The sequence below is a fragment of the Bubalus kerabau genome, chromosome 2 (assembly GCF_029407905.1).
Source record: "Bubalus kerabau isolate K-KA32 ecotype Philippines breed swamp buffalo chromosome 2, PCC_UOA_SB_1v2, whole genome shotgun sequence".
Taxonomy (NCBI): Eukaryota; Metazoa; Chordata; class Mammalia; order Artiodactyla; family Bovidae; genus Bubalus; species Bubalus kerabau.
The window spans coordinates 189,246,896-189,390,010 of NC_073625.1; the positions used below are offsets into that span (position 1 = coordinate 189,246,896).

General features: G+C 50.2%; 1 protein-coding gene and 1 long non-coding RNA gene across 3 annotated transcripts; both read left to right on the forward strand.

Moving 5' to 3' along the window:
• Positions 1–3,354: 3,354 nt before the first annotated feature.
• On the forward strand, positions 3,355–111,898 carry PDE9A (phosphodiesterase 9A). Of its 2 annotated transcripts, none has more exons than XM_055569745.1 (19): positions 3,355–3,459; positions 36,061–36,131; positions 37,397–37,474; positions 44,113–44,156; positions 75,413–75,467; positions 76,346–76,416; positions 85,670–85,754; positions 92,460–92,541; positions 94,096–94,170; positions 98,201–98,287; positions 99,196–99,300; positions 100,266–100,348; positions 101,505–101,661; positions 104,497–104,610; positions 106,460–106,564; positions 107,245–107,373; positions 109,039–109,134; positions 110,567–110,639; positions 111,727–111,898. In XM_055569745.1, exons 1-19 carry the CDS (start codon positions 3,391–3,393, stop codon positions 111,735–111,737), a joined length of 1,590 nt encoding a protein of 529 aa, XP_055425720.1. In that variant the 5' UTR covers positions 3,355–3,390; the 3' UTR covers positions 111,738–111,898. The 2 variants fall into 2 exon arrangements, with proteins under 2 accessions (XP_055425720.1, XP_055425719.1); XM_055569744.1 differs by lacking the exon at positions 111,727–111,898 and adding an exon at positions 111,596–111,724.
• Positions 111,899–133,386: 21,488 nt separating this feature from the next.
• On the forward strand, positions 133,387–136,317 carry LOC129644231 (uncharacterized). The gene is made up of 3 exons (XR_008710778.1): positions 133,387–133,789; positions 134,309–134,549; positions 135,990–136,317. It is a non-coding gene; the product is annotated as an uncharacterized LOC129644231 (long non-coding RNA).
• The last annotated feature ends 6,798 nt before the right edge of the window (positions 136,318–143,115 follow it).

Sequence of the window (143,115 nt, forward strand, 5' to 3'; positions counted from 1 at the left end):
GGAAGGCGGCTTCCTTGGGCTCTACCTTGATTCTGGGAACTTTCATTGACTACAATTTTGGTGGCCAAGCCAGGATCAGGAATAGAGGTCAAGAATACCCCGGGGCAGATGTGGGGCATGCAGAGGGGAGGGCTAGCTCCTGGACCCTTACCCCAGGGGTCGTGCAGGGTGAAAGAGTATGAATTTAGGTAGAATTCCATTTTTACAGAAGGAAAGGGGGACAAAACACAGATATAATGTCACTGTAAGCACTGAGCCTTAATGAAAGAGTGAAAAGATCTCCAAACTGAATGCAGAATCCAATCACTTCTTGGGACTTCCCTGGTGGCTCAGCGGATAAAAATCCAGCTGCCAGTGCAGGGGACATGGGTTCAATTCCTGGTCCAGAAAGATTGTACATGCTGTGGAGCAACTAAGCCCGTGTACCACAACTATTGAGCCCACACCCCCTGAGCCTGTGCTTCACAACAAGAGAAGCCACCTCAATAAGAAGCCTATACACGGCAAAAGGAGTGGCCCCCGCTAGCTGCAACTAGGGGAAAACTAGAGGAAGCCCTTGTGTAGCAATGAAGACCCAGTACAACTGCAAATAAATAAATAAAAATAAAAAAATATCCAACCACTTCTCATCCCCGTGGCCCAAACCACTGCCATTCTTCCAAAGATTATGGTCTCCCCTTGGTCCTTCCCGTCAGGGTATCTCCACCCAGCAGCGGCTAAACCCAAGAGGACCACCTCCGTCCTCTGCTCAGCCTCCTGCATGGCTCTATCCAAGAGAGTGGAACCATGCCCCTGGTATGGCCCAGCCAGAGGCCTGCCACCTCCTGGCTCTCTGACCCCACACCCCCTGCAGGCCCCACTCCACCACCCCCAGCTTTCACTCCTACGGGACAGGCCTCTGCCTGGGTCTGCTCCCTTTGCTGGAAGGCTCTTTCCTCTGGTGGAAATGGACCCCCTGCTCCCTCTCGAAGCCTGTGTTCTCCTGCCCAGCCACCCTCCCAGTGTCAGCTCTGCACACCCGCAGTACACCCCTTCCCCACGTGACGTTCCCCTTTATACGAGTTATTATCCAATATGCTACATGTTGCATTTATTTACACTGTCTCCTCTGTTTCCCATAAGATGCCAGCTACTCCAGGCCTGGGATTTCTGTTTATTCTCCACTGAATGCCCAGGGCCTCAATCAGTGCCCACACACAGCAGGGGCAGCACTGATAGATGAAGGAACCTTGGCTCCCAGGGGGACAGAGGAAAGGCAGGGTCTGCTGGCTCAGGGATGGAGTAACTGGACAGCAGCCTAGTCAGTCAGATACTTATGGGACAATTACTATTCTGAATATAGACTCAGCCAGGCAGTATAAGGACCTCGCCCCCACCAGTGGTGTCACATGACCTCAACCTCTGAACACTGCTTATGACCCTGCAGAGCTGCATCCGGCCTTTGGGCACTAGAAGAATATGGTCTGGGTGAGCAAGGTCAGATGACAGTGGAGGATAGATAAGTACCAGGCTAATGAGCCATCTGCCGGGCAGTGAGGTTTCCATGCCAGGCAGCACAATAGCTCTGCAGATCAGTCTCCAGATAAACCCAGAGAACATCAGAACGTTTGACAACAAAACTGAGCTGCAATAACAGCACTCGCTCCAATCTTTGGGGATGCATGCATGCATGCTAAGTCACTCAGTCGTGTCTGACTCTGTGCGACTCCATGGGCTGTAGCCCCCCAGGCTCCTCTGTCCATGGGATTCTCCAGGCAAGAATACTGGAGAGGGTTACTGTACCCTCCTCCAGGGGATCTGATACATTTCACAATTGTGAGTCAGGTGGCCATCTGTGACCACCCAGCGGGGTTGATCCTCCAACCCAAAGTCCTCCTAGTTCCTCCTCTCGTCCTCAGCCACATCCAAAGCAAACCATGTGGTGCCCAGGCTCTGACATGGTCCCGTCACTGCACTGGAGACAAGAGCAAAACCATCATCATTCCTTGAGAGCCAGTCGACCCTCCCACCTCACCCCAGAGCAGGCAGGGGACATGAAGTGACATATGCTGGACCATCCAGATCTGAAGATGATGACCCCACGCTGCACAGGGCTCCAGCCTGACCAACTCCCCAGACCGCCAGGAGGAGTCTGGAAAGCCAGTGACCATCCACTAGGTGAAGGCCAAATGGCCAGGAAAGGAAAAGCAAAGACCGCTGGTTGTGGCCATGGTCAGCCTAGCCCAGGCAGACAGGCAGGGAGGAGGGAGACCATGTGCCCCAGACACTCTATCAGTAAGCAAACCCCAGACATTCAACAGATGGAAAGCAGAGGCTTGGAATTCTCTTAAAATGAAACAATAATTGCATTCTCTGTCTGGTTTTTACACTGGCTTCCAAAAGCAACAGGCACTGAAAGCCCTTCAGCATCACCGCCCTCCCCCAACCTTGTTCCCACCCCCAAGAGAACTGGGGGGCCGCAGAGGCAGTCCCCACTAGGATCTGCAGGTCAAGAGCTGCCTGTAATCCCTCCCTTTTTTCCCCCACACTCCCTGTAGCAATTAACAAGGGGAGTGGCGACCAGAACAGTGCTGAAGCCAGCAAATAGCGGGTGGCTACACGAGGACAGAAATAAAATTGCCATTTCAGCTCTGGGTGCAGCTGGAAGAGGCGATCACTCTCGAGGGTGTACACAAACTTAGGGGAAGGAGGTACCTGAAGGAGAAGGAACTTTTCCCATCTCCTACTGAAATTAAATAAGGATGGCTCTCACAGCAGGGAGAGATGGACCCAGGGGATTCCCCCCAGGCTTAAGTGGTGCTTGGGTCACAAATAGCTTAGGGACCCATGCCAGCCAGGTGCCTGCTGATGGATGATGGAGCATCCACCTTCAGCAAAAGAGTCCAAATGGAGCACTGTCTTTGTAGGGAGGTGACCAGCCCTGCAGCCAGAGGGGGTCGCTATGGGAATCTAGTCACCTGAGAGGTGACCAGCCCTGCAGCCAGAGGGGGTCGCTATGGGAATCTGGTCACGTGGGCAAGCGACTAGCTTTGCAGTCAGAGGGAGTCACTCACTTTGAGCACCTGTCCAGAGGGCAGTCGGAGACCGGCTACCCACTTGGCCCTGAATCCCAAGGCGGCTGGAGTCAAAGGGACGATGAGGGGGCGTGCCTTAAAGTGGGAGGGGAGGAGAACGGAGTGTAAACCGGGGAGAGAGGAGAGAGGGGGCGGGAAGGAAAAGGAGGGGAGGCGGAGGAGGAGGAGCCGAGCCCGCGGCCCCGCCCGGCGGCGCGCTGGTTGGCTGGCCCCCGCGTCCGCCCGCCGCCCGCCCCCTCCTCCCACGCCCCGCCCTCCCCGCGGCGGCTGGCGTCGAGAAAGTACAGTAAAAAGTCCAAGTGCAGCGCTCGGCAAGATGGGAACCGGCTCCTCCAGCTACCGGCCCAAGGCCATCTACTTGGACATCGATGGACGCATTCAGAAGGTAGCCCCCTCCCCAGCCTCCCCCGCCGGGCTGCGAGCGCCCTCCTCGCGCGCCCCTCGCCGTGCCCGCCCGCCAGCAGCTCCTCCCCGGTGACCGCGCGGGGTCGCGGAGGCGGGTGGGGGCCGGCCAGGGGGCGCCGGCGGGGGAGGGGTCCGCGGTCCAGCGCCCGCGCATCCGCGGAGGCGGCTGCGGCCTCCGACAACTTGGGCCGGGGGCGATGGGGCTCCGCGGGGCAGGTGTCCCCACGCGCGGCCCGGTGGAAAGGGGCGACCGCAAGGGGAGTATTTTTTCCTTTCCTTGGGCAGAGCTTTCTTTGTAACAAATATGATTAGGCTGAGTTCCGACGTTCCGAGGCTGGTCCATTAAACCTTTCATTTCCGGTGGAAGGACCCTGGAACAGTCGCCCCAGGAGCCGGTGGGCAGACCCGCGGGACGGACCCCCCGGACAAGGGGTGCGGGTGGTGCCTGGAGCTCGAAGCCCCTGCGGGGGCCGGGCACCACTTCCTGCCTAAGCAGGTTGGGGCGGGTGTCGGTGGAGGCTGGCACGGCAGGGGCTGTCGTCCCCCACCCCTTCGGTTCCTCATCCCAGCAGGTGGGCAGCCCTGAGCCTGGAGGGGGTGACCCGGGGCTGCTTCACCTCCTGGGGACTGCGGAGAGACCCTATGACCCTCCGGACGAGCTCTGCATTCAGAGCATCTCCTGCTTCTGATTGGCAGAGAGGGACAAAAAGAGAGCTGGCTTGGAGGACGCTTCTCTAAGCTCCCTCTGAGGTCCTGGGGGGTGGGGGAGAGGAAGGCCACAGAGAGGGAAATGCTCCAGCTGGACACTTCAGGGAAGCCGTGCATCCGCCGCGGCTCACTTTGCTCTTCTCAAGGCGCATCCAGAGCGGGGAAACAGGCGGAGATGCCCCAGCCGGGCACAGAGCAGGCGCCAGGGCTTGGGTGTCTGGGGTTCTCAGACACCCTCTGCCAGCAGCCTCACTCTCGCCCCATCCCCTGCTTGATCCCAAGAAAGGAGAAGTGTGGGCTTCCCTTCCTCCCCTGTAGCCCGCTTCATTGGAACCAGATGATGGGGAGCAGGGGCTCTGAAGCGAGGGCAAGTGGCCACTAGACGCAGGGCTCCCCCAGGTCCCCTGGCTTCCAGGACTGGGCATCTGTGACTGCACAGGAATTGAACAGTCTCCCCAGAGGGAGAAAGGGCCCTCTGCTGAGTACTCCCATGCTCCAGCATGGACACGTGTGCACAGACATGCACATACGGACACACGCATGTGCACATGCATCCACACACCTTGTGCACATAAAATGTGTGCACACACATTCTCACAAGCGCACACACATGCACACACCACATATAGACACACAAGCGCAAACACACAGGCAAAGATGCACACATACACACAAGTGCACACATGCATGCACCACATATAGACACACATACATATACACACAGGCAGACATACACACAAGCACACACACAAGCACAAACACACACACACAGACAAAGATGCGCACATACACACAAACACACTCATGTACACACACAGGCAAAGACACACACATACACACAAGCACACACACTTTTTCTATCCCAACAGAGGAGGATTATCAAAGCTCAACCCCTTTTATCTTTTGAAAGAGGTGAGATGAGATGCTGTCAGCATCAGAAGTGACAGTTCCCTCCCAAGAATGTCCTGAAGGTTTCCTGGAGAAGTCCAATGGGATGTGGGTGCCAAGTGGAAGACAGGCTCCTGAAGGAGGGGAGTGCTGAGTGGTGGGCTTGACTCGGCTGTCCTTGGGGACATTTTGCTACTGAGATACTCGAGGTTCTGGTGATCTCTACAAAAGCAGCCGGGCAGGCAGTCCTGGGAGACAGTGAGCACCTGTGTTCGGGAGCGGCCAGATCTGATGTGGAGTGCCAGCTCCACCGCGTTCTGTCATCCTGGACAACTAACCCTGAGCTCTTCTGAGCTGGCCTCCAGGCCAGTAAGGTGGGACAAGAGCATCGTCTTTGTAGACTCTTGTGAACAGTGAAGGAGGCCATGTAGACTGAGTGCCTGGAACCCTCTGGAACACAGCAGGTGTGATGCTCTCTGTGGTTGGTCCATGCCCTTTGATACAAACGAGAGGAGGCAGACCGTCGTCCTCAGACCTCAGACCTCAGACCTCAGTCACTGCTTCTTGACCTTGCTCTGTGTCCTCTGCCTTTGCTGCTAGTGCTGTGGGGCTGGTGGGGAGGGCTCCTGGCTGCACCTTTAGCCCTGGGGAGAGCTGGATCATCTGGGGTTCCGAGCGTGTGCTAGAAGTCCTAACCCCCAGCCTACCTCACACTGACACCCAGCAGCTTAGTTGGGACTTTAAATCCTGGGCTGAGAGCTCCTACAGAAATGTTTTCAGTGGCCGCGGTTTCTTAAAGTCCCAGGCGCTGGATTAATTCCGAAAGTTCCCGGCATGCCGTTGTGTTCTGTCTTATCCATCCCTTCTCCTTTCTGGGGAAGTCACTGTTGAGGGGAGAACCTGGGGAGGCAGGGGGGAGGCAGGAGCTGCTTCTGGCGCTTGTGTTGTTCTGTCTACCCCGTTGGCCCTCGGTGGCTCCCACGTTGTTTCTGTACTCTGTCCCTCCAGTTCTCCGGCTCCTGGTCCTTCCCGTTCCCCCCAGAGAGAGCCCCAAAGGGGAGGAAAAAGGTAACATTCAGAGCAGCGGCTTCTCAGACAGTATCTGCTCCAGCACGGCCTGGGGGGCAGATCTAAAGTTGTCCGAAGGGATGGCCTGCCAGCGTCCCCTCTGAGGATGTACCGTAGGGATAATGCTGTAGGTGTTCCAGGTTCTTAGAGAAACCGGTGGCACCCCAGTGACTGGCTCCCCGCTTCCTCGGTATGAAGGAGACTCAAGCACACACGTCGCATCACCTGCCCAGATACCCAGTGCAGGGCCGCCACAGGGGTCTGGGGTTCCCTTGAAGGATCCATGTTCCATCTGCAGGCTTTTCCTGCAGAGGTTGTGCATAGGTGGCTTGGAGGTCAGGGGGGGGCAGACGGGGCTAATCTTCCCAGGTCTGGGTCCTTCCTGGGTATACCCGGAAGCGGCCTCCAGGGGGACGGAGAAGCGTGCAGGGAGCCAGTCCCTCCTCGAGGCCTCCACTTCCAGCCCCTCAGATCCGGATTAGTTCCCTAACCTCCCTCAGTCACAATTTCTCCACTGCCGCGTGGGGTGCTCATCGTCCTGCTTGTTGCAGGAATCAGAGTGGACAGGGCAAATCACTTAATTATCCCAAGTGTTCACTGAGCAGCTGAGGGCTGGGGTCCAGGGTGAATGGGGCATTCACGGCGCTCGGTGAGACCCACCAAGCCATGGTCCCTTTGCATACCCTCCCCCACCCTGCTTCCCCTGGGAGGGATGGACTGAATTGCTGCTGTTGCAGGGCGCCCGGTGAGGGACAGGACACAGCAGGACCCAGCTGGTGGACAGGGCTGATGCCGGCTATGTGTGGGTTTCCATGAAGAGGCTTCCTTCCTTAGGGAAGACCAGCCTGGCGGGGAAGGGGCCCTTTTCCCAGGCTGCGCAGCCTCAGGAGGACCCAGCCTGCGACTGCCGAAAGGCCAGGGTGGCAACCTCATGCAGCCAGCTGCATCGCCACACACCCGTCCACATCTCCTCCTCTGCCACTTGTCGGGGGCACAGGTGGGACCTGGCACCGCTTGACACCAGATGAAGGAGGAGGGAGTGGGAGCTGGGAACCCTCCTGTCAGGACTCCCCTCTGGAGCAAGCCCCCACCCAGAGGGCTTGCTGTTTCTCTCCGAGGTTTCCCCCACCTCAGAACCCGCTCCTTTCTCCCACCCGCCTCCGGAGGAGGGTTGGGCTTGGCTGGGTTGCCTGGGGCAAGACAGATGATGCCGCTGGCATCAGGGAGCTTGAGGGACTCCTGCCTGGTGGCACGTCTGAGTGTGGGTTTGCCCACCTTCTGAAGGAGGCAGAGAGGCCTTTGTGGGCTCCCTGGCCCCAGGCTTGGGCTTAGTGAGGAGCCTTGTCTGGGCAAGAACAGTCACTCTGGGGACCATCGTAAGTGGCGCTGAAAGGGACCTGTTGGTGCACTGCCTGTCTAGCGACACTCCGCCCGCCCCCCCACCTCCCCTGCGGCAGAGCCCCTCACCAGGCGCTCTTGGCCGCTCTGAGCTGCATCTTACCTCGCTCTGTAGCTGGAGTCCAGGTCTCAATGAGTATCGTCCGCTTGAGTTGTGCTCGCCTGTTTCTGCCCTGAAACAATGGAACAAATGAGAAAAACCCGGAAGGAAGAGCAGAGAGTGCCCTGGGAAGTTGTTGAAATGTCAGCAGAAGGCTGTTCCCAGTTACCGACGGTTGGTTGTGGTTGGGTCCCCCACCCCCTGCTGGGACTAATCCCCCCTCTTTCCCTGCCGGAGCTAAGCCCTCCTCTGCTGAGGCTCCTCTCCATGTGCTGCCTTCCTCTCAACCTGGCTCTGTTGCCACTTAGGGCCCCAGGCCCTGCTATGGATTCCTCGGGAGCCAGCAGTTAGCCCCGTGGACCTTCAGGGCCAGGCCCGCCATCCCCTCCCCAGTGCTTCCCTGGGGCTCAGGCCCTCCTCCCTGCTCTGAGGGCCCTGGCTCGGCCTGCCACAGGCTCCCCATGTCCCCCTGCCCTGCTCCAGCCCTGCTCCCTCCAAGGACATCAACCTCCCCTGCCTTTGGCACAGACACAGGCTTTGGCCTTTCAGGCTGGCTGCTCATCTTCAGGGCAGTCCTGTCCTCTGTTTGTTGAAGGGTGCCCCTGCCACAGACTTGTCCACTGTGGTCAGTGTGGCAAGGCCTGGAGCCCTTCTCTGGCTCATGAAATGTCTCCCCTCCTGGAATGTCTGTCCGGCCACCTGGCCAAGCCCAGTGGAGAGTCCCTTTCATCCTCAGACGTGTGCTTGGCTTGCCCCTCACTCAGAGCCTCCTTTCCCTGCCTATAGGCAGGGTCTTGGCTCATCTGTGCAGGGAACGTCCAAAAGACCCTCCGCAGTTCTCTGGGCTTTGCTGCTGTCTGGCCCCTCACATCACCACCAGGTGGACGGCGGCTCCCCTTGGTCGCCCTCCGAAGTCCCAGCAAAGTCATTTATCTTCCTTTAAATGTTCATAATGTAAGAGCTTTAAAAGGATATTGAAATGGTAACATAAGCTAATTGCCGCCAAGGAAGCTGGAGAAAGGGGGTCATTCCACACCCTCTCGGGGTTTCAGTGTAAATGGAGGTGGCCCCGGTCATCATAGGGCAGAGACCCTGCCCCTCGCCCGCAATGACCCTGTGTCTCCAGCTGGGCTGTGAACATTGGCGCGTTTCCATTTTCAGTCTCTCTTCACCACATAGATCAGCCACTGGAGTGCAGCCGCCTGACTCCAGAGGGAACACACTGGGTGCTCCCCAACATGGCCTCTCGGGCGCAGGGTCTCACACATTCTAGCCTGAGGCCACGGGGGACCCAGGAGGCTGCAGATCTCCCTCCTCCTTCCCACAGGCTATGGTCGGAGGCCTCTTAAGCCAGACACTTCCTGACAACCGGAGGCCCTGGGAGGGGGTTGGCTGGGGACCCGAACCCCACTAATGCCATTGGGGTTGACGGATAATGATGTGGAGACTTTGTAGGCCGAGTGCAGGGAGCAGGGCTGCTCTCCACAGTCACCTATGTGGTGGGCTGAGGCCATGGTGCTGGACACAGCATCTCAGTGCCTGGCTCTGCCAGGGGAAGCCCACAGGGAGGTCACCTTCTCCTCGATGAGGTGGGTGCAATGCTGGTGCCCCCACCATGGGGTGATGCAGATGGCTCTGAACAGCACCCACGTGGAGCCCAGGGCAGAGCTGGCCCCCTGCAGAGGCTCAGTGAGTGCATCTTGTCCCCTGGCCCCACTCCCTGTGCCCGGGACCTATCCCCTTGGAGACTCTGGAAGGAGCCTGGCTGCCTCGGTGTCCTCAGTTCTGTATCTGTGAGCCCACTATGACAAATAATCACAAAGAGGGGGCAGTGCCAAGGCCCTGAGACCCCAGGGCCCACTGCCCAGGTAACTCCTTCTCCAGCCTGGCAGAGGCGATGCCTGTTGGCAGCAGGGCTACCTCATGCCCTGACCTAGGGCACCAGTGGTCTCGCCAGAGCCCTTGTGGGCTGAGGGGCTGCTTGGCCTCAGAAACATGCAGAATGCAGCCCTGGGGATCAGGGAAGAAGAGCACGGGCAGAGCGCCCCATCAGAACCGACGTGCAGATGAGAGATGAAAGGGATGCCTCCAGGATGCTAGGCCCTGTGCCAGCCATGGGGGCCCAGACACCAGCCCGACTGTGGGCAGCGGGAGCTGGGTGGACAGATAGCCTAGAGTCACTACAGGCTGGGACCCTGCACCCCTGTCCTGGGTTTACTGTCTGCAATTGGCAGGCTGCACTCTTGGGGCCTGGAGGAGGGCAGACTTTGGCAAGAAGGTCTAAGTGGGTCCCCAGAGGACTCAGAGGGACCTCAGGTGTCCTTGTGACAAGTAGCCCAGTCCTACCCCACTGAAGGATTTCTCCATGCTCCATCTCCACCCCTCCCCACTCGGAACAGACAGGCCCTGAGATGGAGGAGGGCCCCCACAGCCCTTGCCTGGGTGGGGCAGAGGCCTGGGCTCCAGGCAGGGATGGCTCACAGCCAGTGGAAGGGGCACGTCAGTGGCCCAGCTCGAAAGGCGTTGACACGGAGCCTCTTGCTTGGCTCGCCGGGCTGTCTCCTCATGCTTTTGTGGCTATTTGCATTTCCAGGGTTGTGAATCTTTCCGAGAAAAGTGTATTCTAAGACCATGCACACCTGAAGATACAGCTGCAGGAGTCTAAAATGTGCACACATGTCTCCCTGGGCACCAGTTTACAGCTGTGCTGTGGGTCACTGCACAGTGCTTTCAGCTGCCTTGGAGATGGCACCAAGCATTTTCAGTCTCAAAAAAGTAATATCTGTAGTCGATGGTGTGGTTACGTGCCTTGACCCTACTCCTGCCTGCTTGTCCCCTGCACCAGCTCCATCACCTCCACCAAGTACCACATCTCCTTCTCGATTCCCAGAGCTGTTCACCCAGTGGGAACTTTTGCCTAAACAGAAACTTTCAGCAGCTTGACTCTGTCTGTTGTTGCTCAGTTGCCAAGTCCTGCCTGACTCTTTGTGATCTCATGGACTCCAGCACACCAGGCTTCCCTGTGCATCAACAACTCCCAGAGCTTGCTCAAACTCATGTCCATTGAGTTGGTGATCCCATCCAACCATCTCATCCTCTGTCACCCTCTTCTCCTCCTGCCCTCAATCTTTCCCAGCATCAGGGTCTTTTCTGGTGAGTCAGCTCTTAACATCAGCTGGCCAAAGTACTGGAGCTTCACCTTCAGCATCCGACCTTCCAATGAATGTTCACGGTTGATTTCTTTTAGGATTGACTGATTTGATCTCCTTGCAGTCCAAGGGACTCTCAAGAGTCTTTTCCAACACCAGAGTTTGAAAGCATCAATTCTTGAGCGCTCAGCCTTCTTTATGGTCCAACTCTCACATCCATATATGATTACCGGAAAAACCATAGCTTTGACTGTATAGACCTTTGTCGGAAGAGTGATGTCTCTGCTTTTTAACTCAGTCTAGACATGATTAAAGAAGACCCTGAATGTTCTGTTCTTTTGGGTTCAGATTCCCTGCCTAATATATTTTTTTTATTTTTAAAAATTGTAGTAAAATACACATAACATACAATGTTACCATCTTCACCATTTTACGTGTACGGTTCAAAGGCATTAATTCATTCACACTGTTGGGCAACCATCCCCACCATCCATCTCCAGAACTTTCTCATTTCCCCAAATGAAACTCTGTCCCCACTAAACACTGCCTTTCTGTCCCCTTGCACAGACCCTGGCACCAATGACTCTGTCTTCTGTCTCTGTGAATCTGACTTCTCTGGGGACCTCCTGCAGAGGGGGGCTGTCGTACAGCATTTGTCCTTTCATGGCTGGCTTCTTTCCCTGCACATCATGTCCTTGAGGCCAATCCAAGTTGTGGCAGGCGTCAGGATGCCCTTCCTCTTTAAGGCTGAGTCAGATTGCCCTGTGTGGATGGACCACACCTTGCTGACCCGTTTATTCATCAATGAATCTGCCTGCTATCTTGTAAACCTGAATCATTTCCACTCTTCTCCCCTCAGTTTGCAAAGAGTAGGTCTGTTGCAGTGTTGCATTATTGTGTCTTCTGGAAAACGTTGTGTTCCCGTAGTCCTCCCGTTTTCCAGACCTGGTTATGTTCATCTCGGGTGGGTGTTTGCAGTGGGGGCCCTGAAGTGTGATGTGTTGCAGGCGGGGATGAGAGTAGACTGTTCAGGGAAGACAGATGCTTTTCCGATGCAATTTCACTCAGTCTGTTTACTGGCAGCGTGACATCAGCGTCGAGAGCATCAATTCAGGGAGGGGTGCGGTTTGTGTGCGTTTTTACCCGTGAGTGTGCAGGCAGGTTACGTGCCTCAGTGTCTTCATCTGTGTGCTGGGGGGAAGCCAGCGTCCACCTCACGGGTGTCTGTGATGAATTTCAAGTGTGTATGTCCTGTGCTGAAATGGGGTGGCGCGTGGTGTGTGCTCTGTAAGGTCATGTTGTTTTTCTTTATCTGTGTCACGGATTTGAGTTGCCAGATCTCTGTGTCTTGTTTGGGGAGCCTTCCCGAGGCCCCTGGCCTTGTGCATCTCCCCATTGTTCCAGGCCCAGGGCCGTGTCCAGGCATGCTCTGTGGAACGAAGGCCAGGCCAGCCCCACGGGTGCGTCCCGCTCAGTGACACTGGTGACTGTGTTCCCCAGATTGGCCCCCAGTCCACACTCCTTCCCCCATTCTTTCCAGGAAAGACAAGACCCGGAATGCCTTTCATTTCTCCTCCGACTGTTTCTGAGGCGGCGCTCTGTGGGGACTGCAGTGAGGAGGGCGGGTGGGAAGATGGGACGTGACCGCCCAGTGCGGGCTCTCGGCTTGGATGCACCGGGACCACCAGCCCGGGTAGTGACATGGGGCAGCCTGCGTGTCTGCACACGCTCCAGCTACATTAGGGTTTCTAGGCCTCTGGTTCATTTATTCTGTTGGAAGGAGTTGTAGAGATACTCACAAACACTTAACAGTAATTTTATAGGCGGAAGAAGCCTTCCTGGGGAAGCAAGCCGTGTGTGGAGCATGCTTGGCCAGTCACTGGCCCCTGTAGCCTGGGGGGACTCGCTGTCTGTCCCTTGTCCACTGGCTATACCCCCCCAACCCAGGCCCTCTGCGCCTCGTGTGCAGCCTGGGAGAGCTGCCTGGTCCTCTGGGGGGTTGGGATAGGGGAGCTTCAGGGAGACAAAGTCAGAGCCCGCCCGTGGATGCTGCGAGTTAGGACTGCTTGTCGCAGGCAGATCCTCCTCGGTTTAGCCCAGATAGAACACAGCCACAAGGCAAAGCGGCCACCGCCCTCCCATCACCACGCCCAGCCCTGCAGGCTCCGGGTGCCCGGGTGCTGTCCAGGGGACTCAGGCATCCCCAAGGCCGGCTGCACGTCATATTGATTCATTCTGTAAGCAGAACAGTTAGCGGAACCCAGTGACTCAGGCTGCCTTTATCCTCACAGCTTCTGCCTTGGGGATTTGTTATTGTTGTTTTTACTTTCATAGTGTTACAAATCACAGAAAAAGAGGCCGTGCATTTGACATGATCATCTAGAGATCTTCAGTAATCTCTCCACCTGCAGTTTACATTTGCAAAAGCAGCTCACGCAGAGCGTCGTTCCTGGTTACGTAAAGGCTGACTGTCAGCCTCAGCAGCTGGGTGTGGCTGGTGGCTTGTCTGGAGCCTGTCTGCTGCACGCCCCAGTTCCAGGGTGCTTTGGGGAGCAGCCCCCAAGATGTTTTCGCTCAGAGTTGTGTTATGTAAGCTTCACATGGGGAAAAGTTGAGATATGGGCAGTGCTTAAAGACTCAAAATTAATGGTCATACATACTCTGAAAAAATCTCTCAATGAAGCTTCTTATGTAAGCCTCAAATGTCTTACCGTCACTGTTAATAACAGAAAAATCCAAAGCTGGGAGCAAATACAAGGAGCACTGAAACGCGTGACTCCAGGGATGGCCCAGGACGCCCCCTGGAGCCGCCAGGATGTGCAGCCGTGGCCCAGCATGCATGGGAGACCGATTCTGCATGAGGTGTTTTGAAGGCTGAGCCACAAAGAGCAGAGATGAGAGATGGCATCTGTGCCCTCTGGGCAGAGACGCACAGAATGTTCCAAGGAATGAGGGTGTGGAGGGCACTTCTGGTGGCCAAGTTATAATGGGGAAACGTGTAGAAGCAGTGAATTTCCTCCAGGAATGTTTCTTGAAGCAGAGCTGGGTGGCACTGACAGAAAAGGTGGATGAGACGGGTCACAGCCTCGGGGAGTGGAGAGCACACACCTGTGCAGGGGACACCTGGGTGGCGGAGGACCAGCAGCCCTGTGGGTGGGCAGAGGCCGAGGGCGGCCCTCTCAGCGCGAGACTCTGGTGCCTATCCAGGCACCTAGGGTGTTAAGCTCTGATCATCAGGGTCCGAGTCTGTGGGCTTCGGTAAACAAGCCTGGAGGGTGTGGGCTTCATGCACTGCCAGACGCAGCTGATGTTTTGAACTACAGACATGTCGAGACCTCCTTCCACCTGACCATTGCTCCCTGTGCCCCACATTTCCCCCCAGAACATGATGGAGTGCAGAGCCCCACACCCTGGTTTTCCCAACTCATCTTATTTTATGCACAATCGCTCTCCTTCCAGTCCCTTCCCCGAAGCCCAGGGCCTCTCTCGGGATAGAGGACCCAGGGTCTCTCATGTTGGTGCTGTAGCCGGGGCCCTCTCTGGGTCTGGGGTCTCTGACTCTGTCTCCAGCCCTGCGGTGACCCCTCCAGCTCCCACCCTGCTCTGAAACACCAGGCTTGGCTTCTGGAAGAAGGAGCCATGGGGGTATCGGCTTTCAACCAAGTGCCCTGAGCCCCAGGCATCAGACTTTAAGAGCAGTGTACCCGAGAGGAATTGTTTGGTTCGATGCAGAGGCTGCTCGGGTCACACGGCCTCCACATGCTGGGTGACATGGGTGCTGTGCGACCTGGGACAATGTAGGTTTCAGTGTGGCCCGGGAGACACCGCCCGGCTGATGTGACCTTGGGGACAAGCACCCCTGAAAGTCCAGCAGCACTGAGCAGAAACCCCGATCTTTGGAGGCACTTGTAGCAGCCGTAGGGGGGCCCTTAGGGGTTTTCTCCGGATGGTGGACACTGGCCTCTGGCTGGATAAGAAGCTGGACAGTGGTGTTGGACCCCGCCGAGGCTACCATTGCCCATGCCCAGAGACGTTTGTTTTCTTGCAGGAAAACTATTTTTCTTTTTCTTTTAATTTTGTATTGGAGGCCAGCTGATTAACAATGTTGTGATAGCTTCAGGTGAGCAGCCAAGTGACTCAGTCATACACGTACATGTGTCCATTCTCCTCCCCACTCCCCTCCCAGCCAGGCGGCACATAACGTTGTATGCTCAATTTTTCTAATGAAATTTCAAACAATAAAAAGAAAAGGAAACACAGGGGGCCATGGAGGGAAGAAGGAAGGCCTCTCTCCACTGCACGTGGAAGCTCATCGGCTCCCCCGTGCCCCACGGCCAGCTCTGTTCAGCAGCCTTCCTTCCCCACCTCGCATCTCAATGTGATCACCGTTGCTCACCAGGGTGTCTGATGGCCCAGGTTCCTCTGGCCGGTTCCTGTCCGCCCACGTTGTCACCTCATCTTGCCTTGTTCCTAGGGGTTCCCACTGTTTTCGGTGAATTGTGTGCCCCCCAAAAGATATGCCCATGTTCTGAGCACCCCCGCCCAACAACCTGTGAATGGACTGTTTGGAAATAAGTTCTTTGCTGGTGTAACCAAGATGAGAAGACGGGGCTGGACTTGACTGACCTTGAAGAAGAGGGAGGTGAGCCCATTCAGAGGACAGATGGTGAAGGCAAAGCCTGGGCTGATGCGTCCACAAGCCAAGGAGCCCCGGGGGTGCTGGCCACTGTCCAAACTGCAGAGAGACAGCATGGATCCTCCCTGAGAATTTTCAGAAGGACCCAAACCCACCGCCACCTCTACTGCAGACTTCAGCCTCCAGAGCTAAGGATGAACTTCTGTGGGTTTAAGCTGCCCTTTTGTGGTATCTTGTTATTGGGCTGACTAAAAATTTCCTTTGGGTTTTTCAGATCATTTTACAGAAAAACCCAAAAGATCTTCTTGGCCAATTAATACAATAGCCCCAGGAAACTCATACAGTTGCCTCATTTTAACTTAATTACCTTCTTAAAGACTTTCTCCAAATACAGCCCGGAAAGCCTGGACTCTTCTCTGGAAAAGGCTGAAAGGCACAGCTTCCCTAGACACCCGAGATCCCCGGATCCCCGATTCATTCCTGCCAGGAAGTGATGATGGAGCCGGATGCTTGCTTCCCAGATCTGCTGAGGTCTGACCTGAGCTGGAGGGAGGGGTCCTTCCCACCTTCTGGTCCTAGATCTCACTTTTACGTGGTTTCTTCTTGTCTTTTGCCCTTGCCCAACCCCCACCTTCTTCATCTGCTTTGAAACAGGGTGGGAGAGGCTGCGTGCTGGGACCAGGCTCCCCGTGGATGGTCCCCAGGGCCCCAGGTCCTCCCCAGCACCTTCCCTTTTGCACCCTTCCCTGCCCTGGGACGCCCAGGAGCCCTGATCCTGGAGTGGATCCCCGGGACCACTTTCAGAGTTCTGATGCAGCAGAGCCCTGGGCTCTGGGTCACGAGCTGCCTCTCACTGGGGTTAGAGCTCGAGAAGGAGAGCAGGTTCGAAACCTTGGGAAACGTCCTCACCTCTGGCCCCGTCTCAGCACATTTCTTATTCTTTTAGTTCATCACTTTCTGCATTTTCAGTCACCTGTGATCCATTATTTATAACAGGGAAGACACCAGAAGTGAAAAAAAAAAACAGAGTAACCCAGAGAGATGACAAGAGTGCTGAGTGGCTCAGCCGTGACAAATGGGTTTCATGGGGAGAAGGCGGCTGCTGACTGGGTGGGAAATGGGCCCTGAGATCCCACTGAGCCTGAGGAGGCGGGGGTTTACAGCGACTGGGTGGCCGAGTCCTGCTGGTGAACATCCCTAACCAGGACGGAATTCCTCCAACTGGGCACTGTTCCCTCCAGCCTCTCCACCTCCCTGCCCCACACGCACAGCAGCTCTTACAGGAGGTGGGGGAATCGCAGCCTTTGACCCTCCAAGCCGTCAGTGTCTCCTGTCTTCAACCTGTCCTTCCCTGGTCCTTCCTAAAGCTTTATCCCAGTCCTGTATGCACTCCACACTTCACATAGCGTCAAGGACTCCTCATTGTTGTTCAATCGCTCGTGTCCCACTCTTTGCAACCCCATGGACTATAGCACACCAGGGTTCCCTGTCCTTCACCATCTCCTGGAGTTTGCTCAGACTCATATCCATTGAGTCGATGATGCCATCCAACCACCTCATCCTCTGTCGGCCCCATCTCCTCTTGCCCTCAGTCTTTTTCCCAGCATCAGGATCTTTTCCATTGAGTCAGCTCTTTGCACCAGGTGACCAAAGTATTGGAGCTTCAGCTTCAGCATCAGTCCTTCCAATTAATATTCAGGGTTGATTTCCTTTAGGATTGACTGGTTTGATCTCCTTGCAGTCCAAGGGACTCTTCAAGAGTCTTCTCCAACAACACAGTTCCAAGGCATCAGTTCAGCACTCAGCCTTCTTTATGGTCCAGCTCTCTAAAGGACTCCTATCACCTGCAAAAGAGATTCCACCCATCTCAGAATGAAGGTCAAGGTGTGCCAGATCCCTGGGGCGTCTGTAGCAGATCGCCACAAACAGAATAACCAAAAAGAACAGAAATGTATTCTTTCACAGTGCTGGAGGCTGAAAGTCCTAAATGAGCTTCACTGGGGTCAGAGTCAAGGTGTTGGCAGAGGCCCTAGGGGAGCATCCGTTCCTTGCCTTTTCCCACATCTGGGGCTGCCGGCGGACCTCAGCTCATGGCCGTAGCCCTCCAGTTTTCAAGGCCAGTATCCTCCAGGTCGTATCTGCCCCACATTCGTCACATCACTTTCTCCTCTGTGTGTTGTTAGCTCTGACCCCACCTCCCTGGTGACTGTGTAATTTCATTTAGGCCCACCTACCTCATCCAGGATCGTCTCAGGAGCCTTGATCTAAGCACACACTGCAGAGACTATAGGGCAGTATTTACAGGTTCCCGGGGTTAGGGGGAGGGTATCTCTCAGGGGCATGGGCTTCCCAGGCGGCTCAGCGATTAATCCGCCTGCCAATGTCATAGATTCAGCTTTGATCCGTGGGTCAGGAAGATCTCCTGGAGAAAGAAATGGCTACCCACTCCAGTGTTCTTGCCTGGAGAATCCCATGGACAGAGGAGCCTGGCAGGCTACAGTCCATGGGATGACAAAGACTCAACTTAGCAACTAAACAACAACAATCTGTGGGGTGTGTTCAGTTGCTCAGTCGTGTCCGATTCTTTGAGACCCTATGGACTGTAGCCCGCCAGGCTCCTCTGGCCCTATGGACTCCTCTGTCCGTGGGATTCTCCAGGCAGGAATACTGGATGGAGTGGGCCATTATTCAGGGACTGCAGGGATGTCAGCTACATGGTTGTAAACACATTCCAGCTTCAGCTGGCCCCACATTTCCTGGGCTCCGCAGGCTCTCTGCATGTGGTCACTGTGCCCTAAACCCCACAGGATTGCTGTTCTGGAGTATGCGTGGGGCAGAGTGAGGGGGTCGCACCTTCCCTGCAGCCCCAGCCCGTTCCCCTGCTCCTGTGGTCCACCCGACCCTCCCAGCCGAGCGTCTTTCACAGACATGTCCCATCTGCCTTTAGTTTCCTGTGTGTTGTGAACATCACCGCATCCCCTGCCACCGGCACAGGTGACAGGAGGGGCTTAGATGTCTCTCTAAGATCTGCTGTTCCCCCAGCAGATCTTGCTCTGTGTTTGATTGTATTAACTCATGCCATGCGAGACCAATGCGCTTCTCAAATACTCTTGCCTAACAGACGTTTATTGAAGGCCTCCTGTGTGTTGGACCCCAGAGAAGGTGATGCTAGGGAGGTGATGTGCTTCAGAACATCAGCCTCAAGTCACCCTCCCACCCCCTGGGTTGCTTTTCCCATGGCCCAGGTTTCAGCAGAATGGGGTTTGCCTCCACCAGTGTCCCAAGCTGCTTGTATGATCTTGGGCCTCAGTTTTCATATCTGTAAATGGGGCTGGTACCTGCCTGGCACACATTTGGATCACGCTTAACACATCCTAGAAGTCTTGGGAAGTGTTCTATAGAGGCTGTGTATCTTCCCTACATAGCAGATGAGGAAGGTATGCATTGAAGAGGGTAAGGCGTTTGCGCATGATCCCAGAGTCCATGAGAAGCAGAGCCGGTAAACCAGGAGGGCTGACTTCAGGCCCGTGTGGTGACTGTGCCTCTCGGGGAGAAGGAATCTCACCTGTGGGGTGAGGTGGTCATCCCAGCGTATGGGGCTTGGGGCAGAGGCTGCCCAAGGGAGCCCCCGACACCGTGAAGCAGGCGGAGCTGGTGTCCACTCTGAGGATGAGATGTCGGAGACTAGGGGTGTCGGGAGACTTGCCTGCTGTGCACAGCTTATTCGAGAAGGAACAGAGTCAGGTCCTGATGCCCAGCCTGGAGGCTTTTCCTCGGCTGGTTCCTCCCAGCCTTGCAGGCTCTGCACCGAGGTTGGGGTTTGGGGCCTCTCTCTGCATTCACCCCAGGCTCAGCCTGTCACAGCTCCAGGAGGCTTTGCACGGCGTGTGCCGCGTCCTGAGTGCATCCATGATTCCTGGCCTCACCCACCCCTGGTCTCCATCATCTGAGATGGTTTATCACACTGAGCCACCAGCTCCTCCCCTCTCCCTCGCTCTGACCATCACCTGCTGCTGGACTGGCAGTCTTCCTTCCTTTTCATCCCTGCTCACTTGCTGTGTGACCTCGGAAGAAGGGTTCCTCCCCTCTCTGAACCTTAGTATCTGCAAGATAGGAATAATAGTCCCCACCATTAAAGCTTGCTTTAAGAATTGAAGACAAATAAGTGGCAAGAAAAGGGGACCATTCTCTCTTTCTTACACACACACACACACACATACACACACACTTGTTTTCAAGTCAGGATCCACAGGGTGCATTTACTTGCTGTCACCCTTGGCCTCTTTCTATCCATTTTTTTCATCCCCTTTGCGTTCCTTGTCATTTATTTGTCTAGGAAGACATATTACTTATGGTCCTCAAAACATGCCCTGGAGATAGATCTCTGACATCTGAGAAATAATAAGGGAAATTGTTGTCAGTTTTCTTTGCATCTGACTGTAGCACTGTGGCTTATCTTAAACCCTAAGAAAGAGATCTTGTATTTTAGAGATCCACACTGAAATACGAGCATGAAATAATATGATGTCTAAAATGAGCTTCCAGATAACCCTGATGGAGGGAGAAGTTGGGAGACAGAGAAGGTAGGATGGACCTTGTGTTGCTAATTGTGGAAGCTGGGAGCTGGGGACTGAGGTTCCGTTATGCCAGACTTTTGGCTTTTGTAGTAACAGAGCATTTCCATTATGTATAAAAGTTCTCTCTTTTTTTTTCTTTTCAGGGAATGTACGTAATGTGTCCGGTTCATAGTAATATATGGTAGTTTTTGTTTTTATTTTATATGTTTTCAAATGACAGGGCCAGAAAAATACCTCTTAAACTGGAAAGAGAAATGAGGCCTAATTCAGATTTTATCTTAGACAAAGAAGCCATGATTGCCTGCCTGGTGGTTAGCAGTGATCCATTCTGAATGTGACATTATTATAACATGTTCTAGAAATAAGGGGCAGGATGAAATGAACATTATATTCACCTTTATGTATGTAATTTATAATTTGAGGTAGACTGCAGAGGAATTGCAGATATACATGGATGGATGGGGAGATAGCCTACAATCTTTCCTTTGGTGAAAATGTGTATTTCTTGAGGGATAGTAAAAAGAAAGTTAAATGTGGGATTTGGGTCTTGGTCTTTTTGTAGCTTGTTTGTTTTATATATTAAACACTCATAATTCCCAGGTGCTGAAAAAGCAATAGAAATTTAGCTTTTAATTCCCCCAAAGATAGCAAAACCACCACTGAGTTGGCGTTCAGCTGTCCTGACAGCTGGCCTGGTGAGTTCTAACTCGTGGAGCTGGAGCATAGGCACTGGGGCCAGACTGAAATACTCTGGTTTGCTTTGAGGGAAGACACAGCCCTATAAAAGCTTAATAGTTTATAAAAGCTATAAAAATGACTCATGGTCTGGTAGACAAAGGAAAGGAATTTGGATTGGTTTGTCTTCTTCCGAGCGTGGGGTCCAAATCAATATTCACTCCAAGTAGGTGATCAGAAATATCAGTAATTTAAGAACAAGGCAGACAGAATATAGACACCGCTAGGGGGGAGGGACAGCAGAAAAGAGGCCAAGTGACCACCTCTGCTTCCCATTAGGACCACCGTTAAAGTCTGATTTCAGCACTGTGCACATCTCTCGACTTGGAGCCAGGTGGGCCAGGTTTATATCCAGGACCACACAGACCTAGCCAGGCCAGGTTCTCTCTCTGTGTCAGAGCTCTCGTCTGAGAGCTGAGGGGATGATGATACTCCATGCTTAGGAGGTCCCTCCAAGGACCCAGGGTCACAGGGTATAAAGATACTTGGCTCAGGTTTTGGCCAGAGCGTGGACTCAACTGTGTTAGATGTTGGTGGTGGTGGTGGTGGTGATGATGACGATGGAGTAAGGGATGGTGGTGGTCACGGTGGGGACAGTGGTGGTGACAGTGGAGGCAGAGGAGGAGGAGGTGGTGGTGATGGTGATGGAGTAAGGGATGGTGGTGGTCACGGTGGGGATGGCGTTGGTGACGGTGGAGGCAGAGGAGGAGGAGGTGGTGATGATGACGATGGAGTAAGGGATGGTGGTGGTCACGGTGGGGACAGTGGTGGTGACAGTGGAGGCAGAGGAGGAGGAGGTGGTGGTGATGGTGATGGAGTAAGGGATGGTGGTGGTCACGGTGGGGATGGCGTTGGTGACAGTGGAGGCAGAGGAGGAGGAGGTGGTGATGATGACGATGGAGTAAGGGATGGTGGTGGTCACGGTGGGGATGGTGGTGGTGACGGTGGAGGCAGAGGAGGAGGGGGTGGTGGTGATGACGATGGAGTAAGGGATGGTGGTGGTCACAGTGGAGATGGCGTTGGTGACGGTGGAGGCAGAGGAGGAGGGGGTGGTGATGATGACGATGGAGTAAGGGATGGTGGTGGTCACGGTGGGGATGGTGGTGGTGACGGTGGAGGCAGAGGAGGAGGAGGTGGTGGTGATGGTGATGGAGTAAGGGATGGTGGTGGTCACAGTGGAGATGGCATTGGTGATGGTGGAGGCAGAGGAGGAGGAGGTGGTGGTGATGGTGATGGAGTAAGGGATGGTGGTGGTCACAGTGGAGATGGCATTGGTGACGGTGGAGGCAGAGGAGGAGGTGGTGGTGATGACGATGGAATAAGGGATGGTGGTGGTCACGGTGGGGATGGTGGTGGTGATGGTGGAGGCAGAGGAGGAGGGGGTGGTGATGACGATGGAATAAGGGATGGTGGTGGTCACGGTGGGGATGGTGGTGGTGATGGTGGAGGCAGAGGAGGGGGTGGTGGTGATGACGGTGGAGGCAGAGGAGGAGGGGGTAGTGGTGATGACGATGGAGTAAGGGATGGTGGTGGTGACGGTGGAGGTGGGGTGATGGAAGTGATGGTTGTTCACCTATAACCAGAAGGTGCAGAGTTTGGCCTCAGCTTATTGACGCAGAAGGATGCTTGGGCACCGATATCCCAACATATGAAACCACCCAGAGATGCTGACATGTTGACGTCAAGGCTGTGTGTCCTTGGTGCCTCTTGCTTGTGAAAGTGGCCTTGGTACGGTCAAGGGGGTGCCTCTCCATCTCCAGGGAAGATATCTGTGAATTGCAAGGGGCCCTCCTGTAATCACAGCTGCCACTTAGCTGAGCACTTACTGTGTACTGGGCTCTCTGTATGTCATGATGAAGCCTTCACCCTGGTATGACAATGCTCACTCTGCAGGGGTAGAGTCAGAGCCTCAAGGTTAAGCATCCTGCCCTGGGTCAAGCTGGAAAAGGAGAAACTGGGCCTGAAGTCACTTCTCTGACTCCTCCCCATCCACCCCTCTGTTCTGCATGTGACTGGAGCAGTGTGCGACCCTGGCACTGGCTCAGGGCGATCCTGGGATGTGAGACTGTGGGAACCTCAGGGGCTGCAGCCAATCCAGGGCCCACTCCGTCAGAGGGAGCCAGCTAAGGGCAGTCACTCACTGACTGTCCTTGCTCTCAGGTGCCCCCTCTGCCCTGAGGGCCAACAGTCAGTGCAGTGATTTGTACAACTTTAGCAACAGAACTGTTTTTCTCTCAAAAATTTTACATACAGTCCTACAATATAAAGATTATACAGTTAACTGACTGTATTAGTACTCATTTATTCTGTAAATTCAAATGTACAGCCCCCACTGGAGAATTACTGGGAACAGAAAGCTTCCTTGTGTGAGCACTGAGTTTGGAATTGGGGTTTAGGCTGGCAGCTGCAGGCTTACATTGGCATCAGCACCAGTGAGCTTCAGCTCATTTCACTGACCCCCAGAAGGCTGCATGAGGAGGTCCCTGGCCTGACCGTCATGCGGCCATGGACAGGCCTGAAAACCCCAACAGGGTGGCCCTGCAACTCTCCGGCCGAGAGGCATGTAGATCCGAGCCACTAGGGTCTCAGGACAGCAGTCATGGGCAGGCTCATGGGTGCTGACTGTGTGGACCTGACACCCAGCATGACATCTCCCTCCCCAGATGTGTTGGTATTTAAGTTATTACAGCTGAGTAACTTGCTTTAGAGGGGCTTCCCTAATGGCTCAAATGGTAAAGAATCCATCACAATGCAGGAGACCAGAGTTCAGTCCCTGGGCAGGAAGATCCGCTGGAGACGGGAATGGCAACCCATTCCAGTATTCTTGCCTGCAAAATCCCGTGGACAGAGGAGGATGTGGGCTACATCCATGGGATTGCAAAGAGCTGAACACAACTGAGTGACTAATACACACACACACACACACACACAGAGTTCAGTTCAGTTCAGTCGCTCAGTCGTGTCTGACTCTTTGCAACCCCATGGACTGCAGCACACCAGGGTTCCCTGTCCATCCCCAACTCCAGGAGCTTGCTCAAACTCATGTCCATCGTGTCAGTGATGCCATCCAACCATCTCATCCTCTGTCACCCTCTTCTCCTCCTGCCCTCAATCTATCCCAGCATCAGGGTCTTTTCCAATGAGTCGGTTCTTCACCTCAGGTGGCCAAAGTATTGGAGTTTCAGCTTCAGCATCAGTCCTTCCAATGATTATTCAGGACTGATTTCCTTTAGGATTGACTGGTTGGATCTCCTTGCAGTCCAAGGGACTCTCAAGAGTCTTCTCCAACACCACAGTTCTAAAGCATCAATTCTTCAGTGCTCAGCTTTCTTTATGGTCCAACTCTCACATCCATATATGGCAACTGGAAAAACCATAGCTTTGACTAGACAGGTCTTTGTTGGTAAAGTAATATCTCTGCTTTTTAATATACTGTCTAGGTTGGTCATAGCTTTTCTTCCAAGGAGCAAGCGTCTTTTAATTTCTTGGCTGCAGTCACCATCTGCAGTGATTTTGGAGCCCAGAAAAATAGTCTGTCACTGTTTGCATTGTTTCCCCATCTATTTGCCATGAAGTGATGGGACCAGATGCCATGATCTTAGTTTTCTGAATGTTGAGTTTTAAGCCAACTTTTTCACTCTCCTCTTTCACTTTCATCAAGAGGCTCTTTAGTTCTTCTTCACTTTCTGTCTTCAGGGTGGTGTCATCCGCATATCTGAGGTTATTGATATTTCTCCTGGCAATCTTGATTCCAGCTTGTGCTTCATCCAGCCTGGCATTTTGAGTGATCTACTGTGCATATAGGGCTTCCCTTGTGGCTCAGCTGGTAAAGAATCTGCCTGCAATGCTGGAGACCTGGGTTCGATCCCTGGGTTGGGAAGATTCCCTGGAGAAGGGAAAGGCTACCCGCTCCAGTATTCTGGCCTGGAGAATTTCATGAACTATACAGTCCATGGGGTCGCAAAGAGTCAGACACAACTGTGCAACTTTCACTTTCGCTCACTCTGCATAGAGGTTAAATAAGCAGGGTGACACTATGCAGCCTTGACTCACTCCTTTCCCTGTTTGGAACCAGTCTGTTGTTCCATGTCCGGTTCTAACTGTTGCTTCTGGACCTGCATACAGATTTCTCAGGAGACAGGTCAGGTGGTCTGGTAATCCCATCTCTTGAAGAATTTTCCACAGTTTGTTGTGATCCACACAGTCAAAGGCTTTGGCGTAGTCAATAAAGCAAAAGTAGATGTTTTTCTGGAACTCCCTTGCTTTTTCGATGATCCAGCGGATGTTGGTAATTTGATCTCTGGTTCCTCTGCCTTTTCTAAATCCAGCCTGAAATCTGGAAGTTCACGGTTCACACACACACACACAGTTGCTTTATAATTAGTGTCTAAAGGAGTTTACAGAGACCTATTTAAAGAAAGGAAACCTGGATATAAAATCAACACACAGAAATCACTTGCATTCCTATACACTAATAATGAGAAAACAGAAAGAGAAATTAAGGAAACAATTCCATTCACCATTGCAACAGAAAGAATAAAATACTTAGGAATATATCTACCTAAAGAAACTAAAGACCTATATGTAGAAAACTATAAAATACTGGTGAAAGAAATCAAAGAGGACACTAACAGATGGAGAAATATACCATGTTCATGGATTGGAAGAATCAATATAGTGAAAATGAGTATACTACCCAAAGCAATCTATAGATTCAATGCAATCCCTATCAAGCTACCAACAGTATTCTTCACAGAGCTAGAACAAATAATTTCACAATTTGTATGGAAATACAAAAAACCTCGAATAGCCAAAGCGATCTTGAGAAAGAAGAATGGAACTGGAGGAATCAACCTACCTGACTTCAGGCTCTACTACAAAGCCACAGTTATCAAGACAGTATGGTACTGGCACAAAGACAGAAATATAGATCAATGGAACAAAATAGAAAGCCCAGAGATAAATCCACGCACCTATGGACACCTTATCTTTGACAAAGGAGGCAAGAATACACAATGGATTAAAGACAATCTCTTTAACAAGTGGTGCTGGGAAATCTGGTCAACCACTTGTAAAAGAATGAAACTAGAACACTTTCTAACACCATACACAAAAATAAACTCAAAATGGATTAAAGATCTAAACGTAAGACCAGAAACTATAAAACTCCTAGAGGAGAACATAGGCAAAACACTCTCTGACATACATCACAGCAGGATCCTCTATGACCCACCTCCCAGAATATTGGAAATAAAAGCAAAAATAAACAAATGGGACCTAATTAACCTTAAAAGCTTCTGCACATCAAAGGAAACTATTAGCAAGGTGAAAAGACAGCCTTCAGAATGGGAGAAGATAATAGCAAATGAAGCAACTGACAAACAACTAATCTCGAGAATATACAAGCAACTCCTACAGCTCAACTCCAGAAAAATAAATGACTCAATCAAAAAATGGACCAAAGAACTAAATAGACATTTCTCCAAAGAAGACATACAGATGGCTAACAAACACATGAAAAGATGCTCAACATCACTCATTATCAGAGAAATGCAAATCAAAACCACTATGAGGTACCATTTCACACCAGTCAGAATGGCTGCGATCCAAAAGTCTACAAGTAATAAATGCTGGAGAGGGTGTGGAGAAAAGGGAACCCTCTTACACTGTTGGTGGGAATGCAAACTAGTACAGCCACTATGGAGAACAGTGTGGAGATTCCTTAAAAAACTGGAAATAGAACTGCCTTATGATCCAGCAATCCCACTGCTGGGCATACACACTGAGGAAACCAGAAGGGAAAGAGACACATGTACCCCAATGTTCATCGCAGCACTGTTTATAATCGCCAGGACATGGAAGCAACCTAGATGTCCATCAGCAGATGAATGGATAAGAAAGCTGTGGTACATATACACAATGGAGTATTACTCAGCCATTAAAAAGAACACATTTGAATCAGTTCTAATGAGGTGGATGAAACTGGAGCCTATTATACAGAGTGAAGTAAGCCAGAAAGAAAAACACCAATACAGTATACTAACGCATATATATGGAATTTAGAAAGATGGTAACAATAACCCTGTGTACGAGACAGCAAAAGAGACACTGATGTATAGAACAGTCTTATGGACTCTGAGAGAGAGGGAGAGGGTGGGAAGATTTGGGAGAATGGCATTGAATCATGTAAAATATCATGTATGAAACGAGTTGCCAGTCCAGGTTCGATGCACGATACTGGATGCTTGGGGCTGGTGCACTGGGATGACCCAGAGGGATGGAATGGGGAGGGAGGAGGGAGGAGGGTTCAGGATGGGGAACACATGTATACCTGTAGCGGATTCATTTTGATATTTGGCAAAACTAATACAATTATGTAAAGTTTAAAAATAAAATAAAATTAAAAAAAAAAAGAAAGGAAACCTGTCTCAGCGCTGGCAGACCAACGCCCCCTGCCCTCACTCCAGAACAGTGCTGCTCAATCAGACCCCCTTCCCAAATTTGGGGCATAGCTCCCCCGGAGATGGTCTTGCCCCACCCGCTGGTCTGGACCCCTGGGAGACCCGCCAAGGCTCCCTGCAGCCCCCTAGGAGGACTCTACCTACACCCATCCTGGTCACTGAAAACCTCACTTGGGTGGGGTCTGGAAGATGCAGGGGTGTGACAGGCATTAGGTTAGGGTCTGACGCTGTAGAAATTCTTCACCAGGAAGTCCCGCTGTGTGGGCAGCGAGTCTTAACTGGAACCGGTGGGCAGTGGTGGTGGAGGTAGTGGGGACCACCTTCTCTGCAGCCCCTTCTGTCTGCATGGCCTCGGTCCCCCCAGGGGCCATGGACAGTCCCTCCAGCCTCATCTCAGCCTGAGTCCCTGCAGCTGGCACAGAACCCTGGGACCTGCTTCCTTGTCCATCCCGGGAGGTGCCCGGCCTCATCCTCCCCACCCTGTCCCCCCACCCACAGGGTCCCTGCCTCTCCCTCACTTCTGGTTTTCTCCAGTGCTTCCAACTCACACAGCAGCTCCCCCCATTCCTGGCCAAATGCTATTTAAATTCTGAATTTTGTCCTCTGGCTAACTGTCATTTAATTTTCTCATCCTCTTGGCTTAAAGCCAAAGAGTATTCTTTCCAAATAAAAATGGTAAAGACCTTTTTTTCCCTCTCCCAAGATTCTTATGTAAATGCAACGCAGCCTGCTGTTAGGAGGGAATATTCATAAGCCAGTTCTGTTATCGATTATTAACATCAGCTTCTAGATCTAGATCCCTTTTGGCTACAAAAGCCCCACGTATTCATTGTAGAATATTTGAAAACTACAGAGCAGTATAAAAAAGAAAAGAGAAGAACCCGTTAGCTCACCAGAGAGGAGAAACTGCTGAGAACATGTCAGGACCTCTCCTGCTGATGTTGTCAGCAAGATGGAGAGGGACAGGATCATCTTCTTTAACATAATTTTTTCTTTTGATCATTGTCACTCAGCATGACAGAAGCAGCAGTGTTCAAAATCATGATTTTAATGCCTATATAATGTTCCATCGTGGAGACTTACTTAAGATGCAATTGTTTTGTTGTTTTGAGATGTTTAGCTTAATTCCATTTCTCAGCAGTAATGAGCACAAAAGGAACACCTCCACTAGCTCTTTGCTTGCGAAGGGCCCGTGCAGGGCAGTGGTTTGGACCCAAGCCTGGGTAGTTACTATAACACTGTCTATCACTTCATAAATGTTTTTATTTTTTTGGCCGCACAGCATACCATGTGGGATCTTAGTTCCCTGATCAGGGATCGAACCCATGCCCCCAGCATTGGAAGTGTGGAGTCTTAACTACCAGACCACCAGGAATGTCCCCATGAATGCTCTTATTATTATTAAAGTTTGCTGTTAGTTTTAGTTTTAGATTAAAATTAAAATTTAGATTAAAGTCTGTTTCTGGAAACAGGATTCTGGGTCAGAGGGCACACATGTGGCCACAGTTCTTCCCAGCAGGGCCACCTGGGTACATGTTCCTCAAAGGGTGTCCCTCTCTCCACCCCCAGCCAGAGCTGGTGTCTTTATTCGGATAAGCCCTTGGGGAAACGTGAAGATTAGCGTGTAGTTGTAAGCGATACCACGGAAGGATCTGTGTGCCCTTTGCCCCGTTCCCCCCAGTGTGACGTCCTGCAAAGTTACAGTCTGGGGTCATGGCCAGGATATTACAGTGGGACAGTCCCCCGCTTTATTCAGACTTCCTCATTTTCTTGTGCTCATTTGAGGGCGTATATGGAGTTGTACAATTTAATCACATGCGTAGGGTCTGGTATCCTCCACCACAGTCATGGCAGAAGACAGTCCAGCCCTTTCATGACCACACCCACCTCCTTCCTCCACCCCCACCCCTACCCGGCCCAATGCTGTCTGTCCTCTCTATCTTTGTCATAGCAGAAATGTCATATGACTGGAGCCATCCAGTATGTAAGGTTTGGGGGTTAACTTATTCACATAGCGTACATCCCTTGGGATCCATCTTAGCTGTCTAGATCAATAATTCATCCTCAGTGCGGATGGACCAGAGTTTGTTTAACATTCACCCGTTGAAGGGCATCTGGGTTGCTTCCAGGTTTGGGCTCTCCGTCCCTTTGTCATTCTTGCCAGTGTGATGATTTTCCTTCCATTTCTTGGAGGCCAGTTTGGCTATTTTTAGAAGTCAGTACCCTCGTTTGGCTGGGTGGAGATTTCTGATGTCAGTGGGATATGCATAATTCATCATCATCAAGATACAGGAGTAAATACAGCTGTGGTGAAGTGTTAGATTTAAGATGCTGGGGGCTGAGATCCATAGTCCACGTGGATGGAGCAAGGAGGGGACCAGAGCCTCCAGGTCCGATCAACAGAGGAGGAAGCAGAGTTGGGAACCACCTGGAGCAGCAGAGCTCACCATGTGCCCTCGGAAAGGACAACCTGCCTTTCTCCCCTCCCCGCTTCAGGACCTCACATCCTGGTGTCTGCAGACCTCCCCACCCCAATCACTCTCTTCTTCAGCTGTAGCCATTTAAAATCACGTTGGGGGGGGGGCGGGAAACTGCACTAGAATTATAATTAGGAAGATTTTGCTCAAGATTCGTTACTCCAAGTTCAAAGATGCTCTGTGAAATTTGTTGCTAAGGCAGTTGATAAAAAATTTCACATTCAGTGTGAGCCTCACAGCAAGACAATGAACGTAATTGCATGTTTTACAACCAACCCAAAAGCACAACTTACCTGACACAGATTAATGTTTAATGACTTTGAAAGGGAAGTAATGCCATCCTGGTTTATGAGCCCTGTGAGATGTCTCTCTCAAGAAAAAAACTGTAGCTGGCCTCCCAGAGAGAATTCCCAGGGACGCACTACTCTCTCGGGAGGTCTGCGACCAGCCCTCGTCCTGCCTGGTGCCTGGTCCCTGCCCAGCATCCACACATTGAACTCCTCTTTTGTGATCGCGGTGGGTTTTGGCTTCCCCAGACTGCAAAACTCAGCCCAAACCTAAATTGCCACTTGGTTATCTCATTTGTCCAGGACTGGGAGCGTTTCACAGCGTGGAGCCACAAATGTCGAGTGGGAAACCCACAGCTTCCAGTGGTCACTGACTTTAAGCCAACCCAAACTAGAGTTTGACAAACCCAGCAAGAAATGTTCTCAGCAGCTGCAAGGAAGTGCCTCAGACAGAGTTAGGAAACAGAGCTCAGGACACCAAGATATGGAAGGGCGATCATTGCAGCCCCTGAGGGTGCTCAGAGGTTGTCTTGGCTGTCTCTCAGCTTTCTAGGTTGCTCTGCTCTCTTAACCACTGCCCCTCCCATGTGGGCTCCCAGTTACTCAGAAGGGAAATAGTTTACTTGGCAGCCACATTTGGGCTGAGTAGATGCTGAAATGGCCAGAGTAAATGGGGCAGGGGCCATGACAAGTCATTTTCACCTGTGGAGACCAAATGGAAGGATGCTACACCCGATCTTTCTTGTGTTTGAACGCCCCAGCCACAGCCTCCAGGCTCGTTCTGTGCCTGGACTGCTGGGAGCCAACCCTGGACTCCTCCATCCGCCACCTTGAAGAGGGGGAAGCAAAAAGACAGAGGAGAGCAGGTAATGGACATTAATACCAGCATTTGGGGAAACTTTCTTTTAAGAAGTTCACCTATGTGAATTTTACATGTGGATTTCAAGTTGTGTGTGTCAGGCATAACCCTCAAGTGCATACTGCAAAAATCAGAGCTGACGCTGGCGAAGATGGAACACAGCATCTTTTTGTAGCAGCCGTGACTCTCATGGGGCTGGCCAGCCATGTACCACGGTCACGGATGCACAGACAGGGGCAGGGAGTGAAGTCAGAGACCCAGGGGACAGAGTCTGAGCTGCATAAAACCCTGTGTGTCACCGTCCAGGAGGTTTCCCCACAGCAGAGTCCACTGCTGAAGGGATGGGCTGGTTACCAGAGATATCTCACTGCACCAGCCACTCCAAACTGGGAACCAGACTGCTGCTGCTGCTGCTTGGTCGCTCAGTCACGTCTGACTCTTTGTGACCCCGTGGACTGTAGCCCACCAGGCTCTTCTGTTCATGGGATTCCCCAGGCAAGAATACAGGAGTGGGTTGCCATTCCCTTCTCTGGGAGATCTTCCTGATCCAGGGATCGAACCCACATCTCCTACGTCTCCTGCATTGACAGGCAGATCCTTTACCACTGAGCCACCAGGGAAGCCCGAAAAATAGTACACTTTGGGCTTAATTCTGCACCCTTCAGATTAACACACACACACACACACACACACACACAAACACGGCAGATGAGCCAGATCACAGCCTGAATGGAGAGGCAGACTCAGGGGAGCCCTGGAAGGGTCCATGAGCCAAGTTGGGGAAGTGAACGCAGGGCCCTCTCAGGAGGTGAAAGACACTCCCTGTTGGAACAGGTCCAGCACGCATGGGTGGGGCTGCCCCCATCTGTGGGTGAACCTCAGGGCCTGTGCAGCTCCCTCTGAAGCCTAGAGTCCCACCCCTCCCCACTGCTGGGTGACCTGTGTCCTGGTTCCCGCCCACCCCATCATAATCGGTTTCCACTTTGGATCATCTCAGCCACTCTGTATTCACGCGGGTCCCCTCTCCTGTACAGTGTCCCAGTGCTGAAACACGTAGCCATGTCTCTCGGCAAGAAGTCCTGGTTGGAACCTCTCCCGAGGAACATGAAACCCCTCCCTTATGGCTTGTTTGCAGGAAGACCACAGAGTGCCCACCGGGAGCCCCGCTGGGCAATGATCAAATCTCCATCCTCCTAACCTCGAAACCAGAAACTCGATTATCTAAGCTGCCTGGGGGCTTGGACAGCATCCGTCCACCTGCTTTTTGACATATGGACAGCAGTGTGTGGCTGGAACACGGGAACTCGGGGGCCACTTTCTGCATCCTCCCTCCATAAACCTCTGAAGGGGGTCTACCAGGGGAGAGAGATGAAAACGCAATAGGGTACCGTCCCTGGAGGAGACCTCCAGACTCAGAATGAACAAGAAGTCACCCCCAAGCCTTTAGAAACTGCAGTCCCGTCTCTTTAGCCCTGAGCCCACCTGGACGCTGGTTGGCAGCGCTCTGACCATCGGTCACACAGTCGCCAGCCCTGGTTTCTAAGTGTGTTGGTGGAGGTGCCGTCGGTACCAAGAAACAGAACCGTGCTGGTGCCAACTCGAGATGCTGGGCTCTCCTGCCCATCCCCCTGCCCCCTGTGATCTGGCCTCCCTCCCCTCTCTTCTCCAGGGCCATTCCCGCAGTGATCTCACGGGTGGCAGGTGTGGTCGGCCTGGGTCCCGTGATCCTGGGACTCACCCCAATTGCCACCAGCTCCGAATTGCTTAGAAAAGTCGGAAAGATCCCCTGGAGGAAGCAATGGCAACCCACTCCAGTATTCTTGCCTGGAGAATCCCATGGGAAGAGGAGCCTGGCAGGCTACAGTCTATGGGGTTGCAAAGAGTCGGATACAACTGAACGACTAAACACACACACACACACACAAAGAGCCTGTGTTTGGGTCACGTGTGCATTGACCAGAGGGAGACCTGGGCTGTGGTCCTGGCTCCCTGACCACTTGCCAGCTGGGCCCAAGGGAGCCTTGTCCACCTCTGTGTGCTGCTTCCCATGGGGGCCCTTTGGAACGGGGCTTGGCAGGTGGTTGGCGCTCCCTGAGTGTCCAACTCTGCAGGCAACCAGTAGGTTCCAGCACCAGAGTTCCCTGTGACCTTCACAGGTCCCGGCTGAATACACGGAACGATCAGCGTTCTGCAGACAAGAGGCCTCTAGGTTCCCATTTGTTTCTCTTGTCTTGTGTTCATATTGCAGAGCTGCCAGTCAAACCCCATGGAAGGGTTGGGGTGATCCGTCGTGCTTACTGATGAATGGCAGCCGGTTCTGCCTCTAGTCGGATGGCAATATAAAATCTTTATTCCTCTGTTAATCTTGCTGTCTCCACATCTCACTTATATGTTTCATTTCACCAACACTTTTTTTTTAACTGCTGTTTATTTCTGGATTGAGGATAAAGGATTTGCAGAGTGATTCAGCGTGGGAACAGAGAGCCTTGTGCCCCCCTGACCAGGCTGCCTGGGGGATCTTCCCACGCCAACCACGCATTTGTGGGGCATGGGCTGCTTTCCCACGCCAGGAATAATCCTTCTAGGCTGGAAGCTTCTTCTGGCACCTGGCAAAGAGCTGGGCTGTCCGGGAGTGTCCCACGTTAGATTCACGTGCTGCTGATGTTAGGGTTCATGTGATGTTCCAGCCCTAGCTTCTCACCTGTGTTGTCCGCACTAAAGGCTTCTCAACTATTAATAATAAGGTGAAAGCTTGATCAAACACACATGTAAAGTGGCCACACATCAAAGAATTTTACCCTAACAAAGTCTTAGCCGAAGAAGGAAACTGGTAAGATGTCACAACGGGTTCAAAAGAGAAATCAAAGAACCGGGCATTTCTGTACAGTAGAGGCCTGCTGAAGTGGATTTACCGGTGGACACAGCATGGTTTTCCATTGCAATGGAAGACACCCAATGCAGTCTTTTCTGCTTATTCCTGATTTCCTTCTAGCCCCCTACCCCCCAGCCTGGTGTCAAAAATAATCTCTAAGCCTGTTCTGGACACAGGAGAAGGCTGGCCTCCCTCCCTGGGTTGAGCTGAATCAGTCACAAGGGGCAGCGAGAATGGCATTGTGCCCCATGGGCGCTCCTGAACTTGCTTTGCTGGAAGGCTTCATAATTGGACTTTTTACAGCTTCTATTATTTGCTATCCCGAGGCTAGGAAACCATCACAAAAGACTCGCCTCTAGATTTCATCAGGGGTGCTTATAAAGTTGGGCAGACTCACTTCTTGTCGAGGTTCCCCGGATATTCCAGGCTCTGGGTCTGTCTTCCCTGGGGAGGGCCTGCTCAGCCGTGACTTCCTGGAGCCATGCTCCACTCCTGACCAGTATCTGGTCATGACCTGCAAGCCGCCTCACCCCTTTCTGGAATCTTTGGACAAATCAAAGGTTCACAGACAAAGCTGCCCTACCCTCCGCCCCCACCCACCCCTGCCCTTTACTGGGGTCTGGAGAAAACCCACAAAGTCAGTCTGCACCAAATGGACATAAACTTCAGAAAGGTTCAAACGGGAAAGTCAGAAATGGCCCCTCGTCAGTGGTGGGATGGCCAGACTCCATACCTCACCCCACACGGGCGCAGCCCTAGAAGCCAAAGTGAGAATGAAAGCCTGTGCCGGGGGCCCTGGAGGTGTGCTGTCCTGAGAACACGATGGATGAAGGCAAGACCCTGCTGGCAGTGGAGCTGGGAGGCCCTGTGGAGAAGCTGCGCCAAGTCCTGATGGCTGGGAGGAAGAGAGGGGAGGAGAGCCCCTGGGAAGCGGGGCCCCGGAACCAAAGAGGGCAGGGAGGGGTGCCCGTGGACTAGAGTGAAGGCGGGCTGAGAGCTTGGCCAGGACACAGGCTCCAGGGACACACTCCAGAACCTCAGGAGCCCAGCGGGGAGGTGGACCTTCCTTCCACCGTGGACGCACAGGGCAGCAAAGGCTTCTGCACAGAAAGGCAGCACCACCAGGCCTGAATTATAGAAATTGAGGCTGGGTGCTGGGGCAGGAGCCTGCAGGGCCAATACAGCGGTGCTGCAGGGGTCCTGGTGGACCTGCATTGAGCCAGGACGGTGGCCGCGGGCGGACAATGCCCATCAATGGCCCCGTCGCTGGGGAGTGCAGACACCGCCTGGGGTGGGGGGTGGAGTGGGCAGCCTGGACGGGGGTGCTGGCTTTGTCTCAGCGTTGCCAGGCCAGTGGCACACAGGAGCTGTGGTAGTCAGGGAACGGCCACGTTTGTGGGGAAAATATCTGCTTGCTCTATTTCACTCTTTCCAATTAAAAAAAGATGCAGACTGATCTGGCTGAAAAAAAATGGTGCTCTGGGCACTGAAAAATCCCCACTCTGTTCAACGTGGCTCTGCCCATGTTCAGAGGAGTGGCTCTGCCCACTCCTGCTGGTGAGCAGAGGGGCCTTACAGCCATTCCAGGGAGAACACTGAAGGAAAACAGCTATTGTGATGAAAACAGGAGCCTTGGCGGGGACTGTCCGTGCACCGTCCAGCCTTGGAGAACAACTGCAGGCTGTACTTGAAGCCCCCTCTCCCAGGGAGCGATTCTGGAGCCCACACTCACAGTCGAGACCCCTCGGACAAAAGGTGCAGGTGTGAACGTGTTTCTCTCCTGTCCAGCCAGGACTGGACACCCAGGCCGGGTGCAGAATTAATTGCATTGCGTGAAATTTGTTCCCTGTGTGGACCCACGGTTCCAACCACATCCTTTCTCATTGTGATTCCCTGTCTGATTTAGTCCTGCAGCCCCAGTCCCCAAATCCTAAAAGGCAATCTTTTCTTTTTAAGCTGATGACCTTGAAATTGTCTTTTAACATAATGGCCCCAGAGCTCGTTGAGCTTCCCGCACCCGCCCCGCAAGATGGGGCATCATTAAGCCGAGGTTGTGGGTGGTACATCAACATCCCCAGCGGGACGCAGGGCAGCATGTCACCTGCCAGTGTGTTTACCTGGGTGATAGCATTATTTCTCACAACTCTGCAATGAACAAGAGAGTCATGTTTTCCTCAACTTGTATAAGTCAACTCAATGAGATGTGCATGTAGCATTCCAGAGCCCACGGTGATTTTGGTTTTTTCTTTGTAAGATTAACCTGCAGGTCGGGAGCAGAGAGAACCCCCTGGAATCTGACATCACCATGGAAACCAGCTGCCCCACTCCTGCCCGCCCCTCACAGCCATGTGCTTCTGTTTTTGCAGGTGGTCTTTAGCAAGTATTGCAACTCCAGTGATATTATGGACCTGTTCTGCATCGCTACCGGCCTGCCTCGGTGAGTGACTCAGAGTCACCCCACCAGAGGGTTGCCTTTAAATTCACCCGGAGGGGCAGGTACCTGGGAGACCGAGTGGCTGAGTGTAGGGGATGGGAGGCCCGGAAGGGTTGATGGACTCACCTTGCACCTTGCACATGGGACCTTTCAAATCAATGGATGAGTCCCTGGAGGTTTCAGCCACCGCTGCCAGCTGCCCACCAACAACCATAGCTGTGTTAGTGGAGTGAACCATTCAGCAGGATTAGGCAGAAACTGCTGTTTTAAAAGTTTCTTTTTTTTCTTTCTTTCATTTATTCCTTTGTTTGGGGAGAAAGGATAAAGAAGGGTGGTAATGTTTAGGCTGTGATCCCCCAGCCCCAGATGACCCAGGGATCCAGATCAAAGTTTAAGAAAAAACTGATATCAGAAATAAGTTGAAAACACCAGAAACCTACCCTCAAGAACCACAGTCGGCAGTTTGTTCTAGCAAGTGAATTTTCTGTCCTAACTTCGTGACTATAGAGAGTAATCAGAAATAACTTTGACCTGCAGTTAACTTTAAAGTTACGACCCAGGTCAAGGAGGGTGAGAAGGAAGGACAGTCAGGACCTTTCAGAGTCAGGCAATAGGTTACACGCCTGAAATTACAGCAAGTGGCAGCTTGGAGCAGCAAGAAATGGCCCACCGTCTGGGGCATCTTTTGATAAGCAGTGTGCTAAGAAATAAATATATATTCCTTTTTAGAACAACCCTGCGATTCAGGTGTCACTGCCATGGCACAGATTTTAAAAATACACAACTGAAAACCAGAGTTAAGTCATATGATTAAGGCAATACCTTGGGTGAGAGGCCCCCCCAGAGATGGGGGTTAGAGGAAGATTCAACTTATCCTCTTAAAACTGTTTAGTAGGAGAGCTTTTTGCCTGTTTAGATGGACTCCCCCAGGAAATGAAAGGGAAAAGCAAACCCTGAATTCATTACCAGCTGATATAAATGTTCATTTCTACTTTACCACAGTTTTATTGAGCCTCCCAACTCAACAAATTAGACTCTCTCCAATTCCCATTTCAAATGACTTACACATCTGTTGAGCACTTAAAACTGCACCCGCAACCCTTAATTCTGTTACCAAGCTGAGGGCCAGAGTCTTGGGGCTGACCACTCAGAGCCCCTTGGGCAGGTCCGCCTGGTGCTCAGGTTCCTACCTCAAGGGAGGCCCAGATTCAAGTGTGCACCCAGGAGACAACATGAGGGTGAGGACAACGGCTTCTCCTGTCTTCCAGGAACACCACCATCTCCCTCCTGACCACGGATGATGCCATGGTCTCCATTGACCCCACCATGCCCGCCAATTCAGAACGGTAAGTGGCTGGCAGGTTTCATCAGCTCTTTCTTGCCATGTCTGACAGCTCGCTGCAGGCACGCTGGGGTCTCCAGGGTTGTTTTCTTAATGTGCGGATGCAGGGAAATCCGCGTTTAAACCAAAGATGGGAGAGTCTGGGTAGGAGGCTTCCGGTTACTGTCCAGAACTTGTCACTTTCCAGGAAAGCGGCAGCTCTAAGCGTGGCCAGGGACCTTGCCGAGGGTCCACAGGAGCCCTCTGAGGGGGTAGTTACAGATGGGAAAGCCGAGGACTAAGTGACAGCAGCAGAGCCGGCCCCTGTCCATCAGAGCAGGAGATTCCCTGACCAGAGCACCTGGTGACACTGGGCATTGACCCCTTGAGCAAGCGCTGCCTACCAGCTACTCTGCCCAGTGATGGGAGGAAGCCTGGGCGCTGGAGGAATGGAACCAGGAGAGGCCGGAGAGGTAGAGGCTTGGGCAGTAAACACATTTGTGAACATCAGTAGAACAGCCTGACCACTTGTGGCCAGAGGGAAGATGAGGACTAAGCAGAGCCTCCCACTCGTGCCTGGCCCTCTGCCCAGCAGCCGGAGTCCCTGGCGGTCCCCACTTTATATTTTCAGTGGGGCCAGGCAGAATCCAAACCGTGTTCCATGCAAGGCTGGGAGCGGGAGTGAGATTGGGCATGGGGTACCCCTGGGGACCCCTGCCTGTTGCTCCTGCCACTCACTGCATCCCCTTCTGAGCAACACGGGTCAACCCAGCCATCCGGGTGGACTGATACAGCTGTTCCAGCCTGCAGGAGGGGGTGTGTCCAGGCAGACCCTCTCACGTCCCAGCCACCGGAGGGCCCCTGGCTGCCTGATGGCAGTGTGGAAATATTTAGGCTCCTGGGATGCGGTCCCTGGGACCTCCAATGTAAGTTCCTTAAAGTTTCCCCCGACCCAAGGTGCGTGCAGAACTGAGCAAACGTCAGTTATCACTCGGACCTGGGTGCAGGGCGCCCAGTCACCGGCAAGGACTGCCAGTGAGAACTGCCAGGCTTTGTTGCAGAAAGCCGAGGAGGTAACAAACCCCAGGAGGTACGAAGTCCTGGAACGTTAGAACAACCTCCACTGTCCTTTGAGCTCAGTGGTGGGCGGCCAGTACTGTCCTGCCCTGAGCACTGGGTTCTTCTGCCAGGCCTCCCCTCCCCCTCCTTTTGTGTCCATCAGTCTACTGAATTTTTAATTTCATCATCAGGAGTTTCTGCTCCCACGTGCTCTGGTGCTGATTACGCTCTGATTATCGGCTCCGGGCTCCCCGGAAGGAAGAATGCTAATTGAATCCCCAAAGACTCCAAGAACATTGTTGTAAATTGCAGCACCAGCTCCAGCCTGACCCAGATCTGTATTCATGAGGAAAGGCACGAGTGACCTGTCACCCTTGACATCCACAAGATAAAATGATGTCATCAGAGGGGAAGTGTCCTGTCCGTGCGATCTGGTCTCTGATGGAGCAAAGCTGCGTGTTTCCTGAATTAGTTAAAGCAGTTTGTAGGTTGTCTATTCTGTTTTGTCACTTCATCATATCTCGTTTGGCACTTTATTCTGTGCCAGCCCTTGTCAATGGCGTGCAGTTTTGTTCCCCAGGAGACGCTGGGGGAAGTCTAATGTTTTGGCTGCCACAGCGGGGACAGGTGTCTAGCACCCAGAGGGCAGACACCAGGGCTGCTGCTCCATGTCCCCGAGCCCAGGGCCAGCCCCACCCCCCACCCCAGACTCACCTGCCCGAAGGTCAGTGGCGCAGAGGCTGGGAACTGGTATTAGTGGTCCCCACAACTTTCACTTTGCAGACCTACGCGTTGCCCCCAGGCCACCAGCCTCGTGCATCCCCAGGAGCTGGGTGAAGCAGAGCCTCTTCCCTCCTGCTCCCCAGCCCCTCCATCTGGTTCCCTAGGTCTGGGGTGGGGCCCCAGAACTGGCATTTCCGCAGGTTCCCAGGTGGTGGTGATGTTGGCCGGGACCCCCTTGATCACCATTCTGACCACTGAGCATCTCTGTCTGCTGCCTTCACCCACTCCCTGCATTTGGGGTTGTGGACCTTTTCCATTTTTTTGGAGCTTCCCCCTCCAGCTTCTCCCCGTCTGTGTTTGTTTTCTTGCTCTCAGCCCTGAAGAGGCAGTATTCCCAAGGTTTCACACCCGAGCCCCCATCCAGGCCTCCCATCTGCTCCTTTGCCTCCTGCTCTCCAGTTCCACCATTCCAGCTGCCACTGGGCTGTCCTGCCATTTTATATATGCATAGTGTGATCTAGCCCAACAGAACAGTGACTGTCAGCCCTGCCTAAAGGTTTAAACCACCAGGGATCTTCAAAAAGGTGCTGATGGCCAGTGCCCCCCTAGGACCTAGTAAATTCAAATTTGTGAGGGATTTATTTTTAAAGCTCACCAGGTGATTCCAGGGCTTCCCCAGTGGCTCAGTGGTCAAGAATCCACCTACAGTGCAGGAGGCCCAGGTTCGATCCTTGGGCCGGGAAGACCTTCTGGAGAAGGAAATGGCAACCCACTCCAGTACTCTTGCTTGGAGAATCCCATGGACAGAGGAGCCTGGCAGGGTACAGTCCATGGGGTTGCAAAGAGTCAGACATGACTGAGGGACTAAACCACAACAAAGGTGATTCGAACATGTGACACCAGAATCACAGATGTAAAGTGTGGGAAACCTAGGAAACTACCCATGACCCCAGCAGTGACCAGAAGGTCATGTCCACCAGACACAGGGTTTCCCTTTTTGGAAAGTGCTGGATGAATTTTGCTTCTTCTCAGAAGACAGTCACATCAGGTTGTGTCCTTCCAGCTTCCTCCATCTCTGAAGACCCTGCAGCCCCTCAGCCTTACCAGCCTGGTCAGTGCCTGTCCACCCCCCACCCCCACCCCCGCCAGCCTCAGATTCAGGAACCACCTTGCAAGAGGGGCTCCCTGGGGGCATCAGATGGTCCACCTCACCTGCCTTCTGCCCAGGTCATGTTCTCATGTGGCGTTTTCACAGTCTTTTCTCCAAATTCCAAGGACTCTTGACGGTGATCAGCTGGATACCGATCAGAAATCAGGGTGCCCCGTCTCTTATACTAATCTTTTCAGCTCGTTTCAAGCCAAATTTCATGACCTTCTGACTCTCTCTTCAAAATACTTCTTGCCTTAATGATCAGCAAATGTTTCAGACCAGCAATTTAAATAACCTGGCATGTATTCACCAAAGTCAGAGGGGCTCTTATCAAATAGTGGGCTGAGTGGCTTCCTCTTTCTTTCAGAAATGGTAAGAAAGCTGATTGCTAACCACCCGATTCCTGAAAACCAGCAAACGCAAGTAGACACGTCCCAACTTTGCTCAGACCCTGCTCGGAGGGACCGAGCATCTGGTCCTTGCTGGACCGGGGACGTTCTGGATCCCATGGTGTCCCACTGACAGGCATGTTGCCTCCTGAGAACACCTTCTGTTTCTGCCACTCATGCTTCAAGACCCTCATCAAAGGAGAGAAACAGGCGCTTAAATAGTTCAGGGAAAGATGGGGCACAGGGCAGGGCATGTGGAGAGAGGGAAGAGCCAGGAGGGCACAGCACACGTGTGACAAAATCACTCCTTTAGTTCCAGTTTTAGCCAAGCTGTGATATATGAGGTGTCCACTGCATGAAATGGCTGAGCACTTGCATGGGTGGTGTATGTGACCACATACGCCAGCTGGGAAAATGCCTCCTGGATTCCATCCTGGCTCCCACTAAACATGTTTGAAAAGACATAGTTACATTTCAGAAAAAGACAAATACAAGTTCAAGGCAAGTGGAAAGTGGTTTATGTTGGTCCTGTTGTTGAGGAAGAAATAATGAAGCTGCAACTCATTTTTGGGCTGAGGCAGGAGTTTATTCATTCGTGGAAGCGCCGTGACTGGTTCTGAGAACACTCCTGCCATTGAGAATCAAGAGGATTAAGGATGGAGGAGCCAAGTGCCATTTTGCAGGGCCCAGCTGTGGTCCGCGTGTGCTGGGATGCACGGCTCTGCCTCTCCCCCCACCCACCTCCCTCACCTGCTCGGCTGGTTCACTACCACCTCCCGCACCCGCATCAGGCCTGTGGGGAGGAAGGGAGGAGAGACAGTCTTGTGGCCGCAGAGGAGGGGGAAAAAAGAGAAACAGGGATGAGGGGGAGGGAGGGAAAGCACCAGGCTCCCTCTCTCCCCACTGCCCCGGTGTCAGTGCTGCTTATGGGGGCGGGGTGCGGAGGGAGGAGGAAGAGGGTTGGTGACAGTCACCTCGCCGTGGCTCTCCACCCTCTCACTTGGTTACCCAGACCCCAGCCCCTCACTCCTCTCCTGGGTAGGGCCAACACATGGCCCGGAGCACGCCACAGCTGCTTCACCGTCAGCTCCACGCACATTCGGGGGGTTTCAGCGAGCTCCCCCTCCTGCAGCTCTGTCTCCCAGAGTCTGCAAGCTGACGAGGCTGACGCCTGCTAGGGTGGGGGGAACCAGGGAAGATGGAGTCACCCTGCTCAGTTTGTCGGTGTGAGGACCAAGACTGCTGGTACTACCTTGGCCAAGCCCTCCCCGCCACAAGCTCAGCAGGTGGGACCACGCTTCACACTGCATGGGTTCTGAGGAGGGTGCTCTATGATTTGCCAGGACCCGAATACCATTACTGTGAAGCCTCTGTAGTGAAGGTACCCACATCCCAAATAACCAGCTTCCAGGGGTCTTTGGAAGAGGCCCTTTCTCTAGGCAAGGTGCTTCCATGAGGAGGTCTGGGGGCCTTGCCCCTCCATACTCTTTCCCAGGAGGAACCCCTCATGGGGAGGCCAAGATTTGAGACGCTCATGGAGTTGTCTGTCCATCAGCCATAGTGCTACGCAGCTGTTATTTTTATATTTTATCGGCATTTTACATTGCAGACAATTTTTTTCTGTGGCCTGGAAACCATTAAACCACAGGTATGAGCCCAATTAATGCTAGAGGCAAAGGACCCACCTGCCAATGCAGTTAGACGTCCCAGAGACGCCTGGGTCAGAAAGATCCCCTGGAGGAGGGCACGGCAACCCACTTCAGAATTCCTGCCTGGAGAATCCCGTGGACAGAGGAGCCTGGTGGGCTTCGGTCCATGGGGCCGCACAGAGTCAGACGTGCCTGAAGTGGCTCAGCTCAAACCCAGGCTCGGTGTTTGGTGTGCATCCTTCCAGCACCTATGCTTTCTTCCTCCAGGGCTTATCTGTCTGTACCTGTGACCCTGTCTCTTGCTCCATCTTCCTAATGAAGTGTCGTGGGCATCCCTCCACCTCGGTACTTGGACACTGTCTCCATCTTTTTAACAACCTCACGACTTTCCACAGTTCAGCTGAGGCATCATCCACCCCCAGTGGAGAGGGGCCTGAGTATTTCTTAGCTATTCGAAAGGCAGCAGCCATGTCCTTTCAAGGTGTACTTGACCGTGGAACGTTGGGTCCATGAGGGCAAAGCCTTTTTGTCTGGTTCACTGTTATGTCACTAGAACCCAACCACACTGAGCACTCAGTGAAAAAATGTGCTGAATGAATGAACAAGTGGCATATGAAGATACCCCGGTGAGATAGGGGTGCCCAAACTCCAGGATCTAATACCTGATTATCCGAGGTGGAGCAGGTGTAATAATACTAGAAGTAAAGTGCATGATAAATGTAACGCACTTGAATCATCCCAGAGTCACCCCCTCACCTCCCCCGTCCGTGGAAAACTGTCTTCCGTAAAACCAGGCCCTGGTGCCAGAAGCTGGGGGGGCCGCTGCCGTAAGAGAGAATCAAAGGAGTTACTGCTTTCGTTCCTAGGTTCACCTGATGAGACCGTGGATTTTAAACTTGACTCCGTGGTTGCTCTCCCCAGGGTGCTGGCAGTCCATACTCCCACCAGCAACACCTGTCGGAGTCTGATCCCCTGTGCCCTGTGGCACTCTTGTCATCAGGTTCTAGAATTTTGCTAAGCCGTTGGGTAAAAAAATAGCCTCTTTGTTATGGTGCCTCTCTTTATTTTTGTTAACTGCTGTCAACCATTTCCTGTTCCTATTCTTTGCCTATTTCCCATTGACTTAATCATCTCCCCCATCCCCAGCTTTGCTGGGGGTCCTTGTATGTCAGGGACCGTGACCTTCAATCTGTGGTGACATCACCAGTATCCTCTCCCCACCCCTGTGGGTCTCTTGATTACTGGTGATGACATCATCAAGGTGCATCACCAAGGTGATGACATCACCAAGGTGCCAGTGCATTTTCGCCTGAGTTATTGACACCATCCTGTCTTGTGTATGTGGGGGATGCCGTCGGCAAGAGCCCAAACCAAGCCAAAGTGGGAGAGCCTCCTGCATCAGCCAGGTGTCAAGGCAGACCAAGGCAACTCTGCCATCCAAGCTGCATTCAACATGCTTGTTTTATTAACCAAATATGCACATGGCAGAGGGGGTCCATTATTTAAATAATATATTTAAAGTGTTGAGAATTTCTCTGAATGAAGAAGCTCAGAACCACCAAAGAAGCTCATTTTTTTAAAAGACCTAATTCACTGATAAATTCTAATTCAGCCCAAGTGCTTATCTTTTGGGCCAGATGTGTGTGGACGTCTTTGATGGTGTCTTACAGTGGAACTGCCTTCTCTCTTGCAGAACTCCCTACAAAGTGAGACCCGTGGCCATCAAGCAACTCTCTGGTAAGGCCTTGCTATCATTTTTTTAAATTAAAAAAATACAGGAAGCTGTAGGCTGCCCCTGGATTGAATATGTATGAGTTAAGCGTTGAAGCCCGGTGCCGTTACAGAATGTAAAGTCACATACTGCTGTTAAGGCAGCCATGCTGTGTCCTCCACAACCCCCCAAGTGCCCAGCCCCCCGGAATGCCCTGTCCTGACAACCTAGCAGACGCTGGGTGACACCCCTCCTGTCTCCCTGGGCCACTACCTGTGCTGTCCATTCAGACTGTAACGCGAGAAGCCCAGCCCTCAGGATGCCTCATAGACTCAGGTGTTGGTTTGTTAAAGTCCCATTGCCTTCTGGATCTTGGATCACTCCTATTTATGTATGACATGCATCATAATAGGCTCCTGTTTAAGTGTGTATTTTGATAAGGCTTTGAAAGTTTTATCCATCCTTGTCAACTGTCACCAGAACCAAGACCTGGAACGTTTCCATCACCTAAAAACGTGCTGTGCCTCTTCCTGCTTAACCCCCGCCCCTCTGTCACAGGTCTGTGTCAACCACATCCTCTCTCTGAAACCGCAGGTTAGATGTATCTTTTTGAGACTTTCGCAGAGAAGAAATTACATAAAACGTACCCTTTTTTGACCCAACGTTGTTTCTGAGCCTCGTCCGTGAGTTGTCTATGTCATTCTTTCCTTTTTATTGACGAGTACCATTCCAGGTGTGGCTGGTCTGCAGTTTGTTTATCCATTCACCTGTTGAAGGACAGCTGGGTTATTTCAGGTTGGGAGCTTTTATGAATAAGGCAACTATGAGTATCCAAGAACAAGCATTTACAGGGACATAACATTTTTATTTCCCTTGGAGTCAGTGGGATTGAATGGATTGCTGGGTCATGTGGTTTAGTACACGTTTCATTTTATAAAAAAATACTTCCATGCAGTTCCTTTCCTTCTAATGATCCAGATCTAATGGGCTCTCCTCCTTCTAGCTACTGAAGGAGGAAGCTTGGCTCATTAATATAGATCTTTCTTTTTTTATATAATAACATAAAGCTAGAGATTTCCCTCAGAGCATACTTTAGCTATATCTCACAAATTTTGGTGTGTTGCGTTTTCATTTTTATTCAGCTTAAAATATTTTCTAATTTACCTTGTAGTTCTTTTTCTGATCCATTTGTTATTTAGAAGTATATTACTTAATTTTCAAATAGTTGGGTATTTTCCAGTCATCTTTCTGGCACTGATTTCTATCTTTTTTTAAATTTATCTTTGGCTGTGCTGGGTCTTCATTGCTGTGTGAGGGCTATTCTCTAGTTGCAGCATGGACTTACTGCAGTGGTGTCTCTTACTGCAGAGCAGAGGCTCTAGGTGCACGGTCTTCAGTAGTTCCAGCTTGCAGACTTAGTTGTCCTGTGGCATGTTGAATCCTCCTGGACCAGTGATGGAACTCATTGCCGCTGCATTGGCAGACAGATTCTTAACCACTGGACCACCAGGAAAGTCCCTGGTATTGATTTCTGTTCAATCCTTTGTGACCATATAACTTCAGTCTTTTTTGATTTACTGAGATACATGGTGTATCTTGGGACTTCCCTGTAGCTCAGATGGTAAAGAATCTGCCTGCAAAGCAGGAGACCTGGGTTTGATCCCTGGGTTGGGAACATCCTCTGGAGAAGGGAATGGCAATCCACTCCAGTATTCTTGCCTGGAGAATCCCAAGGACAGAGAAGCCTGACGGGCTACAGTCCATGGCGTCACAAAGAGTCAGACATGACTGAGCAGCTAACACCACCACCTTGGTGACTTGTTCCACGTGCACTTAAAAAACAATGTGTACCGTTGTTACTGGGCGAAAGATTCTACAGATGTCAGTTAGTTCAAGTTGGTTGATAGTGTGTAGTTCAAATTTTCTGTATCTTTACTTATTTTTTGTCTACTTGTCCTGTCCATTACTGAAGGATAAGAATTGCAATATCCAACCCTATTGTGGATATATGGTTTCATTTCTTAGTTCTCTTGGGCTTTACGTCATGCTTTTTCTGTTTCTGTTATTGGGTACGTCCTTGGGATTGTTGTGTCTTCTTGATGAATCAACCCCTTTATTCTTATAAAAATGTGTGCTTTATTTCTGGTGCTTTTTGGTGACATCTTCTTTACCCCATGTTACTATCACCACTCTAACTTTGCTGTACTCAGTACTCCTAGTTATATCCCGTTCCCTCTTTTTTACTTTTAACATGTTTATGTTTGAAGTGGATTTCTTATTAGTTCTGGCAATTTCAGCTTTTTGGTTAAGTTTTTGAGCCATTTACATTAAATGTAATTATCCATACGTGTGTGTGTGTGTGTGTGTGTGTGTCTTAGTGGCTTAGTCCTGTCCAACTCTTTGTGATCACATGGACTGTAGCCCTCCAGCCTCCTCTGTCCATGGAATTCTCCAAGCAAGAATACAGGAGTGGGTTGACATGCCCTCCTCCAGGGATCAAACCCAGGTCTCCCATATTGCAGCCAGATTGTTTACCGATCAAGCTACCCAGGAAGCCCAGTTATCCATATAGTTGGGTTTAAATCTACTGAAAGTTTTTAAGCTTTACATTTACATCACATTACATTTACATTAAATGTAATTATCCATATAGTTGGGTTTAAATCTACTTTCTTGTTATTCATTTTCTATTGGTCTCATTTGTCTTTTTTGATATTTTCCTCTCTTTCTATACTTTTTGATGCTGAACATTTCTTAATTCCATTTTTTTCCTCCACTCTTGACTTATGAGCTGTACTTCTTTGTTTTATCTCTTTGTGGCTGTTCTTGTGTTCAATATGTAGCATCAGCTCATCACAGTCTGCCTTTATTATATTACTCCACTCCACAGGAATACAAGGTTCTCAAAACAGTGAACTTCCGTTTCTCCTGCCTCATTCTTTGTGCTTTATGTCATACTTTTTACTCCTACACATGTTCTAAACCCCATAATACATGGTTATCATTTTTTGCTTTCAATAGTCAATTATATGTTCTTTCATGTCTTTGTATATCCATGTTTGCATTTTTTGTTTTGTTGTGGGTCATCTGGATTTTGTTCTCTCCCATTAGAGAGCATGGGCTTTGTCATGGCAGACAGTTGAGTTACTTACCAGTGGGTTTGACACCTTTGAGACTTGTTTTTTAGCTTTGCTAGGTCAGTTCTGGAGAACCCCTGCTCCAGAGAGAGTTCCGTCTGGTGGCTGAGGCGCCATCCCTGTGGCATCTCCTCTGACCTCCTCTGACCACCACACATTCTGCATTCCAGCTCCTTGGAGCTCAGATATTTGGAGATGAGGTTGGGGACACTGGATAAAGGTCATGGGGGCCTTGGAGGCCCATGAGGAGTTGCTGCCCTGATTCCTGTGTGGGGAGGGCAGCAGAGGAGGTGAGGAGTGACCAGACTCTGACATGTTCTGAGGAAAGAGTCATGCTTATCTCCTGGCCGGGTGGAAGTGGGATGTAAAAGAACAAATTGTCAGAGAAGCTTTGAGTTCTGGCCTGAGCCACAGGGAGGGTGGCATTGTGGTGCTGGAGAAGACTCCTGAGAGTCCCTTGGACAGCAAGGAGATCAAACCGGCAAATCCTAAAGGAAATCAACCCTGAATATTCATTGGAAAGATTGATGCTGAAGCAGAAGCTCGACTACTCTGGCCACCAAATGCGAAGAGTTGACTTATTGGAAAAGACCCTGATGCTGGGAAAGATTGAGGGCAAGAGGAGAAGAAGGTGGCAGAGGATGAGATGGTTAGATAGCATCACTGACCCAATGAACATGAGTTTGCACAAACTCCAGGAGCTGGTGAAGGACAGGGAAGCCTGGCGTGCTGCAGTCCATGGGGGTCACAGAGAACTGGATACGACTTAGCAACTGAACGGCAACAACATGAAGAGGGTGGAACGGCAGCCCCGTGAGAGCGTGAGCTGAGGGTCAGTCTGGGTGAGGGAACATGGTTTAACCTCTTGGACCTCAGTGTCTGGTAGCCGTGTCTAGGGGAGCTGTCACATCTGAGCTGGATGTGATGACATGGCACTGGACCTTCAGCGTGGGTGGTGTTCTGCAGCCATGGACCTAATGAGCTCCCTCGGGAGGAAAGGACTGAGGACTGAGCCCTGAGGCCCCACCCTAGGGACTGGATTCCCTGGGAAGGATACTCGCGACTTGACACCATCAGAAGAGGGGCCTTTTAAGAAAAAAGAGGAGGAAAAAAACAAGAGCAGGTGGATGAGATAGGAATGAGCTTCAGGAAGGGAAGACAGGGGCCTGACAGTGTAGTCAGGTATTTGCAGGATTGTCTCTAGGGGAAGAAGGCAGAAAGATTTCTGTGTGACTCTCTGCCCTTTGGAGCCTGCTTGTGGGAGTTTTGACTCTGGCTGTCTTGTGCAAACAGCCTCCACCTTCCATCCAGTACCACCCAAACTGGCTGCCCACGGCCTCCAGCCTTCACCCTGGCTCGGTGACTGGTCCTGGCCACACAGCCCTGAGTCAGGACCTGTCAGGAGCCCTATTTGCCTTTAGTCGTCAGCCCACATACACAATGGCGGGAAAAAGAACCCCGGGAGAGGACGCGGGAGCCTTGGGCCCAGACTCACGGGCAGCTACCGGACCTCTGGGCCTGGCCTGTCCAGAGACCCCGCCATCTTTGCTGAGTCACACATTTCCATAAATGCTCCTGACAGTCCTGGTGGGGCAGGCAGTGCAGAAATGCCCCCCAAGTCTTGCTGCCCTGCGATCCATGGAATTCTCCAGGCAAGAATCCTGGGGTGCACAGCCATTTTCTTCTCCAGGGGATCTTTCTGACCCAGGGATTGAACCCGGGTCTCCTGCACTGCAAGCAGATTCTTTACCATCTGAGCCACCAGGGAAGCCCATTTAGATATTAGGAAACAGTGTAGAGAAGAGTATTGTGCAAAACATGGCTTTTCATAAAAGAGACAGGGGCTGCAGGGCCTGTCTTAGGAGCAGGAAACAGCCCCCGCCCCACGAGGAAGGGCCGTGGAACAGCCACGTCCTCCAGAACAGAGGACCCACACGATCTGCGCCCCCGCCACCACCGTACACTGGGAAGGTCTGTGTTTACCAAACTGTGTTTCAGAAAAATGTTCTCTTTGCCGCATCCTGGGAGACAGTCACACAGAGAGACTGTTTTTCCCTTTTATGAGTAAAATAAAAGTTAACGGCAGCTACAAAACTTCCATGCATCTTTTTTTATGATGATAGCACTGTTTCTTTTGAAAACCATCAGATTATTTGTCATTTTTATATGATGTGAGCAGATTAAACAAGGGGCTTTTCCTAATTCTGGAATACATGACTTTAGCCTCCAACCGATGCACTGCACCCACTGTGAACCCCCACCTAACGGTGGGGAGCGAAGAGGGCAGATAACCATCGGAGTAGGGCCGCTGCATTCTTAACCCCGTGATCAGAGCTCCCATGGGGAGGATGGGTCCCTGGAGAGGAGGGACCTTTTCCCTTGTTGACTGAAGGCTGCTGGAGCCCCTTACCGAAGTCAGGACTGAACAAGAAGCTGAAAGGGTTTCAGGGAGGGGCCCAGTGGTGCCCCCAGGATGCATGGGCCACCGGGAGGGGACCACACATATCAGAAAGCCAGCCACCATCCAGAGGCGGATGTGCTGTAAAGGCAGACTACACACAGAATTTTGCAGGCCCAGTATGGAGAAAAGGATTATAAATTGTGTCGTGGATAATGTTTATGTTTCATGTTTTCTTATCAAGATGTAATTCACATAGCATGAAATCCTCCATTTTCAAATGCACAAATTCAGTAGTTTGTAGCGTTTTCACTCTCGTCCCAGCATCACTGCCCACTGATGTCAGAATGTTTCCATCGCCCCCAGCAGAAGCCCCATAGCCTCCAGCAGCTCCTCCTGTCCCCTCACCCTGGCAACCGCTCGTCTGCCTGCCGTCTCCACAGACAGGCCTGTTGTGGACGTGTCGTATCTTGAAGTATGTGGTCCTTTACTCCTGCCTTCTTTCACTTGGCCTGATGTTGGCAGGGTTTTTCTGTGTTGCAGTGAAGGTCAGCATTTGTCCCGTCTTCTGGAAGAGCCACGGGGTATTTATTACTCACCAGCTCATGGATGTTGGGATGCTTCCACTTTTTGGCTACTGTGAATGATGCAACTGTGAACATTTGTGAGCAAATTTTCCAGGGAATGGTACATGTTGAAATGAGGTATTTTTGAGATAAGTTGTGTTGGATAAAGTGTATCAATTAAAAAAGCAAAAGAGCCTAGCCACCTTGGAGGAAGGGTCTGAGATAAGAGCATGTGTGAACTAAGGACTCCCTTCTCCGAGTTGAGCCCCCTAACTGCAGACTTTCTCTGCAAAGGGGAACACTATAATCTCTGAGGACTGACACCCCAAGAAGGGTCCTCCTGGTCAGAGAGGAAGCGATGGACCGCCCCTCGGGGGGACAGATACCCACCAAATATGCAGTTGCCCAAAGGGATGCAAAGCGATGAGCTCAGCTGCTCTCCTGTACCTACTCCTCCACTCACATTTCCCAGCTTTGCCTTTGCTCCTCACACCCCACCTCCCCAGCTTTCCTAGGATCACCTCCAAGTGCCCTGCTGGTGCCCGAGTCTTTGTCTCCAGGTCGGCTTTGGAGGATCCCAGTCTAAGAAACAAGGACTGCCCAGCTGCCCTCGTTCAGTGGTCAATTGGGTGAAGTGACCTCAGGAAAAGCGAGCAAACCACACTGCACTGCCGTTTCCCTGCAAAGCAGATGTCAGGATGCACAGTTCTTCTGAGGATAAATGAAGTAATTCACGCAAACTGCTCAGCACGGTGCCTGCCACTCGGGGAGCACTCGCTAAATGGTGCTATCATTTAAAATGCCCTAAAGGGCATGTTTGCATGGCTGACTGCATCTCTCTGGAATTGTTGAATTTTAATAGAGCAGAAGTGCTTCCTAAGGCCTGCAACTACGCACGGAGAGCTGGCTCACTTTTCCCTTGCCAGTCAAGTTAACACTTGACATTTGAGCACAAGTGTGTTGCTTAGAAGCAATAATAATGGTTCTTAATAATATTTTCTATTTTTAGTGCAATTTCATGGTCATCTTTACTTGCATTCTTTTGAAAACAAAAAGGGTTCAGCGTATGAAATGAAATGCTACCAGCCTCCTGTGAGATTTCTGAGCTTAGTCCACTTCTGTTTTCCGTAGCTTTATGGAATTGCATGTTCACACAATCTGTGGGGTGGTCTAGCCAGCTTCAGGAACACTGAGCACATGACTGTCAGGGGTGTGGCAGCAAACAGGGATACTGAACACAGAATCTGCTCGTGATGGCAAAAGAATCTGGTCCAGTTGGCAGGTGGTGTCCACGGGTCCCACATCCACAGATGCTGAGGACCGACTCAGAATACCAAAATCATCAGCAGACTTTGGTATCCTTGTGGGGCAGGGTCTTGGAACCAATCCCCTGCAAATACTGGGGAGCCACTGTGTAGTATCTCCGGGAGGCAAACCGTTCTCTCTGCCTCCAGGCATCTGTGACAGCCACACACCCCACGCTTACATCTGTGTCTCCCTACCTGTGCACTGAGGTGCACACATGTGAAGGCTACTCTGTGATGAACTTCGATGAAAGTGCGCACGCACATAGCCACCACCCCAGCCAAGACAAAGAATGTTTCCATCGCCCCAGAAAAATTCCTTTGTGCTTCTTTTCAAGTCAGTTCCCACACACCATGAGAAACCTCTGTGTGACTTCTTTCACCACAGGCAGATTGCTCTTTCTTGTTCTTAAATTTCATGAGCTTGGAATCACACAGAGTGTGCTCTTTTGTGCCTGCATTCTCTCGTTCAGGATCATGTTTTTAAGATTCACACATGTAATTTATTTACTTTGTATCTCTGTTGTTGTTGTTCAGTCCCTAAGTCGATGTCCATCTCTTTGCAACCCCATGGACTGCAGCATGCCAGGCTTCCCTGTCCTTCACTGTCTCCCAGAGTTGGCTCAAACTCATGTCCATTGATGATATCTAAGCCTCTCGCCCTCTGTCACAACCTTCTCCCCCTGCCCTCAGTCTTTCCCAGCATCAGGGTCTTTTCCAGTGAGTCAGTTCTTCGAATCAGGTGGCCAAAGTATTGGAGCTTCAGCATCAGTCCTTCTAATGCATATTCAGGGTCGATTTCCTTTAGGATTGACTGGTTTGATCTCCTTGTATCGCTGAGTAGTATTCCATTTCATGAGCGCTCCATAGCTGCTCAGCAATTCTCCTGTGGATGGACATTTCCAGTTTGGGGTTTAGCTATAGTGAGTGTTGTACATGTCTTATTATACATACATTCATCAGTTACCTTGGGTAATACCTAGAAGTGATGCTAGTCCATATGGCCAACTGTTTTCCCAGGTGGCAGTACTATTTCATGTTCCCACCAGAAGTGTATGCGTGATCCGATTGTCATATCCAACCTAACACCAGGCATTCTGAGTGTTTTTAATTTTAGACATTCAAGTAGGCGTAAAATCTTATTTCTTTATGGTTTAAATTTACATTTCTCAGATGACTTAATAATTGCTGAGCATGTTTTCCTGGGCTTGTTGAGTACTTGAATATCTTACTTTGTGAAGTGTCTATTCCAAGCATTTTGTGCATTTTTTAGACTATTGTATTAGTTTTTATCACTTGTTGTTTAATCGCACAGTCGTGTCTGACTCTTTTGGGACCCCGTGGGCTGTAACCCGCAAGGCTCCTCTGTCTGTGGGATTTCCCAGGCAAGAATACTGGAGTGGGTTGCCATTTCCTTCTCCAGGGGATTTTCCCAACCCAGGGATCGAACATGGATCTCCTGCATTGCAGGCATTCTTTACCACTAAGCCACCTGGGAAGCCCCAGTGTTTACCACTGGTTTATGGAAAACCATATATTCTGGATGCAGTTCATTTGTGAGATGTATATAGCAAATATCTTTTCCCAATTTGTGACTTACCTTTTTCATTTTCTTGAAGCGGTCATTTGATGAGCAGAAGTTTCTAAGTTGATGAAGTCAATCACACAAGTTTTCTTGATGTATAATACTTTCTGTGTCTTCTTTAAGAATCCTTTCTCTACCCCAAGTCATGAAGATACATTTTCTGGAAATTTAGGGTTATAGTTATTATATTTTAATTTGTGACCCATTTAAAATTAATCTTGTGTTTGGTGTGAAGTAAGGGGTTGATAGTATTTTTTTTTCCATACATGTATCCAGTTGTCATAGCACCCCTTTTTAAAAAAGACTTTCCTTTTCCATTGAACCACTTTGGCATGTTTGTTGAAAATTAATTGACTCACATGTGGGTCCCTTTCTGGACTCTGTTTTGTTTCACACATCTGTTTGTCCTGACACCAAGACCACACTGCTTCAATTGCTAGAGCTTGGAATCCAGTAATCTTCCACATCTGTACTTCTTTGGGGGTTATTTTGGTTCTCTGGGTCATTTTCTTTTCCCTACAAATTTTAGAATAAAGAATCAACTTGTCAGTTTCTTTCAAAAAGTCTTCTCTGACTTAGACTTGGATTGCATTCAATATGTAGATTAATTTGGGAACAATAACATCTAAGCAATATTAAGTCTTCCAACCATGAGCATGGTACATCCCTCCACTCAGCCAGACATAGAGCTTTCAGAATGAAGGTCCTGCATACTTCTTGTTAAATCTGTTTCTCAGCATTCTCTGTTTTCTGGCATTATTGTAAGTGGGATCTTATTTAATTTCCCATTTGTTCGCTCCTCTTTTATAAAAACTACAGGAGATATTTGTGTATTTTTAAAATGTTTATTGGAGTATACTTGCTTTACAGTGTCGTGTGTGTTAGTTTCTAGTGTACAGCAAAGTGAATCAGCTCTGTGTACACAAATATCCCCTCTTTTTTGGATTCTTTCCCATTTAGGTCCCCACAGAGCACTGAGTAGAGTTCCCTGAGCTACACAGTAGGTTCTCATTAGTTATCTATTTTGTATATAGTATCAAAGGGAAAAGGGGAAAGATGTACCCAACTGAATGCTAAGTTCCAGAGGATAGCAAGGAAAGATAAGAAGGCCTCCTTAAATGAACAGTGCAAAGACATAGAGGAAAACAATAGAATGGGAAAGACTAGAGATCTCTTCAAGAAAATTGAAGCTGTCGAAGGAACATTTCATGCAAGGATGGGCACAATAAAGGACAGAAACAGAAGCAGGTAAGGACCTAACAGAAGCAGAAGAGATTGAGAAGAGGTAGCAAGAATACCCAGAAGAACTATACAGAAAAAGGTATGACCTTTTGACCTGGATAACCACAATAATGCGGTCACTCACCTAGAGCCAGACATCCTGGAATGTGAAGTCAAGTGGCTTTAGGAAACATTACTACTAACAAAGCTAGTGGAGGTGATGGAATTCCAGCTGAGCCATTTAAAGTTCTAAAACATGATGCTGTTAAAGTGCTACTCTCAGTATGCTAAGAAATTTGAAAACACAGCAGTGGCCACTGAACTGGAAAAGGTCAGTTTTCTTTCCAACCCCAAAGAAGGGCAATGCCAAGGAATGTTCAAGCTACTGCACAATTGCACTCATTTCACATTCTAGCAAGGTAATGCTCTAAATCCTTCAAGTTAGACTTCAACAGTATGTGAACTTCAACAGTATAGAACTTCCAGATGTACAAGCTGGATTTAGAAAAGGCAGAGGAATCAGAGATCAAGTTGCCAAAATTTGTTGGATCATGGAGAAAGCAAAGGAGTTCCAGAAAAACATCTACTTTTGACTACACTAAAGTCTTTGACTGTGTGGATCACAACAAACTATGGAAAATTCTTAAAGAGATGGTAATACCAGACCACCTTACCTGTCTCCTGAGAAACCTGTATGCAGGTCAAGGAGCAACACTTAGAATCAGACATGGAACAACCGACTGGTTCACAGTTGGGAAAGGAATACACAAAGCCATGTATTGTCACCCTGCTTATTTAACTTCTATGCAGAGTACATCATGCGAAATGCTGAGCTGGATGAATCACAAGCTGGAATCAAGGTTGCTGAGAGAAGTATCAACAACCTCAGATATGCAGATGATACCATTCTAATGGCAGAAAGAGAGAGGAACTAAAGACCCTCTTGATGAAGGTGAAAGGGGAGAGTGAAAGGCTGACTTTAAACTCAGCTTTCAAGAAAAGAAGGTCATGGCATCTGTCCCATCACTTCATGGCAAATAGATGGGGAAAAAATTGATACAGTGACAGACTTTATTTTCTTGGGCTCCACAATCACCGTGGATGGTGACTGCAGCCATGGAATTAAAAGATGCTTGTTCCTTGGAAGGAAAGCTATGACAAACCTAGACAGCATATTGAAAAGCAGAGACATCACTTTGCCAACAAAGGTCCATCTAGTCAAAGCTATGGTTTTTCCAGTAGTCATGTATGGATGTGAGAGTTGGATCATAAAGAAGGCTGAGTGCCAAAGAATTGATGCTTTTGAACTATGGTGCTAGAGAAGACTCTTGAGAGTTCCTTGGACTGCATGGAGATCAAGCCAGTCAATCCTAAAGGAAATCAACCTTGAATATTCATTGGAAGGACTGATGCTGAGGCTCCAATATTTGGCCACCTGATGTGACGAGCCAACTCATTGGAAAAGACCCTGATCCTGGGAAAGATTGAAGGCCAAAGGAGGGGTCAGCAGAGGATGAGATGATTAGATACCATCATCAACTCAATGGACATGAATTTGAACAAACTCCAGGAGACAGTGGAGGACAAAGGAGCATGGTGTGCTGCAATTCATAGGGTTGCAGAGAGTCGGACACAACTTAGAGACTGAACAGCAATGATCAATACTGTGTATGTGTCGATCCCAATCTCCCAATTCATCCCACACACACACCCCTTCCTCCTTGGTAGATATTTGTGTACTGACATAGGATCTTGTGACATCAAATAACACATGGTTCATGTGTTATTTCTGGTACTTATTTTATAGAATCTTAGGATTTTTCCATAGAAACAATCATATCTTCTTTTTTTTTTTAATTTTATTTTATTTTTAAACTTTACATAACTGTATTAGTTTTGCCAAATATCAAAATGAATCTGCCACAGGTATACATGTGTTCCCCATATATCTTCTAATAATAAAGACAGTGTTACTTCCTACATTCCAGTCTTTTGGGGTTTTATTTCTTTTACTTGTCTTACTGCATTGGTTGAAACTGCAATACAAGAGAACAGACATTCTTACCTCATTCCAACCTTAAGGAATATGCATCCACTTTTTTACTATTGGATGTGACATGAGATACAGACCTTTCGTAGATGTCCTGTATCAGATTGAGGATGTCCTATTCTAGTTTGCCAAGAGTTTTTGTGTCAAATGGTCTTTGACAAAATTCTCTGTCAAATTTTGCCAGATGTTCTTTGTGTACCTACTGAGGTGGGTTGAGGAAGTTTCTTTTTATTCTTGGTTTTCTAAAGGTTGTTTTCTCAATATAAACAGGTGTTAAATTTTGTTACATGTTCTTTCTGCATCTACTGAGATGACATGATTTTTTTTTCTCCTTTATTCTGTTAAGATAGTGAATTATAGTGACTGATTTTCGAATGCTAAAACAGCTTTGCATTTGTGGGATAATTCCACTTGTATTCTCAGGAAGTATTCCTAGGAAAATATTTGGGAAGAAATTTAACAAAAGGTATACAGACCGTCTACTCTGATATAAAATGTATTCTCCTTTTATATATTGCTATATTTTATTTGTAATAATATGTTAAGGAGTTTTGTATCTATGCTTATATGGGATGCTGGCTTATGCTATTTTTCTTGTGATGTCTTTGTCAAGTTTTTATAAAATATATTGGGAGGTTTGCTTTTTTCTCTATTTTCTAAAAGATTTGATGTAATTTGGGTATTGCTACTGCTGCTGCTAAGTCACTTCAGTCATGTCCGAGCCTGTGTGACCCCATAGATAGCAGCCCGCCAGGCTCCTCTGTCCCTGGGATTCTCCAGGCAAGAATACATATATTCATTTGTGTGTAATGTATTTCTTGATAGGCTCAAGGTTAGGTTTATCATGTTACCTTTCTTTTGATCTTGGGTTTGGTTTCCTGATCCTTCTCTTCTTCCTTCTCTTGGATTCATTGGATAAATTTTGTATTCTATTTCTTCTATTGACTCTTTACCTCTACTTTTTAGCATAACTTTTAGTTGGTTGTTATATTTCACTATGTATCCTTAACCATTTTTTTTAAACCAGCTTTCTTTTATTGGAGATCCAATAAAAAAGCAAAGTTGAGTGAAAAGCACGGAAAGTTCCCCTATATTCCCTCCCTATACACTCACACAGCCTCCCCCACCATCAACATCCTGCCTTAGAGCTTTACATTCATTGTAATCAGTGAGCAACACTGACGCGTCATTGTCAACCAAAGTCCATGGTTAATATCAGCGTTCAATCTTTGTGGTATACAGTCTGGGTTTTCAGATGCGTAATGACCTGCATCCACCGCTACAGGGTCATACAGAGTAGTTTCTCTGCCCTAAAAATTCTCTGTGCTTCACCTGTTCGTCTATCCTTTCCCCTGGACCCCTGGCAACTACTAATCTTTTTAATGTCTTCATAGTGGTGCCTTTTCCAGAATATCTGTAGTTGGTATCATACAGTCTGCAGCCTTTTCAGATTGATTTCCTTCACTGAGGAAGTTTCCTTTCTACCTTGTCATAGCTTCATAGCTCATTTCTTCTTAGTGTTGATTAATGTTCCATGAATATACTGTAGTTTGTTTATTCCTTCACCTATTGAAGGATGTCTTGTGTGTGTCAAAGTTTTGGCAACTGTGAACAGAGCTGCTGTAAACATTTGGGTGAATGTTGCCATTTGTTTTTGCATGTACTCATTACCTTCTTGGGTGCACTGGATCTTCATTGCTACGTGCAGGCTTTTTCTATTTGCCATGAGAGAGGGCTACTCTCTAGCCGTGGTGTGTGGGCTGCTTCTTGTGGCGACTTCTCTTCTTGCAGAGCCACAGGCTCTAGGGTGCTCCGGCTTCAGTAGTTGTGCTGCATGGGCTTAGTTGCATCAAGGCATGTGGAATCATCCCAGGGATTGAACCTGTGTTCCCTGTATTGGCAGCTGGATTCTTAATCACTGGACCACCAGGGAAACCCAGTCATTTGTCTTTTATGGATCTTGGATCCAGGATTCTTCTTCTTCTGCCTTCTCGTGGGTTTCAACTGTTTGGGGTAAATACCCAGGAGTGCAGTTGCTCAGTCGTGCATTTAATTTTGTAAGAAACCACCAAACTACCTTCCAAAGTGACTGTGCTAAGTCACTTCAGTCGTGTCCGACTCTGTGCGACCCCACAGAGGGCAGCCCACCAGGCTCCCCCGTCCCTGGGATTCTTCAGGCAAGAACACCGGAGTGGGTTGCCATTTCCTTCTCCAATGCATGAAAGTGAAAAGTGAAAGTGAAGTCGCTCAGTCATGTCCGACTCTTCGCGACCCCATGGACTGCAGCCCACCAGGCTCCTCCATCCATGGGGATTTTCCAGGCAAGAGTACTGGAGTGGGGTGCCATTGCCTTTTCCGAAAGTGACTGTACTATTTTGCATTTCCACCAGCCATGAATGAGAGTTCCTGTTGCCCCGCATCCTCACTAGCTTTTGGTGGTGTTGGTGTTTTTGATGGGTTTTTTTTGCTACTTTTTCAATTCTAATAGGTGTGAGTGGTATCTCATTATGGTTTTAATTTGCACTTCCCTGATGACATTGAGCATCTTTTCATATGTTTACTTGCCACATGGATATCTTTTTCTCTTGAACTGTCTTTTCAGATCTTCGCCCATTTTTTAAATCATCCTTAACTTTTTCGTCTATTTAAAATTAACGTTGTACCACTTCACATAAAAAGTAAGGACTTTGCAATAGTAGAATTCCTTCCCACAACCTTTGAGCTATTGCCACAGTTCACTTTAGATCTATGCTATACAATGAATGCTTGTGTCCCCGAAAAATTCACATGTTGAGATCCTAACTGCCAGTGTGTAGCATTTGGAGGTGGGGCCTTTGGATGCTGAGTAGGTCATGAGAGTGGAGCCCTTATGAATAGGATTAGTGCCGTTATAAAGGAGACCCAGTATTCTAGCCTGGGAAATCCCATGGATAGAGGATCCTGGTGGGCTGCAGTCCATGGGGCCACAAAAAGTCAGACATGACTTAGTGACTAAACAATGAAAGAGACCTCAGAGAGCTCCCTCGTCCCTTCTGCCCTGTGAGGACAGTGGAGCAATGGCTATCTATGTGCCTGGCAGTGGGCCCTCCCCAGACACTGACTCTGCTGGTGCCGTGATCTTGGACTTCAGCCCCAAAACTGTGAGAAGCAAATGTCTGTTGTTTACAACCCACTGAGTCTCTGGTCGTCTGTTACAGCAGACGGAGCAACTAAGACAATTTACATCCATTATAAACTCCATAATACAGTATTAAGATTTTTAAACAGCCAGCTGTCTTTTGAAGAAATGATTAAAAGAAACTTAAAGATAATTTTTTGCCAAGTCTGCTGCTTTTTTTTTTCCCCTGTAGATTCCAACTCCTGAGTGGTGTTACAGCCCTTCAGCCTGAAATTTTTCTTTTTTAACATTTCCTGAAGTACAAACTGCTAGTGACTAATTCTCTCAGCTTTTGCCTCTGAATTTGTCTCTGTTTTGCCCTCATTTTGAAATCTTTTTCAGGGTATAGGTTGCTGCATTCAGGATTTTGTTTTGGTTTTGTATTTAGAAGGAGTCTAAAGATGTCCTTTTTTTTTTTCTGGCTTCCACTGTTTCTGATGAGAAGTCAGCTTTTATCGTTGCACATTGATGTTGTTCAGTTGCTCAGTTGTGTCCAACTCTTTGCGATCCCGTGGACTGCAGCATGCTTCCATGGGGTGAAGGACAGCCAGCTCCCCTGTCCTTCACCGTCTCCCTGAGTTTGCTCAGACTCATGTCCATTGAATCAATGATGCCATCCAACCATCTCATCTTCTGTCATTGTTCCCTGCAAGGGTGTCCTGTTTCTCTGGACACTTTGAAGGTGTTTTTCCTTTATCCATGGGCTTCAGCACTTTGACCCTGCTTTGCCTTCATTTTCTTCTTGCTTATCCTCCTTGGTGTTCTTTGTTGAGCTTCCATGGTGTATAAATTTGTTTTCATTAAATTTGTAAACATTGTCACAATTACTTCATTAAGTGTATTTTATGCTCCTTTCTCTCCCCTTTCTTTCTGAGACTAGTTACATGTAGTTAGAACATTTGTTCTTATCCCTCAAGTGACTGGCTCTGTTATCTTTTTTTTATGTTCTTTTCTTTCCACTCTTCAGATTGGAAAGTTCCTGATGATGGATTTCCCTGACTGTTCTTCAAATTGCTATAAGCCCATCCATGATTTTTTAATGTCAGATATATTTTTAAATTCAACAATGTCATATTCTTGTTTGTAGATTTTCCTCTTAAGATCCCCTATCTGTTTACCACTCACTAGCATCTTTTTCTTTAGTTTTTGGATGTATTGCATGCTCAGTCACTCAGTCCTGTCTGACTCTTTGTGACCCCATGGACTATAGCCCACCAGAGTCCTCTGTCTATGGAATTTTTCAGGCAAGAATATTGGAGCTGATTTCCATTTTCTCCTCCTGAGGATCTTCCCAACCCAGGGATCAAACCCCTGCCTCCCATGTTGGCAGGCAAATTCTTTACCACTGAGCCACCTAGTTGGAGAAGGAAATGGCAACCCACTCCAGTATTCTTGCCTGGAGAATCCCAGGGACAGAGGAGCCTAGTGGGCTGCCGTCTATGGGGTTGCACAGAGTCGCACATGACTGAAGCGACTTAGCAGTAGCAGCACCTAGTTGGCCAAAAAGTTCTTTTGGGTTTTCCCATAAGATGTTATGGAAAAACTTCCATGAACTTTCTGATTAATCCAATACTTATAATTGCCACATGAAAGGCAATTATAAGTACATTCTCATTTCAACCTCTGTGTCATCTGGGGTTTTTTATTTTTAGTTTATCTTGTGCAGCCTCTACAATTAAGCAGCTGATGGAGGAGAACCTTTGGTTCTGCTCAGTTTCTGATAGAGTTTTGCAAGAGTCCTCCTGTCAAATGAGGCCTCCATCATCCATCACCTTCTTCGATCAGAGTTGACCCTAAGAGACTTCTTCCTGACACCCATCTTCTGGGGTCATTTCGCACACCATCAAAGCCCAGACACAGTGGTCCAGGGTGGACTCCCTTTGGCTTCACCGTAATTCTACTTTCCCACAGAGTGTCCTATCACCAAGACATATGAGGTTATCACATAATGGACAAAGTCCCGCCAGCGTGTACCGTCAATCAGCTGCTAGTTCTCAGCTTCAGATTCCTCTGAGGGTGTCCTTCTCCCTCAAAAGTCCACCCCCCTCATCAGGCCATGGTGGCGGAGGGTGGGGGTCTGTTCTCAGAGAGGAGGCCAGTATGCAGAATGTCTTTGCCCTCATGGCTCAGCAAGACACTGCCCATCTTTTTTTTTTTATGTTGATGCCTTTTAATTTTTATTGTTAATTTTTTTATTGGCGTATAGTTGCTTTACATGCTGTGTTAGTTTCTGCTGTATATCAAAGTGAATCAGTCGCATGTGTACATATATCCCCTTTTTTTTGGATTTCCTTCCTATTTAGGTCACCGCAGAGCATTGAGTAAAGTGCCCTGTGCTATACAGTAGGTTCTCATTAGTTACCTATTTTCTACATAGCAGTGTATATATGTCAATCTCAGTCTCCCGTTTCATCCCACCCCACCTTCCCCCCTTGCTGCGTTGCAAATAAGCTCATCTATTTTTATAGATTCCACACATATGCATTAATAGACAATATTTGTTTTTCTCTTTCTGAATTTTTTAAAATGAAACAGATGAACATTTTTAATGATAAAAGGTACAATTCACAAAGAAGATAGACATCATAAACCATTAGACACCTAACAACAGAGAAACAAAGATACATAAAGCAAAAATCGGAAGAAATATAAGCGAAAAGAAAAAGATATATAATCATAGGCGACACTGCCCATCTTTGCAGCCCACGTGGGAACATGCCTGGTGTGCACCGGGGGGTCTGGCCGAGTCACACCGAGGCTTTCTCGCTACATCAGCAGCCGCTTCAGGCTCTTAGGAGCCTTACATGATCAGCATGTACAAACCATTCAGAACAGTGCCTGGAATCTAGGAAGTGCTCCATAAAGGCTGCCGTGGTTGTTGCAATCATGATACTATAAAGTTGCATTGCTGTCTGTCCCAGGAGCTACTCCCTCTGAGACATTTTTCTCAAAAACTGAGCCTAAAGGGAGAGGAGGGCAGAGGGAGGAATTGTGCCCAGACATCTGAGGTCAGACTCAGCTATGCAGACCTCAAATCCCAGCTCCAGAACGGAAGGGGACACAGTCCAGTTCCTGCTGCCGAGGGCTGGCGGGTCTGCAGCGAGCCTCCAAGGGCTCAGTCAAGACAGCTATGTAGGAGACACTGTCTCCCCACATCAGATATGGTCGCCAGGGCCCCAGGGTCCCCTTCACTTTCTTTGTCTCATCAGAATGGCTACCAGGAAATGAAAGCATCTAGTCGAAGCCACACTGAACATCACCTGGAACATCCCTTTGGCCGCCAATAGCCGAGGGTGATTTCTTGGCAGGACAGACCGTGGAAACGGTGCTTGTCCCTTTAAGGAGCGAGGCCAGGCCACTGTTCATCATCCCACTTTATTGTGCTCCTGGGCTGTAAAGGAAGCGCCCTCCTTCTGCTCTTTGTTTTATGACCTCCATAAACAGTGAATTGCCATGACTGTGCCCGGGGCTAGAATGGCCTCGCTGGCTGGAGGGGCCAGGAGAGCAAAAGTGGAGCAGAGGTGAGTCCCCCCTTCTTCCCTGGAGAGGGGCAGTGCCACCCCCAGAAGGAGGGGTGGGAGGGGACACACAGGGAGTCCCCTCCCGGCCCTACTTACACACAGCTCTGGAAATAAACGCACCCCCAATATTCAGGGTCTCAGATGGGGGTGATTTTCTCTAATGCAAAAGCAAGACATGCCCTTTTGAAGGAATATCCATGTTTTTTTAGAAAAAGCTTTGGGAGGGAGTCAGTTAAGTATATTTTTTGAAGGATGCTCACGGGAGAAGGAAATGGCAACCCACTCCAGTGTTCTTGCCTGGAGAATCCCAGGGACGAGGGAGCCTGGTGGGCTGCCGTCTATGGGATCACACAGAGTCGGACACGACTGAAGTGACTTAGCAGCAGCAGCAGCAGGGCTTTGGGTGAGATGGATAAAGTCAGACAGTTTGTGCATCATACTGACAGCATGGAGACACAGTAAAAATATCGTGCAACAGTTATACAGACATATCAGGAGAGATTGGGACTCACGGTGGACTCCAGGCAGCACACACGTGCCCACAGGTGTTACTCATGACACTGTTGGGGGTTGAGGTTCCAGAACCCATGCCAATGTCCCCAGGCCACCTCCCTGCAGGCACAGGTGTGGGGCCAGAGTGTTACTAAGGCTGTGGTTGTCTTCCATTTGCCCTCAGGGAGGATGGTACGTGTGCCAACAAGCCTGGGTGTGCAGAGGATGGAGGAATGGCCGTGGACAGTCCAGCGTTCCGTCCACTGTTCTGTGCTGTCCAGCACGGCATGAAAAGAGCAGCACCTGTCCGCTGACTGGCCTAGCTGGCCACAGCATCGCCTTCAGCTGACCTCTGAAGTAGGAATTGGAGGGTTGGGCTGTCTTGTTGATCAGTTAAACATGACTTTTATGTCGCTCTGCGCTGCAGAGATGCAGGATTTGTCTGAAACAAATAAACAATTCCTGGAAGGGCTGGGAGAGGCGGAGGCGGGTTCCTTGAAGTGTGCACAGCAGCAGAGTCGGGCAACAGCCTCTGGCACCGGGGCAAGGCAGGCTTGGATGCTGTTCTGGCCACTCGTGGGAGCAGCTGAAGAAACACCATGGGGAAGGGTGCCCATCCTGCCAGCCCACAGGCAGAGTCCTGCCCACAACCCCCACTGGGCAACTCTGCACCCATCTCCAGGGGGTGGGCTGCTCCTGACCCCTCATTTCTGGCCCAGGACAGGTTGAGGGCCACCCTGGTAGAGAGCCACAGTCCGGAAATACCCAGAAAACCCAGTTCAGATGCTGCCAGACTGCAAGATGGTCCTGGAACTAAATGCAACTGTTTCCTAATAGGTGGGAGACTCTGCCAGCCCCGGCATCTACCTGGCAGGGCCCATTACCCAAGAGGTCAGCGGACGAGGACCCCCAGCATATTTAAGTCAGGCCTGTCCAGGTGTGAGCAGGGAGAGAGCAGCCCAGACCTGCAGAGCCTGGTGACGAGACCTCTGTGCTGACGGCTGACCGTTTGGCCTTCATTAAATCTTTGCCTTAGTTAAAGCCGTGGGCACTCATTAAATCGTGGTGAGCTTGGAGCAGCATCCTTGACGTTCAGTAGCATGTCCTAGACCTGGGGACACTTCTGATGATACGTCAGCTGTTCTCACGGAGCAGAGTTTTCCCTGGAGAACATGTGGGTCACCCGTGGCCGTGGGCCACGGGCCGCCTCCGCCGCAGCCTCCATTCTGTGAACCAGCAGGCATTCTGCTGACTCCTGTTCTCAGTCTTACTTCCTCTCTCAGTTATCTCAAAAACTTCCAAAGGTTTTTCAACAGTCCAGTCGGACACCAGCATGACCCCCCTCCCGCAAAGACCCCCAGTCATGTCCAATCTTGAACTGCCAGCATCCCTGGCTGTGGCTGGTTATTCTTTTATTATTATTATTATTTTGACAACAAAAACATTTTGTGTTGGGGTATAGCCAATTAACAATGTTGTGATAGTTTCACGTGAACAGTGAAGGGATCCACCATACATATACATGTTTCCATTCTCCCCCACCTCCCATCCAAGCTGGCACGTGCCACTGAACAAAGTTCCATGTGCTATACAGTAGGTCCTTGTTGGTTACCCATTTTAAATATAGCAGTGTGTACATGATCTTCCCAAAGTCCTCAACTATCCCTTCCCCCCACTCCGGCAACCATGAGTTCGTTTTCTAAGTCTGTGAGTCTCTTTCTCCTTTGTAAGTTAAGTTCGTTTGTATCATTTCTTTTTAGATTCCACATATGCAGCATACCACATGATATTTCTCCTTCTCTGTCTAGCTCACTTCACTCAGTATGACACGCTCTAGGTCCATCCATGTTGCTGCAGATGGCCTTATTTCATTCTTTTTAATGACTGAGTAGTCTTCCACTGTATATACATACACCACATCTTCTTAATCCATTCCTCTGTCGATGGACATTTAGGTTGCATGAAATTAAAAGACGCTTACTCCTTGGAAGGAAAGTTATGACCAACCTAGATAGCATATTCAAAAGCAGAGACATTACTTTGCCAACAAAGGTTCATCTAGTCAAGGCTATGGTTTTTCCTGTGGTCATGTATGATGTGAGAGTTGGACTGTGAAGAAGGCTGAGTGCCGAAGAATTGATGCTTTTGAACTGTGGTGTTGGAGAAGACTCTTGCGAGTCCCTTGGACTGCAAGGAGATCCAACCAGTCCATTCTGAAGGAGATCAGCCCTGGGATTTCTTTGGAAGGAATGATGCTAAAGCTGAAACTCCAGTACTTTGGCCACCTCATGCGAAGAGTTGACTCATTGGAAAAGAGTCTGATGCTGGGAGGGATTGGGGGCAGGAGGAGAAGGGGACGACAGAGGATGAGATGGCTGGATGGCATCACCGACTTGATGGACGTGAGGCTGGGTGAACTCCGGGAGTTGGTGATGAACAGGGAGGCCTGGCGTGCTGCGATTCATGGGGTCGCAAAGAGTCAGACACGACTGAGCGACTGAACTGAACTGAACTGATCTGAATGTCTTGGCCATTGTAAACAGTGCTTCAGTGAACACTGTGGAGCATGTATCTTTTCGGGCCATATTTTCCTCTGGCTATATGCCCAGGAGTGGGATTGCAGGGTCATATATTACCTCTGTTTTTAGTTTTTTGAGGAACCTCCATACTGTTCTCCATAGTGGCTATACCATTTACATTCTGTGGCTGCTTATTCTTAAAGCTATCTAAAACTCTCAAAGCAGAAGCACTTGAATATACTTTAATTTTTAAAATTCCGTATATGCCACGCAGCATCTAGCAAACAGTGGGTTTCCTACAAGTGGCGCTAGTGGTAAAGAACCCACCTGCCAATGCAGAAGAGATGTGGTTCGATCCCTGGGTTGAGAAGAGCCCCTGGAGAAGGAAACCACAACCCACTCCAGTATTCTTGCCTGGAGAATTCCATGGACAGAGGAGCCTGGCAGGCTACAGTCCATGGGGCCGCAAAGAGTCAGACATGACTGAAGTGACTTAGCACGCACATACATACTGTCAATTTTTCCTGATACAGTGTGGTTTGGCCACCAAAGTTGGGACTGACTCATATATGCAATTGAAAACTGCTTGTTGCCCCCAAATCCAGGGATTTAGGGCCACCCGAGGCTTCCAGAGGCCCTGGGGAACTGAAAAGCACCTTCGGGACACTGTAGGAAGGATGCTGCTGCTTCTCAGCCTGGAGATGGTTTCCTCTCCCCGCCCCCTAGAGTTCAGCCTGTCACCCCAGGGACCTTGAACACACCAGGGCAGGCACTCAAAGCAAGAGAAGGTATCAGAGAGCCCGTAGCTGCCAGCAACCTCAGTGACAGAACAACAGCTGCTCAGTGACCATTAGCGATGGAACAACACCTGTGGATGCCAGGGTCCCTTAGTCATGTAACAACACCTATGCCTGTTGCTCCTTGGAAGAAAAGCTATGACAAACCTAGACAGCATATTAAAAAGCAGAGATATCACTTTGCCGAAAAAGGTCCATGGCTGTGGTTTTTCTAGCAGTCACGTATGGATGTGAGAGTTGGACCATAAAGAAGGCTGAGCACCAAAGAATTGATGCTTTTGAATTGTGGTCCTGGAGAAGACTCTTGAGAGTCCCTTGAACTGCAAGATTAAACCAGTCAATCCTAAAGGAAATCAATCCTGAATATTCATTGGAAGGACTAATGGCTAAAACTGAAGCGCCAGTACTTTGGCCACCTGATTCAGAGCTGACTCACGGGAAAAGACTGTGATGCTGGGAAAGGTTGAAGGCAAAAGGAGAAGGGGGTAGCAGAGGATGAGATGGTTAGATAGCATCATCGACTTATAGACATGAATCTGAGCAAACTCTTGGAGATAGTGGAGGATAGAGGAGCCTGGCGTGCTATCCATGGGGTAGCAAAGAGTCAGACACAACTTCGCAGCTGAACAACAATGGCTATTGGTGACCCTTAGTGACGTAACAACACCTGTGGCTGTCAGGGACCCTTAGTGACAGAACGACAGCACCTCTGGCTGTTGGCAACCCTTAGTGACATAGTAACACCTGTGATGTAAAAGCAGTGGTGATGGCTGAGGCAGGACCGAGCACCACCGGCCAGGCTCTGCCCAGAGTATTCTACACACAATTTGTTTTAAGTTCAGAACTCCCCTGGGAGGAAGCAGTGGCCCGCGGCAGGAATTCCAGTGTACTGGGCTGGGGCGGGGGAGGCACCCACTTCCTGAACAGGCTGTGTTTATGGATGTGTGGGTGTGGTTGGCCTTTTGCACAGAGGCATTTTTTTTGCCCTTTCCCCTTGCACAGGAATGCAGATTGTGCAGGATCTAAAGAAGCAGCTCAGGGCGAAATTACAGAGATGGCAGCAGAATGAGCGCCATGACCTGGGCACCAGCGCCCTGGGGCTCTCTGCCTGCCAGCTTACCTTTGTGCCTGTGCCCTTTCTGAAGACATCAGATTTGTTGACATGGGTGGCACATGGGCTGAGGTGTAGCTGTTACGTGGACCGGAATATGAATATCCGAGCCTCGAATTCAGCCAGGAAAAGGAAGGTATGGGATGAAGTACTTGGGGTAGAAATTAAATTTCAGCATCAAAATCCTGTGGTTAAGACTTCCAATGCAGGAGGTGCAGTTAGAGCCCTGGTCGGAGAGCTAAGATCCCACACACCTCTCAGCCAAAGAATCAAAATGTAACACAGAAGCAATACTGTAACAAATTCAATAAAGAATTAAAAAATAGTCCACATCAAAATAAAAAATCTTTTAAAAAAATCCTGTAATGCTCAAAGGAGCCCACCTCAAAAAACAAGGGAAAATTCCCCCTTAACTTTTTCTTTCCATTCAATCTATTAAATTTTTTGTTAAATGTTTTTTAAGTCATTATACAATCACATGCAGTTGTAAGAAAAAATGCAGAGACCCAGGCACCCTTTACCCTTTTTGCTGGTGTGGTAACATCCTTCAGACTGCAGTAAGAGCTCACCCCAGACGCTGCTGCAGTCAGGCACAGAGCATGTCATCCCCCAAGGGGCCCTCGTGCTGCCTTTCTATGTCGTTCAGTGGCTAAGCTGTCTCCAACTGTCTGTGACCCCACGGACTGCAGCATGCCAGGCTTCGCTGTCCTTGACTATCTCCTGGAGTTTGCTCAGATTCACGTCCATTGAGTCGGTGATGCCATGCAACCATCTCATCCTCTGTCACCCCCTTCTTTTCCTCCCTTCAGTCTTTCCCAGCATCAGGGTCTTTTCCAAGGAGTCAGCTCTTTGCATCAGGTGATTAAAGTATTGGAGCTTCAGCTTCAGCATCAGTCCTTCCAGTGAATATTCAGGACTGATTTCCTTTAGGATTCACTGATTTGATCTTCTTGCTGTCCAAGGGATTCTCAAGAGTCTTCTGTAGCACCACAGTTTGAAAACATCAATTCTTTGGCACTCAAATTTCTTCTTGATCCAACTCTCACGGCCATACGTGACTACTGGAAAAACCATAGCTTTGACTGTACAGACTTTTATCAGCAAAGTGATGTCTCTGCTTTTTAATAGGCTGTCTACGTTGGTCATAGCCTTCCTTCCAAGGAGCAAGTGTCTTTTCTATAGCATCATCCAGATCCCTTTATCCACCGCCCCTTAACCCTTGACACTTACTAATCTGTTCTCCATCTCTATAGTTTTGTCATTTCAAGAATGTTCTATGTATGAGTGAGTTTGGAGATTGACCTTTTTTCACCCAGCATAATTCTCTAGAAATGCATCCAGGCTACTATGTGTATCACAAGTTCAGTCCTTTTTATTACTGAGTAATATTTCATGGTGTGGCCGGGACACTGTTTATTCATTCATCTGCTGAAGGGCATCTGGGTTGTTTCTGGTTTAGGGCAATTATAAATAAAAGCTGTTCTGAACATTGTGTACCGACTTCTGTGTAAACATAACCTGTCACTTCTCTGTCCCAGAGGGCAAGTGCAGGTCATACAGTAATTGTATGTTTAGTTTTGCTAAGAAACTGCCAAACCCTTTTCCAGAATAGCTGTTCTGTTTTACATTCCCACCAGCAGTGTGTGAGTAAGCTAGTTTCTCCACATCTTTTCCAGCATTGGGGGTTGTCACTTTTTTTAATTTTTTTGCAGCTTTTTTGATAAGTGTGCAGTGATATTTCAGTGTGCTTTCATTTGCGTTTCCCAATGACTCATGTAGCTCAGCATCTGTTCATGTGCTTGTCATCCATCTGTATGTGCTCTTCAGTAAAATGTCTGCTCACGGCAGTCCCTGGCAGTCCAGTGGTTAGGACTCAGGGCTTTCACTGCGGGGGCTGGCATTCAGTCCCTGATCAGGAACCAAGATCCCACAAGCCAAAACAAGCAGATGAGTAAATGTCTGTGCCCTGCCCTTTTCAAATTGAATTGTTCTGTTTTTTTACTGTTGAGTTTTTACTGTTCTTTTCATTGTCTATTTTCAAGTCTTTGTCAGATACGTGATTTGCAAATTATTTTTTCCCCAGACTATATACCTTTTTATCTCTTAACAGGATTTTTCCCAAAGGGAAAGTTCTACTTTTGATAAAGTCCAGTTTATCAATTTTCCCTTTTATGGACTGTTTTTGTGGTCAAGTCTGAGAACTCTCTGCCTAGCCCAAGAATCTGAAGATTTTCCTCTATTTTTTTATAGGTTTTATAGTTTCCTATTTTACATCCAGAGTCCACTTTGCATTTGTTGTTGTTATTCAGTCACTAAGTCATGTCGGACTCTGTGACCCCATGGACTGCAGCATACCAGGCTTCCCTGTCCTTCAGTATTTCCCAGAGTTTGCTTAAACTCATGTCCATTGAGTCGGTGATGCCATCCAACCATCTCGTTGTCTGTCACCCCCTTCTCTTCCTGGCCTCAATTTTTCCCACCATCAGGGTCATTTCCAATGAGTTGACTCTTTGCATCAGGTGGCCGAAGTATTGACACTTCAGCTTCAGCATCATTCCTTCCAGTGAATAGTCAGGGTTGATTTCCTTTAGGATTGACTGGTTTAATCTCCTTGCAGTCCAAGGGACTCTCAAGAGTCTCCTCCAAGACCACAGTTCAAAAGCATCTGTTCTTCAGTGCTCATGCTCTTTATGGTTCAACTCTCACATCCATACATAATTACTGAACAAACCATAATTTTAACTCTACAGACCTTTGTCAGCAAAATGATATCTCTGTTTTTAATATGCTGTCTAGGTTTGTCATAGCTTTCCTTCCAAGGAGCAAGTGTCTTTTAACTCCATGGATGCCTGCAGTCACTGTCCACAGTGATTTGGGGTCCAAGAAAATAAAATCTTTCACTGCTTCCACTTTTTCCCCATCTATTTGCCATGAAGTGATGGGACCGGATGCCATGATCTTAGTCTGAATGTTGAGTTTTAAGCCAGCGTTTTCACTCTCCTCTTTCACCCTCATCACAAGACTCTTAATGAAAATGGTAGGTCTCACCATTTATATTTTTCTTTTACCAGAGTTTTGTAGTTTTCAACACACAACTTCTCCATATGTTTTATTTACATTTATTTGAGTTTTTTAAGGGTATGTTCCTGATGTTCAAGCTGGTTTTAGAAAAGGCAGAGAAACCAGAGGTCAAATTAACAACACCCACTGGATCATGGAAAAAGCAAGAGAGTTCCAGAAAAACATCTATTTCTGCTTTATTGACTATGCCAAAGCCTTTTACTGTGTGGATCACAAGAAACTGTGGAAAATTCTGAAAGAGATGGGATTACCGGACCACCTGACTTGCCTCTTGAGAAATCTGTATGCAGGTCAGGAAGCAACAGTTAGAACTGGACATGGAACAACAGACTGGTTCCAAATAGGAAAAGGAGTACGTCAAGGCTGTATATTGTCACCCTGCTTATTTAACTTCTATGCAGAGTACATCATGAGAAACGCTGGGCTAGAAGAAGCACAAGCTGGAATCAAGATTGCTGGGAGAAATATCAATAACCTCAGATATGCAGATGACACCACCCTTATGGCAGAAAGTGAAGAGGAACTAAAAAGCCTCTTGATGAAAGTGAAAGTGGAGAGTGAAAAAGTTGGCTTAAAGCTCAACATTCAGAAAACGAAGATCATGGCATCTGGTCCCATCACTTCATGGGAAATAGATGGGGAAACAGTGGAAACAGTGTCAGACTTTATTTTTTTGGTCTCCAGAATCACTGCAGATTGTGACTGCAGCCATGAAATTAAAAGACGCTTACTCCTTGGAAGGAAAGTTATGACCAACCTAGATAGCATATTCAAAAGCAGAGACAGTACTTTGCCAACAAAGGTCCGTCTAGTCAAGGGTATGGTTTTTCCTGTGGTCATGTATGGATGTAAGAGTTGGACTGTGAAGAAGGCTGAGTGCCGAAGAATTGATGCTTTTGAACTGTGGTGTTGGAGAAGACACTTGAGAGTCCCTTGGACTGCAAGGAGATCCAACCAGTCCATTCTAAAGGAGATCAGCCCTGGGATTTCTTTGGAAGGAATGATGCTAAAGCTGAAACTCCAGTACTTTGGCCACCTCATGTGAAGAGTTGACTCACTGGAAAAGACTCTGATGCTGGGAGGATTGGGAGCAGGAGGAGAAGGAGATGACAGAGGATGAGATGGCTGGATGGCATCACTGACTCGATGGACGTGAGTCTGGGTGAACTCCGGGAGTTGGTGATGGACAGGGAGGCCTGGTGTGCTGTGATTCATGGGGTCGCAAAGAGTCGGACATGACTGAGCAACTGAACTGAACTGAAGTGTATGTAAATGGTGCTGTGATTTTAATTTTAGTGTCTACATGTCATTGCTAGTGTATATAAATACAGTCAATTTGTATTTATCTCGTATACCATGACCATGTTGAACTCACTTGTTCTATTTTTATATTTTGCTGAATTCTAATTGCTAATATTTTGTTAAGAATTTTTGCATTCATATTAATGGCAGATATTGATTTGCAGTTTTCTTTTTTTGTTGTCTTTGTTAGATTTGGTATCGGGTCAATACTAGCTTCATAAAGTGAATCAAAAAGTGTACCCTTCTATTTTCTAGAAGAAATTGTTTAATTCTTGAAGGACTGATTAATTCTTCTTTAAATGTTTGGTAGAATTCTCCAGTGAAACCATTTGCACCTGGAAATTTGTTTCGAGGGATTTTTTTTAAATAAATACAATTTCCTTAATAGTTGCAGACTTTTCAAATTGTGTGCTTCATATTGGATGAGTGTGGTAATTCATACTTTTCTAGGATCTGGTCCATTTTCATTTAGGGTATCAAGATTATGTGCTTAGAGTTGTTTTTAGTGTTCCCTTGTTACCCTTTTGAGGTCTGCGAGGTCTGTAATGCTGTCTCCCCTTTCATTCTAGATACTGGTGATCTGTGTCTTCTCTCTCGTGTTTCTTAGTCTTGCCAGAGATTTGTCAATTTATTGATATCTTTAAATAACCAGTCCTTTGTTTCATCGATTTCCTGGGTTGTTTTTCTGTTTTCTATTTCATTGATTTCTGCTTTTTATTGTATCCTTCCTTCTGCTGTTCTTGTGGGTTTATTTTTGCTTTTCTTTTTCTAGGTTCTTAGATTATGGAGTTAAGAGTTTTCCTCTCTGTGAATGCAAGCATACAGTGCTATAAATATTCCTCTCAGCACTGCTTTAGCTGTGTCCCACAGCTAAATTTTCATGCGTTGTATTTTCATTTTCATTCTACTTGGCTGAAAACAGCAAAATTCTGTGAAGCAATTATCATTCAGTGTCTATCTTTATATCCCTAAGACTTCCTCTTTGACCCATGTATTACTTAGAAGTGTGTCATTTAGTTTCAAAGTGTTTGAAGATCTTTCTGTTACTGATTTCTAGTTTGATTCTCTTAAAGGTCATAAACCATACTCTATTTGGTTGTGGTTCTTTCAAATTTGTTGTGGGTTTTGTGTGTGTGTGGACCAACCTGTGGTCTATTTTGGTATATGCTTCATAGGCACAGGGCTTCCCTTGTGACTCAGCTGGTAAAGAATCTGCCTACAGTGCAGGAGACCTGGGTTTGATCCCTGGGTTGGGAAGATCCCCTGGAAAAGGGAAAGGCTACCCACTCCAGGATTCTGGCCTGGAGAATTCCATGGACTGTATAGTCCATGGGGTCACAAAGAGTCAGACACACCCAAGTGACTTTCACTTCACTTCATAGGCACCTGAAAAGAATGTGCATTCTGCACCTTTTGATGAACTTTTAAATATATCTCAAGACTGAGACACACTACTAACTCTTGAAGGTTATGTGATACAGTTTTGCCCAAGATTTCAGAGTAAGTGATCTAAAATACTGCTAAGTTCACCAAGGAGGCCTGTGAAGCCTTCTCACTGGTGGGTCTTGTCAACGGAGCCACCATTTTTCTTCCCTGGGGGGTCTGGTCCTCTCTGAAGGATAGAACTTTGATCAGCTCAACATGTGGCTCAAGAAAGTTTCCTGGCTGACATTTTTACCCTTGTATTTCCAAGAGAGATGATGGGACGTCGTTTTCCTTCTCCTCATCAAGTCATAGGATGCCAAAGCCAGAGGAAACCTTGGGTCATCTGGTCTACTCTTTCCTTTGGCAGGTGAAGGAAGAGGTCCTAGAGGTTATTTTAGATTATTTTTTAAAATACTTCTGTGAAATTAACATAAGTTATTATAGAAGTATATTAGATATAGAGAAACAAAAATAAGGAAAAAAGCTTATATATAATCTTACAACCAAAAAGTAACTACTATTATTATTTTGGAATACACTCTCCCAAGTTTTAAGAAGTGGAATCACACTGTATTATGACTTTCTTAGTTTTATAATAGGCATGAACATTTTTCTAAGATATTATTCCTAGTAGCAGAATACGTTTCCACAGTACAGATACACCATACCACATTTAAATGGTATAAGTGATGTCCGTTTGATGGACATATAGGCCATTACAGTTTTCACTGTGTTAAATAACGTTGTGATAAACATCTTTTGTGTCCATATATATGGTTTTTCCTAGAATTGGAAACAATAAATCAGAGCACGTGAACAGTTTTAGCTTTTGAGCCCTGTTGTCAAATTGGATTATTGGGGGTTTTGTTTGTCTGGACAGGCTTGGCTCGTTTTTGATTTGTGTCAGGTTTAGAGTCTATATGGAAGCTTACGCGAGTTCAGGAGGAAGCCTTGTTTAGGTCCCCAGAGTTTTAGGGTGTGAGCTAAACCGCCACCTGGAACCAAGGGGAGAGCCCTCCCTTCCCAAGAGCACAGAGTGGCTGGAACAGTGCCGTGCATTCCTCACCTTTCTATGAGGCATCCCGCACTGGGCCCGGCCAGGAAACCGGAAAATGGGCAGCTACATACAGCCTGGGGTCTGGACCTTGTAAACCCAGCCGCCCAGCCCAGTTTTATGTACCAGGCAACAGAGGGACAAACTCGCTCACCCCAGCTGCTTCCTCTCTCTGGGACCTACCGTGAGAACGGTGTGTGTTGCACTCAAAATATGCCTTGAACTTTCTGTCATAGTAATTGCCCCCATAAAATGGTCCAGGGCATTGCATGAAAGCGTCCCGTATTTAAAGACCAGTCCTGCCTGCTTTTATGGCTGGTGCTGACTGCAGGAAGATCACAGCCCCGGCCACTCTGCTGAGGCACCACTGAGAGCTGTCCCGGGGGAAAGGGCATCTGAAGCTGGACGGGAAACCTGGGGCCCAGGAGAGGCCCTGCTGCCGACCAGAGGCCCGAGCACCCCTCCCCCAGGTACCAGGCGGCTCCTGGGCACAGTGATGGGGTTCAGCCCGTGGTCCACTGAGTGCACCCTTTTCCATCAGTCTTTCTTTTCTCATCTGCAGAGAAAGAAGAACTGATCCAGAACGTGCTGACCCAAGTGGCGGAGCAGTTCTCAAGGTACAGAATCTTCTGGATGCATCCTTTCCGGGGCTGGGTACTCTTTCTCTTCTTGGCGGGTGGGCCCCATGCCGTGAGGCTATCTCAGCCGGTGGGCTCTCACCCATCACTTCCCCGGAGAAGCTACCTGCCCGGTGGGGTCCTTTGGGGAATTCTGTAACTAAGCCAGCATGCATGGGGTCCAGGAGATGCTCGCCTGCTGGTGCTTTCAGAGTAAGAACCCGTGTTGCTGAGAATGTCCTCAGCTGGCTCTTCTGGGGCGAGGATTTCAGCCTACAGGAATTGACAGCACAGAGATCCTGTGTGGGTCTCTGGCTCACTCTTCATTCTGAGTTATGCTGCCGGTTCTAGAGTCAATGCTTTGCATTTTCTCAGTTACCTCCTATGGCATCTTACTGCCCCCCGGGTAGTTGAAATAGGGAGAAGGCATAGGGTATTTTCTTAAAGCCCAAGAGTTGTTGAACTGAATGGGTTGGATCCCAGAGAAGGGCACACCAGCTGCCTAAGGTGGTCTGTGCCCAGCGGGATGGGGTGTGTGTGTGTGGAGGGGTGAGTGCTGGTCCATGCCAGGGGTGAGCAGAGAACCCAGGTCCTCCCCAGAGAGTATCTGCTCACTGGCCAGGTATGGGGAGTAATCATGCCCGCTCTGTGTTCTGGTCTTGGAAAATACACCTTCGAGATAATTCCAGAGTGTGTCCTTTTCCTCCTCCCCGCTGCCTCCAACTCCCATGAGTTCCTTAAAAGCAACTCCTCTGTTTGGACCCCTCACCAGCCCACCTGTGGGCCTCACCGTGGCAAGGAGCCGGCAGATGTTGACCGAACCCACTTTAACTTGGAGAATTTGAGGAGTTATGTTGTTTTGTTTTTTTCCTTCCCAGAGCTTTTAAAATCAACGAGCTGAAAGCTGAATTTGCAAATCACTTGGCAGTGCTAGAGAAACGCGTCGAATGTGAGTGGCATGTTGATGTCTTTTCGCTGATGTGTCTTTTAACCTCAGTTTAAATTAAGCCACTTAAGCTGTGGTGCGTGATGATGGCAGGGGAGGTGAGGCCGAGAACGAATGTTTTGTCTTTGTGAAACACTCAGTACTTACCTTTGAAGTTAACGAAGGCTAGAAGAGTGATAAATCTTAAGTGTTTTATTCTGTTTTAAAAGTAACCCAGTAACACGCAATGTGTTAGAAGTACACAGTAATTTGTAATCCGGTGTATCTCATCACGTGGTATGTGTCATGGTAGCACAGAAGAGCACAGAGGAGACCACGGGGCTTCCTAGACCGGGCCCCCCGTGAGAGGAACCCTGCAGAACAGCTTTTGTGTGTCCCTTTCTACATAAATGAGAACACACCAACCCATACTCTGTGGTTTCACAATTTTAGGGGAAGCTGTCTACTTAATGACCACCAAGTCCTGACTCAGTGACCAAGTAGCTAAAACTCCAGAAGATAACAGCTTCCAGCCAGTCACCCTTTGTGTCCCATCCGTAAAATAAGGGGCAGTGCTTGAATTCCTTGTGGTCCACAGTTGCCCGCCCCGGGCCCAAAGAGATGGCTCTTTGTCAGTGTCAAGGCTAGTGTCAAGGATAATGGCTCCCGGGCACTGCATTTACTGACTTGCGGAGTGAGTAAACAGACTCCAGATGTGAGGCTATCGGGATGGCGTCACAGCCTCTACCTGGCTAACTCATTGAAGGTCACTTTTCATACCTTGTATGAACTGCTTAGTTTTTTCCAAGAAAAAAAAAAAATCACGATTGTGTCCAAAACCAGCCTGCCTAAAGAACTTGAATCATGATTTACAATCACCCTCTTCAAAGTGCGGCAGCATTTTTTAAATCCATTTGATCATTAGAGCTGCAAAACAGTTCTGTTTTCCCCACTGACAGTGAAGGAGCCAAAGAGATTAAGTGACCTGCTTGAGTTCATTCAGCAAATTGGAAAAGTAAATACCATAAAGAAGGCTGAGCAGCGAAGAATTGATGCTTTTGAACTGTGGTGTTGGAGAAGACTTGAGAGTCCCTTGGACTGCAAGGAGATCAAACCAGTCAATCCTAAAGGAAATCAGTCCTGAATATTCTTTGGAAGGATTGATACTCAAGCTGAAGCTCCAACACTTTGGCCAGCTGATAGGAAGAACTGACTCACTGGAAAAGACTAATGCTGGGAAAGATTGAGGGAAAGAGGGGAAGGAGTCAACAGAGGATGAGATGGGTGGATGGTATCATCAATTCAATGGACATGCGTTTGAGCAAACTCCGGGAGATAGTGAAGGACAGGGTTGCCTGGCATTGTGCAGTCCATTGGGTTGCAAAGAGTTGAACAAAATTTAGAGACTGAACAAGCCCTGAGGTCCTAGGGCTTTCATCAGCACCTTTCACCATGAGGAGCTGGGGATTTGAGGGGAGGCTCGAGGAAGAGCAGGTTAGAAAGCTGCTGAGGCAGCTGGCCTTGTACCCACTGCCGCGGACACTGGTCGTGGCTGCATCAAGCAGAAAAGAGGTTTTGCCTCCGAGAGATTTGGGGGGGTCCCCTGGGCACTGAGAGTGTCAGGACGAGGCTCCTCAGTAGCTGTTCCGCAGGAGCAATGCCCCATATGCCACATAGAGCTGATGCTGTGAGGACTCGGATCTGGCAGATCTGAGCCCCAGATATACAGTATCCCCAGCACCCCAAGATCAGTGCTGGGACCCCCACAGCTCACGGCCACTGCTGCAAACATCAGGCTTCTTCTCTGTTCATCAGCTGTAGATCCAGAGTCTGGGCAGAGTGGACCCCATGCCCACACACACATACACACCCTGCCCCCTACCCCTGCCCACTGCAGGGAAGGCCAGAGAAACTGAGTATGTTTGTTTCCTGTGGTTGTCATGTCAACGCACCCAAACTAGGGGGTTGGAACAACAGGAATGAATTCTCCCGCAGTCTGGAGGCCAGATGCCGAGGTCACGGTGCCGCAGGGCCAGTTCTTCCCAGAGGGGCCCTGTCCTGAGCCTGCTGTGGCTCCCAGGCTGCCCGTGGGCTTGGTATGTGGCCGTCACTGCACTCAGCCTCCCCCTGCCCTCCTTTGTATTCAGGTCTCCCTCTACCTCCCCGCATCAGGCACCTCTCTGTGGATTCTGAGCCCACCCTCACCCAGGACGATCTGATCTCAGGATCCGTTTCCTAAACAGAGTCACACTTGCATTCTGGGGATCAAGATGTGAGCCTCTCCCTTTGTCGTTGCTGTTCAGTTGCTCCGTCACATCCGACTCTTTGCAGCCCATGGACTGCTGAACACCAGGTTCCCCTGCCCTTCACCATCTCCTGGAGTTTGTTCAAACTCATGTCCATTGAGTCGTTGATACCATCCAACCTTCTCATCCTCTGTCATCCCCTTCTCCTCCTGCCTTCAATCTTACCCAGAATCAGGATCTTTTCCAATGAGTTGGCTCTTCACATCAGGTGGCCAAAGGATTGGAGCTTCAGCTTCAGCATCAATCTTTCCAATGAATATTCAGAGTTGATTTCCTTTAAGATTGACTGGTTGGATCTCCCTTGGTCTCCAAGGGACCTTCAAGATTCTCCTCCAGCACCACAGTTCAAAAACATCGGTCTTCAGCACTCAGCCTTCTCTATGGTCCAGCTCTCACATCCGTACATGACTACTGGAAAAACCATAGCTTTGACTCTACAGACCTTTGTTGGCAAAGTGATGTCTCTGCTTTTTATTACGCTCTCTAGATTCGTCATAGCTTTTCCCTATGTCATTGCCTGTCTCTTACGGGGGCACAATTCAACCCACTGCTGTGAGCATTTGCTGTTTCATCTTCTGCAGTGGGAGGCAAGCCCCACTTCCCACCAAGCCCCATGGGGTAGAACTGTCCAGACGTGGGAAGTGGTTCAGCCAGAGATCACAAAAAGCGTTCACTGCTGAGTCACTGCCTACACTTACAGAGAAGAACCATCTTCCAGTCACCACCTGGAGAGCAGATGCCTGGAGGGTGGAGGGGGGCGGCAGGTGCCTCCTGCTTCATCCTCCTCTCCTCCAGCTCCACTGGCCCCTCCTTGCACAGAAGCCAGCTCCAGGCCTTCCATTCTTTGTACACTGGCGGGTTAAAGAGGCTGTTAATTAATTTTCAGAACTCCTGCCGAGAGCTGTGAGACGGAGGGCTTCCGGTCTCTGGCCATGAGAGCAGCAATTGGGCAGAGAAGTGTCTCTATTTTGCCTTCAAGTGGCTTGTGGATTGATAACTGTTAAAGGACAGAGCCCTGGTAACCGTCTCCCCTGGCCTATCCTTGCCCCAAATCCTCCAGAACTAGCTCGAATCTCCTCCTAGGGCTCTTGTGTGAATCACAGAAGTCACACACATGCACATAGGTGACCTGGAAGACACGGTCCTGCTCCACGAGATCACAGTTACTCGTGTTTTTACTAGTCGTATTCATCCTAGCACCAGAGGCCTGGGCCCTGAATGGGAGGGATGGAGGGGGCTTGCTTTCTCAGGGGGAAGAGAGTGTCAGGGTTAGGGTTCTAGGCGCTTTGGTCAGCTGGATCGTTGGGGTTGGGGGGCACTCTGGGCAGCGGGTTACCCCCAGCCCCATTTTAGTACCTCTCCCCATGTCAGCCCCCAGCACCCCCACCTCCTCCTGGCTGCCCGTCGTGCACAGGAGTGGCGGGTTCACACACTGCAGGAGGTGGTTCTTGTGCTGCTTGAACTCCACTTGGCTTTAGGCCTGGCCTCTCCTGGCGCTTGTGGCTGACTGCTCCCAGGCTTGCCAGGCTCCACCGTTAACACGGAAATGACCACAGTTGCCTCACCTGAGCTGAGCGCCCGGGGGCAGGGGGGTATGAGTTCCAAAGAGCCGCCCAGACGTAGCATCTGTGCCTCCCGCAAAGACATCACAGGGACCCTGGAAGTGGACAGCGGAGGCCCTCTGGACAGTCGGCAGTCAGACCTCTGCCATCAGTCACTTGGGGAACTGGTCACCCCAGCCTCTCAGAAGGTCAGTCCTGACCCTGCACTGCTGCCAGAAGCAAGCCAGCTGTGAAGGCTGCCAGGCTGCTCCAATAGGCCCGGCCAGACGTGGGCACGCACACACACACACACACACACACACACACAGGCACATACACACAGAGGCACACACGCACAGAGCTACAGAGGCACGCACACAGACACACACACACAGACACACAGAGGCACACACACAGAGCTACAGAGGCACGCACACAGACACACACACAGACACACAGAGGCGCACACACACACACACAGGCGCACACAGACACACACACAGAGGCACATACACACCCATACATGTAGACACACATAGAAACATGGGCACATATACTCAAAAATACACAAACCCTTACATACATACACATATGAACAGACATGCACGCCATGCTCACACGTATACGTGCTGTGTCTGGTGTGTCTGAGCTGCTACTGACTGTTCTCTGCTTCGGAGGTCCAGAGAGGGACCGGCCAGAACTGCCCATCTGTAAACCACGTTACATTGGTTTGACTTGTGTTTGAATGGAATTTCCTGCTTTTTTTTTAACCTTCTCAAGTGTTTAATTTTTTGGAGTCAAATATAAATTTTTCTGTAGCTCTTAATTCACCTTAAAGGCTTTCCTTCCTTTTCTACAGAATGTTTTCCTTCTTCAGGAGGCTGGGGTCTTGCTTAGGTGGAAGGGTGTTGTAAACACAGGACACCCAGGGCCTCCTCTTGCTTCCCGGCTGGAGGTGAACCATCCAGGGCACCCCTCTCCCTCCCTCCCTTTCTTCTTGTTTGCAGGACAGGCCCAGGCACCCTGCAGGCACAGGGCAGCCCTGCTCCCATCCAGCCTTTGTCCTTGCCCGTGCGTGCCACCTGCTTAGTCACTCAGACATGTCTGACTCTTTGTGACCTCATGGGCTGTAGCCCACCAGGCTCCTCGGTCCATGGGATTCTCCAGGCAAGAATACTGGCGTGGGTTACAGTTACCTTCTCCAGGGAATCTTCCTGACCCAGGGATCAAACCTGTGTCTCATGTCTCCTGCATCGGCAGCTGGATTCTTTACCACTAGCGCCACCTGGACCCGAGCTCCATCCCTGGATCAGGAAGATCCCCTGGAAAAAGGCATGGCAACCCACTCCAGCATTCTTGCCCAGAGAACCCCATGGACAGAGGAGCCTGGCGGTCTACAGTCCTTGCCCAGGCCTGGCCCAAAACCTAAAGACTGGAGAGCTGGCCCCAGGGGCCTGAGTTTACAGCCAGGTCAAGCAAACAACCCAGAAGACTGAAACCAAACCTTGCTTTTCTTTTTGTCACTCGGGAAATGTGCGTTATGCAAATTCCTTAGCAGAGTTCTTGGCAGAAATGCCGAAACACGGCTCTATTCCTACGGGTCTGTAAACAATTTTCGAAGCTCTTCAGCCTCACCAGGGCCTGGCCTGCCCACAGTAGCCTCTCAGGAGAGCCCGATGGGGCTGGAGGGAGGAGAGAACAGGACAGAGCTGCCTCCGTGACCACCCTCTTGCTCCTGCCCACTGAGGCCCCATTCCTGAAGCCAGCATCCCTCTTAGCGAATCATTCCTGAACATTCTCCTCCAGGGTGGCTGTAACCTGCCAAGGCCCATGGAGCCGCTTCTAAAGTCCGAGAGAGGCCAGCAGAGTCCATGTGATGCTCAGGCCGCTAGTCTGGGGCTCTGGTCTGTGCCACCTGTGTTTAAAGTTTGGGACTGATGAGTGGGCTGAGATGTAGACAGCTGACATCCATCCCCACCATGGGGCCTCACTGGGTGGCCACAGGACCTGGGGGAGGCCCAGCACAGTTGGCCTTCTTGCTCCCCCAGGATCTTCCAAAAGGGAGCCTGGTGTCCAGCAAGGCCTGGGAGGGGCTGCCCCAGATCTATGCATGCCTGCATCCACCCAACGTCTCCCAGCTTCCTCCCTGTGCTCTGGAGCTTTGCTACCTCCCGGCTTCCTCCCTGCGCTCTGGCGCTTTAATCCCATGACATGTTGTTTTCTCGTCCATTGATGAATGCACTTTTTGCCATCACATTGCTCACTGTCAATTTCCTCGGCAACCAGGCTCTATTTCATAAATATCTTTGCCGTAAATTCTGGATTTCTGAGATTCAGATAAGTGATATCATACCATGTAGCCCAAAAGACTGAATCTTAACATCACCCCCAATAAATGGCCAAGGAATCTGATCTACATCAATTCCAATATCCATTCGATCAAACATCAGGCAGCCACCAAGAGCCATGAGCTAGTGGGCAGCTGCTAACAGGAGCATCCTTGACCTTGATGATGGAAAAAAGCAAATGAGAAAACAGAGCGGCATGATCCCCAAATTTGTTTTTTTTTTTAAGAAATTTTTTTGATGTGGATCATTTTTAAAGTCTTTATCTAATTTGTTACAGTACTGTTTCTATCTTATGTTTTGGTTTTTTGGCTTCAAGGTATATTGGATCTTAGCTCCCTGACCAGGTATTGAACCCTGGGACCCCTGCATTGAAAGACGAAGCCTTAACCACTGGATTGACAGGAAAATTTCTTGTCTTTTTAAAAATAAGAGTAAATAGATAGATATTAAGAATGCATGGGGATGGGAGAGAAATGCCTGGAAGGATACACTCACACACACACATATATATAATATATTGTTGTTGTTGTTCAGTCGCTCAGTCGTGTCTGACTCTGTGATCCCATGGACTGCAGCACGCCAGGCTTCCCTGTGCTTCACTATCTCCTGGAGCTTGCTCAAACTCATCTCCATCGAGTTGGTGATACCGTCCAACCATCTTATCCCTCTGTCATCCCCTTCTCCTCATGCCTTCAGTCTTTCCCAGCATCAGGGTCTTTTCCACTGAGTTGGCTCTTGGCATCAGGTGTATTGGAGCTTCAGCCTCAGCATCAGTTCCTCCAATGAATGCTGCTGCTGCTGCCGCTAAGTCGCTTCAGTGGTGTCCGACTCTGTGCGACCCCATAGACGGCAGCCCAACAGGCTCCCCCGTCCCTCGCATTCTCCAGGCAAGAACACTGGAGTGGGTTGCCATTTCCTTCTCCAGTGCGTGAAAGTGAAAAGTGAAAGTGAAGTCGCTCAGTCGTGTCTGACTCTTAGTGACCCCATGGACTATAGCCTACCAGGCTCCTCCGTCCATGGGATTCTCCAGGCAAGAATACTGGAGTGGGTTGCCATTTCCTTCTCCACCAATGAATATTCAGGATTAATTTCCTAAGATTGACTGGTTTGATCTCCTTGCAGTCTAAGGAACTCTCAGGGGTCTTCTCCAACACCATATAATAGTAAATGAATTCTCTTCTGGCCCAATGGGCTCATGGATACATTTTTAAATACTCTTCTTTGATAGGCCCTGTATTTGCTCCATTTTCTGTAGTAGTCATAGGTTATTTTGTATTCAGAAAAGTGATGCTGGAAACATAACGAGTATATCCATGGACCCTGACTGGCAGGGCACCGCTGCCCTGTTTGGACTATACAGCATGGTCTGTCTCTTCCCCACATGGATTCCCTTTTTGGATCCAAGTCTGTGCCACATGCCAGGTCCCTTCTCCAGCTGTATTCCCCTTTCTGAAATTTTCTGCCCTTCACGTGTTAGCAACCCTTTCCTGGGCCCCTTCCTGCCACTGATGTTGACTCCACTGTATGTCCCAGTGACAGACACGGCTGCAACATGGTTCCCTCCTCCAAGGGGTGAGCATCTTGCAGCGGGACCAAGGCTGAGGAGTGCCCTGGGCGGGTGCACACTCCTGGTCCCAATGCAAACCTTTACGACGTGTGCTGCTGCACTTCTTCTTGGGAGTGGACCCAAGCCTCCGTCCACCTCTTAACAGCATGGGTGCAAGAAACGACTGAGAGCATCCTACCCCAAAGGAGGATGCGGGGTCCCAGTGGGAGCTCGAAGTACCGATGTCATTTCCTCCACCCCCTCCACCTCACTGGCCCTGCGTCCTGGTACAGAAGGGAGGAGGTGGTTTTTGAGCCTCTGCCTTGGCATCCCACATGGCAGAGAAGCAGGTCACCAGGACCGGATTCACAGATCAGATCCTCCAGATTCCTGCCACATAGACGGAAGGACGCTGTGGTTTCACAAAGCCTGGCCCCCGCTTGGCCCCTGACCCTGAAATGTTTAGAAAACCCGCCCAGGGAGGTTCTAGTTCCTGCCTGTCTGCCCAGGGCGGTGCTGGGAAAATTTCCGCCGCCATGAGCTCTAGAGCTGCTGACAGCTCGTCCCGGCGGGAGGGGATTAATGGAAACCAGCGGAAGTCACCGAGCTGCTTTGTTTTTCTTTTAGAAATCATCTGCATTTTATTTTTAGCCATATTCAGAGCCACGCTCCATGAAAAGGGGGATGAGTGGCATCGTGGGTAGTATCTTTTTGCATAAAAATTGAGGTGTGATTACAAAGTAACAAAGCTCATCTTTTTTATTTCTTATGAACTGACTCTAGTCTGAAAGCCCTTCCAAAGCTGGCAGCATTTCTGGGCTAAATATGCACCTGCCAAGTGTGTATGTCTTGAAGTTCAATACTCGCTTGTGGGTGTAAGCGCCAGTTCATCCTTTGATGAAAAACAAATTAGTAGTGTGCTGACTTAAGGGACCCCCCCTCGCCACAGCACCCCGGCAGTATGACCAAGCCTGGGGTCCTCCTCCTGGCCTGTTCATTTCTCACCATTTCAGGTGTGGACTTCTCCTGGTTAACTGCTCTACAGGATCTTAAAGTGCAAAGCTCCTTATCTTAATGAAATTTCCATTCTTGCTGGGAAGCTGTGATTTTGCCCCCTGAACCTACCGTTGCATTTTAATACCCTGGGAACACATTACCCCCTTTTTCTTTGGGGCATAAAAGACGCTCTGTCCCAGATCCTCAGCTGGTGCTTAGGGATATGGAGAGAAAGCAAGAAGTGGATGAGGGCAGAGTGGAGATTCATGGAGTGGGGCAGAGGAGGGGCTTCCATCCTAGAGGGACCATGGGCCTGAATGCGATGAACAGGTGTGTGTCTGGGGGCAGCTGTGTTTCAGCTGAGTGAGGGGGAGGCCAGAGAATCAGCAGGCTGGGCGATAGTGGGAACCAATGTCTGAGCCAGCCTCCCCTCCTCCCCACCCCCCAGTGGACATGGGAGCCGTGGGCGAACCCCCAGTTACCAGCCTCCCCATCCTCCGCATGTATCCATGGTAACCCCTTGTTTCTCTTGGTCCCCAGTGGAAGGATTAAAAGTGGTGGAGATTGAGAAATGCAAGAGTGACATTAAAAAGATGAGGGAGGAGCTGGCAGCCAGAAGCAACAGGTAAGGTCTGCACCGGGGGAGGCACAGGCAGACGGCTGGGGGAGAGCACTGCGTAGCCATATGGGGTGGAGGGGGCCCTGGGCTTTTTTTTCCCCAGAAGCGAGGCTGAAGAATCTGGTTCAGCTGGGCTTGAGTGGGCACCGTCTGGGATCTGCTTTTCAGTTACACAGCTTTCTTCTCATAAAAGAGAGTTTATGGCCGTGGGAGGCGGGGAGGATGACGTCACAGAAGAAGAGAGGAAGCGTCCTACAGAAAATGGTAAAGATTCACACTCTCAGCTTGAACAAAGTCGACATCGATTATTTTGAAAAAGGGACCAATTAAAGGAGAAGGGTCTTTGGCTTCCAGAGGACGCGTGTCCTGGGGCTTCAGAGGCCCCGCTTCCATATGGACGTCCCCACAGCGCAGAGTCGGAGAAGGCGATGGCACCCCACTCCAGTACTGTTGCCTGGAAAATCCCATGGACAGAGGAGCCTGGTAGGCTGCAGTCCATGGGGTCGCTAAGAGTCGGACACAACTGAGCTACTTCACTTTCACTTTTCACTTTCATGCATTGGAGAAGGAAATGGCAACCCACTCCAGTGTTCTTGCCTGGAGAATCCCAGGGACGGGGGAGCCTGGTGGGCTGCCATCTAGGGGGTCGCACAGAGCTGGACACGACTGAAGTGACTCAGCAGCAACAGCACAGAGTGGCCAGTCGGGGGAGCAATACCACAGTCTGGACACAGAAGTCACTTGTCCCTCAGAACGAGTGTCCCTCCATGCGTGCCCCTGGGGAGCCAAGGTGCCGAAATCCACGAAAAAAAATCCCCAAGCGCTTCTTGGAGAGTGGGGTTTTGGGTGCAGCTGGACCCCTGGCCAAACTGGGGTCAAAGCAGAGGTTCAGGTTGGGGGTGGAGATGCCCCGTTGGCCGAGATGACGCGGGATGCGGTGCACGCGTGGAGTGTGGACTGTGTGCAGGGCTGTGCTGGTGCTTTCTGACGCGACCAGCTCCGCCTGTCTGCCCTCCGGGGTTGCTTCATGCCCACGGTCACCCGTCCAGAGCCCGCCTGGTGACGATGTGGCCTGTCACCCCCAGAACGCCATGCCACTAAGGTGCCTGAGGTTACACTGGGCCTAATGGGACTTAGCAGGACTCCTGGGCCCACTCACAGCCCTGTGCAAACACACTGGATCGTCTTACAAGGCCACCTGACACCCTGAAGGTGATTGTCGGAATTTTCAAAATTGAGGGCAACCTGCTTAGTGGGGAGGGTGGCTGAGTGCGGGGCCTTTGGGCCAGGAGGGGACAGGGAAGCTGGTGGTCCCGCCAGAGAGTGGTGAGGCTGGCAGCCTCGGGGTGGGCTCGGGACTAGCCCGATGGGCTCAGAACCACGTTGGCGTGTCTTCCCAGGACCATGCCATGTCCGTGTCATACTTGTCATCTCGTTTGGATTCTCTGAGACCAGCCTGGGACGGGCTGCCTGTGGCCCAGTGCCATGTCTGCTGCAGCGAGAGGGGGCAGGGGTGCGCTCTGGGCCCCGTCCCCCACCTTCCCTTGTGGAATCACCTCACCCACAAACATGTTGCATCCATGGAGCCCACAGAGCACTTGTGGGACACAGGTCGGCTTTTTTGAGGTATAGTTGGTTCCCAGGTGGCGCGGTGGTAAAGAGTCCTGCGCCGCAGGAGATGCAGGTTTCATCCCTGGGTCGGGAAGATCCAAACTAGATCTCCTGGAAAAGGAAATGGCAACCGGCTCCAGTACCCTTGCCTGGGAAAGCCCATCGACAGAGGAGCCTGGTAGGCTGCAGTCCATGAGGTTGCAAAGAGTCAGACATGATGTAGCAACTGAGCACACAGGTTAGTTGAAGGTGCACATGGTAGGAAGGGGTTTTATATGCAGCCTCTCATCCCTTCTCAAATGACTGACTCCTGCCACCTCCCTGGAACAGCCAGGGTGAGTCATGAGCCCCTGCCAGGCTGCAGGCGCCCTCTTCTGTACAGAGCCCGGTGCGGGCAGGGGCGAGGCAGTGCTTCCGGTATGGTCTCTGACATGCACTGGCCATTCGGATTGCAAGAGAAAAATCAGAATTTCACCCGGGTTGTGTTAGTTTCCTGTGGCTGCTGTAACAAAGTACCACTAACGGGGGGCTGAAAACAGTAGTTTCTTTTCCCACAGTTCTGAGCATTAGAAGTCTGAACCAAAGCTGTCAGGAAGGCCAGGCTCCCCAGGAAGGCTCTCGGGGGACCTGTTCCAGGCCTTTCTTCCAGCTTCTGGGGGTGTTAGTGATTCTTGGGGCTCCTTGGCTTGAAGGGCATCACTGCAGGGTCTGCCTCTGACTCCGCATGGCCTTTCTCTGTGTGTGTCTATCTCTGTCCAAGTGTCCCCTGTCACCAGTCAACTCACATGGATGTGAGAGCTGGACAGTAAAGAAGGCTGAGTCCCGAAGAATGGATGCTTATGAGCTGTGGTGCTGGAGAAGACTCTTGAGCGTCCCTTGGACAGCAAGGAGATCAAACCAGTAAATCCTAAAGGAAATCAACCCTGAATTTTCACTGGAAGGACTGATGCTGAAGCTTAAGCTCCAATCCTTTGGCCACCTGATGCGAAGAACTGACTAATTGGAAAGGACCCTGATGCTGGGAAAGATTGCATGCAAGAGGAGAAGGAGTGACAGAGGATGAGTTGGTTGGATGGCGTCACCAATTCAGTGGACATGAACTTGGGCAAACTCCAGGAGATAGTGAAGGACAGGGAACCCTGGCCTGCCTCAGTCGATGGGGAGGTTGGGGCTGAGGGTGGGGGCAAAGAATCAGATATGACTTGGTGACTGAACAACAGTAGTCATACCGGGTGAGGGGTCGCCTTCCTCCAGCATGGCCGATCTGACCTCATTACATCTGTGACAGCCCTGTTCCAAATGAGGTCACAGCCAGAGGTGCTATTAGGACCTCAGGGTATGAGGACACAAAGGGGACAAAGCACACCACGTGGAGAAGACTCGCCTGATCTCAGAGCACAGGGGAGATGAGATGTCCCCTGCAGGTGCCCCTCTGGGGCAGAGAGAGCTGGGCTCATCCAAGTGTTGAAGCCCCTTCTGTATGCCTCCCCCTGCCAGAAGTGCATTCTTGGAGCTCACGGTGCTGCGGTAATCCAAAGAGGTGCCCTCCCTGTGTCGTAACCAAGCCTAGAGCGATGTCATCTCAGCCAGTGGTTTTCACAGCAGCCATGTAGGTGAGAGACAAGTAATTGTAACTCTTCATTCAAAAATAGAGTAGCGTAAAGTCTCAAACATTGCAACACAATCGGAAAAAGGAAATCTAGCCTCCTGTGCGTAGGTCTGATCCACAGCAGCATCACCCACCTGGGACCCTGGCCCAGGAGCCCAGCGGCCCTCTGTGCCCCGTACAAACAGCCCTGCCCTTTTCTATATGGAGAAATTGACTCAGATGGAGGGTAAGTCGTTTGCATTGCCCTACTCAGTCTCTGTTGATGGCAGGGTTCCATTCTAACTAATCACACAGAGGGTCAGGCCATTCAGTGTTCCGGGACCTGGCTTGTTACCTGGGACCAGCTTTGTTACCTGGGATGACACCGCTGAGCAGCTCTTTCTGACGATGTCAGCCCAGCTGGGCAGTGGTCCTGCCTATGATGGGGCTGAGAGAGGAATAAATGTCCCAGTCTGGGTGAGCCCAGCTCTGTACCCGCTCAGGTGGTCAATGAGTCTGAAGTGATGACCACCTTCACCCACCCATGAGCACACCACAGTGTGGCCCTGGAGCCAGGGGTCTGCATGGACCAAAACCATCTTTCCCCAGGGAATAACAGGATAGTGGTTGGGTTGGATCAGACTCAGACCCACAGACACCCTCGGAGCAGGCAAGAGTCCCCTGAGACCTAGGCCTTGGGTTTCTCTTGGCTTTTCCCCAAGAGGAAAGAAGGCGAATCGCCCGCCCAGCTGTAGGGCAAGGTCCAACCTCGCTGAGCACGTGTCCACAGAGTGGAGCCGGAAGGTTCATCCCAACGGGGCTCTGCGGGAACCCTCAGGGCAGCATCCAAGGGCCCTGGAGCCCACCATCTCTGCTTCTGTCCCAAACACATGGCCTTGACCACTGGGCTGAGCCCCAGGAGAGGGAGGGCTGGGGGCGCAGAACACAAAAGCAAAAACCAGCCCCAAATAGAAAAGGAGAAACACCATGCCAGAGGCTCTGTCAGCTGGAGGATGCTGGTTCCCGTGGCAACGGGCACAGAGGGAGCTGGCAGGGGCACCTGGCTGACGTGGGCAGGCCCTGGCGGGACCTCCCAGTGCTGGGGTTTTCGAGCAAGCAGAGAGATCCCAGCAGTCAAACCATCCTAGATGGCAAAAGCTCACGCAGCCCTCCTGGGAAGGGTGCACAACCAGCCTGCCCAGCACGCATGCAGATGTTGGTTCAGAAGAGGTAAAAGCACGAGAAGAGTAATGACAATCCTGCGCGTGGTCTTCAGAGCGTAGACAAGCTCTCACTGCTCAGACGTGTGTCAGTGGAAGTTCTCGTGTACAAGGGCGATCCCGGACATCGTCTGGTGGGCGCGTTTTCCTGGTTCACTTTGTTCCTCTTTTGCTCAGGCTGTCTTAAAATCTCCCTCCACACACGAAGCTGTCCTAAGCACCTTGGACGATTCTCCCAGGCGTCGGATGGAGGGAAGAAGCAGTGGCACACTGAGAAGATCACACTGAGCCTCTTTTTCCAAAAAGGACCAGGCGTGTTATTCTGAGTTTGCACGTGATGTAGCCTCCTCGTCAAACCTGCAGACGATACTGGTGGTGGGGAAGAGTCGGTAATAACTGCAGCAACCACAGTGCTCCCAGCTGAAATCCAGTCCAGAGCTTCCCAGATGTTCTGCTGTGTACAGAGACCCAGTTTTGAAAAACAACTATGAAATACCGCGTTGTAATTTTTTTTACACTTACAGAATTGTAAACAATCAATAGATCAAAATGCAGCCTCAGACATTCTGAAGGCTTTGGTCCAGCACTCATTCTCACTCACCAAATGAATGGGTTCTTTTCTTGGTAAATTGTTCTCTATTACTTTTCAGGATATACTGTAGGCAACGTTTCTTTTTCCCTTTTCACCCCAAATTCCCTGGCTTCACATAATACTTGTAATTAGAGATGACATAACAGACCTCCCTGTCAAGGTACCGTAATAATTTAAATTATTTCCCACTGGGGGACATTCAGGTAGCTTCTACTCTGGTTTTTGCAGCAATAGATAACACTGTGGTGACTACCTTTGAGCCCTTTGCTTGCATCTAATTCTTTTCTTAAAGTAAATTCCCCAGTGGAGGCTTGCGGCTTAAAGGATATGGGTTTCTTTATGGCTTTTACAATACAATATGAATTGCTCTCCCAGGAGATGAAACGTTATCTGTAGAGCTGCACGGGCTTCTGTGTTGGCCCCGTCCCCTGCCTGGGAATCTCACACAGGGCAGGAGGAGGGCAGAGTTTAGACACCTCCCGGGTTCCCTTTTTTTGGGGGACTGGGAGTTCCTTCAAAAGGAGTTAAGGTGCCCAGGTCTCCTGGAGCAGCCCCCACCTGCAGCCCCCAAATGTGTCCCCACAGGCCAGCACACCCGGCCTTGACGTTAGAAGAGGGCTTCCCTCCAAAACCAGCGGGCTCCATTTGTTCCGTTCTTGTTGCCTCGATGTTAAATAATGAAACGGAGTCAGACAGCACATTCAGCGTGTGTGTAAGGTGGGGCATCCTCAGAGTCCTTCATGGGAGGGGTTGATGGCTGTGGTCCACCGCACCCTGGCGCCCAAGGAGGATATGCTTTTGGATGAGGTTGAGCTCTCTAAAACATCAGCAGTGCGTCTGTGACATGTTAGTGGAAAAGGCAAGCTGCCAGAGAGCGAGCTCAGTACAATTCCACCCTTGTTGAGAAGAATCGGGGGTTGCCCGTGTGTGTCCATGCCGAGGAAGGTTCTGGAAGGATGCCCCGAACTTAACAGAAGGCATTTCCAGGTGTGAGATTTAGAGGAAAGAAGTGGGTAAAATGGGACTTCCTAGTTTTTTAACTTTACTTCTATGGTTTTTTAACTTTCAGAGTAAACGTGTCTTACCCACCTCATGAGAAAAAGATTTTTAGAAGCCTCTCTAAAGTGAAGATGACGTGTTTTATGAGAGCTCAGTATCATCTCAAGAGGTCCAGCAGGGGTCCTTGGGGTTTAGCAGTGACACGTCTCTGGCTCTGTGGTTTATTTTTCTGGAACAAATAAGACAAAAGGCATTTGTGGGGTTCAGGTTGGATTGAGTTTGGGGTGTTTTTTAGCACTGTCAATAATTATTTACAATCTACTACGTGCAGGGCGCTGTGCTAGGTTTTCTTCATGTACTAACTCTTTTTTTATGTATTTTAAACTTTTTGTTTTGTGTTGGGGTAAAGCCAATTACAGTGTGGTGATAGATTCAGGTGAGCAGCGAGTGGACTCAGCCATACATGTATATATCCATTCTACCCCCGCTCCCATCCAGGCTGCCACGTAACGTTGAGCAGAGTCCCCTGTGCTATACCGTAGGACCATGTTGGTTACTCATTTTAAATATAGCAGTGTGTGCATGCCCATCAACTCTGGGGTTTGTTGTTTGGGCTCCAATGAGGTCCCCACAGTTAGCTGCCCAGGCGACACCAAGGCCAAGGTGGCGGTGCCAGAAGTAATCTTTGCTTTTCTCTTCAGGACCAGCTGTCCCTGCAAGTACAGTTTTTTGGATAACACCAAAAAGTTGACGCCGCGACGCGATGTCCCCTCTTACCCCAAGGTAAGATGACAGCCTGCCTGTGAAGAAACCACCATCTGTGTCCACAGCCTCAGGGCACACCCCCACCACCACCTCTGGCCCCACCCAGGGCCGCCCTGGCCTCCCCAGCCCCATTGCAGTCTGCACGTTTGCAAAGCCAGCTCTCGCCAGGGCCCTGGCCATGGCACGCTTCTATTATTCTTAGGCAGAATATATTTTCTCGTTGACATTTGTTTAGCAGAAGTGGTCCCAGACCACAGCTTACTGCCAGGAGATCATAGCTCCTCGCTGATATCCACCCAACCCCCATCGCCAACTTGGTGAACAAACGGCTGACACTCAAATGTTACTTGAAAGAACTTTCATTTTTAACTAAATTATTTATAATCTGCTTCATTGCATCTCCCGTCCCTGAACAATATGTAGTTATTATGAGAAGTTTTGCTTTTGGGTCACAGAGGATGTATCAGTTACAGGAGAGAGGCCCTTGTTAGAGCAGGCAATGCCCTGGGAATCGGGAAGGTCTTCAAAACAGCTACAAAAGACGGGTCCCATGATAGTGGTCCTCCATCTCACAATGCCTTCAGCTGGAGACTGAGCGGGATCCTGGCCCAACTGAGTTTTACGTATTTGCCCACTAAGATCTGGACTTTGCCAAGACCAAGACCCTCCAGACGGGGGCAGGGGCCTGGGGTTGCCGGCCATGCACAAGGCCAAACCCCCAACCCACCACCGTTCCCACCGCAGCAAAGAGCCTTCCAGAGCTGCCAGGGGTCTCCCTGACTCGGATATGAAAGACATGCTGAATGTTGTCCGAGGTCATCATGTGGACCCAAGTGCCCTTTCCCATAGGAATACACGGCCCACGCCTTGGGACCCTGCCCTGGGAGTCACAAGGCCCAGCCTGGGTCCTGAACAAAAGGCACCCATCTTCCACAGAGGTTCCTTCTAAAAACACAAACAGAAAGACCTAGGCGATGACTGGATTTAATTCCCAAACACCGCGACTGTCTTGTGTCTACGGTCTGCTGTTTCCTCTGACAACGTAACCTAAACTCCGGTGTTCCGTAGAGCCCACAAGCTGTGCAGTGACAGCCCGCGGCTGAACTGGTGCCAGGCTCCAAAACAAACCTCAAAATAGCCTCTTAGCCAGTATTTGAATGTATGCCAATTTTTTTCCCCTCGATTTCACTTTATTGTATTTTTTAAAGTCAGGTTTCTCGGGATGTCACTGACACACAGTCAGGGTCACTCTCTGCAGGTGTGGAGCACTCTCAAGGGTGACAGGCTTACATGGTCACATGCCCTCCACCACGATCAGGGGTGAACATTGTGTCTCCCCCAGATGCCCCCTCGGCCCCTGCTCGGTCAGTCCTGAAGCACTCCCCCAGCCCCAGCCCACACCGGTGGGGTGTCCGTCCCTGTAGCGTTGCCCCCTCCAGAACTCTCGTGGGTGTGGCCTTGAGAATGGACCCAGGTGTCCTGAGACGGGTTGGGACGACATGGAGAAGGCGTGGCAGGCCTTTGTCCAGCACAGAGGCCGGAGCCAGCCCACACTGCTCCCTGTCCCTCCAGTACCTGCTGTCCCCTGAGACCATAGATGCCCTGCGGAAGCCCACCTTCGACGTCTGGCTCTGGGAGCCCAATGAGGTGAGTGTGAGAGCCATCGGAATGGGCGCCAGCCTCAGGGACCAGACGGGAGGCATCCCCATCCCTCTTCTCCTCTCTCTTCTCTTCCTTTTAACTTGCTTCCCCAGTTTTGCAGCCAGGCTGCCCCTTGGGCTCGGGAAGGCCCTGAGCCAGAACCAAGGAGCACGTGAGCAGCAGTGCCTCACATCAGGATCTGGGTGCTCAGAAACGCCCCCACACCCCCCCACTGGGCCGCATCCTGATCCCCCAGGGCAGCTGCTGAGCCCCCGTGGGAGTGAGCCTCCAGGCTTCAGGATTATTTCAGGAGGGGGCTCCCACTTGAGGTCCCGCTGAGAGTGGTCAGCCTGGGGAGCCATGAGGACTCGAGGACCCATGATCTGTCACTCGGTCGTGTCTGACTTGTGACCCCATGGACTGCAGCCTGCCAGGCTCCTCTGTCCAGGGTATTGTCCCAAGCCAGGGATCGAACCTGGGTCTCCTGAATTGGCAGGTGGATTCTTTACCACGTGAGGCACCAGGGAAGCCTTCAAGGACTCAGAGTAACTTCTTACAGCATGACAGTTCTTTTAAATTTCCCTTTTGCTGAGAAAACACAGGCATGGAGATTGTTGTTTGTTTAGTCTATTACCTAAGAATGTCAGATACACCCTCCTCTCTCTGAACCCCAGGAAATCACAAAGCCACATAGACCTCAGGCCGCTGAAAGCAGCAGATTCTCGCCAGCTTTTCGGTCATGCAGGAACGCAGAAAGGCTCACGCTCTTGGACAAGAGCGGCAGAGCGACTTCCCTGCAGGTCCGGGAAATGGATCGTGCACCCTGAACTCTCCTGCGTGAACCACTGTCACTCGCGTGGTCTCCTGGGATAAGAAAAGCCCCAGCAAGAGGGGCGGGGAAGCACAGATCTCGGCTCCACCCAACCCGGTCCACCCTGAGAAGAGCAGCTAGCTGGATGGCACGGGTGCTCCGAAACGTCCAACCAACCAGCATGCAGGACTGGAGCTGGGCTCAGGGAGGAGGGGCTGTTCTAAGTGCCACCTGCCGGATCAGTGCTTGATTGAAGACGGACGTGGTGGAGGGAAGCAGGGCAGGAGGGGAAGAGTCAGGTGTTCCAGGAAAAGCGTGACGACCTCTTGTCCCAGTAGCTCCCGCTGAACAGGGGACCCTGCTGGCCTGTCCACGAGCAAGTGGGCCCATGGGAGCTTAGAACACACACCCCTGTTTCCAGAAGGTGGGCAAGTGCTGCTCTTAGCACATCTCACGCTCCCTGTAGTCATTTTGACCTTAGCTCACGGGGAGAAAGAGCAAAGCTGGGGCCCTGATGGCAGAACCCTGCCATTCCTGTCTCCACAGAACACAGGCTGCTTGTGGCCAGAGAGGGAACGCTCCACCTTCGTGTCAGAGGTGGAAGGATCCCCGCATCCACCAGGGGGAGGCGGCCTCTCTGCCCTCATCACTCCACCTGTGGGATGTATGAGCAGGTGCTGGCAGGGCAGGGCTAAGGGGAGGGAGGCAGCGCCCCTGCAGGTGTGCTTGGCCTGAGTGGCCGTCATCTAGCCCCAGGGTTTCACCAGCACACCTCCACACCCCCAGGGAGCCTGGGGAGGGTTCCATTGCTTCTGTTAAGTGTCTCCCTGCCCAAGGTGGCAAACCAGAAGTGCTCACAGACAGGAGCCCTGGCCTCTGGGGGTGCCATGAATTTTGGAATATGAGCAGCAAAGATGAACAGGTACAAGGACACATCTGAAAGCTTCAGCAGCCCGAGTGGCCCCCAGCACTGCATCTGGCCACCCCCCGAGACATCAGAGCTCCCGGGTGGTGGTGGTTCACTTACCCCCCTCCACGCAGGGGTGATGCGCCCTGCATCACCCAGGGCCCAGCCGAGTGTCCTCTGATCACAGACCAGACGGGGAGATGACCTCACGCTGCTCTACTCTCTCAAGGGCCAGCCTCTGAGCGCCCCCACAGCTCTGCATCTGCCCAGCCCTGCCTTGAAGGCTGCGGGACCTCGCTGTCGTCTCATGTGTCCTCCACGCTCACCATCACCCAGCTGCCAGCCCAGGACCTGCTGCAGCGTCCACAGCTGCCATAATGGGAGCAGATGTACAGACATGTCCCTCCTGCTCTGAAGCCACCACATAAGTGGCGCCAGATGGTTTCATCTGCCGATCACCACCGCCTCTTGACTCTGATTTCACAGCAAACATTTCAGCTCTGCGGGGTTGCCTGCAGCCACGAATGGGCCAGTGTGGCAGGGAGCAGGGGTGTCAGAGCTACAGCCCCTCTGGTCCAGGATGGTGAGGGCATGAGCAGCTCTGGATGGCTAGACCCTGACTAGGTGTTCATGCTGCCAGCCAAGCTGGGGTGACCGGGCCACCAGCCTGGACACCAGCCCTCCCGCCCTCACGCCAGGACCCTGCACTCCCCATGTCCTGTCAAGGGCTCCTTCAAAGCCCCGGTTTCCAAACCTTGGCACCCAGTCTGTGTCTGGGCTGTCCCCTCAAGGAAGACCAGCATGTGGCCCCTTCAAGGACTTTCCATCTGGACATCCTCCCGGGCCCCCACTGCAGGGCTGGGGCATTTTCCAGTTTCCCAAGTGAGTTCTTTGTGATGCCACGCAAGTCTGCTTCCAGAGGTGTTCCTTCCGTGGCCAGCTCATTGACCCTTCATTGTAGGATTGGATTTGCAGAACTTCTCCCAAATTGCAGTGTTTCTAGTTCTCATATATTTTGTAACAAGAAAAAGTGGATTTTCAGCTGTATTCCCTGAATAGGTCTGCTGGGGCTGCCAAAGCAAATGCCGCAGACTTGGGGGTTAAATAGAAACCTGTTTTCTCACGGTCTGTAAGCTCGACCTCCGAGATCCAGGTGTGGGCAGGGCTGGTCCCTCCCGAGGCCTTTCTCCTCCACGTGTCGACAGCCTTCTCCTCCTGTGTCCTCATATGGGCGTCCCTCTGTGCGTGTCTGTGTCCTGATCTCCTCTCATAAAGACACCTGTCCTAGCAGATTAGCGCCTGCCCTAGTGACCTTGCATAACCTCAATTATATCCCTAATGGTCCTCTCTCCAAACACAGTCACAGGGGAACTCAGGGCCTCGACAGCTTGATTGAAGGGTCATGATTCAGTCCTTAATACACCCTTTTTGGGAAGAGAAGGTTGCCTGGTGAACAGAGCAGACAGGACGTCTGTGCAGACACCAGGGCAGGGCGGGCACTGGGGCTGAGGGGCACAGGTGTGGGTCCCAGAGCGGGGAGCTGGGGGACGGGGGCTGGTGTCCTGCTAAGGTGATGCTAAGTCAGCCCCACTCTGAGACCTCCTGTCTCCCTGGGCTCTTCCCCCAGAAAGCAGAGCCCACTTTGTCAAGCTCTCACTTTTTAAAGATCATTTAATCTTCTTCTTGGCTTGATTAAGCTTCAAAGTTCTGAGTGGCCTTTAAATAGATTGCAACCATGACAGTAAATCCTCTCTGGGCCTGGAAGCAAAATCAACATCAAGTTGAACGGGGATTTCTGTAGAAGGCGGCTCAGTGAAATGAGGTTTGGGAGGCAGTGCTCCCCAGAAGGAAGCTCGCCTTCCAGACACTTTGGTTCATGCATAAGAAACTGCATCCCAGCAGGGCCCCTGGGGGCCCGAAGAGACGGGTTTGGGATGGATATCTGTCAGCGCCGCTCCTCGGCTCCTCAGCTCCCAGCCTCGGGCTCTTGCAGGGTCTGCGGGAATTGGAGGTGTCTCTCAGAACCTCAGGCCAGGATCCTGACCCATCGAGATGGGTGCTTGTGTGTATAAATAAGTCAAGTCACTTCCAGTGTGGTCATTTGGGGATAGCATCACTTCATCTGGTCACTGTCCCTCCTGTAGAGAATGATATTGACTTCTAACCCCGACTGCTCTTTCAAAGCCCCCACACCCCTTCTGGGGGTGCTGAAACCCCCTAGTCAGCAGGCTTGGGTCCTGGGGCCCCCTGGAGGAGAGGACTCCCCCGGGGCCCAGCCCGCCACACTGCTGACCGTCCCTCTGCTCCTGCGCCTGCAGATGCTAAGCTGCCTGGAGCACATGTACCACGACCTGGGCCTGGTCAGGGACTTCAGCATCAACCCCATCACGCTCAAGAGGTGGCTGGTGAGTGTCGGGCCCCTGCCGTCACCTGAGCACAGTTTCATCGAGTTTCCTGGGAATGGACCATGGGTACCTTCCTTTGGGCCTGGGCTTCCTGCAGACAAAGGCCACACTCCTGTGAGAATCCTGCGGGGACCCATCCCCAACCAGACACTCTCTGATCCTAAGCTTCTGTCTGTGAGGGAGAAAATAGTAGGAACCAGGGAGAGTCAGGTGAAGAGTGTGTTCTAAGCAGCATGTGTGTAGGGAGGGAGGGGGTGCTATGCAGGTGTATACATGTGTGTGCCAATGTGTGTGGAGTACGTGTGTGTGTGCTCATGTGTGAGTGCTGGTGCCTGCATCATGGAGGGGGCTGTGTGTGTGTGTGTGTGTGTGCGTGTGTGAGTGAGGTGTGCGTGGGGGGGAGGGGTGTGGATGTGTGACTGAGTGTATGTTTTTCAACAGATCTTTCTTTTTAATAAAATGCTGCTCAGAGCCAAATGTTAGAAGGCTGTGGAAAGGGACTCCCCTGGTGGTCCAGAGCTATGACTCTGCTCCCAGTGCAGGAGATCCGGGTTCCATACCTGGTCAGGGGACTGGATCATGCATGCTACAGTTACCGACACAGCCAAATAAACAAATGGGTTTTTTTAAAGCCTGTGGAAGGTTAGATGGTGGCTGGGGACCTGGCACCCCACACGCAGCCCCCTTGCCCTGCCCCAGCTTCACACCCCACTGTGGGTCCCCTGGGGACACCTTCCCCTATGTGGCCCTTGGACACCCCTGGACCCCTCCCTCATCCTCACCCCCAGGAAGCGGGAATGCAGTTGGATGAGGACCGGGTGGGAGTCGAGAGCTGGCATCGGGAAGAAGGTGCGGGGAGCTTGAGGAGGGTGGGCGGTGGGCACAGGTTGGACTGTCTCGTCCCGCAGCTGTGCGTGCAGGAAAACTACAGGAACAACCCCTTCCACAACTTCCGGCACTGCTTCTGCGTCGCCCAGATGATGTACAGCATGATCTGGTGCTGCAGGCTGCAGGTGGGTCTGGGGGCGTCCCTCCTGGTGGGGAGCTTAGGGCGGGTCTGGGGGGCATCCCTGCTTGTGGGGAGCTTAGGGCGGGTCTGGGGGGCATCCCTCCTGGTGGGGAAGTGGGGAGCTTAGGGCGAGTCTGGGGGGCATCCCTGCTGGTGGGGAGCTTAGGGCGGGTCTGAGGAGCATCCCTGCTGGTGGGGAGCTTAGGGAGGGTCTGGGGGGCATCACTCCTGGTGGGGAGCTTAGGGCGGGTCTGGGGGGCATCCCTGCTGGTGGGGAGCTTAGGGTGGGTCTGGGGTCATCCTGCCTGCAGGGAGCTTAGGGTGGGTCTGAGGGCATCCCACCTGGAGAGGAGCTTAGGATGGGTCTGGGGGGCATCCCACCTAGAGGGGAGCTTAGGGTGGGTCTGGGGGGCATCCCTCCTGGTGGGGAAGTGGGGAGCTTAGGGCGAGTCTGGGGGGCATCCCTGCTGGTGGGGAGCTTAGGGCGGGTCTGAGGAGCATCCCTGCTGGTGGGGAGCTTAGGGAGGGTCTGGGGGGCATCACTCCTGGTGGGGAGCTTAGGGCGGGTCTGGGGGGCATCCCTGCTGGTGGGGAGCTTAGGGTGGGTCTGGGGTCATCCTGCCTGCAGGGAGCTTAGGGTGGGTCTGAGGGCATCCCACCTGGAGAGGAGCTTAGGATGGGTCTGGGGGGCATCCCACCTAGAGGGGAGCTTAGGGTGGGTCTGGGGGGCATCCCGCCTGTGGGGAGCTTAGGGTAGGTCTGGGGAACATCCCACCTGGAGGGGAGCTTGGGGCAGCAGCTCCTCCACCACCTGGGGAAACACCGCCCCTCCAGTTTGTCAATGAACAAGTGGGTGCCCACCCCCCACCCCAGGGAGAGGCAAGAGCTGGGGGAGCTTCATCCCCCTGTGTCATTGCCCCACCCCCTGCCAGCCCCCTCCTCACCCACCAAATCCTCTCTCTGATCCAGGAGAAGTTTTCGCAAATGGACATCCTAGTCCTGATGACTGCGGCCATCTGCCATGACTTGGATCATCCAGGCTACAACAACACGTATGTACATGGTCCTTTTCTCTTATCAAGGGCACTCTGGGTGTCAGAGTTGAGCTTTTCAGCTCAACCCCCTGCCAGTTCCCAGCGGGAGCTGTCAGCGAAGCACTCCTGAGCCCCCAGCTCCACCCCACCTCTGTAGGACGCAGCCTTCCCACCAAGGACTTTGTCCAGGGCCAGGCCTTCCCAGCAGGATCCCGGACCCCAGGGGGCTGCCTCAGCCCTTTGTGGTCCTGGCTGTAGGTCTGCATATACACGTCTACACTGCAGGCCTGGCAGCAGCAGAGCTCCCTGCCTCCTGCAGCAGGGAAGGACGTTCACACACCCATGGACCGGGAGGGGCGGACCCCCACCCAGTCTCTGGATCTCACTCCCCTAAGGGCAGTCTCACCAGCCTGCTTCCAGCAGGAATGAGACAGAACAAGGGCAGTGACAGCAAGAACAGGGGTATGGACACGAGGAGGCAGGGAGGGTCCAGGGCAGGCTGTGGGGCCAGGAAGATGGGCCAGGCTTTGCTGGAACATTGATCCACTCCTGCCTCGGGGCGAAGGCAGAGTTCCACCCCATGTCCCTGCCAGAGTCCAGGCCCAGTGCTGCTGGTTTGCGTTCATAGTGATACTTTGGTTGTTCTGTGGAGTTTGTGTATTTGTGTGGCGAATTTTACCATGTGGGCGATGATGCCCAACATGTCTGGGAAGCATGCTATTGCTACTCAGGACCAGAGTGGATTCCAGGATGTGGACGTCCATGCCCGGAGGAGGAGGTGTCCACCCCCTCAGTTCACACTCAGATGCTGTGCTGAGCACAAGACAGCCACGGGCCCGTGCCCACAACATCTAGCCTTCCTCGCATATCCTATAGTGTCTGCAGGGTGCCTTGGCAAAGGCCTGACCACCTTGAGGGCACCTCCTCAGGGAGGACCTGAGGTTCATTGGTGGTGTCCACCGTTAGGACTGTAACGACTTGGGAGTATCTAGTCAGAGGGGCAGCTGAGACCCCGGAGAGCCAGGAGAAGTAAGTTCCTGGCACAAGCAGAGTGGGGTCCCTCCAGCAGCCCCATCGCCTCCAGCCTCTAGACCAGCACGCGCGCCCCTGCACCACTACGTCCACTCGCATGTGAATGCAGGTACCCGAGGGTCCCTTTGCTGTCCAACCCCAGGTACCAGATCAACGCCCGCACGGAGCTGGCCGTCCGCTACAACGACATCTCGCCCCTGGAGAACCACCACTGTGCTGTGGCCTTCCAGATTCTCAACCAGCCCGAGTGCAACATCTTCTCCAACGTGTCGCCGGAGGGCTTCAAGCAAATCAGGCAGGTGCGTGGGGCGATGCCGCACCCACTGGGGAGTGGGGGTCCCTGGGGGACAGTGAGCCCCACCAGAGAAGAGACACCCTCTCTCCCTGTGCCTGAGGCTCCCAGGAGCTCCCAGTCTCCCACAAGGATCCTGGGGGGCCGGCCCTCCTTCCACGCCTTCTCCAAGGCCAGGTGACAATGCCCCAGGAAGAGGTGTGTGCTTGGCCTGCATGGGCAGTGTTCCATGGACCTTCAGGTCATGACTACCATTTAATTTAACCCTTTGAGATACGTCCTTTCTCATCTCGCAGCCCAGGAAACTGAGGCTGACACAGACAAGGTCACTCGCCCAAGGAAGCAGGTCCTGGACGGACACGTCTGGGACATCCAGCCCGGCAGAACCCCGACCACTGCCCCCTAGGCCCTGCTCTTGTCCCCCGCTGCCCCGTGACCAGCCAGCCTCACATCCCACTTCAGAGAAGAGACCTTTCTGCTCCTGGGGGAACATGGGGCGGGGGATGGGGGCGGCCACCTGTCCAGAGACAGAGGCTTGCAAGTCACCAAAGTCACACATACACCCCCTGCACACACACAGCAGGTCTCACTGAGCACAGCCCTGTGCCCCACCCTCTGGCATGTTCAGAGGAGGGACAATGTCAGAGCGATCCCGGAGGGGTGAGGTGGGTTGAATGATAGCCACCTCCAGCTAAAAAAATAGTCACGTCCACCTCCTGACCCCCCAGGAGCTGCGAATGTAACCTTATTTAGAATAAATCTTTGTAGCTATAATTAAACTAGGATCTTTAGAGGTTAGCTCAGATTATCCACATGGACCCTAAATCCAATGACAAGTGTCCGTATAAGAGACACACAGAGGAGAGACACAGAGGCCGTGTGACAGGAGAGGTGGAGACGAGAGTGGTGTGGACACAAACCGCGGAGCCGAGGGGCTGCCAGAAGCCAGAGGCAGGGAGTGGACAGTCCCCGGAGCCTCCAGAGGGGGCACCTTGGTTCCTAGACTTGTGGCCTCCAGAGTCATGAAGAGATGCCTTCCTGCTGCTCTGTCCCCTGCGTCTGGCACTTTGCACGGCAGCCCAGGGACTCGAACAGGTGGGAGCCACGTCCTCTGTGTGGGAGTCCACACAGTGTCTCAGTGGCCTGGCTTCCAGATGCACCTGATAAAGACACACTAGAGCCCAGGGCAGGACAAATGCCCTCCTCCTGGAGAACGGACAGCCTCGCCTTAGCAGACAGCTGCAGTCCTGTTCCCATCCTTTTGCTTCCAGGAAATCAGCGCTCAGCCAGGTCTTAACGGCAGGCCTTGCTGAGTCACCGATTCCTGGTGCAGTTATCACCAGGCTTTCTGGCCTCCCTTCCACGTGTATGGACCCACAGAAATGGCAGGCACCTGCTCTGTGTTGTTCTATTTGTTATAGAGTCTTTCTGTGGAGCAGGTAAGGGGGCGAGTCCTAAAGAAAGGGCCCTCCTGTGTGCCGCTCCTGATGACTGCCGGGTGAGGAGCCCCGCCAGGAACTCAGCGCAGAGCATCCAGGCAGCTGGCCCCCTCCCCTCATGTAAGGAGCAGTCAGAGCAGGAGGGGACACGCCCCCAGGGACGCGCCCTGCCTCCTGCTGCCCACACGGGGACACGCTGCTGCCTCTGCCCCGGACACCTAACTGACTTTAACGCTTTCTGGGGGTAAAATCCATTGTCCCAGTTTTCAATAATGTTTTGTTCTTGAATATCTTGAGGGATAACTCATCATGAGAGTAGATCCTTCACTAATAACAATTACATCCTTACCGAGAAATTGCACAATTCAGAAGGCCAGTGATGCCCCCTCCCCAAGTACATTTTTTTATCTGTACTGACTGGTTTGAGTTCTGTATTTGATGTTTCTGGTGGTGTTTTCTTAGAGAAGTAGAACATCATACCCGGCACAGAGGTGTTCCCTATAAATATTTGTGGGATGGGTGGACAAGTGGGTGAATGGATGGATGGACGGATAGCTAAGTGAATAAGTGAATGGATGGATGGATGAGTGAACAAGTGGGTGGATGTATGGAGAGATGGATGGACACTTGGATGGATGGAGGGATGGATGGATAGATAAGTGAATGGATGGATGGATGAGTGAACGAGTGGATGGTTGGATGGATGAGTGAACAAGTGGATGGATGGGTAGACAGATAAATTAATGGATGGATGAGTAGGTTGATGGATGGCCATGGTTTCAAATTACATTATGTCTACTAAACCAACATTTGGTTAACAAGATCATAAAATATTTGTATTAAAAACATTTCATTTTTGCTTACTAATTTGTTAATAGAAGAATGCTATTATTTATCATCAGACTTTGTTCCCAAGCAAGATATGCACATATAGTCACATACAGATTAGATAATAAGAAAAAAATACTCTTGGAAAATGGGTCATTGACCTCCAGCAACAAGATCTAGGAAGAACAAACCGTATATCTAGATTAGTGAACTGGCAGGAAACATTTGTCCTTGGCTAAAACCGGCTGGACTTCACAAGGAAACACGCTGAGCCTCTTCTCTGCAGCTGAATGCTCCTAGTGGGCCTGAGCTCGGAGCCTTCTCTGGGGACGCAGCCTGCATCAGGCACCCTTGGGCTCAAACCCCAGGCTTCCATTCGCCAGCTGTGACCTGGGCAAGCTCCTTAGCTTCTCCGAGTCTCCGTTTCTTTATAAAAACGAGGACAGTACCCGCCCCTGGCATTGGCATGAGGTCTGAATGAAGTGACGTGAGCAGAGGGCTCCGCATACAGTGGGTGCCCACTGAGTAATTATTGGGATCATGCCCCGTGTTAACTCTTGGCTTTCGCTTCTCAGGGAATGATCACGTTAATCTTGGCCACTGACATGGCGAGGCATGCGGAAATCATGGACTCTTTCAAAGAAAAAGTGGAGAATTTTGACTACAGCAACAAGGAACACATGACCCTTGTAAGTGGGCTTTTTTCCCTTCTCTGGGGGGCTGGTGGGCGAGCCCCACCCCGAAGCTCAGACTGGGAACCAAGAAACCAAAGGAAAATGCATACCCTCACCTGGAGTGAGGTATCAGTAACACCAATTTGCGAAGTCTCAGCGCTTAGCCGGGAAAGCCCCCCAACCCCCAGTAGGACCCTTTCTCCTGGTTAAAGGAATTCCTTTCCCATCCTTCCATCTCCTTTGGATTCTAATGTGATAAGTGGGCGAAGGCAGTTCCAAATGCAGAGGCCCGGCCAACGCAGGGGAATACCAGGCTTGGGAACAGAGGGCAGAATCCAGGGCTGCCCCGACGTTTGTGTGACTGTGCTCTCACAGGCCCACAACACCCCCTTCAACCAGCAGGGCTGTGGCTCCCACCCCTGCTTCCCCCGTGGTGTTCAGACCGTGGGGTGCTGATGAAACCCCCAGGTGGTGTTTCTGGGGGCTCCAAGTAGCCTTGGTCCTTTATGTCTCAGCATAGAATTCAACGAGAGGCAAAGGTATGGATAAGAGATTAGAACAAGATGTGTGTGAGGCTTACAAGTGGGTGGGTGGGAGGATGCCACACCCTGAGAACTTGGTGGGCTCAGTCCTATAGTCAAAGGAAACGTAGGGAGAGCAGAAAAGCCCACCTTCTTCCTCGTTCTTGAGTAGACATCACGCTTCCGTCATGAGCTCCTCCTCCACGTCAGGTGGGGTGCGGGGACTTTTCTTGTCCCTACGTGCTTAAGCCGGGACTGTCACGGCAGCACGGAAGAATGATCTCAGGTCACAGTACAACGAGGGTCTTGCACTCTGAGACGTCACCTTTCCATGAATTATTGTCTTTTACGTGTGCAGAGTGTGTCCAAGGAGGCATTACCTCACTGAGCTCACTGGGCAGGAGTGGGTCGCATGCCACTGTTGTTTGTGGTGGAGGGTATGTCCCCATGCTTCTATCATGTGGTTTTCTTGCTAAGCAAGCCTGCTTGGTTTTATGGTTAAGAAAACTCACTTCTTGAGTGATCATTAACTTACAGGGGTCTTGCGTATTTTTTTCTCTACATATAATCCGTTAGAGCGTGTGTGTGTGTGTGTGTGCACGCACATGCACGTGTTCAGTCATACCTGACCCTGCGACCCCCTGGACCGTAGCCTGCCAGACTCCTCTGTCCATGGGATTCTCCAGGCATACTGGAGTGGGTTGTCATTTCCTTCTCCGGGGGATCTTCCCGACCCAGTACTCAAACCCATGTCTCTTGCGTCTCTTGCATCTCTTGCATTGGCAGATGGATTCTTTAGCACTTGAGCCCCCTGGGAATTAACTGTTTAATCACACATTTTCCCTTTACTCTGTCCCTGTCACCGAGGCCGGTGGGCACGCTCCCTGCTGCTCTGTGAGGGTCCCCTTCGCCCTGTGTGTCTAACGCACTTCTTCAGCGCTCAGCAGGCCCACAGGGTTTCTTCTCATGACCGTTTAAACCTCTGCCTCCTGACAGCGCTGTCTGTCTATATTTTTTATGTATCGTCAACATCAAAGAGATACTTGTGAGCTTTGCAGTATGTGGTTCATAAGACAAAACGTCCATATGTTAAAGGGGCTTTCCTGCTACTCAGGCCCCTCCAGGAAAGAGTCTGATCCTTGGGGCTGTGGTGATGCCCTGTTCTCCTCCCCTTGCAGTGGGAAGTGTGCCCTTTTTGGGGGGAGGGGGCACAGCAAAGTTCAGTTCCTCTCCACCCGCACTGCCCACCCTCCTCCCTGCCGGCCTGTGATGGCAAGACCAGACCTAGAGCCCAGCGAGATACGTCCCATGCTGCACAGCTGAGTCCAGACCTCTTCTTTCAGCTGAAGATGATACTGATCAAATGCTGTGACATCTCTAACGAGGTCCGCCCCATGGAGGTGGCAGAACCATGGGTGGACTGTTTGTTGGAGGAATATTTCATGCAGGTAAGAGTGTCGCACAGGCCACGCCTCCTGGGGCTCTTTAGCCCCTTAACTGGGTTCCTGTGTGAAAAGTGACAGAGGCACCAAGGTGGCCAGTGTCAGTGCTTCTAGAAGCCTTCTCAGCAGGGGCACGCCAGAAACGCGTGGGGTTGTAATTTGAGACACACAAGACAGGGACGAGCAGGAAAAGCCGATGTCAAATTGTCACCATGTTAGCACCCCTGTTACCACTGATTAACTCCCCCCACCGAGTGGGGGCCCCTGGGTGCATGAGACCAAACAGTTATGGCTGGGGACACTCTGGGATAGGAAGCAAAGCCAGCCTAAGATGGAAAATGTCAGAAGGGACAATAAGCCTCTCGCTAGAGCAGCTTGATGAGCCTGGGGCCAGGATGAGGGGTCGCAGGGTGGAGGGTGCTGGTCTACAAGCTGCTCTGCTGCTGAGCAGCCAGCAGGGCCTGGAGCCGTCCTCCCTCCCCTGGACACGCCGTGCAGGCTCAGGGGGCCCCTGGTTGGCATTCACAGCGCCCTCATCTCCCACGTGGTCACTACCATCTGTGATGTGGGCAATTCTGCTAGCATGTTGGCTGTTTTTCTCTTCCTCTGAGAGCAGTGATCCTTGAAGCTCCCAGATTCCACGAGTGTTTCTTTCTTTAACATCATGTTCGGTACTTTCCCTGCAGAGTGACCGCGAGAAGTCAGAGGGCCTCCCCGTGGCCCCATTCATGGACCGGGACAAAGTGACCAAAGCCACAGCCCAGATTGGCTTCATCAAGTTCGTCCTGATCCCGATGTTTGAGACAGTGACCAAGGTGAATGACCACCTCCGCAAGCTGGTGACCCAGCAGGGAGAAATACAAGTGTGCATTCACATGGACACAGATACACTCACAGACATGCACTCACATGGACACACACAAAGGGACACACACAGACACATGACATACACTCACATGACACACACACACATACTCCCATGGACACACACTCCCACGGACACACACACACACAGCCTCATGGACACACTCACATCACACACACACTCCCATGGACACACACTCACACAGGCACATGGACACACACAGAGACACACACACACTCCCACAGACACACACTCCCACAGGTACATGGACACACACAGACACATACTCCCACGGACATACACTCACACAGATACACGGACACACTCACATGGACACACACTCAAATATACAGACATGTGCAGTAGCCGCCTACCTGACACTCACCCGAAGCCCACCACACCTAACACCCGCGTGTTCAAACAGACCACCCCCCACCCCTCCTGGCCTCCGTGCCCATCCCCCAGCCCAAGCAGTGACCCAGCCGCAGAACCACAGAGCCTCTCGCTGCCCCTTCCTGGGCCAGGCAGCCCTCCTGCACCGTGTCTCTGGAGCCACCCCAACCCCCCCACCCAGGGCACCAGCAGGGCCTTGTCAGCACCTCTCATCTCTGCCTACAGAAGAACTTTCTGACCTGCCCGCCCCCGTCTCCCCCACCCCCACAGCGATCACCACATTAATCCTCAATAAGGAGACAGTCTCTGCCTCTCTCCATGGCTCCCCACTGCCCCCAGCACAGGGCAAACCACCTGCCTTTTTGGGCCGTCGCCCATCCTCTTGGGCACTTCTGCCTTACCAGAGAGGCCCGTGGCTCCTGGTCCCACCTTCTTCAAGCCTCCAGCTCTGAGCCCAGCCTGCCTTGGCCTGGGCCCCCCTTGCTGTTCTCAGCAACCTTCCAGAACTACCTCAGCGCACCCTTTCTCAAGCCCCACAGCACTCTTACCCCACAGGCGGCAGGTGCCAGCCAGCAGTGGCGATGGTGGGCCTGCCCTCCTCCCTTGCAGGAGCAGGCTGGGGCTGGGGGCTGTGTGCACAGGGCCCCGGGGGGCAGGGAGGCAGGGGATGTGCCTCCCGGGACTGAGGAGGGGGCTCCTCAGAGGGAGAGGCAGCCCCCTCAGAGCTGAGTCTCAAAGACAAAGCATGCTCACCAGGTGGACCCGGGGCCGTGGGCACTGCAGGCAAGAGGCAGAGCCACAGGTGGGGCCAGGCCCCAGGGTGGTGCGGGCAGAGGGGGTCCCGGGCCACGTGCGGGGTCCCTTCACTCCCCCCACCCGTGGCTGCCCAGAGTCTGGGGGGTGAGGTTGGCGAGGTTGGCATTTGGGAGAAGAGAGTCCACGGAGGGATTTTGGGGTTCTGGGAGGCAGAAGGAGGGAGCGTTTTCTGCCAGTCCTCGTGGGAAGTGTGAGAGCTGGAAACAGCGGGACTCAGAACAGGCAGGTGGGTGCTCTGTCCCTGCAGGCTCCCAGGAGCCATTGAGCAGCCAGCCTCGCGCCTGGAGCACCTTGGATTCTGCCCCTGCCGTGACCCTGGACGGAATCATGTCTCCAGGGCGGCTGGTTTCCCACGATGCGCTTCCCGCGAGGATGACAGCCTGTTGACAGCCATCTTTTCTCTCAGCTCTTCCCCGTGGTTGAGGAGCTCATGCTGCAGCCGTTGTGGGAGTCCCGAGATCGCTACGAGGAGCTGAAGCAGATGGACGATGCCGTTAGGGAGGTGAGTCGCCTCTGTGAAGGCCTGGGGTCCACGGGCCCCACCCTGCCCGGCCACACCACCCAGGGGGCCTCCAACCAAGCGCATCTGTCCCACAGAGACACCAGGCCTGATGCAGAGGTGTTCTATCCTCAGGGAGCTCACAGCATGGGAGGCACAGAGCCTTGGGGGGAGTCTGTGCCCTGAGATCGTGGTCATCCAATGGGGTTCGAGGACATCGCTGCCTCTGCCACCTGCGTCCCCTTAGAGCGGGTTTCTGGCCCCATGCAGGTCCCTCCCCTCCTCCCAGGGCCGACTTTATTCAGAAGCAAGGCCATGGAAGAGACTCCCTGTCTCTGGAAAAGCCACCATCACACCCAACCATGGGACTCTGCTGGCACCTTGAGGAGGATCGAAAGACCCAATCTGGCTCTAGTTGGCAATTGGGGTTGGTCCTGTGTTTCAGGGAGGCTCAGAGCTGGGGTGGAGGCTTTCAGAGAAGCCGCGAGAGCTGGTCTGGCCCCAGCAGGACCCCAGAGGGTGCAGACCTGCTTCAGGGCCCCCTGCCACTTGGGACCCCTGGGACTTGCCCCTGTGATGTCCAGTCACTCAAGTGTGGCCTCCCCTCCATCCACCCTCCCTCCCCGTCTCTCTCGGGTGCCCAGTGCACCCCTGCTGTTGTGGGCTTGGTCCCCACTGGGCCTTGCCTGGCACCCCCCGCCCACACCCCAGGGTCCCCTCCCATGCCGTTTGTTCTTCGTACTCACTGCAGGCAGGGCCCCCACCCTGCCTTCCAGCCAGGAACTCCCACAGTGCCTTGCTGAGCCTCCGGTGGCTCTCCTCTCAACCTCCTTTGTGTACAATGCCAGATGCACCGTGGTGCTTTCGGGTTGATGGGCAATCCCGGCCGGCAACCGATTTCTCTAGTTGGATTTTCCTCCCAGGAAGTCACACAACCCCAAAAGCCTAAGAGCACATGATGCACAGAACAGTGTAAGAGGAGGCGTCCCCCAGCCACGCCTTCTGACAGGAGGGCTGACGGGCCTGGCCCCCCTGGTCCAACCTCAAGCCGTCACTGCAAAGACCTCAGTCTCCAGGCCCCAGGCTGGCTGCCCAGAAGGCCAGTAGGACCCTCCACGGCCCCTTCCTGCCCCCAGAAAGAGCTGACCCACGAAAGAGGTAACGGGGCCATGGACTCAGCATCCACCGTGGCCAGTTCTCTGGGGCTGCCCGTGCAGCCAGCGAGAGCTCACTGTCCAAGACCAAACAGAGGCCATGTGGTGAGGCTCCAACGGCCAGGAAGGTAGACCATGCAGAGCTGTGTCTGGGAAGTGCCCCCAGGGGCACGTCTCCTCACATGTCTTAGCACCTCCTGTCCCAGGAAGCTTTTGAGCAGACAGGCAGTCACTCACTCACTGTCCGTCACCTCCTGTGTGCTCTGTCCTGGTCATAACAGAAGGCTGAGAGCCTGACGTCTGGGAGCGCCACATCAAGAGAGAAAAGCAGAGACCTCGGGAGACAGAGCGAAGGTAACGCTGTTCTGAATGATGTCTCGGTTGTTGTTCAGTCACTCAGTTGTGTCCAGGTCTATGCGACCTCATGGGCTGCAGCGAACCTGGCTTCCCTGTCCTTTACTCTCTCCCAAAGCTTGCTCAAACTCATGTCCATTGAGTCGGTGAAGCCATCCAACCATCTCATCTTTTGTCATCCCCTTCTCCTCCTGCCTTCAGTCTTACCCAGCATCAGAGTCTTTTCCAATGAGTTGGCTCTTCACATCAGGTGGCCAGAGTATTGGAGCTTCAGCTTCAGCATCAGTCCTTCCCATGAATATTCAGGGTTGATTCCCTTTAGGATTGACTAGTTTTCAGACTGAAACGGGGACAGTGTGAAAAGCTGGGAAGGACGGAGGAAGGGAAGGAAGGGAAGAAATCTGTATGTACAAATGTTTTTAAATGGAACGTCTCTTCCTAGCATATAATTGTTACAATTAGGCTCTGAAAGAAGGGGTCATGCCTTAGTTAACAGAAAAAGATCGATGATTAGCATCAGTCAGTTCAGTCGCTCAGTCATGTCTGACTCTTTGCAAACCCGTGGACTGCAGCACGCCAGGCTTCCCTGTCCATCACCAACTCCTGGAGCTTGCTCAAACTCATGTCCATCAAGTCGGTGATGCCATCCAACCATCTCATCCTGATTAGCATAGGTACCACTTATAAGAGAAAACATTTTTCAAAGCTTCTCAGAAATAAAGTCTTTGCTTATGTCACTACAAGCACATCCTCTGCACTTGTGGATCCTGGCTATTCATTCAGTCCAGGCAGAAGGCAAACCAGTTCACTCAGTCTCCATGGGGTCTGGTCACACCACATGATTCCAGGCTTTGTTCATTACAAGCTGAGTGACACCCACAGGTGTCTCAACCTCTCTGAGCCACAGAGCCCCAATCTCTAAACTAGAAGTAATAATCCCATTCTTCTTGTTTTAGCTGTTCAACAAGCAGAGAATTCTGATACAGAAAAATCGCTCACTGTGTGTGATGCCATGAGATTTGTGGTGTTGCCAGAGCATTTTTGATCCCACCAACACAAACCAGCATCTCTTCCCTTTTCCAAGCAGACTGTGCCTGAAGAAAGCAGAGAGCTGCAGACTCCTGCTCTGGACCCAGCCGGCCGAGCTTCGCAGGATCATCCATGCAGGAAAAAGTGGTCCTGAGTGCCTGCCACCACGAGATCATTTTCTAAGAACCATTTTGTTCACTGATACAAAAAAAAAAAAAAAAACAGGACTTCACAAGCTGTACAGAATTTTTATTTTTAAACTGTCTTTTAAATAATATATTCTTATACAGAAATGGGTCTGAGCTTTTTTTTGGTGGAGCTGGGTATCCTGGGCTGCTTCAGGAATCTCCCCGGTGCCCACCTGAGACAAGAACACTGTGCTTTCCTCACCTGTGTGTCTTAGAGCGATGGCCTGAGTGACTTGCTGAGTGCCTCCATGTAATTCGGCATTAGATGTCAGCTCAGTGCCCAGAGCACTGGGGACATGCGTGTCCTCCTTGTGAGTTGCTAGGGGGACGTTGGTGGCTGTGCTCGGGGACACGGGACTGGAGGTGGCTTGGTCAGGCTGCAGGTGGTGTGAGCCAAGAAATCCATGTGGGACACAGAGAACCACAGGCTTGAGCCTGTTTCCAGGGGTGGGGATTCCACATCCAAATGAGCAGATAGGACAAGGAGCCTATTTACTCAGCACATTTCAAGATCCCTGTCTCAGGGAACGATGGGCCCCATCTCAGGTCCTCCTGCTGCTGCTTCTGTTTTAGGGACAAGCACTGAGGATGTTCTGGGTGGACTGGCGCCCACAAGGGGAGACCCAGCCCCATCTAGTTCACAGTCCAGACACCCCCTCCCCATGTGCATTTAGACCCCTCAGTTCTCCCCAGAGCTGTGGGTTCCATCTCTGTCCCCCTGATAACATCTGCTCTAAAAACTGACTTTAGGGGCCGTCGGCATAGTCTGAACTCTGGGGACATTTCATTTGTGTGTTGGTTCAGTTTCCTTGGAGCATCTGTTCCCTCTGGTGAACTCCAGAATATTACTTCTTTGAATAATTCATTTTGGGGCTGTGAAATGTTCCATCTCTTCTTGAGTTCAGTTCCGTACCAGAGAGGGACCTCGGGTTCCACATCTCTTCTTAGTTTTGTTTATCATTTTAATGTTGCTAAAGCCACTGCACAGCGCAGCTTAGGTTAAACTACAACCCAAACTCAGCAGGCGTTTAGTTAAGATGCCTTCGTCCTGCATGTCCTCCTGTGCCGGCATTTTACCATCTGCTGTCCCCATCGGTGAGGCCATGCTCTGAACAGCGCCTTCTGTCTGCTGCACGCGGAATACCTGCCTCACCAAACTCTGCCTCAGGCAAGCTTCCCACAGTGATTACTGAAGTTAACACTTGTGCACACACATACACATATGCATACGATCACACATAGGTCCACACACATGGCCACATAAGCACACACATACTTGCATACATATATACACGTGTCCACATATGGACACTGAGGCCCCATACACGTTTACGTATACATGCAACATACATACAATGCTTACATATACACTGAGCCCTGTACACACATGCTTACATATACACGTAGCATATATGCAACATGCATACACATGTTTACATATGCACTGAGGCCCCATACACATATGCTTACATATACATGCAACATACGCATGCTTACATATACACTGAGGCCTCATACATATGTGCTTACATATATGTGTAGCATATATACAACACACATATACATGCTTACACATCCATCCAATCACATGTATGATCCATGTGTACACACAAACATATGCATGTACAATCACACGTGCACACACATAATGCTCAGGTGTGCACTCTAAACATGATCACACATGCATACATGGACATGTGATCATACTTAGGCATGTGTCCACACACACACATGCATATACATAATCACAGATGTCCACAGACATATGTGGTCATACCTGTACATGTGTGTGTACACATGCACACATATACATTTATATACATACAATCGCATGTACACTTGTGTGTATACACACTCTAACACACCTCCTCTGCCTTACTGAGTGTAGGTTACACCAAGTCCTGGAACAGGGAAGTCAAGAAAGAAGAGGAGAGACTGTCCTGGCAGCGCCTGTGAGAGCCCAGGTGTTTGTGTCAACAGCCTGGCGTCCTTAATGGGATGCCTTAACGCGAGCCCCGACCCCCAGACCAGGGAGCCAGGCCGCACAGCAGAAGGCGAGTGGTGGGGGACACTGAACCATCGTCCTTGCCCTCCCCAGTCCCTGGAAAAATCGTCTTTCATGAAACCCATCCTGGTGCCAAGAGGGTTGGGGACCACTGCCTTAGAGCATCAGGGGCCCACTGGATGCTGTCCCCAGCCTTCTGCTTCGGAAGCGCTTCCACACTGCAGGGAGATCCTACCCCATGAGCTGAGCCATGGGATTGCTGAGGCCCCTTCCTGAGTCTCCTCTCACACGGAGACGTCCCCCTCCCTTTAAGTTGCAGAGAAGCTGCCAGCCAGCCCCCCACTGCACAGACCAGCCCCAGAGCCCGTGAGCCCTGTCCATCCAGGTCAGCCTGCACACCAGGACCCGGAAGGCCTCCTGCCCGGGGACACCCCACATGCTGGCCAAGAGACCACGTACCCAGTGCAGGCTGAGAGGAGGAGGTGGCCTCCCTCTGATCTCAGTGAAGGATGAAGCCAAGCCTCACAGGGAGCAGGTGGCAGAGACACAGCAGTGTCCTGACCTGCATGCAGCATGCTACAGCGAGACAACCGCCCCGTCCTGCTCCCCAGCCACAGCTCCACCACACTGTGTTCATACAAGCGGACAACACAGTGCTAGTTTCTACGGTTTCTCTCCCCAAGAACTTCCCCGAGCATGGGTCAAACACTGGATCCAATAAATCCCCAACAAATCCTCCTGGAAAACACCATCCTGGGGCTTGGTTCTGAGAGTGCTCTGCCCGGGGAACCAAGCTCATGCCATCAGAAAGGCCGTGCAGCTGCTTGTGAGTTCAGCTGTGACCTTGCCACCAAGAAGGGAGAAAGGAGAGGTGTCTGCATGGTGTCCCTGTGGCCGAACACCCCCACCCCATCTGTCAGACCACGGACATCTGTGGGCTCCTCCATCCATGGGCTCCTCCATTTATGGGCTCCTCCATCCGTGGGCTCCTCTGTCCACAGGCTCATCCATCCATGCACTCCTCCACCCATGATATCTGAAGCCAGAATGACATCTTTAACTAAATCACTTGGGAACATTCATTCAGCGTGAGGATTGAATGAACACTAAATACACACAGTACTTCATCCAGGATAAACAGCCATTAGAGGAAGATAAACAGCCACCGGTGGGAACTGTGGGCTCACAGGTTTCCTCTGGCGAGAAGAGCGGCTGCTCTACGGGGCCAGGCACCACGGAGCCGCCCCGCCCAGTGGGTCAGTGGCTGCAGGGGTCGCCACATCCATCCTCACCCCAAGGCAGCGGAGGCACCAGTTCCCCACCTGCACTCAGGAGAGGGCCCCAGACATGACACGTCACTCTTATCGCTCCTCCAGTGTTACCATGAGGGGAGTTTTTACAATACAAATCAAAAGAATTTAACTGTAATTTGAATAAAGGGCAGGTGAAACCGTCACTCTGGATTTTGAGGGGACACTCTCCATCAGGAGAGGAGGGGCTGGCAAGGGTGCTAGGGATTCGGGGTCCCCTGTGTCTTCAGGCAGGTTTTCCTGGAGGCAGGCTGGGTTTCCAACCCACCTCAGGGAAGACAGAGGGCCAGTGGGTCTCACAGAGTCTCAGAAGCTCGGGGGTGGGTGCCTCCAGTAGGAAACAGCTTCTGGTGGGGGGTGGGGGGTGAGTCCCCTTGTCATAGGCTGAGTTATGTCCCATGAAATTTATCATCTGAAGCCCTCACTCCCCGGCACCTCAGAAAGTGACTGCATTTGGAGGTAGGATTGATAAAGAGGTAATTACGTTAAAATGAGGTCGTTGGCGTGTGTCCTAATCCACGACAGCTGTGTCTGTATAAGAGGACACAGATGCGCGCAGAGGGACACAGATGGACAGACAGACACGTGGGGACGCAGGAGGAGACGGTCTCCACACACCCAGGAGAGAGGCCTTGGGGGGGATCAGCTCCACCCACGCCTTGACCTTGTGGACTTCTCACACAGCTCCCATCACTGCGTCCAGGCGGCCAGCATGGGGCCAGCACACTGGAGAGCCAGACAGAGTGAAACGGGGACCCTGGGCGACCCCTGAATGTCCTGCAGCCCTGCAGCCGCCCCTCCTCTCTCCGGAACACTGCTTGTCCAGGGAGAGGCCTGTCCAGCACCGGGGACCTCCACAGAGGTGTCCGCTTGGGCAGAGGCATCAGCTGCACCCCTAGAGACACCTGGCCAGGCTTCCCCAGCCCTGAGGGGCCCTTCGAGCCAGGAGACAGGACTGAGGGCATCAGGACAACAGTGGATGTGCTGAGATGGAGGAGGCCCTTTGGAGGTGCCCAGGAGTCAAGGCCATGTCCACCCAGCTGGGCCTTCTTGCTCAGGGGCCCCTGACTCGTCCTCAGCCAAGGAGCCCAAACCGAATCCCCGCCTCGGAGCCTCTGCTGCAGAAGCCGATTTAGGTTCCAGCTAAAACGGGCAGACGGGTAGACGTCCTCTTATTTTTCCTGTAGTTTCCAAATTTTCTACAGTGACTGGTTTTACTATTCTAAATAGAATAAATAAATAAATTTTATTTTTTAAATGGGGCATGGAAAAGGCAAGACTCTCCATGGGGGACATTTTGGTGCCCGAAGAGAGAGGTATAAGGGGCAGAGGGACTTTCCTATCTCAATCTCTGCACACATGCCCAGTGCCTCACACCCCAGGACTCTCAGTGACCCCAAAGCCAAGCAGTGGCCCCGGGTTCTCAGTGACAGACGTGCCCAGGGTTTGGGGACCAAGCTGTATTTTCCATATCTTCACATCCTGCTGCTGCTGCTGCTGCTGCTAAGTCGCTTCAGTCGTGTCCAAATCTGTGCGACCCCATAGACGGCAGCCCAACAGGCTTCCCCGTCCCTGGGATTCTCCAGGCAAGAACACTGGAGTGGGTTGCCATTTCCTCCTGCAATGCATGAAAGTGGAAAGTGAAAGTGAAATCGCTCAGTCGTGCCCGACTCTTAGTGACCCCATGGACTGGAGCCTACCAGGCTTCTCCATCCATGGGATTTTCCAGGCAAGAGTACCTTCACATCCACAAGTAGGAAACACTTCCTTCCCCTGATTACATTCTGGCTCTTCCTTTTGAAAACACAGGACCTCCTCACGACAGCACCAGCAGGACAGGCTTGGCCCCTGCTGCAGGCACCACCCTGCCCTGTCTCTCGCTCCCCAACCCTTCCATGTGTGCTGAGTCCCCTCGGTGTCCACCCCCTCGGCGCTCCGGGCCAGCGGGGAAACCAGGGAGGAGCCATGTCCAGCACCCCCGGGGTCCGTGCACGGCTTATGGCACACAGGGTGCCTGGAACCCATGGTCCTGCTGCCCCCAGTGATTTGGGGTGACTCATGTTGCTTCCATTGACTTTTAATCATTGTTTTAAAATGGTTTACCAAGACCCCACACACTCTGGGGCGACTCTGGTGACCACTAACAGATTCTGGTGACCAAATACCGATCGAAAGAATGAATTTTGAGTTTGTAGTCGTTAACCTAGACAATCACTAAGAGGAAAAATGCTGCGAGGTGTGTGTGTGTGAGTGGTGGGGGGACAGGGCACCCCTGCAGGCATGTGTGTTTGTGTAAGCATGTGTGTGACTGTGTGTGTGTGTGAGCGTGAGGGGGTGGGGTACACTTGCAGGCATATATGTGTGAGAGTGTGTGTGTTAGCATGTGTGTGTGTATTCACATCTGTGAGCATATGTTGAACCCACTTCCAGCTGAGAGAAACAATGCCCCAAAGATGGAACGATGGCACACATCCACTCTTGGCACAGTTTTCAGACCTGGCAGTGAACGGGGTAAAAACAGGAACATCTGGGCTTCATTCAGGAACAAAGGGACAGGTGTGAAGAGAGGCAGCGGAGGGGGACATGCCTTCCAGGCAGTGTCCTGAGATAATTCATGGTCATGAGAACTCTTGACTAATTTCTGCTGTTTTCCTTAACAGTATTAATAATTCTACAAAATCTTCAAGATGCACTCAGTTCAGTTCAGTTCAGTTGCTCAGTCATGTCCGACTCTTTGCAACCCCGTGAACCACAGCACACCAGGCCTCCCTGTCCATCACCAATTCTTGGAGTTTACCCAAACTCATGTCCATTGAGTTGGTGATGCCATCCAACCATCTCATCCTCTGTCATCCCCTTCTCCTCCTGCCCTCAATCTTTCCCAGCATCAGGGTCTTTTCAAATGAGTCAGCTCTTCACATCAGGTGGCCAAAGGATTGGAGTTTCAGCTTCAACATCAGTCCTTCCAAGAACACCCAGGACTGATCTCCTTTAGGATGTACTGGTTGGATCTCCTTGAAATCAAAATGCATTAGACATGCTGATTAGAGTGAAACAGAGGAGAGGCTTGGTAACTGGGGCCGATGACCCTGCCGCCTGCCTCACTGCTGCCGAGACACCCAGAGGCACCTGCCCTTAAATAGCCGATGTGTGTCCCACAGATACTAATGGACCCTGGGGAGTGGTGGGCAGCATGGCTCACAGCACCCACCTCCATGGAAACGCCTGCCGGTTGCATAGGCCAAGGCTGCCTGCTGGGCTGATGTATGCACTATGCCGACCACGGTCTACCAATTGAAAAGGAACTGCTGCTGCTGCTGCTAAGTCGCTTCAGTTGTATACGACTCTGTGAGACCCCACAGTCGGCAGCCCACCAGGCTCCCCCGTCCCTGGGATTCTCCAGGCAAGAACACTGGAGTGGGTTGCCATTTCCTTCTCCAATGCATGAAAGTGAAAAGTGAAAGTGAAGTCGCTCAGTCGTGTCCGACTCCTAGCGACCCCATGGACTGCAGCCTTCCAGGCTCCTCCATCCATGGGATTTTCCAGGCAAGAGTACTGGAGTGGGGTGCCATTGCCTTCTCCAGACAAGGAACTGCACAGAAACGTTAATGTTTATAGATGGCCCGCTCTGCTCCAACAAGCCCACCTGCCCTGAATGAAGTCCTGTGAGGCTTCCAGAAACCCAGCCGGCCTCCTCCAAGCCAGCTTGCTCCTCCCTCCTGCGCTGGCCCAGCTTCCACCATCAGGATGGACCACTGTCCAGAGGCTACCTGCTTCTGCAAAGAACCTGGCAGGATTGGGTTTCAACCCTTCTGGATTCCTCTTCTCACTAATTGTGTGGAGCCTAACAGCCCACCTCCTGTATTTGTGTCCTGGAGCTGTTGTGGCAAAGTGCCCCAAGCTCGGTGACTTAAAAACAACAGGAAGGACTCCCCTGGGCGTCCAGTGGTTAGGACCCCGCACTTCAAATGCAGGGGGCGCAAGTTTGATCCCTAGTTGGGGAACTAAGATTCAACATGCCGCCCAGCACTGCCAAAAAAAAAAAGAAAAGAAAAGAAAAACAAGAATTGATTCTCTCGCAGTTGAGGCAGCCATAAATCCAAAATCGAGCTGTGGTCAGTTGCTCTGCAGACTCTAGGGGAGAACCCTCCCTCAGCTCTTCCAGATGCCAGCCGTCCTCACTAGTCCCTGGCTCATGGGGCAACAAACACCCCAATATGTGTCTCCCCGTCACATGGCCTTCTCCTCTGGTCTCCTTACCCAACTTTCCTTCTCCTTCCGAGGACACCAGCCGTTGGATGAGGGCCCAGCCCAACCCAGGCTGACCTCACCTTCACTTATGGCATCTGTGAAGATATTTCCAAATCAGGTCACACTCACGCGTACAAGCGGTTTTGATCTTTGAGGGGAGACACAATTCCACCCTCTACGCCCTCACAGTCTGAGCTTTCCCATCTGTCCATTTCCACCTCTCTGGCTTGTTGTGAGAATTAACTCAACAGCCTGTGCCAAGCGCTCTGCACATTCTGGTACCCAGCTCTCCTTGAGCATCAGGTATCCTCAGGAGCTGCCTGCCGTGCCTCTCTCATGGCCTAAGGCATCACTGCAGAAGGCCATCAGTGATGTTTATCCCCTGGCAGGGGGTAGCTCTGTTACTCGGGGGAATCTTCTCTTGATCAGGCTCCCTCAAAAGAGCTAGGATCCAAAGAAGGCAGAAGGCAAGTGCCTGTAAGGAAAGGAGACTAGCAGATCCAGGGCAGAGGCAGGGGTGGGCCAGTGGGGTCTCTCTGAGAGGACTGGGCACTGAGTAAAGCATGACTCAAAAGAGGAGAACTGGTTGAAACAGGTCAGAATGAAAAGGATGGATGGGCCATAAAAATCCAGGAAAATAAATGATGACCCTCTGCTAGATCAAACTCAAACCTGAAATGTCACCTTCAACCATCTGTATACAAATGGGGAGTGTGTCAGTTAGATCTAGCTGTGTAACAAACACCCTAAAATTTAGTGACTTGAAACAACATTCGGACTTCCCTGGTGGTCCAGTGGCTAAGACTCCATGCTCCCAATGCAGGGGGGGCCAGATCTGGGAACTAAGGTCTCACACGCAGCAGGGAAGATCCCGCTGCACCTGGTGCAGCCAAATACATAAATAAATAGTTTATATAAGGAGAAAAGGAGAAGCAACAGCATTTATTATTAATATCTCTCAGGGCTTCGTGGGCTGACCAGACAGGATGGTTGGTCTGTCCCAGCTCAGCTGGAGCCGGCTGGTGTACATGGCCTTGCTCGCACGTCTGGCAGTGCTTGGCATCAGCTGAAGTTGCAGCCACATGTGTCTGTCACGGTGCTGCAGGCTAAAGATACGGCAGCAATGTGGTCCTGGCAGTGAGAGAGTGTGAACCCCAGGACCCAAGTACTTTCCAGGTCTGATCAAGCCTCACAGTCACCCTGTCCCCTTGGCCACAGCAAGTCACTTGGCCGTGCCTGGATTTAAGGGGTGGAAAACTAGATTTTTCTTCATGACAGAGCTGCCAAGAACACAGGGCCTTTTGCTGTCTACCAGAGCAGGGATGACTGCAGTGTAGAGCACAGCTGGCTTTATTCTCCAGGCTCCTCTGGACACCTGTTTCCTCCTTGACCACCAAGCCCCCCACCCCATCAGTTTTACTAACCCTCACACAAGTTACTTGATTTCAGGCGTGAAGGCACAGGGCCAATCCTTTGGAGAGCTGCTGAGAAGTTATCGTCACATCCCAGGGCTGTGAGTCTAGAATGCCCATAGAGGAGATTCAACTAATCCAGCTCTTGAAAGCTTCCCTGTGGTCCTTGGAGTGACTGCCCCAGGCCCACTGTGGGCTCTGCTATCAGTGTGCCCCCAGTAATGATGGGTCTGTTTGTCCTAACTATGAGAATCAGGTAAGCCTTACACCCAGCTGGCCAAGCCTGCGAGCAGGCTACATCTGGCACTGTTTTGTGTGTGTGTGTTAGTTGCTCATTCGTGTCGGATTCTTTGTGACCCATAGACCTTAGCCCGCCAGACCCCTCTCTGTCCGTGGGATTTCCCAGGCAAGAGTACTTGAAGTGGGTTGCCATTTCCTCCTCCAGGAGATCTTCCTGACCCAGGGATTGAACACAGGTCTCCTGCATTGCAGGCTGATTCTTTACTGTCTGAGCCTTCAGGGAAGCCTAGTACTATTTTATCTCACTAGAATTTATACATGTTTGTTTATTCCACTGAGCCACCAGGGGTACTTAATAGAAGTGTAGAGGATTTTAAGACATTATCCTGCAACAAAAGCCTGTAATCAAGGGATTCTTAAAAATGAATGTGAGATTTTTATATTGAACCCCTAAAGGCTCACAAAAAGTGCCATATTTGGCCTTTCAAATGGTGGGAGGGCAAGGTGGAGTTTTCAGGCAGCCGTAAGACAAGCAGATAATAGCATCTTAAGAGAGGGAGAAACTTCAAGTAAACCAGGAAACATCTATAGGCTTTGACATGCTGCAGCCGAACAATTGTGTCTCCAGGGCATTTAGTTTTACTGGAAAGTGTTTATTAGAGAGTGTTAGATTGAGCAAGGCAGATACAAATGGTTTGTACATTCCAATCCCTATTTTGTTGAAGAAAAATGTTAAAAGGTATTTCACACTTCTGGGTGAAATGATAAGCGATATTTTTCTAGCACACGTTCCTCATTTTCTACAATGAGAGTGTATCACTTTTTCATCAGCAGATAGCCATGAACAATACTATATGTTGATGGGGTAACTTGGCCAAGACTCAGAGGCTGGGCAGATGGTAGATAAGAAGCTGGCAAGACTGGATCACAGCCCCTGTACATGGAACCCAGAGCCCAAGCTGTCAGCAGGAGCATCTCTAAGCCTCTAAGTAGGTGGTAATGGTTTTCTTTATCTTTATTGTCTGAGAAACCCAGGCCCATAAAGGTAAAAGCAGCCCCCACTCTTGGGTCAGGAGCCCCACCCTGGAGACCCTGCAGGCCATGGAGTTCGAACTCCCCACTGGGACTGCAGATAAGGGGTGTCCCTCAGGAATCCCTGAATGAGAGCGTGATTATGGAGCGGGTGTTGAGGGCTTAATTCTACTGAGAATCACTGGTGCATAGTTAGATGTTAAACTGCCCAGAAGCAATCATGCAAACTTGAAATGAGTGAGGTAAGTGTGGAGTTTGTGGGAATAAACATGAGGGTTGAGTTTGCTTCTTAAATAACTGCCTTGTATTTATTTTCATTCTCTTGGGCACATTAGAAGTTTAACCTTGCTCATGACCTTCTGAGCCTACGTGGCACCTGCCTGATACAAGTAGGTGGTCAGACCCCTCATTCCACCAGGACCTTCTAGGTCAGGTCAGGTCAGCCCTTCGTTAGAATTGCAAGAAAAAGTCCAATAAGCATTAGGAACTTTTTTTAGAAATCTCGTTCTCCGAAGCTAATCTCTGACAAGTAAGCTGTCCTCACTGGTATCTCAAGAAAACACCTGAGTGCTGGGGGAGGGGTGAGGACCGGCACCAGGAAATGCAAGGGAGGCAAATTCTCTGCTCCTTGATGGTACCCACCCTGGGCAGGTGAGATGTGCCAGGATGCTTGATGAACATGAGTGAGGGAATGAATAATGAACAGTTGAGAGGCAGTCTAGGAATGTTGTTAATGCAGCTAAGCTAGTAGAATCATCGGGTCTACTGGTCAAGCTTTCCTCTGAAAGTGTTACTAGCCCTGCATTAAAATTGGCTTAAAGAAAGCTTGGAAGGGCGAGTGAGAATAGAGATGCATGGATCTCCCTGAAGACGAGACACTCATTTCTGATAGGACTTCACAAAAACCCCTGGAAAAAACTCGTGGCATTTTCTTGATCTGCTGTGATGAGCTATCTGCTGCTCCAGCTGAACAGATTCTCCACGTGTTTGTCTTTAGGAAAAACACGTCTGCTTTTGTTCAGAAATGAAGGGGTGTAAAGAAGGCACACATAACTACAGAAAGACCAAAAAGTGTGTTTCCCCCTGTTCATAAAGGTTTCTCTCAGTAGCAAAAGCTGTTCTTGCTCCTGCAGGTGGTTCCAACAGAAATGGACCTTCCTGTGTCTCCGCTCACCCCACTGTGTCCCAAACCTGGCTGCTGACAACCGAGAGGACAACTGCTGCCACAGAGTCAAGCAGCCCCCAGGGAGAGGGGCAAGATGATGTAAACCCATGAGGTCTGAGCTTCTGTCTTTATCAGGGTATCGTCCTTGGTGACCGCAGCTGGCCTGTGAGTCATCGTCCATCACTGGCTGTGTCCACAGGCTGATGCGGGAAGACCCCTTGCTGCCAGTGCAGTTGATCACTTCCACCGAGTGCTGCTTCCTGGGGAAGGAAGCCCCCCACTTCCTGGAGGGAGCCCCCGCACTTAAGGTGAGGCACCTGGGTCTGGTCTTTCTGGGGTTCAGTTAAGGCTATGGACACAGCACCATAGCTCTTAGGGCCTCTACGGGGTGGGCCTGGCCCCCACCAGCCCCTCCAGCAGTCTCTCCTTTGTGTGTGTGCTAAGTCACTTCAGTTGTGTCCTCTTTGCGACCCTATGGACTGTAGCCCACCAGGCTCCTCTGTCCATGGGATTCTCCAGGCAAGAATACTGGAGTGGGTTGCCATGCCCTCTTCCAAGGGATCTTCCCCACCCATGGATTGAACCTGCCTCTCTTATGTTTCCTGCATTGGCAGGCAGGTTCTTTACCACTGAGCCCCCTGGGAAGCCCAGGATCTCCTGTGGTTCCTTTGAACGCCACACCAGTACAGTCAGTGCTGACCAGAGCAGGAGACCCTTGTCATCACGGCTGAGGGTTCAGTGACCAATCAGTACACAGGCTATGTCCAAAGTCCCCAGGACGCTTTCCAGCTCGAGGCCTGTCCTCACCCTGGGACACACTCCCAGCCCACGGGCTGCCCCCAGCATGCTCAAATCTCAAGAAGCATCATTCACAGCCAACAGGGAAAAGGTTTTCTCTGCAGGGAGCCTTGCTGGGCTCACACGTTCATGCCTCAGGCTGATCCAGCCTGAATTGCTGAGGGCCTAGAGGGAGAGAGCAAATTAGCCAAGATGGCAGTGGTCAGGCTCTCTTGCCCCACGTTTTGTAAATAGTGATGTAACATCTGAGATCATTTATAGCGCTACGCATGTGCATGGTGGTGTGGCCCCATATAAGCACCATCTGAGATGCTCTAATAGGAGAAACGAGTCTAGTGCTGTGTTAGCCATTAAAGATTAAAGTGTGTCCGAATTACAGCTGCATCTGCTGCACCAGCCAGGAGAGAATCAACATGTCTGCAAGTTCCTGAGGTTCCTGGAGTTTTCTTCCAGCTTCCCCGCCTGTGCCTTGTCTACCCTGGGTTCAGCCAAGTGTGAACAGAGAGACAGGACCCAACTGGATCAGCCAGTGCCCCGCAAGGTCAAAGGGATGCAGAATTGGTCTGCCTTGCCAAGAGTTCTCCCAGCTCTGGGATGCTCAGGAACCATGTGGACTCCATGAGATTAGCTTCTCTCTGATGTTGCAGCCAAGAAAAATTACTATTATTATTTTTTTTTTTTTACCATACCACACAGCTTGTGGGACCTGAGTTCCCCGACCAGGGAACTCACTGTGCCCTCGGCAGTGAGAGTGGAATCCCAACCACTGGATCACCAGGGATATCCCCAGAATGATCATTTTTTTAATTAAACTTTTTATTTTGAGGCAATTGTAAGTTCCCCTGCAGCTGTAAGAAAGAACACAGAGGGCTCCCGTGTAGCCTTTACCAGATCCCCCCCAATGGTAACATCTTACAGAAATCTGTACTGAATCACCACCCAGCTGTTGACCAACACCGTCCAGACACACACCATTCCACCCCCATGAGGAGCCTTCTGCTGCCGTTTCGTAGCCTCACCCTCTTTCCTTCCACCTCGCCCCACCCGCTGACAACCCGTAGTCTGTTCTCCATCTCTATAATTGCATCATGAGTGTTCTATAAATGAAGTCACACAGTATGTGGTCTTTGGGGTTTGACTTAGTTAACTCGGCATCATTCCCTGCAGGTTAATCCAGGTGCTTGTGTGCATCAGGAATTTCTTCCTTTTTAAGAGATTTTTGTTTACTTACTTTTGTCTGTGCTGGCCTTCGTCGCTGCGTGTGGACTTCCTCTAGTTGCAGGGAGCAGGGCCTATTCTCTAGCTGCAGTGTGCGGGTTTCTCACTGCAGTGGCTTCTCTTGTTGTGGGGGACGGGCTCTAGGACGCACGGGCCTCAGTAGCTGTGGCTCCCAAGCTCTAGAGCTTCGGCTCAATAGTTGTGGTGCCCGGGGTTAGTTGCTCCACAGCATGTGGGATCTCATTAGACCAGGGATCGAACCCGTGTCTCCTGCATTAGCAGGCGGATTCTTTACCGCTGAACCACCAGGAAAGCCCAGGAATTTGTTCCTTTGTATGGCTGAGTCGTGCTCCACAAACTGAATACATCACAGTTTAACTGTTCACCTGTTGAAGGGCATCTGGGCTGATTCCAGTTTTTGGTTGTTATGAATAAAGCTGCCTCAGACATTCACCAACATGCTGTGTGTGAATATGATATTTCATCTCTCTAGGATGAATGCCCAGGAGTGTATTTATTAGATCATGTGCCGAGTGTATGTTTGCGTTTATAAGAAGCGGCCAAATCATTTTCCAGAACGGTTATACCTACACCTTTCCACTAGCAACGGCCGAGTGGCCCAGTCCCTCCACACTTTCTTCAGTATCTGGTGTTGTCACTGCTTAATTTTGCTTTGGAGAGGCCACTGTGGCTCTAGTCTGCACGCCCGTGATGGCCAAGCACATCTGAAAAGATGTGCTCTGTGTACGCTCATTAGTAAAATGTGTGTTATGGCTTTGGCTCGCTTTCAAAACTGTTTGGGTATTGCTGTGGCTTTACCGGTTTTATTGTTGGGTTTTGGAAGTTCTCTGTATATTCTAGATTCTGTCAGATAAGCAGTTTACAAATACCCTCTCCTATCTGCAGCCAATCTTTTCATCCTCTTGACAGCATCTTTCACAGAGCAAACATTTTTAATTTTTTAATATTTTTTATTTATTTGGCTGTACAGGTCTTAGTTGCAGCGTGCGGGATCTCTCACTCCAGCATGCAAACTCCTAGCTGCAGCATGTGGAGCCTAGTTCCCCAGCCAGGGATTAAACCTGGGCCCCTGCATCGGCAGTGTAGTCTTAGCCACTGGGCCACCAGGGAAGTCCCCAAATATTTCTAATTTTAAGTCCAAATTATCCATTTTTCCTGTCACCAATCTTGCTTTTGACATAAGGTCTAGGAACTCTCTGCCTATCCCCAGATGCTGAAAGTTTTCTTCTATTATTTTTTTCCTGAAAATATATGGTTTTACATTTTAATCCGGTCCATTTGGGGTTCCCTTTCTGAGCTGGGAGGAATTGGGGGCAGAAGGAGAAGGGAACGACAGAGGATGAGATGGCTGGATGGCATCACTGACTCGATGGACGTGAGTTTGGGTGGACTCCGGGAGTTGGTGATGGACAGGGAGGCCTGGTGTGCTGCGATTCATGGGGTCGCCAAGAGTCGGATACGACTGAGCAACTGAACTGAACTGAACTTCCCATGAAGTGTGAGGCTTAGTCTGAGGCTTGCTTTTCTCCCCCACGGATGTCCAATTGCTCTAGCACCATTGGTTGACCAGGTTATCATTCCTCCAAGGAACTGCTTTTACATCTTTGTCATAAGTCAGTTGGGCATATCCGTGTGCGTCTATCTCTGGGTTTTCTGTTCCATTCCATTGATCTCTGTGTCTATGCTTCACCAATATCACAATCTCAATTACTGTAACTATAAGTCTTAAAATCAGATGGACCGATTCCTCTCATCTTATATTCTTTTTCAAAAATATTTAGCTATTTAGCTTTTTGAGGTACTTCCCAGATGGGGCAGTGGTAAAGAATCTGCCTGCCAATGCAGGAGATGCAAGAGACACAGGTTCAGTCCCTGGGTTGGGAATATCCCCTGAAAGAGTAAATGGCAACCCACTCCAGTATTTTTGCCTGGGAAATTCCAAGGACAGAGGAGCCTGCTGGGCTACAGGCCACAGGGTCACTCAGACACAGCTGAGTGACTGAGCACACACACATACATATTCTAGTTCTTTTGCTGTTGCTCAGTGGCTAAGTCATGGCCGACTCTTTGTGACCCCATGGGCTGCAGCATGCCAGGCTCCTCTGTCCTCCATGATCTCCTGGAGTTTGCTCAAATTCATGTCCATCGAGTCAGTGATGCCATCCAACCAACTCATCCTCTGTTGCCCCCTTTTCCTCCTGCCCTCAATCTTTTCCAGCATCAGGGTCTTTTCCAGTGAGTTGGCTCTTCTAGTTTTTTATCTTTCTATATAAATTTTAAAATCATATTTTCTGTATCTATAAAATAATGTCTGTATTTTGATAAGAATTGCATTAAACATATACTTCAACTTGGGGAAAACAGACATCCTTACCGTACCACCTCCTGCAGACCTTGGTGTGGGGCATGGGCCATCCGGCCAAGAGCCTGGCTGGTTGGGGTGTGTTGTTGCCATGGTTACCTCAGAGCCTCGTAATTTCCAGGCCTAGGAAGTTCTGTCTACTTATTCTATTGGTTACTCAGCAAGCAGCGCAGAAATCTCCAGCTGTAATTGTGGTTTATTTCAAGGTTCAGTTCTTTCAGGCTTTTCTTCATGTGTTTTGAAGCTCTGGTGTTAGGACTGACACATTTAGGAATGTGATATCTTCTTGATAGCTTGACCCCTTCATATTTGTGTAATGTTTGTCTTTATCTCTAGTAATAGTCTTTGCACTGAAATCGACACTGTCTGATATTAACACTCCAGGCTACGCTTGACCTCTGCAACAGTCCATACTCTGTCTGTGGAGTGTTTTTCTCTCTAAGTAAATCCACTTCTTACCTATCACTTTGTCTCTGAATTCTTTCTGCAATGAGACATCAAGAACCTGAGCTTCATTAGGTCCTGAAATCAGCTACACTAACTCCTGCTCATCATCAACACCACTGGGGACGTCTTCTGTGCCATTTCTTCGTGACAGTTTTTTTTGGTACTAACAGGAGAAGGCGATGGCAGCCCACTCCAGTATTCTTGCCTGGAAAATCCCTGGACGGAGGAGCCTGGTAGGCTGCAGTCCACAGGGTTGCGAAGAGTCGGACACGACTGAGCGACTTCACTTTCACTTTTCACTTTCATGCACTGGAGAAGGAAATGGCAACCCACTCCAGTGTTCTTGCCTGGAGAATCCTAGGGACGGGGGAGCCTGGTGGGCTGCCCTCTATGGGGTCGCACAGAGTCGGACACGACTGAAGTGACTTAGCAGCAGCAGCAACACTTAGTTGGGAGACAACCTTGGAAGTGATAGCATCTAAAATTGAACTAAGGCCTCCTCCCGGGTGGAGGACAGTGACTGCGGTTGGGCACAAGTATGTGAATAACGTGGTTGGATGGCATCACCAACTCAATGGACATGAGTCTGACCAAACTCCAGGAGATGGTGAAGGACGGGGAAGCTTGGCATGCTGCAATCCATGGGGTCACAAAGAGTTGGGCACAACCAAGTGACTAAACAAGTGTGTAGACACCAGACTGGTTGGAACCAGAAGCCTGATGACTGAGAGGCATGGAACACCACCCTGTTCCCTCCCCACCAGCCAGGCAGAGGAAGGTCACACACACTGCACCCTCCCTCCAACTGTTCATAAAAACTCTTCCCTGAAACACTTCATGGAGTCTGGGCTTCCTGAGCACAAGCTACCTGTTCTCCTTGCTTGGTCCTGCAATAAACCTTTCTCAGGGTCAAAAAACAAACAAACAAAAAACACACCAGCCGTTTTTTTTTAATCTACACAGTATATCTTTTTCTGTCCTTAGGGCTTCCCTGGTGGCTCAGACGGTGAAATCTGCCTGCAATGCAGGTTCGATCCCTGGGTTGGGAAGATCCCTTGGAGAAGGGAATGGCAACCCACTCCAGTATTCCTGCCTGAAGAATCCCATGGACAGAGGAGCCTGGTGGGCAACAGTCCATGGAGTTGCAAAGAGTCAGACATAACTGAGCAACTAACACTTTCTTTTTTCAATCTGTCTTTATACTTAAAATGACTTCTTCTAGATAGCGTATAGAGAATAACACTCATAATACACGAAACCGGATATTTTTTAAAGAAGCAGAATTTTTTAAAAGCTAACAAAAATTTTAGATCTATTTGTTATGATTCATTGAAATAAAAAATTAACACAATGATTATGCAACAAACCAGACACAGCTGAAGAGAGAATTAATGAACTGGAGGCTAGATCTATAACACAGGCAGATAACGGTTGAAAACTATTAAAGAAAACTTTAGACAAGGAAGATACAATGAGAAGCTCTAGCACATTTTCTAAGAGGGTATGGAAGAGGCAATATTCAAAGATAAGAGAATTTTTTAGACTTGGAAAAAAAGTACAAAACTGTGCTTTTGTTGGATATTCCACACTGGTTATAGGAGTGGTTTAAAGGTAATAGAGGCTTATTTTCTGTCATGTTAAGAAGTCTGGGGACTTCCCTGGTGGTCCAATGGCTAAGACTCTATACTTCCAATGCAGGGGACCCAGGTTCAATCCCTGATCAGGGAACTAAGACCCCACATGCCTCAGTGAAGATCTTGCATGCCACAACTAAGACCCAGTACAGGCAAATATAAACATATCTCTTAAAAGAAGAAGTCTGGAGATTGGCAGTTGTGGGTCAAACATGAAATAAGCCTCTTGCCAGTCTCACAACTCCTCAAGGACCCAAGGGTGTCTCTTTGAAATGCAGCCATCATCAAGGAGGATAACACACCATCTTACAACTTCCTAGGAGGAGAGACACCCAAGCTTCAGTTGGCACCCAGCTCCACATCACAAATCCTACCTCCAGTCACAAAGGTAGAAGCAACTGAGTAGCTTCATTCTAGAAACATGACTATAATGGGTTACTAGAGATAGCAGTCTGAGTTACTACCCGTCTGACTTATAGCAGGCTGGTTTGGGAAATAGATGGGGAAACAGTGAAAACAGTGTCAGACTTTATTTTTCTGGGCTCCAAAATCACTACAGATGGTGACTGCAGCCATGAAATTAAAAGACGCTTACTCCTTGGAAGGAAAGTTATAACCAACCTAGATAGCATATTCAAAAGCAGAGACATTACTTTGCCAACAAAGGTCCGTCTAGTCAAGGCTATGGTTTTCCCAGTGGTCATGTATGGATGTGAGAGTTGGACTGTGAAGAAGGCTGAGCGCCGGAGAACTGATGCTTTTGAACTGTGGTGTTGGAGAAGACTCTTGAGAGTCCCTTGGACTGCAAGGAGATCCAACCAGTCCATTCTGAAGGAGATCAGCCCTGGGATTTCTCTGGAAGGAATGATGCTAAAGCTGAAACTCCAGTACTTTGGCCACCTCATGCGAAGAGTTGACTCATTGGAAAAGACTCTGATGCTGGGAGGGATTGGGGGCAGGAGGAGCAGGGGAGGACAGAGGATGAGATGGTTTGATGGCATCACTGACTCGATGGACGTGAGTCTGAGTGAACTCCAGGAGTTGGTGATGGACAGGGAGGCCTGGTGTGCTGCAATTCATGGGGTCGCAAAGAGTCGGACACGACTGAGCGACCTGATCTGATCTGATCTGTAAGGTAAAAGGATTGGTTCCTATAGTTTGTGGGTCAGAGTTCTTTTCTATATATGATCTGGCCATTGTCCATTTATATATTCAGTCTCTCGGTATTCATCATCAAGGTCATCTCATGGTCCCAATATGAAGACAGTAGATCCAGCCATTGTGACCACGTTCTAGGCAGAAAGAAAATGAGCTGAAGGCCAAAGAGCATGTCTCCTGGGTGAGTCTCTTTGCAGGACTTTTCATTATGAGGTTCCTCCCAAATACATTTGCTTAGATTTTTCCAGTACTCCCCACCATCAGGGAGGCAGGGAAATGGAGTTGTTTACTTGGCCCAAGAGTGCTCCCTCAAAATGAGACCTTCTGCTGAAGGAAATAAAATGAGAATGGATACAGGACAGGCAGCTGGCAACCTCTTTTACACCTTCAGATTGAAAAAATGGAAGAATAAATCTATCTTAAAAGTGTATTTATGAAAAATGCATCACTGAACAGAATCTTGAATGTATTCTTCAGTATAAACTGTTTTATGACAATTATCTTAATAAAGAGCTGGTTGATCATAACTCTTCCTAGTCAAGGTCACAGGCTATAAACACTCCCCAGGGTCTCCTCCAAAGCCCTCCATTTCTTACATCCTTCTATCCCCAGGGCACTGAGGCAAAGATAGAAGAACAGTCTGAGTATACTGATATGAACACAAATTGAAAACTGCTCAGCTAAAACGGAATAGTTCAAAGACACCATAAATTCAGGGATTTGGTCATTTGGCAAATTGACTCTTCAGAGAACTGGCTTTTAGCAATTGCCCAAGAGCAAGAAGTGAGTTCAAGCAGAAGAGAACATCATGGTGGTTGGTGGGGCAGAGGAGGGGGCGGGGTCTGTCTGAAACTTCCGGGGGCTTTCCTGCAGCTCAGAGGGTCCTGCCCACACTCAAGGGGAGTCCCGGGGCTGGAAGGTTGGCCCCACTGAACAGCAATCGCTCTCTTTGAAGTGGGCAATTTACATCCTTCTGAAAACAAGGAAATGAAATTCAAGCTGAAAAATCTGAGTTCAGGAGAGACAGCAAATTCTGAAGAAATGCAAGAAAACATGTCCTTTGCACTTTTGAGATCGAGTGTGCTTTTAAATGGGGCCCCTTGGCAGCCAGGAAAGCAGGATGAACCTCACTGGGGAAAACACGGGAGGAAAGAGGCCAGGAAAGGGCATCACAGCCTTCTCGGCAGCCCCTCTACCCCTGCCCCTGGGGCAGGCAGCTTTCTGTCCATTGCAACCAACGTCTTAGGAAGTGAGAGCGACCATTGCATGCACTTCCCTCCCCTGTGAGGGGGCCAGATGCTACAAACACACATGCACATGTGCACCCACCCAGTCACACGTTTGCCACACGTGCGTGCACACACACATGGGCTCTCCACTCGCCGGTCCTTCCTTGGGGTTTTCCATTTTCTCGCCTGCTGGGACTGGATTAGGAGGTGCTCTCTGGTTCTGCTTGGTATGATTTGTTCTGCGCTTTCCTCAATGCAGCCCCATCTGCAGATCCCGCTCCTTCCATGTGAGATGCGGATTCCCACCTGACTCAGGGAATACTTGGGGTCCTCCTGCCACCAAGTCTCCCACAGAAAAAAAAAATTGTTTGCATTCCTCCATCAGACACTTATTTTTCCCATTAAGGAAGCGTCCATCATTAAAATGCAAAATGGAAAGAAGGAGGGTGCAAGCAATAACTTCCAATCAAGAAAAACATCAAAAGTGCCTCTGATCCTGGGAGAAGGGAAAATGGAAAAACCTCAGGGCAGAAAGGAAGTCTTGCCTGGTCCTGATTTGATGGAAGAGTTGGAGGCAAGAATATTAAGAAGGCAGAATAGAAGAGTATTGGATTGGAAGCTTTTTAACAAAAAAGAAATGTTGGTGAGTTGATGCATCATTGACAGTTCACTGGGAATCAGTCTTCTAATCACACCAGACCTGGGTTCAATCCCTGGGTTGGGAACATCCCCTGGAGGAAGGCAGGGCAACCCCCTCCACTATTCTTGCCTGGAGAATCCCCCGGATAGAGGAGCCTGGTGGGCTACAGTCTCTGCGGTCACAAAGAGTCAGACACGACTAAGGGACTAATCACACAGCACAGCACCTGATGAGAGGGCTTTGGGAGGAAGAGATCGAGTCCCAGTGCAGGCTGGAGAGAGCCAGAAAACACATCTCTTTTGCATGACCTTGTGGTGATGTCCTTGGGAAACCACTGACTTGGAGAATAAGAGGTCTCAGGGGGGTGGTAGGAAGGCGCTGGGGAGGGAGGTAGTGAAGATGGACTCCCAGGGCACTGGCCACAGGGTAGTGATTTCTATTGGGATTATGGGTTTTGCCTGGGAAGCCAAATAGCCAGGTCCAAATTCAGGATCGATTATTGCTTCCCAGGTAGCGCTAGTGGTAAAGAACCTGCCTACCAGTGCAGGAGACATAAGAGATACAGGTTCGATCCCTGGGTGGGGAAGATCCCCTGGAAGAGGGCATGGCAACCCACTCCAGTATTCTTGCCTAGAGAATCCTGTGGACAGAGGACTACAGTCCATAGGGTTGCACAGAGTCAGATGTGACTGAAGCGACTTAGCCTGCATTGCTAACCTCCAGGGCCTCAGCTGCCCTGCTTTAAAGGAGGAAACAGAATTGCATCAGAATTGAGCAAGTGAATCTCCAATGGCCAATGATTTACCAATCATGCTTCAGTGATGAAGCCAGACTAAAAAAACCCACAGGAGTTGGAGAGCTTCCAGGTCGAACCCGACCAAACAGCGGGAAGGTGACGTAACTCACCTCCACAGGGGAGGAGACTACTGCACTCAGGACCCCTCTGGACCTCACCCTGGGGACCTCCTCCCCTGGCAGTTCATCTGTAGCCCTTATGAAAAACTGGCAGATGTAAGTAAAGTGCTTCCCTGAGTTCTGTGAGCTGTTCTAGGAAATGATCAAGCCCAAGGAGGGGGTTGTAGGACCCCCCGATTTATAGCCAGGTCAGACAAAGTGTGGGCACCAGGGGCCCACTCCTTGGGGTTGGCATCCACAGTGGGGCTCGTCTCTTGAGGCTGAGCCATTAATCTGTGGGGTCTCAGCTAACGCTGTGTGCAGTCAGACCTGAGTTGAATTGTGGGACAGCTGGTGTCAGAGCTGGAGAATTGGTTGAAATGGAGAAAAACCCACGTGTTTGGCATCAGAGTGAAGAGTAGGGAGTCAAAAGCGGAAGGTTCTCTTTACGTAGAGACTGGAAGCAGCCTGGTGGTGGGCTGGGGCTAGGGGACAGGGAGTGACTCATAGTGGGTGCGGGGGTCCCTTCTGGGCAGTGAGATGTTTGGAACTAGAGGAGGTGGTATTTGCTCAACACTGAATGGACTAAATGTGGCTGTACTCGTTCCAGCGGTTAATCGCTATGTATATTTTCAGTGAGTCGTGGTCTCTGCTCTCAAGACTCAATCTAGTTGAGAAGAAAGAGCATTGACTCAGCGCACAGTCTGTTCCTGCAGGAAGCAATGAAGAGAAACACCAACCCCAGCCCATCCTCAGCTGCAGCCTCGGTCCCTCCGTTTGACCCGACCTCTCTGGTCACTTCGGTTCTAAGATTGGCTGAGAACAGCCCACCGAGGTGCCCACCCTGACCCAGCTCTTTCCCAGGGCCTGCTTGCAGGTATGTGCTTTTCCTTATTCTCTGGGTTTAGATTTTTTGCTCCATTTCTTTTTCCTCTACTCTTTGAGACGTACATACTTAACCCTGCTCTAGTTTTTCAGTGGTGCCATTGTGTTTTTAACCGTACACTCAGATTAACAAAATCTCAAATTACTAACTCTGCCCTCCTGCAAGATGTGAACACCTCAGGGTCTTTCACTCCAATTGTCGCCTTTCATTTGTGTGTTACTTTTGCCCAGTGTTTTGGAATCTACTCTGGTGTTTTAACAGCCCAAAGTAGACTGTGACCATTGTTACTTTTCACAGTCATTACTTGTGTATATGCACCACTCCTCTCGTCTCTCTTTCTGCACCTGAGCATTCTTCCTCTGGCTGTCTAGCTCCTTTGATGGTTAACTCCCTTTGTTTTCATTTGAAAATGTCTTTTTTTTTCCCCTGCAAACTTGTGAAATAATTTGGGCTTTCCTGGTGGCTCAGACGGTAAAGAATCTGCCTGCAGTGTAGGAGACGGAGGTTCCATCCCTGGGTCAGGAAGATCCCCTGGAGAAGGGAATGGCTACCCACTCCAGTATTTTTGCCTGGAGAATTCTGTGAACCGAGAAGCCTGGCGGGCTATTGTCCATGGGGTTGCAAAGAGTCGGACACGACTGAGTGACTAACACAAAAACCTTTGCTGTTGAGATGTCAAGTGTTAGTCCATCATTACCATCAGGGTCATTTAGCTTTTCTCTCCGTGCGCTTTAACATGAGTACCAGAGCGTGGTGGGAAAGCCACAGAGAGAGGAATGAGGCAGAGATCAGGCAAGAGGAGTTTAAAATGAACCCAAGTATAAAATAAACTTAAATTTCACATCTGAAGATGGGCAGGAGCAAGAAAAAAAAAAAAAAGAGGTGGTATGGGAGGAGTATGATGAATGGAAAGCCAGTGGGGAATGAATTGTTCGTTGGCTTTTCTTGCTCTGGTCCTCTTCTGCAGCTTGCTGAGTTACTTTGGGGCCGGGGCAAGTGGACCTAAGAACAGTAGACCTTGTGTGGTTGCTAAGAGGACAAAATGAGTTAATATTTGTAAAACATTTAGAGCAAGGCTTGACATATAATTTTTTACATGTTTATTAAATAAGCATCTTCCTGCTCTGTCACCCTTGGTGCAGTGCCTCATGGGCCAAAATGGCTGCTGGAGCACCAGCCATCATGACTGCATGCCAGAAAGGAGGATAGGACACAACATTTCCTCTCACTTTTGGGAAATGCAGTCCTCTGGCTAGGCAGCCACATGCCCAGCTAAATCAGGATTCCATCACTGAGGAGAAACATTCATTTTTATTATATGCTGCTGAGCATTCTTCTCACTAAATAATGTCATTTTTCTTTAATGACAAATCCCCATCTTCACTTTATCAGGATCTTTCTACCTGAGTCATCTGTTCCTTCTCCCCTTAGGAGATTATGCCAGAGAAACAATCAAGTGTGCTCATCCACATCCCACACACTACCTCAGGCTCCCTGGAAAAGCCCACCCCACCCGCTGTAGCTGTTTCCATGACTGCCTTTAGGGGACGCAGAAGAAACGCGCCCCCAGCCCACGCGGAGAGGGCACACCTGGTGGGAGAGGCTGGACCAATGCTGAGCCTGACCATTCCTGTCCTTCTCAACTTCATGACTGAGTGACTCATTGTGAGGAAGAGGTAGTTATCCCACCATGGTTTTCCTTCTGTAACAAATATCCTGTGTTTTATCAAACTGTGGTGCTAAAAGAAGAGAAATAGAATATTGGAAAGAAGGAAATTGTGTGCCTGTATGGGAAAGGAGAGATGGGTAAAAAGCCAATCAATCTAAAGGAAAGGGGGGTGAAAGGAGACACCTGTAAAGATGGATGCAGTAGCTAGAAAACACCAAACAAGACGGACAACCTTAGTGCTAAGGTACCAGTAATTACATTTCTTATAAATATAGTGGGCTTGTCAGTTATAAGACAGATTTCTTAGAGTGGAAAAAATACTGCCATCTGCTATTTACAAGAGACTTACCTAAAATATAATGAAGAAAAGGATTAAGGGAAGAGTTGGAAATAGACCAAGAAAGAAAGAAAGAAAGCTGATACCACAGTGTTGATACCAAGTGGCTTTGCAGCAAAGACACTTACTAACTAGAGATAACAAAGGTCCTTGTTTGTTAGTAAAAGGAACAATTCCTTAGGGAAGACAAACTTTGTGAGCTGCTGGGTAAATGTTTTCAAAAGTATAAAAAGCCAAAATACATGGATGAAATTAATAGATCCTCAGCTACTTCCCCTCCCTCACCTAATAATTAAGTCTGAAAGCCATCAGACTGGGCAAGGCAGTGGTGGAGCTGAGTGTGTGTGCAGGGGCGCATGAAGGGCAACACTGAGGGGCACAGGAGGGCACCTGGGGACCAGCCTCACCAGTCTGTGCTGGTGAGCCCATGGTGTCAGCAACCTGGCACAGGATTTTGGAGTCCAACAAAATGAGGATGCAGCCATGGGGTGTGGTCCCTGTAGGGCCCTGATGCAGAGTTCCAACATGCAACATGTACTTATATAGAAATACACCCATGTAGAATGGTGTCTATTTAGGCACCTATTTCCTTGCTCTGTCCCGAGAGGCCTCTATAGCAATGAGCACACCCAGCGCCCAGATCTTGGTTTCCAAATACCACTCTCCAGTATGTGGAACCAGCACCCCTTGGAGAAATAGCTGATGCTGGGACTTAGGAGAAAGGAGCAAGATGAGCCTGAAATCTTTTTGTATAAGAAAGAGAGAGCACAAAGAATGATGGAGCACGGCCAAAGAGATACAGGAGGTGGGTCGAAGCCACTCTCATGGGCCAAATCAGGTACAGTTTCAGCTTCTCCACATCTCACCAACACTTGTTTCGTTCGCTCATTATGTTTATAACGACCATCCTAATGGGTGTGAGGTGGTATCTTACTGCAGTTTTGATGTGCATTTCCTTAATGATCAGTGATGTTGAGCATCTTTTCATGTGCTTATTAGCCATTACATATCCTTAGAGAAATGTCTACTTGAGCCCTTCATCTATTTTTGAATCACACTGTTTGTTTTATATTAATCCCTTACCAGATATGATTTGCAAATATCTTCTTCTATTCCGTAATTGCCTTTTTACTCTGAGAGTGTCGTTTGCACGAATTTTTTCAGGTTTTTATTTAAAACTTATTGTAATGGGGTCCATGCAAAAGGAGAGGCTGAGAGGTGGGGAACTAGCAGGGGACACAGGAGCACGATGCCATAGCTAGGGCCACAGCTTCTGTTGGGAGAAGAGGGGATGAGAAGAAAAGGCCAGGATTGGAGCTGGGGGCAGGGGTGGGAGACAGAAGAGGGAGACACTGTGGCTGCATTCCCCACCCCCAGGAAGCATCTCTACCCTGGAACCGCCCCTCACTTACCCTGACCCTCTAAGAGTCCACCTCCTTGCCCACCTCTGGCCCTAGTGGCTCCTTCTTTTGCTCCCTTTGACTTGTTTTCCCTGACAGATGCTCGAGCAGGATGATGTTCAGGGCCTGACCCCAAACAACCCCACTTAATGCAGGCACAACCTTGGCCTTCCCTGCTTCTGCCCTTTCTCAGATCTCACCTTTCCCTTCTGTGGGACAATCTCTGATTTCCCTCCTTCCTCTCCCCTTCCCATGGTGGGGTGGGGGGAAAGTACTGCCTCTCCAGGGAGGGGCAGCAGATAGTAGCGGGGGTGCTGGAAGGAGGTAAGCAAGAAGGACCATCAAGGGAGAAGTCCCTCAAACTCCTGGAAGGACAGGGCAGGGGTGACAAGGAGGAGAAGGGTGAGGGCAGTGGCCACTGCTGTCCTCTGATGCCCCTGCCCACGGTCCAGGCGCCAGGTATGGGGATAGGTATGTTGGGGGCCAGGTCTAATGGGGAGGAGAGAGGGGACAGGAGAAACGCATTGTTAAAACCTAGCGAATTCCACTAAGAAAATGTTTCTTCCTCCTTTCCCTTCTGGAGGCTCCTTGCTTGGTGGGGGAAGTAGTGAGAAGCTGGTGTGAAGAGGAGGTGGTGCCAAGGGACCATTCTCCCCTCTCCCCCACCCCACCCTCCCCAACCTGGAGCTCACTGGGGCTGGGAGAGAAGTGGCTGAGAACTCACAGGCACCCCCGAGAGGGAGCCCACAGCAGTGGGCAGGGGAGCTGCCGCTGCCATTGGACACACCTCACCTGTACCTCTGTTGCAGAGCTCTCAGACATGGTGAGGGCCCTGGCTGTGCACCTTCATGTGGCCCGAGATATAAGCTGAGCTCGCATCTCGCCACGCACACAACACAGCACCATCTCCTCACGTTGTCCCATGTGTGCCCGCAGTCCACCCTTCGTAGCAAAGCCTGCTTCACATTTCTCTCATTCGAAGGGCTGTTTATACACATAATTTTCACCAAGTCAAATTTGTCTTTTTCGTTGACCGTGTCTTTTCTCTTATTGCTGGTATCACATCCAAGAAATCATTGCCAAATCTAAAGTCATGAAATTTTACCCCTGTGCTTCCTTCTAAGAGTTGTATTGTTTTAGGTCTTAATGTAGATCTTTGCTTCATGGTGAGTTAAGTTTTTGTATATGGTTTAGGCAAGGATCCAACTTCATTCTTTTGCATGTGGGTATCTAGTTTTTCCGAATCCACGTGTTAAAAAAAACTGTCCTTCCCTCATTGAATGGTCTTGGCAGCCTTATCAGAATCATCTGACCATATGTGCTAGTGTTTATTTCTGGGTTATTCTATTCCATTAATCCATATGTCTGTCATTATGCCTGTTCCACAATATTTTGATTTCTGTAGCTTTGAAATAAAGGAGTGTGAGTCCTCTGGCTCTGTTCTTTGAGATTATTTCAGCTAATTGGGCTTCCCCGAGATTCCATGTGAATTTTACGAGTTTTTTTATTTCTGCAAGAAGCACCAGATTTCTTGGAATTTTGATAGTTATTGCATCTATCACTTTGGGTAATATTGACATGTTGGCAATACTCGACATTCCAATCCATGAACATGGACTGTGTTTCCATTTATTTATGTCTTCTTTAATTTCTTTCAGAAATGTTTCATAGTTTTCACTGTATAATGCTCTCACCTTCTGGGTTAATTCCTGAGTATTTTATTCTTATGCTATTATGAATGGAACTGTTTTGGAATTTTCTTTCCAGATTGTTAATTGTTAGTGTATAGAAATGCAACAGATTTTTGTGTGCTGACTTTGTATCCTGCTACTTTGTTGAGTTCATTTATTAATTCTAACAGTTGTTTGGGGGGTTTGGGGTTTTTTGTGGAATCCTTAGGGATTTCGGCATATAATACCATACATCTGCAAACAGAGACAATTGTACTTCTTCCTTTCCACTTCCAATACCTTTTTCTCGCATAATTGCTTTGTTTAGAACTTCTAGTACTAGTTGAATAACAGGGGCAAAAGCACCCTTGCCTGTTTCTGATCTTGGAGGAAAAGATTTCAGTCTCTCACTGTTGAATGTGGTTTTCACCATAGGATTTTCATACATGGCTTTTATTATGTTGAGGTCGCTTCCCTCTAGTTTGTTGAGTGTTTTATCATGAAAGGCTATTTAATTAAATTTTTTTCTGCATTGAGATGATTATGGTGGGGGAGGTTCCTTCATTCTGTTAACGTAATGTAGTATATTGATCAATTTTCATATGTTAAACTATCTTGCACTCCAGGAATAAATCCAACTTGGTCATGGTGTACAATCCTTTTAACATGCTGCTGAATTCAGTCTGCTAGTATTTTGTGAAGGATTTTTACATCAATTTTCAAAAGGGATATTGCTCTGTAGTTTTCTCTTACAGCTTCTTTTTTTCTGACTTTGGCATCAGGGCAATGATGGTCTTACAGAATGAGTTAGGAAGTGTTCCCTCCTCTTCAATTTTTTGGGAAAAGTTTGAGGACTGATATTACTTCTTTGAATATTTAGTTGAATTTACCAGTTAAGCCAGCAGGTCCAGGGTTTTCCATTGTTGGGAAATTTTTGATTATTGATTCAATCTCCTTACTAGCTATAGGTCTACTCAGATTTTCTATTTCTTTGTGATGTCGTCTTGGTAGGTTTTGTGTTTCTAGGAATTGTCTACTTCATCTAAGTTATCCAATTTGCTGGCATACAATTATTCACAATATTCTCTTAAAATCTTTGTCATTTCTGTAGAATTGGTAGTCAAGTTCACACTTTCATTTCTGATTTTATTAATTCGAATCCTCCCTCTCTGTTTCTTAGTCTATCAAACTAAAGTTTTGTCAATTTTTGTTGATCTTTTTGAAGAACTAACTCTTGGTGTAATGAATTTTCTGTTTTTCTATTCTCTATTTTAGTGTATCCCTGTTATAATTTTTTTATTACTTTCTTCTTTCTGGCAGCTTTGGATTTAATTTGTTCTTCTTCCTAGTTCCTTAAGTTAGAAAGGTTGTTGACTTGATATCTTTCTTGTTGTTTAATGTAAGCATTTTATAGCTATTAATTTCCCTCTTGGCTTTCGCTGAATCCTATAAATTTTAGTATGTTGTGGTTTCATTTTCATCTGTCTCTAGTTATAGTCTAATCTCCCTCATGACTACTTTGATCCATTGATTAAGAGTGAGCTGCTTAATTTCCACAATTTCATGAATTTTCCAGTTTTTTCTTCTGTTACTAATTTCTAACATTATCCCATTGTAGTCAGAGACGAGTCTTGTTGTATATTTCATATCTACTGAGACTTAATTTGTGGCCTAACACATGGTGTGTCCTGGAGACTCTCCCACATGTACTTGAATGTATGTTCTGTTGTGTGTTCTGTGTATGTCTGTTACATCTAGCTGGTTTTTTGCACTGAGTCCCCTATTTCCTTACTTATCTTCTATCTAGTTGTTTTATCCACTATTGAGAGTGGGGGTTTGAAGTCTATTACCATAGAACTGTCTATCTTACCATATAACTGTCTTTAATTCTGTCAGTTTTTGCTTCATACCTTTTGCTGGTCTGTTATTAGGTATACACATGTTTACAGCTGTTAGAGCTTCTTGCTGTACTGAACATTTTGCTAATATATAATGTCCTCCGCCTCTTGCAGTCTTTTTAAAAGTTTTTTATATCTATTTGTACAACCTGCTGTATTTTGGTTACTGTTTGCATGGAGTATCTTTTTCCACCCTTTTACTTTCAATCTATTTGTATCTTTGAATCTAAAGCAAGCCTCCGGTAGACAGCCTATAGCTGTCATTTTCATCTGCTCTGCCATGCTCTCTTTTGACTGCAGAATTTAATCCATGCACATTAAGAGTAATTATTGATGGAACTCCCCTGGTGGTCCAGTGCATAAAAGTCCACCTGCCAATGTGGGAGACATGGGTTTGATGCCTGCTCTGGGAACATTGCATGTGCCGCAGGGCAGTTAGGTCCATGTGCCACAGCTACTGAGTCTGTGCTCTGTGCCTGGAGCCACAGCTTCTGGAGCCCGCGTGCTCTAGAGCCTGTGCTCTGCAACAAGAGAGGCCGCCACCATGAGAAGCCCACACACCACAAAGACAGGAGCCCTTGCTCGCTGCAACTAGAAAAAGCCCAGGAGCAGCAACAAAGACCCAGCTCAGCCAAAAATAATTTTTTTAAGTAATTACTGGTAAGGAGGAACTTACTTCTGCCACTTTTATGTTTTCTATCTGCTGTATAGCTTTTTTATCCCTGATTTCCAGCATTACTGTCTTCTTTGGTGCTTAGTTGATTTCTCATCAGGAAATATTTAATTCTGGCTCATCTTCTTTTGCATATATCCTGTAGCTATTTTCTTTGTAATTACCATGAGGATTACATGTAGCATCCTAAAGTTATAGCACTCTAATTTTAATTTCCAGCAGCTTGACTTCAGTAACATACAAGACCTCTGCTCCCTGACAGCTCCACGCCCACTCCTTCTCCTTGGCAATTTCACGGAATTACATCTTTATACACTGTGTCCCACGGGGCCCTCCGGCTCTCTTCGCTTTTCTTCAATCTTTTTTTCTTTCTGTTACTCAGACTCGGTAACTTCAACTGTCTTATCCAAAATAGTACTGATTCTTCTGCCCACTCAAATCTGCCTCTGCATTCATCGAGCAAACTTTTCATTTCAGCTGTAAGCTCCAGAATTTCTTTTTGGTTTCTTTTTAGGTTTTCTTTATTGGTCTTTATTTAGGTCTGTTTATTGATATTTCCATTTTGTTCTCATATCATTTTTTTGACACTCTCTACATCCTCCTCTAGTTCTTTTCATCTTTAAGGCAGTTGATTTAAAGTCTTTGCCTAGTTGATCTGCCCTGAGTTCTGTCAGGGACAGTTTCTATTGATTTTTTTTTTTCATTTGAATGGACCATACATACCTGTTTCTTTGAATGCCTTGTGATTTTTTTTGAAAACTGGACATTTGAATCTAATGTTCTAGCTCTGAAAATCATATTCTCCCCTCTTTCCCCTCAGATTTCCCCCTCTTTTCCAGGGTTTTGCTGTTGATTGTTTTATTGATTTTGTTTTTTAATTATTGTAGGCTGTCTCTGCTATAGCTGTGGC

Bases quoted from the DNA above. Each gene is read 5' to 3' on its own strand.
- PDE9A (XM_055569744.1), top strand. From the start codon at position 3,391: ATGGGAACCGGCTCCTCCAGCTACCGGCCCAAGGCCATCTACTTGGAC. The intron at 37,475-44,112 runs GTAAGTGGCTGG...TCTCTCTTGCAG, and splicing joins ATGCCCGCCAATTCAGAACG to AACTCCCTACAAAGTGAGAC. The intron at 92,542-94,095 runs GTAAGATGACAG...CTGTCCCTCCAG, and splicing joins ATGTCCCCTCTTACCCCAAG to TACCTGCTGTCCCCTGAGAC.